We start from the raw sequence: 144,179 nt of genomic DNA, 5'->3' as shown, positions 1-144,179 counted from the left end.
GACGATCTGCATAGTTAGAAAAACATTTAGGTTAATATCTGAAGTGTAATTCCACCATAAAAGTAATGTATATGGGTGATGGGTTTTACTCAAGTTGGTATATGTTAGCTAGGCTAATCTTGCTAACCACTAGTATTCACTCTTTCTGACTAGACTGCATCACCGAGTGAATGAGCTTCCATAAAAGAAAAGCAGAGCTGAATGAACAGAATGAGTGTGAGAAATAGCTCTGCATGGCCGGTGGGCGTTTTTTGTGTGTGAATGGAATTAAGAGATTACATTTCTCAGCACACTTACAGGCTGGTGTGTTCAGCAGGGGAATCAGGGTGTGTAATGTGTTGGTTTTATAAAGGACACAGATAAATCCTCCTGTGGGAGTGAAAAAAAGTTCTATAAACACACTAACAGATTCAGGAACATGAAAAAAGCTCATTATTAACACATATTCATTTGCTACAGATCTCTGAAGTCATGTGTTGTTCTGTAGTCAGCATCATTCCCATATTAAGAGTCATTCCCATATTATGGGTCTAAGCAAAGTTGAAGAACTTCATAAATATTGTTTCCTATATACAGGTTACCCCAGAATGTCTAAATATGAAGAATGCTACATACATGCTTCAAGCGAATAAGTAACCTGGTTTTGTACTGTGAGTGGAGAAAAAGCAATAAAATGTAGAATTTTGTCTAATACTCCGCTTAACCACCAGTGGACTGAGCAAAAAGTGGCCAGGCCAGCAGTGGCCCACTATCCTCTTGCTGTCGTATATTGTCTGTAGCCATATTCATATTTTGACCTCTTAACCAGTGAAATTCTGTGAAATGTATGTTGGGTTTCGAACTGTTTTGTTTACCACAGGCTGTGATAGCCGAATTTTTCAAACGTCATTCATTTTACCCATAAATAAGCTTAGATAGTTCCTAATTTGGACATGACACCAAATACAAACTGACCACATGACTTCAGAAGTGTGTTGTTTAAATGTGATATAGTTAGTTCTGCCCAAAGAGTCTGATTAGCTTGACAGGTTTCTGCTAGTGTTATCATGAAGAGGGAAAGTCCCTGCTCCATCTGTTTAAAACATTTTGAATAGCCATTCATTTAGCCATATAGAAATTTTGATAACTGTGTAAAACTAATTGTAACCTGAATTGTTGTTAAAACGGTCAGTTTGCTACTATACAAGCACAGAAGCTACAAATGCAATATAACAGCTGAGTAATTTGTGAGCCACATAGTGTGAAGATTAAAATAAACTGTAACATTGTTTTCACACCTCTGACAGAAATGGATGCATGTTTTAACACTTTTATGGTGGCTGCTTTGAGAGATCTCCTTGATTAGATCAGTTAAAGATATTGTGAATTGTTACAGTGTGAATAATGTAACTTGTGTGCATACAAGCTGCCACTTCATGGGTGTGTAATAATGATGGCATACTTTGTAGTCTGAAAAGTCTGAAAAAGGAGACTTTTCAGTATTCAGTACTCAGTTGGAACACGATATATCACCAAATGTAATTGAATATGGTGGTAACAAGGCATATTATGTTGTGCAACTTGTAATATGCATTACTTTCATTTAATCGTTAACTTATATTTTAAACACAAAAGCAGGGGTGATCTGACCGATTTCCTTCTCTAACAGCATGTCACTTCACCATAGCTGTATTGATCACCAGATGCTAAGCAACAGTAAGGGTCACTAGTTCTGAACTGCTGGACTACTTTATACTTTATTTGCTGGCAGTAATAAACAATTTTGAAATTATGTTAGGAGTTTTTTTTCTTACTTTATTAAAACCTGTTTCTTACTTTTTTTAAAATGTTTGTATAAAAGCAATAAAGTACTGAAAATGGCTGGGAAAATCTACTGTGACCAAATCACATTTAGGATTGTCTATAACATGCAATCTCCACTGATATTGATCAGGATTACATTGATACTTAATCACATAATAGCATAATGTAATGTGTAAACTACACTGACATTCAATTTGCATTCTGTATTAACAGATTTGAGTCTGCATTTCACCCTGCAGCCATGTACATGGGGAGATGAGCCTTTACTTTCCTTTGACCCTGTGACTTCTCCTGTCTGTATGATGTCCACCTCGGTGAGGGATCCTCCACAAAGGAGGCGATCACTCGGCCCTGTTTCACCAAAGCGAATTTACAGGAACCTGTCTGTCAGGCTGCGGGGCAGAGACACTCCTACTGAGGGGGAGGGGTCTCAGGGGTCCAATCATCATAGCAAAGTGGCAGCTAATGTAAGAAAAACCACCTCCACTCACACACTCATTCATCTCTGTCACACATGTGAAACATTGTACATAAAGTACTGTGTTTTCCAACCCTGGTCTTGGAGGCCCAATGCTCTGTATGCTTTATTGCTTTCCCTGCTTGAACACGCCCTCTTCGACTTGGTGAGGGATTGTTAATGAGCTGATTAGTTGAAGTAGTTAAGCAGGGAAAAAGGGAAAATGTGCAGAGCAGTGGGCCTCCAGAACCTGGTTTGGGGAAAAGTGATATAGTATAAAAACATCTACTATCTACTACCGAATGAAATAGCTTGGACAAAATAACCACCCCCTATTTTCCCCTCATAGCCCAGATCTAGTTTATCAGCTAAGACATGCCTTGCATCTGAAGTTTGCTTCTTTAGTTTTAGCTACGTGGCTAATGTAGCTAACAAATAATAAATGTTTGTAACCCACCATCTAGCACGGTGCCAACTGCCTGGTTAAATCATTACGCAGATTAAATCATTTTAAAAAGTCTTGCTTAGAAGGTGTTTGACACCATATGACATACTGGGCCACGTTCATAAAATGCCTGACTTACACGATGTAAATGGTAAAAAGAAAGGCAGAAATATTTGCTTATTCGTAAACAGGGGGCAGTCATGGGCTGGAGGTTAGGGAACTGGCCCTGTGCCTGGAAGGTTGCCGGTTCAATCCCCAGTGCTGACAACACATGACTGAGGTGTCCTTGAGCAAGACACCTAACCCCCAATTGCTCCCCAGGCGCCGTGGCTAGGGCTGCCCACCGCTCCGGGCAAGTGTGCTTACTGCCCCCTAGTGTGTGTGTGTATTCACTAGTGTGTATGTGGTGTTTCACTTCACGGATGGGTTAAATGCGGAGGTGGAATTTCCCCATTTGTGGGATTAAAAAAGTATCACTTAACAAAGATTATCAGCATGTACCGCTTGCACAATGTGAAGAGTGGCTATAACATTCACCAGAAGTGATTTATAATATAACACAATCCTGAACACCTGAAACACTCTGATTAAATTTTTTATGCATTTTTTTTCTAGTATCGACTACATTTTCTGATAAAGTAACTTTGGTTAAAAGTTATCAAACACTTTACTATTGTCTGCCGGTACTTCTCTCCTTGTTATTTGTAGCTTTGTTTTTGAGAACTTTCATTTTCTTTGTTTCTTTATTTTTATGTCTTTTATTTTCGTGTCCATTTTGGCAGTAACCAGAACTTCACTTGAAGTGGGTAATCAATATGTATAACTTCACTTAAATGTGGATTTAGATTGGCTCTTGCCTAGCACACTGGTGAAAATACCATAGCATTAAACAATAAACTGACACTGGCAAGCTAATCCCACCAGTGACTTTATGAATAGCTTTTATTTACCATGCCACACATTTTGCATGATGCAGCACTGTTACTGGGCCTCAGTTATTGACAGTTGGACCAAAAGCTTACGTACACCTAGAGTAAAGACTTTTAAAAATTTCATACATTTCATGTAACCGTACACATTTTTGGTCAGTTAGGGCGTCTGCTTTTTTCATGTCAAAGTAAGAATAAAAGAGTTGGTTTTCACATTTTAGATGATTTTTAGAACCGATTAATTTCACATTTAATGCACTGTATCAGATTTCTAGGGGGTTGAAAGTTTGCATACACCAAGTAAAATGCACCACATCTCTTTAAACAGTTTGATGTATTTTTTTAAGCTTTTGGCGCCAATTGTCTTTATAAGGAGCTAATAGGAATGCAACTGTGGCTATATTTAAAGGCCTACTTTTTGAGCCAGTGCCTTTTTCGCTCTTGCTACCATATGAAATGTCCTATCCCAGTGTCTCTCTCTTTCTTTCTCTGTTTCCCCCTCTCTCTATATATATGTAGTACTTGTCTCTGTGGGAGGCTGTGGAGAGCGGGGATGTTTTGGCAGTGCAGACGCTGCTGTGTAAGGAACGAGTGAGCGAGGGAGGAGAGCGAGGAGCTCAGAGAGAGAGGGACGGAGTGGAGGAGAGAGAAAGAGCAGTGAACAGTGTGAATGAGCAGGGACTGGTTCCTCTGGATGTAGCCATCCTTACCCACAATTCCCCACTGCTGCACGTGCTGGTTAAGGCTGGAGCGAGACACAACCCAAACTGTGAGTCACAGCTACTACTGTGCTTCTGCTATACTACTGTGCTAGCATACTACAACTGCACTAATGTCTTAGTATAATACAACCACAGTGAGGGGAGACAAGTGCTCAGACACTTTTTGTTATTTAATGTACTTCCAGTGCTTATATCCACTTCAAGTGCACGCATGTAGTATATTTTAACTTTGAACTTATAAATAGTTTTGAGAGTGGTTGGGAAAATTTCACAGGATGAAACATGGTGAAGATGAAGAGGCTTCCTAAAGTTATCAGACAATATTAAATACACTGCTCAAAAAAAAGGAACACTTAAACAACACAATATAACTCCAAGTAAATCAAACTTCTGTGAAATCAAACTGTCCACTTAGGAAGCAACACTGATTGACAATCAATTTCACAGCTGTTGTGCAAATGGAACAGACAACAGGCGGAAATGACTGACAATTAGAAAGACGCACTCAATAAAGGAGTGGTTCTGCAGGTGGGGACCACAGACCACTGCTCAGTACCTTTCTGCTTTCTGGCTGATGTTTTGGTGACTTTTGAATGTTGGTGGTGCTTTCACACTTGTGGTAGCATGAGATGGACTCTACAACCCACACAAGTCGCTCAGGTAGTGCAGCTCATCCAGGATGGCACATCAATGCGAGCTGTGGCAAGAAGGTTTGTTGTGTCTGTCAGTGTAGTGTCCAGAGGCAGGAGGCGCTACCAGGAGACAGGCCAGTACACCAGGAGATGTGGAGGAGGCCGTAGGAGGGCAACAACCCAGCAGCAGGACCGCTACCTCCGCCTTTGTGAAAGGAGGAACAGGAGTAGCACTGCCAGAGCCCTGCAAAATGACCTCCAGTAGGCCACAAATGTGCATGTGTCTGCACAAACGGTTAGAAACCGACTCCATGAGGATGGTATGAGGGCCCGACGTCCACAGATGAGGGTTGTGCTCACAGCCCAACACCGTGCAGGACACTTGGCATTTGCTAGAGAACACCAGGATTGGCAATTCGCCACTGGCGCCATGTGCTCGTCACAGATGAAAGCAGGTTCACACTGAGCACATGTGACAGACATGGCATTTCTTTGGAGGGCTGCACAGCCCTCCATGTGCTCGCCAGGGGTAGCCTGACTGCCATTAGATACCGAGTTGAGATCCTCAGACCCCTTGTGAGACCATATGCTGGTGCGGTTGGCCCTGGGTTCCTCCTAATGCAGGACAATGCTAGACCTCATGTGGCTGGAGTGTGAGATGAAGGCATTGCAGCTATGGACTGGCCAGCCCGTTCCCCTGAATCCGATTGAGCACATCTGGGACATCATGTCTCGCTCCATCCACCAACGCCACATTGCACCACAGGCTGTCCAGGAGTTGGCGGATGCTTTAGTCCAGGTCTGGGAGGAGGTCCCTCAGGAGACCATCCGCCACCTCATCAGGAGCATGCCCAGACATTGTAGGGAGGTCATACAGGCACATGGAGGCCACACACAATACTGAGCCTCATTTTGACTTGTTTTAAGGACATTACATCAAAGTTGGATCAGCCTGCAGTGTGTTTTTCCACTTTAATTTTGTGTGTGACTCCAAATCCAGGCCTCCATTGGTTAATAAATTTGATTTCCATTGATGATTTTTGTGTGATTTTGTTGTCAGCACAATCAACTTTGTACAGAACAAAGTATTCAATGAGAATATTTCATTCATTCAGATCTAGGATGCGTTATTTGAGTGTTCCCTTTATTTTTTTGAGCAGTGTATTAATATTAAAAACATGTAATAACAAAGAGCATAAACATGCCTGTCAATACAATTGGTCCAATAATAACTCATCAGCCAAGAAGTTGAATTTGGAGAATCTGACTTGAATCTCACTGAAAATGTATGAAGGACCCTTAAGTTGGAATTGAGGTTAGTTTTCCAAGAGGGATAGGCCAACATTGAACCATAATGCTGCAACAAACCGCTCTGCAACAACAAGATAACGTAGGAATATTTTATATTTTTAACCCAACACCAGTGAGTAGGCCGTGTGATTGGTCGGCAAAGTTGGATGGACTGGTCTCTTTGGCTGAACGAAGAGTGGAGGAGAGGAGGGCGGAGCTAAAGGCACATGGAGTGAAGCTATTGACACAGACTGACACCCACAGAGAGTTACGCTTGTGGACTCTTCGGCAGGAACTGTACACACGCATGAGAGAAAGATTCCACACGATGGGTATACACACACACACACACACACACACACACACACACACACACACACACACACACACACACACACACACACACACACACACACACACACACACACACACACACTCTCAAAGAGCAAACAGGCACCCTGTGTACATTGAACATAGGTTAAAGGCCACAGCACACTAGACACTGTCCAATAATTTGTGTTACTCTGCTGCTGTCATTCAGCAATGGTGTGTGCAACTTCCTGTTCTATTTCTTTGAGCACCACTGAGAGCCATTCATCAACTTACTGTTTCTGCATTATATTAAACTCATGACAAGACCATGAAAACCAGTTGTAGATGATTTTGGAGGAATTTGTTTTTAGCTCTCTCTCTCTCTCTCTCTCTCTCTCTCTTCTCCAGAACCCCCAGGTCCCCCCAGTGCTGTTGGCCTGCAGATGCTCACTGACACTGCACTCAGTGTGTCCATAACACCACCGCAAGAACACATAGCCAGCCTTATTACCACCTACAGAGGTCAGTGTGTGTTTGAGCTTTAACCAGGCCTAAGATTTTACTCCAATCTCAAAAACAGTTCTTTTCTTACCCAATACGACACAGAGAGTTGCGTTTTGAGTCTGAAGCTGACCAGAGTACAATATAATTCTCTCTGAAACTGGCCCAAACTTGCCCATCATCACCCAAAGTGCTGAACAAGACCTGACAAGTAAAAAGGGCTGATTATTGTCTAGCAATTATAGCATAAAATAATATAAAGTAAAATGCTACAAAAAAGTAGCAAACTGTTCAAAATTATTAAAATCTCTCTCTCTCTCTCTCTCTCTCTCTCTCTCTCTCTCTGTAGTTGAGTGGAGTACCTGTGCAGGTTTTACCCCTCTAACTGGTTGTGGATTCATTACTGACACAAAAAACCATGTGTTCCACATCACTGGACTCAGCACTGTAATAATGATAATAATAATAATAATTATAATAATAATAATAATAATAATAGTAAAACATTTACAGTGAGTGTGTTTATATGTTTGTATTGGTTGTGTTTGTGTAGGGAGTTCAGTATTATGTAAGAGTATGTGCATACAGTATAAAAGGCTGGGGACCACCACGGAACAGCAGCCCACCCAGCACCACCCCCTCCAGTAAGTACGCGAAAGCAACCAACATTAATTATTTGGCAAAAACAATTAAAAGAAGATCAGCTAAGACAGTTTTTTTGTCAGTTTTTCATTCAAAACGTTTACATGCATTTGGATACTCCGGGAAACTCCGGGTTTACGATTTCTGCTTTACAACCCTCCAATAAATTCACAGAATAAGATGTGATGTAAACGTAATATAAAACTTAAACGTCATACTGTGGCTTTTTAATTTTTTACATATTGAATCACTTAGATGAATATTGTTATGAACAAAGTTGAAAATAAATATGAACATATGAACATATATATATATATATATATATATATATATATATATGTGTGTGTGTGTAAATTTTCATCTTTCACCTATGTACATTTTCTCGAATTCTTCATTTCATCAAGCATGTAACATGTTTCAGTGTTGATCTGCTGTTTCCAGGACAGTTCTCTGCTTTCACACATATGCAGGCAGAGATAAAATGAACAAATCTGAATAAGGGTATCCATGCACTGAAAACCTGATTTCTGAACTAAAATCCAGCTCACTTTATCAGATTTCTAGAGGTCCAAGTCTTAATCCAATCTAAGAAATCAGAGAATGCTGTTTACACGAACACTTGAATAAGCAGATAACTACCAAAATCTGAGAATGATTGTATTATTGGTGTGCATGTAAACACACTCAGTACTGTCTGGATAGCCTGTCTGAAAATGCATACTTGCACAGCACACTCTAGATTGGCTGTATTTTCTTTGTGGAATGTGGAAAACAAAGTAAAATGCACAAACTGCTACAAAAAAGGTGCATTTTAAGCAGTATAATATAATCATACAGCTTTTGCTAAATGACTAAATGTATGTGTCATCATCTGAGTTAATTCAGCTAGTGTTAACTCTCTAAATTTGCTAAGGTCATAAAGGTTACATAAGTAAACTGACATCTTGTATCCCTGAAGAGCGTATAATTACGTCAAGATCATAAAAATGTATTTTGTTCTTCATATTGTACTTTTACATTTTACCTTTCCTTTCATATGTTTTGATTTTTGTAATCAAGAATCAAGAAAAGCAATTGTGTTTTTCAGAATCGACAAGTCAGCTTCAAAATTTCTGGAACTGACCAGTCCTAGATAGCAGTAAGACACCTGTACTTCTTATCCTCTGCAGGCTGGAGGCAGTGCAGCAGCGTCAAAATCAGAGGGAACAATCAGGAAGCAGCAATGCGGAAACTCCTGGAGCAAATCAGAGAACCCACCTACAGAGGATACTGTACAGGTAACACACACAACCACACCTGCAAAGTTAACACACCAGATGAAGCAATTAAGCTGTAGTATACAAAAAAATTGAGGCCCCCTTAGATGAAGATTTTATATAGGCTTTGTAAAAATGATGACAGCTTAATAGAGTTGCCATCTTAGGTGAAGTCATTTGAGTGAGATTTTCAGGTGGCTTGAGTAAGATCATTAATTTTGCCTTTACTGATGCATATTGATTTTTTAAAGTAATTATTTGAACCACAGCTCATTCTCATAAGCATGCAGACCTGTGGTTCTCAAACTCACTTGCCTCTGTATTCGTTTAATCGAGCCAGTGTTTGACCCTCGGACAAACTCTGGTTTGCTATTGCTTGGATTAAGCACAAGTGTTGACAATCTTGCATAATGAAAATATGTAATGACACAATACATAATGGAACAAAAATGCCTTGCCAGATGATATAAATATGATTGAACTGACCAGAAGGTTGTTAAAGGGCCCATATCATGGAAAACCAAAGACCTCATTTTTTTGGAATAAAGTAGTTCGATACAGTATGTAAACATCGTTAGAGTTTCAAAAAGTATTGTTCGCTCCCCAGTTAAGAATCCATAGGTGGAAGCTAAGTTTGTTTTGAATTCATTGTTTCTGTAATATCATGAACAAACAAATCATTTACACAACCATTCACATTGAAGTTAAATGGAGTATTTCAGTACAGATTGCTTTTTGAACGAGGCACAATACAGGGCAGCCAGTTGGAAGACCGTTCATGTACATGCATATCGTTGCTGTCGGAAGAAAACCTTGTATCTCCATTTTTGGCCTTTTTCAGTTTTTGACATAATTTGACATTGTTTGTAAATTTTATGATGAATGGCCTAAAAGAAATGACCCAAAATGACATGAGAAAAATTCTGGTTCCATTGACTTACATTGAAAGTAAAGTAAGTTTTTTCCTTCTCCTGTAAAGTTACCACTTTGGAGATACAAGGTTTTCTTCCGACAGCAGTGATATATAACCTGTTAATGCAAGGCTCGATGCACTTGTGAAACCCAAAAGTGGAGGCTATATAGCCTCTATGGTTAATCATGCACAGTCGTGCACGGTCATGCACATACACACACCTGTGTAGGTAACGTAACAGACACACACACCTGTTCATAGTGCAACAGAGGATGCTGCACAGCTAATAGAACATGTTTTTTACCAGTGTGGTTAATGTATTATATGTGTACTGTGTGTTTACATATAGAAAACCCAAGGCAGTTGAACTCAGCTAAGCGCATGTCCATGTCCCGTGGGCTCAAACAGTTCTTTCATTCTGCCACAAAGTTTGTGCGCCTACTGCAGAGGTGAGATAATATTTGAGCTTTAGCTTTTCCCTTGAAATCTAAACTTTCTTTCCCTTTTCTAGCATTAGTGAATTTTGTAAAAAAAATGCATGAATAAAACAATAAGTGTTAACTGTAACAGACTGAAGGGTTAGCTGTAACATTCCCTAGGAAATCCTGGTAAATTGATGCAAACACAGTTAATGTTGTTTGAATAAGACAGGCTTTCCATCTAAACAATACATAAAATGTCTATCAAAATAAGTATGATTAGTGAAAAAATGGAATGGTTCAGCAAAAAAAAACTTTTTTACTTTTTAATTTTCCACTTAGCCCAGATGTAGTCGATTAGCCAAGGCATACTTCTGTAGTTTAGTGTTTGCCAACATTGCTAAGAAACACTAGAAGTCAATAAACACCAAAATCCTGTGCATATACACATGCCATTTACTATTTCTTATCAGTGTTAGACTTGGAGCTCTAGCAGTGAACTAAAGAAGCAATATATTGTAAGGAAGACTCTCCATATGGATTGGAATCCATGATACCTGTTTACTCAACAACATACAAAAACCAGGACCAGAGCCAGAAACAGTCCGAAAAAAGTTCACAAGACAGCAAAAATACCAAGGGGAGATCAAAAAGCAGAGCCCAATAGTTCAGAAAAGGGTCTAGGTAATCCAAAATATCCAGCAGTCAAGAAGAAACAAGGCTTGGTGTGCAGATTAACTGTCAATACTTGGCAGACAGCCAGTGTTATTGAAGGTCCATATATAGGGAGGTAAATGAGTGAGGTCAGGGTAACTAGGAAATAAATCAGTACTCAGCTTAGGCTGACCTCTGGTGGCAAAGATGGGTACTACACCTGACACATATCTTGGCTGATTGGCTTTATGAGGTATGTACTTTTGGCTGAACGACTTCTGGCAGTTTTATATTTTTCTATAAAGTGAAAGAGAAAATATCAGCATGATGACATTTATTTACTATCTGATATCTATACATGTCTGATAATTCTGGGAAAGTCCCAGAAAATAACTTTTTTAAAATTACTTTCTGGATGTTAACATGCTCCTATTGTTTACTTTGGGGGGAATAACAATGCCATGTAGAGGCTATGCTTCAGTTTATGTAGCACTTGCTGTGAGTTGTTTATGGGCTTCGAAATTGTGTTATGTAACAAACACCAAGAGTGTGTTTAATATATTCCAGGTGTAAATACCTGCTAAAATGGGAACAAAAGCACATTCTTTTTGAGCTTATTTAGCTACAAATCAGCTCGGTTGTGATGCTGATACTGTGATTAAACCACAATCGTGTTCATATTTACCATAACACCCCACCTCCAGTGTACTATTGCAAAAGCATGTGCAAATGCAAAAAAAAGCCTTTTATTTTATGCAATTTCTGTTTTATGCAATTTCATTGGAGAAGCAAGTATGCTGATGTGATCTGAAAGTATACCTTGTTCTTTGCTGATTTTTCTCTTCTCTTTCAGAGGTGCATATCTGGCAGTTGTGTTCTACCAGAAGGACAATATCTTGGTCACAGCTGAAGATCAGCTCCCATTGGTAGAGATTCAATGCTGCTCCACCTCCATCACACAGGACTTTCTCTGGTTTGCCAAGGTCAGCTTTCAACCAAACAATAAAACATTTGTCGTCACGTTTATTCAGATGCTGTGTATGATTAGCTGAGGACAGTTTAAGTACATTAGATGTGTCTGCTTTGCAGAAGCATTTAGTTTTGCTTCACGTCTTACAACAGAATTAGTCACAGCACAGTTTACACAAAACAATACAGTGTCACTGCATTAACTATATTAACCTGTGTATTACTTCCCTAAATAGAGCTGTGTGGGACATTCTGCACATCAGCAAAGACTGTTTCGTTATTTCTAAACATGTTGCTGAGAATCTTTACAAGTCTAGAGTAACCACTGTTATTTTGGTGCAATAACTAAACATATTAGCATTATTTATAACTTATTAGTTAATCATTATTTATGTTTGCCTGCATCAACAGATTTCAGGCTGCAGTTCTGACTTTTTCCAATTATTTCAAAGTGGAAAATGACAAAAACACAGCAAAAATGTAAAGAATATTTTCTTTTTTGCTAAAACAGTGGGAAAATAAAGTTATTTTTCATGAAAATCATAAAAGGTTAAAAGTTTAGAATTTAGGTACATAAAAAATTCAGTAAATTTCAGAATGATTGACATAAGTTTGGCCTCTGAACATTAATAAAAGAAAGATTTCTCTTTTTCTAAGTTAACTGAATAACTGGTGTCCATGATAACAGACTGTTTTATTTTTTGGATGTTGTTGTATTAAGTGTGCTTGTTTGTTTGTGTTCTGTCTCCAGCTGTCGTGTGCGTGGCAGCAGGTGTCCTGGCTGCAGCAGGCCATGTCTTCATCACTATCCTCCTCCTCCTCACTTTTACAGAACAGACACTGCATCCTCAGAGCAATCAACCAGCTACAGGTACACAGCGTATCATCATCATCATCATCATCATCATCATCATTTTTATTAATATAGTGCCTTTCCCATTTCCCATGCTCAAGGATGCTTTGCAATCAATACATAATCAGTAATCTCTTCTTCCTTCTACAGTCATCACACCAAGACACCACTTAATCTACTCTTACTTTTCCTTTCTCTCCCCCTCTCTGTTTCTCTCCCTCTCTCTCCAGTCCTCACTGGGGTCTGTTGATTTAGGCCAGGTGTATTTTGAGCCGCTGAAGGATCACCAGGGTAACGTGCTGCTTGTGACCTTGAGAGAGGTTGTGACCTCGTTTACCCCTGCTGACCCCCATCTGCACTGGAGTTCTCTCAAACACCTTGAGGCACGATGGAGCAGAACACACTTACTGCCAGAACCAACAGCAGTGGATACACTCACACAACAGCTCAGGGTACACACACGCACACCCACACACACACAAACACAAACACACTCAGCCTGATCAGACATTCCTCAGACTCAATAGGGTCAACAGTTCATTAGACCAAGTAGGGTCAACGGTTCCTCAAACTCATAAGGTGAAATGCTTCTCAGTAGAGTCAATGGCGCCAGTGGTCCTCAGATTCAGTAGAATCAATGGCTCCTCAGGCTCATTGAAGTCAGAGGTTCCTCAGGCACGGTAGAGTCTATGGTTCCTTAGACTCAGTACGGTCATGGGTTCCTCAGATTCAGGAGAGTCAGTGGTTCCAGAATCCTTTAGTTTTCCTTCGCAGTGCCATGACAGTGGCTTAAGTGAGTGAATACAATGGTGAAACAAATGAAACAAATCAATTAAAAATAAGTTCAGGTGATGCCAGTAGACATATTAAAAGTACATTATGTGGTCCATGCTTATTTAAATGCTTATTTAATCCCAATATTAAATCATATTTAACCCCCCCCAATTCATAAGTACAAGTTCATACGTAATATGTCTCTTTCTATAGAGGAAGTTGGAATATCACAGACGGAGCCTCCAGAGAGCTCAGCCTGGTCTGTATGTTGGAATCCTGAAGCTGTGCAGTTCAGTGGAGCAGCTCAGGGTGTTAGTGCCCCAGCGTTTACCCAATCTGCTGTTTAACACACGTGTTCGCAACAACACTCATGTCTCACGGTAATGGAGGGAATCATCACTTGCTTTTCTATTTTACACAGAGAAATTTAAAGCCTCAAACGGGATGTTTCAGTGCCAAATTACTTGCAAACTGATGTCAACATATTTTAACCTCTTCTCAGACCTATTACATCTTTGTAATACAAATACAAATAGTACAAGTTTGTATTATTATTATTGTTGTTGTTGTCTTCTACCCTGTACTCAGTGAAATCTCCCAATGTGTCTGTGTGCAGGGAGGAGTGGAGCTGGTTACAGAGGCACTTGATGGGTGGGGTTGTGACTGAGAGTCCAGGGCATGAGGCTGATGGTTTGATTGACAATGCTGGAGTGAAGGAGTTTGTGAGAGATTTGAGGACTGCTGTTACACAGCTACTGACCAAACTCAACATTCCGTTACACAGGGTATATATACATATACATAAATACATTCTGAAATGGTCCAGTTGTCCCATCATTCATAAACCAGTAACTACATAACAGTGCAGGTTAAATAAGATAAATAAACAAAACTTATCTCCACCATAACGTGCAGACTACCAAGTATTAATGATACTGACTGACATTTTGTGAACTGTTTTGATTTCATTTTTGTAAAACTGAGGATTTATTTCCACTGGTGGCCATTTGCTGTAAATGATCTAAGTTTTAAAATACAAAGATCAGCCACATTTTGTACCAGTGACAACAAAAAAAAGAAAAAACTAATATAAGTTCTTTCTTCCGTGCAATAATGAAAGTAATGACACATCGGAAACATTTTATGGTCATCAACAAAGGTTATAACCTTAAGTCAGTGACGAAACTCTGTAGCCTTTCAAATACCCACAGAAACACTCAGAGATTCTGTCCTACATGAAAACCAGAACAAAGAGATCAAACAGTCAATCAGTTAATCAATCAATCAATCAATCAAACAATCAATCAATCAATCAATCAATCAGCCACCCAACGACCCGTCAGTCAGCCATTCAGTAAGTCAGTCAAGCAATCAATTGTTCAATCAGTCGACCTCCCAGATTTAATACAGGTTTTAACATATACATGGACATACATGCCTGATTTGCTTTAACATCTTTAACCAGAACAACCAATAAGTCATTGTAAATGCATTTTCCTTTTCAAATAGAAAAATAATAGTGGACAAAGCTGTCTGTAAACCACAGCAATAAAACCTTTTAAAATGCTTAATATTTCAAAACCATAACATTCGATTTGCTTGGCTTTAGGTTCCAAACTATGTAATATGTTATACTAAACTGCTGATACAACTTTATAACTTTAATCTGCTAGCTCACTTGTTAGCATGCTAAAGATTATATGGCTAATAACAAAAAGAAACTACACCAGATAAATTCAGACAAAATCATTATTTACATTTTTTATGTATTTTATATTGAAATAAAATATTTTATATTTTAAATGACAAAGTTTGCATGGCTAGCTGATTAGCTGACTGAGGTTATCCTGCTGAGTGCCAGCGCACTCCGTTTGAATAATCCACTCCTCATATTCTCCTTCTTCCCTTCCACTGCAGGAGGCCACTTGTATAACGTAGGTTTTGATGCTCTTTCGTGGGGTAAGTGGAAATGGGAGAAGGGCATATTAAAAAAAGTATTGAAGCAGAACTTTATAATCTGCCCTGTGTAACTCACATTCTTCTCCTCCTGATCATTCACAAATTGAAGAGTGGTTAGTGGCTCAGATGCACACACCAAGGTCCCGTTTCAATATTTTTTAACTTGTCCTCTGTAATTTCGACTCACCATTCAGCAGCATGTCACATCTGTGTTACTCAAGGGACCACTAGCAGCTGGAGGGGAAGAGGGAACAGTGGAGTTTTCATTCTGAATTCACTCGCCTCAGCTGGGTTAGACACAATAAGCAAAGTAGCTCACCATGCAAACTTTGTAAAGCAAAATGTGTTTTTGAGAAGTTTGAACATATTATAAATACATTTTGAGAATAATTGCTTTGTGTGTCTGTAAACTTTGCTTTAGACCTGCAGTGCATGCCCTTGATTTTTTGTTGATGTTAGCTGTGTTGCCTGAAATTCAACCTGACTTAGCAGAGTAATGACGTTATAGCAGGTGAAATCATCTGGTGGAAAGGTGTGCTTGCATGCAACATGTGGAAGAACATTTTGTAATATTGGTTGTGCTTCAGACCCCGTTCACTGAGTGAGAATGTTGACAGAGTTTTCAAAGAAATCTACTTTTGTCATCATATCATCACCAGTATAATGTTGCTTTCGCATTTGAGACCTAAATATCAAGCCGGACCTTCTTTTTGAGCGTAGACTTGTGATGTTAATACGTGAAGATGTATGATGAGGACCAAAAACTCCTGACTCAGTAACACTACTACTTTCAATTTTAACCAAAAGAAAAACTTAACATAATTTTTCTGGTAAGTTATTGCAATAGGTTATAAATTGCTTTGTCTGCCATTGTTTTTGTGGGTTTTAAAGGGGATATGTGTTAGGTTGCAATGATTTCTGGGTAGGTTCTGCTGCCAAAGTCAGCACTTATCTTCACTCGGCCCCTCACAACTTCGAGGACTCTTCTAACACACTGCACGTCAACACATACAGTAGTAATGCTGACATGTGCATCTTAAAGCCAGTATTGAAGCAAATGAATTCACACAGCTTTACTGACTGGGTTTCTATCCAGATGGTCAACAAATATCCACCTGATTGTGTTTTTGTATGTGCTGGTTTATCCTGTTTTACAGTGTAACAGCTTGTGTGAGATTACAAAGGCCACACTGTACAGTTGTTTAAACAACATCTTCTCTCTGATATAGAGGAGCTGTTTTTTTCTCAAAAAAATATCCTGTTAGATTCTAATATTAGGAAAAAACACTATCCCTTTAAATGAGTTTCTTTAAGAGTTTAATCCAATTCAGGAGCCAAAATCCAATCAGAACTGTTCCAAAAAACAAGCCTAGTATTTAAAAATGCTCTGATGTTTGTTCTCTCTCTCTCTCCCCCTCTCCCAAGGCATATCAGTATCGGTTGTACACTCAGGAGTTGGTGCAGGTTGGTGATGAAATATCTCTCCTCTTGCTGCTGCCTCCCAGTGAGGAGTTCAGTTCTAGTTTTTGGCCCTTAGAAGGAGTTCTGGACCCTGGGCTCACCATGCCGCTGCACATCTTTGAGCTGGGTGAGTGCAGCTAAGGGCCACAAAATAGTTTTTTTGTTAATTAGCCAGTAACAGCATTGGAGTGCTGTCAGCTGTTATTGTAAATAAGGAGGTAAAAGCTAATCAAGCTATAATGTGTTGTGTTTAATTTTTAATTGCAGTGGATGGGTAATTTTCTAAAGCTAGTGTTTTATTACCCATAGCAATGTTAGATGGACGTAATGCTTGCAAGCTGCCCCTCAACTTGTAACTAGGCCCCACAAAAAGAAATACTAGGACAATGTCTGTAACAAGGCTATGGCGCTAACAGGGCTATAGTGTCAACAGTACTGTGGTGCCAAGGCCATGGCACTAAGAGGATGCTGCTTTCTTTGTTTTTCAGTGCATTTCTGGGCATACAGTCGTGACCTGCTGTCGCTGTACTGCCAAGCGTGGGTGAGGCTGGAGCTGGACGCATATCTTGCCCAGCAAGCTCTGCGAGAGGCACTGGACAGCAAGGAGGTTTCAGAGTCCAGAGAGAGACTTAGCCACATCACACAGCTCTCTCAGGTACGTTTACCTGCTCAAGTTTTATAATACAGATTATAGGTAGCAACATAGACACATACTTCTACACAGTGTTGCTATATATTGATAGTCAAAAGAGTACTGATATTGTATTATTGCATTTTTATGATTTCTTCAAGTGCATGAAGCCAGTTGTTAGATTAACAGGATACTAAAATGCATTCTTATTCCACTGGACTGTCATTTTGGACCTCTAATGATTCCCAACTCTAATACACATCATAGCAGACTATTTTCTAAAACGTTTTATGTTTGTTTTCCCTTCCTGAATAGTTTGTGTATGTGTGTACTGTGTGTTTAGAGTGTGGAGGCTGTGTGGCGTGAGCGACGGTGGATCATGGACGTGATGCAATGTGTTCGCTCGAGGCAGCGTTTGGGGGCGGTGCCTCTCCACCTTATTATGGGCTCGCAGCCAATCAAATCACCCCATGAGGAAGAGGTGGAACAACAGCTCCACCTATCACAAACACACACTCACGTACTCAGCACAAGTGAGTTGATAACAGTATGTCCTGTGGCAGTAACTACATAAGCAAGTCTAAAGCTGTGGTTCCTGACTTCTGGGCCACTGTTTTATTATCATTATTGTTAATGATGTAACTAAAGGTGCAGTATATGGTTCTGAAGAATGATTGTTGATATTTGAACTCAGCTGGGCTAGCAAACTTGTTTTTAGATCTTTGTGCTCCCTTCGAGACGATGTATGGACAAATACCATGACATAACATCAGAGCAAACCACCACACAGCAAATAATGCAACTTGTATTTTACCAAACTGTCGCTACAATTGCTGGTGTGAAGCTAACCAGTTGTTATCACAAACATTAGCAAACAGGGCAAAACAGTACTGACCTACTGGTTCTGTGAAACAGCAAAAATAAGTTAATTTTGCCCAACTGTCAAGCAGGAGCAACCTCCTCATCCATTTTTTATGCCTTTCAGCTCTCGTTAAAACTGAAGTCAGTTTCTTTTTCCCCAGATTTTTGTTTGAATTTTCTCACCTTAAATGTGGCAGGAGTTGCATTCTAGTGCCTCAGCTTCTTGTTCAAGTTTTCCTGTTTCCTGTAAAGGGTCAATAGTTAGGCTGTATTCAGGTGCCTCAGCCTCAGGCACCAGAATGGAACTGCTGCACAAGTTAAGGTAAAACAGGAAAATGATTTTTGTATCTTTGTTCTTCAGATCTTCTCTTTGGCGACACACTTTGTTTCCCATTGACAGAGCCAGGGCTGTGTATGAGTTCCAACACCCACACAGAATGGAAAGCTAACAGAGGAGATATTCACTGAATTTAACAAAATGTGTAGTGGATTGAAATTGTATACACAAGTCTGCTCAACTTAAAATGGTATAGTAACTGACTCAACTTGAGTTCATCAAATTCAAACATCTTAACCGAGTCAAAAATTCTCCCAGCTAGAGTTTCTAGGTTTGCATCTCACTTAGATAAGCAAAACTGAATTTATGTTTTCTTTGACTCCGTTTCCCCACTAGTAGGGACCCTTTCTACCCTCAGTCCCATCTGCCATATTTTCCTCACGGGCTTCCGGATATGGACGGTTATGGTATTGCTGGGATTCAAACTCACAATCTGCTGATGTTGGCATGAAATATTACACAGCTGTAAGCTGAAAGGATGCCTTGCTTTAAATTGGAAACAACAAATACTTTCTCCGGTGTATTAAACATTTGTAGAAACAAATTCTAAATTGCTTCATGTATTCCTGAGTGGTTCAGTGGACTATGCGGTCACCTCAACAGGAGTGTGTGAGTTTGAGTCCCAGCAATGCCATAGCCAGTCATAAGTGTTTACCCAAGAGGAAAGAATGCTTAGCAGGACTGCATGATGGAAAGAGTCCTGGCTAGTGGGGAAGTTGAGTTCATTTTATTTAACTAACTGAGAAACAGAACAAAAAAAGAGAACTTTTGATTCAGCTAAGTTTGAGTTGTGTGAACTCAAGTTGCTTTAACTCAGGAAAAGCCATGAAATCAGTTACTATATAATTTTGAGTTGAGCTGACCTCTCATTTTTAACACTGTACTACACCTTTAATAATTATATAAGAGTATTTTATGTAAAGCTTAAATTTTGTAATTAAAATGTCATATAATAATTGTCCAAATAAAAATAAAAAATTAAAACATCAGCCTATTGTCACAGCTCTGTGCAGCTTTGAGGGGCATGTAGATTGCTATGTAGATAGCTGACAGCTAGCATAAGTGAGGGTTTCAAAAATGAAGAAAATTATATTGACAGACTTTTTTAGGTGGGCTGCATAGTCTAATCTTGTACGACGCATTGGCAAGCAAAACACGGTGTCTCAGCTACATGAGCGTTTTACTCGATATTGGCTGGGGGTGGCGGGAAGGAGATGTGAAACATTATGTTATCAGTTAATATTATTTTTCCCTGTCTGCTGGTGCACAGTGACATTATCTAAAAATACAAGGGGTGGGCAAAAGCCATTATATTTCTATAGAAGATTATGAGGAATTAAGAATTTTGATTTCATTACATTAAGTATATTAATACATTTACATTAAATGCTTGTATTTGTTCTATTTTTCTCCAGCAGCGGACACTGTTAGCTCTTCGGATACCCACACACACGCTGGGGCGACAGCACCAGTGGACATCCCAGGCATCTCTGAGGTCACTGAAAATGAAAGGACTCACCTCTGCATGTCCCCTTCATCATATTTAACTTGCACTGCCATCAGCCAAAGCATCCCTGACACTCATCACTATGGAAATGAACCCTCTAACCACAGCAGCGGAACATTCCACCACAGCGGCAATGGTATCCACCACATTCACTCTTGCCCAGAATTTTCCGCTTTTCCTTCATCATCCCTGTCTATTTCAGAGGAGGAGAAGGAGGAGAAAGAAGATAAAGAACAGAATCTTGGGGAAGAGACAGTGGAGTTACTTGAGAATTTGAACTTTCAGGAGGAAAACATGGAGCTAATGTCTGATCTGGAATTGGTTCTGGAAAATAAAGACCACACAGATCTATATGCTAACTCGGTCAAAAACACTGATCTTGAATCAGTTCAAGCACCAAACCAAGCATTTTTTTGTCAAAATGCATTTAGAAACGGTGATCCAGATTCAGCTCTGGAGGATGCAAACTGTGCTGCTATCTGTGCTAGCACAGTCAGAAAGCCTGATCTAGAAGCTGTTCTGCTGGATACACACCATCCAACCAACTGTACTACTGTAGTGACATACACTGATCTAGAATCAGTTCACTCTGCTAATGAAATTGCTAATGCAATTAGAAATGTTGATCTAAAGACTGATCACTGTGCTAATGCGGTCTTAAACACTGATCTAGGGTCAGCTTACTGTACTTATGCTTTCAGAGACACTGATCTAAAATTAGTCCACTGTGTTAATGAAGACAGAGACACTGATCTGGAATTAGTTCACCAAGCTAATGCTGTAGGTGACACAGATCTAGAAACAGTTCATTGTGCTAATGTGGTTAGAGACACTGATCTGGAATCAGTTCTGGAAGTTTCTGTGTGTGTCAGAACCACTGAGAGAGCAGCTGAAGAACAACAGGTGACCACAAGGAAACACGAGCTTGAAACTGTTTGCTATACTTATGTAACCAGAAGCACTGATCTAGAGTCAATTCACTGTGCTAATGCAGTGATAAACACTGATTTAAAAACAGCTCACTGTGCTAATGCACTCAGAGACACTGATCTGGAACTAGTTCACTGTGATAATGCAAACAGACACACTGATCTGGAATTAGTTCACTGTGATAATGCAGTCACAAATGCTGATCTAGAATTAGTTTGTTGTGCTAATACAGTCATAAACATGGATCTAGGGTCAGTTCACTGTGCTAATACAGTTACAGACAGTGATCAAAAATCAGTTTATTGTGCTAATGCAGACAGAGATGCTAAAATAGAATTAGTTCATTGTGGTAATTCAGGCAGAGACACCGATCCACAATCACTTGACTGTGCTAATGCAGTCAGAGACACTGATCCAGAATCAGATCAATGTGTTAATGCTGTCAGAGACACTGTTCTAGAATCAATTCAATGTGCTAATGCAGTCAGAGGCAGTGATCCAGAATTAGTCTGCTGTGCTAATGCAGTCAAAGACACTCCTCCAGAATCAGTTCAGTGTGCTAATGCAGTCAGAGACACTGATCCAGAATCAGTCTGCTGTGCTAATGCAGTCAAAGACAGTGATCTACAATCAGTTCAGTGTGCTAATGCGGTCAGAGACAATGATCCAGAATCAGATCAATGTGTTAATGCTGTCAGAGACACTGTTCTAGAATCAATTCAATGTGCTAATGCAGTCAGAGACACTGATCCAGAATCAGTCCACTATGCTAATGCAGTCAGAGACAGTGATCTAGAATCAGTTCAGTGTGCTAATGCAGTCAGAGACACTGATCCAGAATCAGTCCACTATGGTAATGCAGTCAGAGACAGTGATCTAGAATCAGTTCAGTGTGCTAATGCAGTCAGAGACACTGATCCAGAATCAGCCCACTATGCTAATGCAGTCAGAGACAGTGATCTAGAATCCGTTCAATATGCTAATGCAAACAGAGAGACTGATCCAGAATCAGCACACTGTGCTAATGCAGTCAGAGACAGTGATCTAGAATCAGTTCAATATGCTAATGCAAACAGAGACACTGATCCAGAATCAGCACACTGTGCTTATGCAGTCAGAGACAGTGATGTAGAATCAGTTCAATGTGTTATCGGAGAGACTGATCTAGAATCAGTTCTGGAAGCTTCTGTGTATGTAGGAGGCATTGAGAGATCAGCTACAGTACCCCAGTTGACCATGACAGGGTGCAGTTTGCCGACCAGGATCCTGGTAGAGTGGGTGACCACATCATCCAGTCAGGAGGTTAAACAGTAATGCAAATGAGTTGAGCACTGACTGACTTTAATAATTGAGTATATGTAACTGAATTACTTGATGGGTATTCAGTGAACTGTGAGGAAGAACAGAAAAAATAACTTCACAGCAATTAGACTTTCCTCCAGTTGATTGTGTACATTTATGTTTGGGGAATAATATACTGAAATATTAAATGCACAGCAAAACTTTATTTAAAGTGTAAACATAATTTTGTTACAGTACATTTAGAGTTTTTACACAGTACAAACGTGTTAAACTGGTCAGTAATTTAAACTGAGTGATTATAGAATAATACTGGCATCTGGAACAGTTAACCCAGTAATACCCTTGCCCCTTAATTTATTGTAAACACTGTCAAAGTGCAACTCTGTTGCTTCTATATTTGTTTAATAGAAAGTTGAGTTTTTAATGACAAATTTAATGATGAGTTTTAAAGATAAACATCTCCATGAAATAGAGTCAAACACTTTGACATTAATAACAGATTGCTTCTCTGGAGTCTGTGGGTGTGAATGTTCTGTTGAAGCACTGTTTATCCCGTGGAAGGTTTAGATTAGTATTGTTTTCTGTGTAGATATTAAGCCATAATGCTGTGGATGTTGTAATATTTACTGCTACTGTACTAATAACATGTTGTTTTGCTTGTAATATTAAAGTTTTGAATGAAAATGTGTATCAGCAGGGCTAGTCTGAGCAAACTGAGGATTTTGTCTTAATGAGTAGTGGGTTTGGTAAAAGATGAATATTAGTAAATAAAAATAAAAACATATTTTGGAGGTGGGTTAAACATTATTGCATTTTAATGGAATATAATGGAAAAACAAGAAATGTGAGGCTTTTAAATGATGTGAATCAGGCTGAGCATAATCTAAGATAGTAAACTAAGTCAGCTTTGATAGCTGTGTTTGATAAACAACATCTTAATAAATTCTAAGGTTATGAATGTGTTACACATCCTTACACCCTTACACACAGACCAGAGCAACTGGTAACAAAACTTTAAAGGGCTTACCTCCTACATTTTTCCTGGTTCTTATTTTTTCACCCAAGGTCCACTTATAATGTTTGCATGAGTTTATTTACCAAAAACAGTCAGAGTTATTTTTTTACATGATTGCTTTGTTACTGTAATTTTAAGACTGATATGTGTGAAGAAGCTCTGTTTTGATCGGCTGCCCAGTTATGTGCCTCATTCAAAGCAATCTGGGCTGAAACATGCCTTTGTCAGTGTGAAATGGCAGGGCTGAACTACTGTAGGCTGAAGAGGCGGCTATATGTAAATGTGCTTTTGTGACATCACAGAAACAATGAATTAAACCCTGGCTGTTTTTGTAACTTAGTTTCCATATATTAACTGGGGCATGAATGGCACCTTTTGAAATGATAATGTATTTTGTTATTTTAAAAGGGAAAGGAAAACTCAGTTTTGTATTATTTGAGCCCTCGCACACTATAACTCTTCCACTGATTTAGAGATAATTGTATATAGGTTATTTTTATGAACTGAAAGCATTCATACAGGCCGCTGCATTCATTCTGGATTATAACAATTATAACAATTAACATGCATAAATGTGTCGTTCTCTATAATAATAACATTCACTGACATTGGTTTGTACTTATTACAATATCATTTTGAATCAATGAAATATCACCACCACTGCTGTATACATTCTGTAGAAATTGCTGTTATTATTATTATTGTTGTTGTTGTTGTTGGTGGTGGTGGTGAAAAAGGCTGAATCAGCTAGATGACGTCACAGGTCGCGCCCGGATGCGCGCGCGCTCCCCTTCGTGCGCGTGAGAGAAAATATGGCGTCAGAGGAGCAGGCAGGTGAGTGAGGCGGGCATCTTCACCCTCATCATCATCATCCTCATATTTATCGCATGAAATCAGAAATGCGAAAAAACGATATTCAAAATAGGGAAGCAGGCTTCTCTTCACGACAGAGCGCAGCTGGAGCATCACGTGCACGCATGTCTCTAATGTCCATTCTTTTACCTCTTATCTGTCCATCAGGGTCCAGAAAATGGTCAGTTTAGTTCTTTTCCTTGTTTTAGTTCATTTTCTATCTTCTCCCACGGCACTACGAGGCAGAAGTTGACTACTTATTCCAATTTCCCGTTCCACCTTAAACAGCGCAGCAGGTATGCCTGGGGCGCCGACCCGCCAGAATGTAACTGCTGCACCACTTAAGGTGGAACGGAAAATTGACATAACAAGCCAACTTTAGGTTCGTCTCAGCAGCTTTAATACAGAAATGCAGGTTGCAGGTGCAGCCCCCTCTACTAAGTGTCTCCCTAGGCTCAGTTAAGAGGAGTGTGTGTATCTGTGACCTGCATCACTGTGACAGCTTCAGCTGTGAACTACAAAATAAAACCACATGAAAATAATACATTCAGATTGAATATATGCATTTTTTATGATAAGTTATTATTTTCTGACTTATTTTTATTATTCAATAAGGCTTACAGATGGTATTATTCATTTGGATCAAAGTGACAGTCAGAACAGACAGCAAAGATGCAACATAGTTCTATAGTTCATTTTAATAACTATGCAAAGCAAAATCATCAGCATTGATAAAGGAATGTTCATGTTGTTTATGTGTACTGTTCTCAGTACAGAGCGCTTGTGCTGCAGATTTGCGGCTGGTCCTGCTGGGCCGGACGGGTTGTGGTAAAAGCTCCACAGGAAACACCATCCTGGGTGTTCCAACATTTCGGACGGACGTCTCTCCACTGTCCGTCACTCAGCAGTGTGAGAGCGCCAGTGGCACAGTGGACGGACGGACAGTGCAGGTACTGAGGGCCAGGATCTTTTTTCGACCTTTGTGCTCCAAAATGTGTCAAATGAAAATTCACACTGCAGTGATTTCTTTACAGTGATCGTGATAGGAACCAGGGGTTGAATTCAGCAAAAAGGTAGCTGTTACAATACAAACCACATATGTTTTTAAGTTTTTATGCAATTGTGATAATGGTAAAATACAGGTAAATCTGAAAAACTGAAGGAGAAAATTACACTCTTTTTCCATATATATATAACCATACACCATGAATACATTTAAAAATGAATTTTAAGCCAAAGTCTTATCATAAATCTATTATAAAACAATATATCTCAGGCACAGTTGACGCATTCATAACCATTACCCATAACAACAGCTTGTGATGCAGCTTTAAGGCATTAAACTCTTCAGACATCTGGTTCATATCACCACCACTGTGAACAATTCTGACTCTGCAAGTTTTACTACAGTGTAGCACTTCACATCAAACCACACTAAATGACTTTGTTTACTTCTTAATTATTACATTTTGCAATGGTGAATGGTGAAAAATCTTTGGATTTCCCCTTTAATTAACTATATACATAACACACACACACACATATATATATATATATATATATATATATATATATATATATATATATATATATATATATAACACATATACATCCTTGATGTAACAGTACAGTAATTACTATTATGTTTATGTGTATAGATAAGTTTTCTGAAGTTGAAGCAAATATGTTGGTCAAAACTGTATTAATGAGAACAAAATGGATTTAGTTTTTAAATGCACAACATTTAAAACTCTATGGTATTATTTTGGCTTTTCATGGTGCATTTGTACACATTTGACCAGCAGATGTCATCGGAGTGTTTGCATGCAGAGGATTTTGACATTTTAATTTCACTTGGTAAAAGCTTCGGAAAGCTTGATTTCTCTTGTCACTCTTTGCAGGTGATCGACACCCCAGGTTTCTTTGACACCTCTCTGTCTGCGGAGGAGGTTTGCATGGAGGTTGGACGCTGTGTGATTCTCTCTGCTCCTGGACCTCATGCGTTTCTATTGGTCCTTCAGCTAGGGAGGCTGACCCTAGAACAGTGGGCCGCTCTAGACTGGCTCAGTGCCGTTTTTGGCCCTCGGGCTCTAAAACACACCCTACTCATTCTCACCTGGGCTGACCAGCTGGGAGATAAACCAGCTGAGAACTTCCTGCGTGAGAGCGAGGAGCTCTGGGAGCTTACAATGAAGTGTGAGGGTGGTTTTCATGCACTGGACAACACCAAGGGCAGCCAGGAGCATGGCCAGGTGGGCAGAACCTCAAGCAAATTGGCAGCTGACCTGTTCACTTTTCTTTCATAAACGCAATTAGAATCAGAAACTCTCAGACTTATTCACTGAGGTTAAATGTCATACATGGGGAGTTAAGTTGAACTCAGTTTGTTCATTTATTAATTGTAAGAACATGAATTTGGTGAATAGAATTTAACCTCCCATTAGGGATATATTATATTTCCAAATATTACTGGGCAAATGCGTTGTAAGTGATATAAAAGCATTTATGCCACTTTGTCCTGTGTTATTTCAAAATTGGAAAAATAAGCTTGCTTGCCTGGTCACCAAATAAGTGAATGTGCAGTACATTGTTTTTAAGCCATTATTCAATAAATCTATCTAACAATCTATATCACAATAGCTAAATGTTAAACAAGGCTGCTAATAGGAGAGATGAGCTGTTAGCATTAGCTTAGCTAGCATGATAACAGCTTACCACAGAACTTGTTCGGTTCTGGCTGACTAAAGCACTGCAACAAGGTTAGATGATAATGATTTAAATCTGATGGAGTGAAATTGAGCAACCGGCACTGAAGGGACAGAAAGCTGGAATTAAACCTGTTCTGTGCTGTTTGGATATGTATTAATTAAGATTAAGTGACCCTTATTAGTCCCACAATGGGGAAATTTTACCTCCACATTTAACCCATCCGTGAAGTGAAACACCACATACACTCTAGTGAGCACACAAGGACACCTCAGTCATGTGCTGTTGGCTCTGGGGACCGAACCGGCGACCTTCCGGTCACAAGGCTGGTTCCCTAACCTCCAGCCCACGACTGTACAGTGAATTGCTAACTTAATGTTAGCTTAGCGAGCAGGCTACTGCCCAAAGAGTGCCACATACCACAGTACAGGTTTGATTCTGGCTAGCTGCTGGCCTAGGTTTAGATCTAATGTCTGAGAGAGAAAATGTTGAGCGAGTGGTGCTGTGACAGAAAGACGAAAATCTGTGGTGTTTGGGACCTTAGCGTTCGGTTAAGCCAACAGGCGGAGAGCTTAGTTAGCAGGCTACACAGCTAACTGATGGTAAAATGACGCCCATTAAGAAGACGTCTGAGATTGCAAAGTGGAGTGCGTGGCGTTAGAGTAAAAAACGAAATTGAGTGTGTTCACCTATTGGTGAGCCCCTCTAGAACATAGATGGGTGGAATGTGTTTATTTGGCCATTCAGACATGGAATAAAAATTTGACACTAATGATTTTGAAATACCGTCATCATATTTTAGTACTGCGTAATACCTTATTACGATTATACCACAGTACCTTAACTCCCAGTAGCAGAGGGTTAATGTGAAAAAAATGGCATTTTTTTATTGTTTTATATTACAGGTGGTGGAGCTGCTTAAGAAGATTGACATTATGGTGGAGAGAAATGGAGGTAGCCCCTACACCTGTGAGATGCTACAGCATGCAGAAAGAACCATTTGCCAGGCGCAGCTAAGGATTCTGGGAGAAAAGGAGGTGGGGCTAAGGGAAGGGGAGAGTGAGGGACCTGAAGACGAGCAGAAAAGAAAGAAAGAGGAAGAGGAGGCTAGGAAGACAGCGGAGAGAGAGTTTTGGTGTGAATTGGTGACGGCTATGGGCAAGGGGGCGCTGGAGGGCTCCGGAGTGATGGAAAAAGGAAAGGGGAAAGGAAAGAAAACGAAAACAGTGCAGAGGATGGCGGCTATAGCTTCAACACCGCTGTCTGTCAGTTCTGCAGCTAAAATAGTGGGTGGAGCTGTGAGGGAAGGAAGCAAAGTGCTTTACAAACATAGGAAAACATTGAGTGAAAAAATCACCAAAAACCTGAATAAATGACACTTTTTAGTCTGTGTACTGGGCTCATAGACTCTCACACGTTACACAGTTTTAACACAGTAACATAACACATCGACCAGTCCAGGCATATGCAGTTAGACACCAGAGGAAGCTCCTGCCCTTTGGCCACAAAGACTGTATAAGTGCCTCAAACAGTGTAATTGCCATTTGTTTCAGTGAGGCAATGCTCAGTCCTGCTCTGGGAATAGAGCTTGTGGGTCAGCTCACTACCTTCATCATTCTTCGGCACCCCCTTAGGTGTAGTACTGCCCTCTGTGGAGATTTCATATAACTTCCTCCAGCTCATTGCGGGGGACCAAAGCCACTCCCAGGCCAACTTGGAGTTATAATCCCTCTAGCATGTTCTAGGACGACCTCGGGGTCTCGTATTAGTAGGCTTTGCCTGGTAAACCTCCACCGGGAGGCATCTGGAGGCATCGGGATCAGATGCCTGAACCTCCTCAACTGTCTCCTCTCAATGTGGAGGAGTAGCGCTCTACTTTTATAATGTGGTTATTTTAAACCAAATGTAATGTCAGCAGTAAGGGGTGCTGCTTACCAGCTAAACCAAGCTTTTGTAATTACAAAAAATCAAGGTAATACTCACTACTTTATAGTAATTAGATAGTATTGTGAGTAACTGCACAGCCTTGTATGCAGAAAATAAGGGTTCGAATCCCTGCTCAGGCATTAATCCTTGTGTTTTAGGCTGCTTTGGGAAAAACACTACATATGCTTTCCTCTGAAACAAGACTAGAGTGTTTCTCTAATTAAGTGTATTTCAGGTCAATGTCATCATTTTTCCCCTTGAGCCCCTGCCTCCCCAAAATGTCTGTGTATGAGCCTGGACTAGTCATACACAGTGCAACACTATACTGCGTTGTGCGTTATAAAGCATTTCCACTGCATTCGTGTTACTCTATGTAACAAACTGACCATAATGCTCACTGCACTGTTCTGTGCTGTAATGCTTCATGTTTACTGCTGCTTCCTGAACCAGTAAAGCACTGACAGTTTGTGAGGGAATAAGCTGAAACTCCTGTTAGCAGTTATCTATATTTTGAAAAACTGTTTTTTATATAATTATTACGAGTTCAGAGTGAGACGGATGAATGATGCTGAATTTTCCCCACATCTCACTGGCTAGTGTAACAACCTATGAAAAAGAATGTTGCATGAATGAATGTTACAGTGAGTTCAATGAAAAATCAACCCGTTCTTACCTGTTGTCATACAGCCAAGACATGTTTTGTGACTGAAGTTTGCTTCTTTACTTATTACACTTGAGCTATGAGGCTAATGTAGCTATGCAGTGGAAGCTTACATACCCAAAACAGCACACTGCATACTTAAATCATTACACGCTTGCTTCAAACTATAGGTCCACTGAACATTGATTAATTCCAATTTCTTTTCTTTTTTGGCTGATTTTGATTAGCTCTAAAAAAAACTGAATTTCTCACTTTGTTGGTCATTCTGCTACAGGGACAAGTGTCCAGGTCGATGCCCAACACATAGCCTGTTTCCACCCCTGGTGTTGACTGCAGATATCCTTATATTTAGAAATCCATGGCTTGTACTGTTGGCAGGTGATTCAAAATATACAGTGACTCCATACGCCTCTGAGTATTTCCAGCAATATGCTGTGTGTCACGCTTCCCTTCGGCTCCCAAGCCGACCAGGACTCCATTTCCCAGAATACAACTGACTCTCACATGACGCCAGACCAGAGTCACATGACTTACCCTGGCTCTCAGTCTCCTGATTACTGAGTGTTGTCACCTGTGCCTCAGCCTATATACACTCACCCTTATGTTCAGTTCTTTGGCAAGTTTTGACTCACTAGCATTACGAAGCGGTCCTTGTCTCAAGTTTTGCCTCTCCCCTTTTGACTCTGTTTGACACTGTGCTCAGGAGCCTCTTGAGGGCTTTCATGCATCCAGGATGGCTACTTACTATGCTAAGAAACTTGGGCCAGAGTGCTTATTAATTAAAACGTATGGCCATTCTTCTGGGTCTGTACACTGCAACACAAGTATCCGTTATTGGTATTATTACAGATGCACCTGCCATCATGAAAAGACTTGCTAGCTGCTTGCCATTATGACTGCTGGATCATCCTTCTGACCGTTTTCCTATTCCTTGATAAAATCGGGTAGGTGCAATATCAGAGCTCTTACATAAGAAGCAAGAACGAAAAGTGCAAAGTGCAAACAAAGGTGTAAATAATATAATAATTATGGAATTATATAATACACAAGGAAATTGTACAAATGGAGTTGGAATTGTACTGTACAATAAATAGTTACAGTACAACTATAGAAAATATACAACATAGAGTTATAAACAGTACTACAAAATATTAACAAAAGGTGAAAGCAGGTCAAGCAGGAATTCATTTTTGCTGTTGATGTCTCAAACAGCAAGTTGTAAATGTCAAACACTGCCTGTGCTCCTGCTCCTCCGCCAGCCTCCACATCATGTCTGCAACGGTTTGCCCGAACCTGGAGGACTCATTGTTGCCCTGCAACAGTCCCTGCAGCAGTTCCACCCTGCACTCCTCATACTGGGCAAACTAAACTACTTCTGAAGCCAGTCATCCTGTTATTCCCTCTCCCTTTTCTGTGCCATCCTTGGGCTGCAGGACAGAGGAAATGGCTAGGGGTGCTGGTGAATGTTGACCTCATTACTTGATGCTTCTAAGGTGGGCATGAAGATAGTGTGTGGTGGTTGTGGATTTTTTTTTCAGCAACCTTTTTGGGTGTCTCAGTAGCTGAAGCGGTGGAGGTTGAGGTAGCGTTAGAGGTCAAATCATTTTCATCCTGTGATTATGAAGTAGGAAATAGCTTGTTCATCTCTGTAATTATACATACAGGAAATATGCATACAGTGTTTATGCACAGACTGGCAGAACTGTGAAAACGACATATAGCTACATTGGCAGAACACTGGTTATTGGTTCTATTATCAGCAAGGCTGTTAGGCCAAATATTACAGAGGGCTTTCACAGAGGCTTTGTCTTTGCCCAAACTTGATAGTACTGCTAGCCAAAAAACATATAACACAGAGGTTTATGGTCCAAAGAATGTTACAGTTAGCTTGTTGTCATAATTTGGTGTCTCCTGTGCTTTACATGCGGTGCCAGCCAAGACAGAAATAAATAAAACTCTGGCACTTTCGTTCCATCTGGGTCTCCTCTCCTTGTGGTTCTTTCACAGGTGAACGTACTTTTCCACCTCTTCATTCTGTGACATCCAATCCAGTGTTGGAGGAAATCTCTTGACATGAAGTTTTGTGTTTTGTGAAGTATTGTAGCGAAGAGGAGTTGTACAGATCAATCAATCTCCTGTTAAATTGATCAATGTTCGTCCAGCACTCAACAGATTTAAAAATGACAGTGAAGAAGGAGAAGCTGGATGAAATGCGATGCTACAAAGCGGACCAATCACAGTTGCTGTGGTCTGTGTCACCGTTACAGAAAGTTACATTTCTTGGGATATGCCCATCAGGTACAGTGTAGGGTACTACGTGGTACCTACGCCTTACCGATGGCATAGATTCCATGCAGAAGCAAAAATCTGCCTTAGCACTATATGACAAGTTATTATTAAAATTACACTAACATGCAGACCAAATTCAGGCCTTGAGGTTGCTGCTGAAACTGTGTTTACCTTCATAGCTCTAGTAACAAATAAACAAATAAATAAACCTTTGAACCAAAACTGTCTTGGCCGATCTGCTACATTTAAGAAAATGGGAAAACTGGGTAAATGTAATTTTGTAGTCTGCAGTCTGAAGAAAGTGATGTCATGCTGAAGAACATGGTTGGATTTGGTTGTGTCAGATTTGGATTTGTCATGAACAGATATAAAAACGTAATAAAAAATTAAGATTCAGGCCTGTAAACCCATAAAAACTGAGGGAAACGGCTGAATTACTGAATTTATTATGTAAAAATGAAGCAATAAACTGTCATCTAGTTCTGGAATAATTTGCCAGTGGAGAAGAGCTTTGAGGTGTATCAGCATATAACATACTAGCATGATATTATGATTGTTTATCGATGTATTATTATCCCTCTTATGGTTGTACATTGGGATATCATGACTGTTTATTCCAGTGCTAGCTTTACATTGTGAGAACATTTCATGAGGAGTGGACCAATCAGTCATATGTTAAAACATAGTCCTACTGCTGTTTAGTTATCATGTCACAGATACGAGGTTTTCTCACGACAGCGATGATAAAAAGAGCACACACTACTGAACCCGCTGAAATAAACCAGGGTAATGTTGTTCTTCCACAAAAAGCAAAAGGTTTGACATTTAAATGTTTAATATTGCACATTCCTCAGTGTCCATGTGAATGTTTATGATATAAAGCTAATATGAAATAAAATGCTTTAAAAATGACAAACCATTGAGGTAGCCTCTTTCTTCAGGCCGTCCTGTCAGTGGCATGGAAAGTGACTTACGATATTTTAAGATAATATAATCAAATAAACATTTTCCCCATAACTAGTTTTAGACTAGGACACTGTTAGTTCTCTGCATGTAAATAGTTGTGACTCTGTGTTGAGCTTCAAGTGAGTGAGGAGGTATGATGGGGACAGGGTGAGAAACCTTGCTGTAAAAACAATTCACACCTCTTTGCAAGGATGAAAGTGCCGAGATACAAGGGAACTGCAGCTTTCTTGATATCAAAGCGTGGGTCACAGTAACAACAGAGACAATGGACCTGACTACTGTCCAGAAGCCTCATCATTTTTGTATGATGCTTTTGCAGACACACCTATCATGTAACATTTATGCTGTTGGCTATAAATGGCAGTTGGTGGCTGTTCAGCAGTTCTGACCCGGTTAAAATAGAACCAAAGTAGCAGAGAGAGACAGAGAGAAGGCCGAAAGACAAAAAAGCAAATACATTTAGAAAACAGGTGAGCATAAAATGCCAAATTGTAAATATGCTGTAGTAATATGAGCTAGCTAGGTGAGCTTAACTAGCAATTAGCTGCATTTGCAGTCATTTGTTAAAAGCACAAACTGATAAACAATCACAGGATTTGATTTAATACAGCAAGTAAGCAGCTCTCCCATTAAACTGATTGTTTTGAAACTTCAAATATCCTAACATTTTTTTTATTCTTGAGGTCAGTTTGACCTTCAGAAAATGATTAGAATTAAACTTGTTACCTAAACATTGCTGGTACTAGTGTAACTACCTACAGCGCTTTTGGCACTGCAGGTGACATTGCCTAAATAAGATTGTTAGTGGTAAACACCACCGGCATTGCAATGTTGATTAGACTAAGAAAGCTGCCCTTCATTTATTCTCAATGAAAGTGGACTGCTTAAAAAATTTCATTCCACCTTACTTAACTGTACTTGTGTACAGTATTTACTCACTGATAAGTTGTTCACTGCTTATGACTACTGTATGTGACATTTACTAATATGTTCAAATGTATATTTTGTATGCATATGCGAGTTCATAGAAATGTAATAGGAATGTCATTTTATATAGACTGCAGGCCCCAGTATGGAACTGAATTGCATTGCCTCTTGTGCAAATGATCAGGCCATTGACTAAAATAATTGATGTAGGATCGCATTGTGATGAAACTTATGATTTACATTATAAAGGAGGAGACAGCTCACTGGTTGAACAATGAATATAAAAGTCTGTATTGCTATCACTGGTGAAATAAGCAAACTGTTTATGCTCTCCTTATCAGATTTCACCATTGAACATTAATGTGGCTTTTAGTTTGGGGTTTATAGGTCTCTCCATCCAAAGAGCTATAAGCCTGGTCTTGGATGAGTGCGAATAACTGGCAGGATGGCCATCAAGTGGACAGACTATTTTATGAACTTTGGCTTAGCAGGTTCAGGTATAAAGGTTTTGAAAAAGCATGATCAACCTTGCTCACTGACAAGAGCTGACCAAAAAGCTGCTTTCAGTTTTTAAGACCACGTTTTCTCTGCTTTTATTCTTCTTACTGTGAGGAAAGTGATCAGTTGTGTTTTTGCATTACTTTGTAGTATTTCAAGTTCTACTATAATGTATATTAATAATTGTATTAATAAAACGACAACAGTAATCAAAAATCATTTCATTTAGATTTTGCAGATTTTAATATGCAAATGGAAGAGTAGCCTCCAGCCCACAACACACGCCAGCCTCAAACACACACTCCTTTAACACACACAGCAGGTAAGATATAAATTTGTCCTTTATTGACAAAATCACTTTACAAAACACTCTCAACATAAATCGGCAACTCAGAAAACTGAAGTGTTTATGACTGGTCTATCAGCGCAAGGTTAAGCCTAAGCCTAGACTAAATAAGATTGTTAATGGTAAATACCACTGGCATTGCAATATTGTCCAAAACTAGTCTAAGTAAGCTGCCCTTTATTTATTACCAATGAAAATGGACTGTTTAAAAATCCTTTCTGATGTGTAAAGTATTGCCAGGTTCTGTTTAGAGGTGTTTTTGGTGTCTATTGTAATCTGAAATGTTTAATACATGCAGAATACTGAAGCCGCAGCAGGTCTTCAGCACCAGCACTACATGAAATAGTACAAGAAATATGAAATGTCTGACTACAATACACACATGTGCAATCTCAACAAAACTACTTAATCAGTCTGCTTTTTATCTCTGCTCTGCACATTGTTTCATCTGCTCCAGTATGCTGGCTTTAACCATCATCTTACTAAAGTAATACTCACATACAGCATCTATTAACCTCATCTGTATCAACTGCATCTGTTGCATACAGTCAATTACCACAAACAAACATTTCAAGAAGTTTACCTGCCAATGGGCAGATAGAGATTAAAAAGATACAGATTAGATATTAGATACAGATTTAAAAATGCTTGAGTACTTTAATCCCTTAGCTCTCCCAAAATATACACTGTAAAACGTTTGATAAAATGTTTGATTTTTTTTCTTTCAGAAAATCTAATTATTTATGTGATTACACTTAAACAGTGTAACAAATGTAAAACAGTACACAGAAAATGGGTAAAATGTGGGTGTTGAAGCAGAAAAGCAATAGAAATCACCAAAATGTTCGGCACTGGGAGCACAGGAGCTTGCTATTCACTGTTCAGACCAACACGGGTCACAGGAATTCTTACAGAAGCAGAAATAAAATGGAGCAAATGAAATGGAGGAAAATTCTAGATTGTTAGGCTGCTCAGAAAGCACCTGTTCAAAAATGTCCCGTTAAATGCATTTAACACACACACACACACACACACACACACACACACACACACACAAAGGCCTTAAAAACGTATCCACGCACATACATGGAAAAAACATTCAAATGAACAGAAAGGAAGACAGTATATTTTGTGCTTTCTAACTGAGGAGTAATAAGGCATTTATAAAAATATTCGATTTTGACCGCTGTACAGTAAGGCACGTTCTCCTGCAGTCTGCAGATTTATCATTGAAGGAATAGTTAGATCCAAAATGCTAATGAGGCTAATAGCCATGAAAATGGCACGGTGCTAACTGGTGGCTGCTAGCTTCTATTAATAGTTAGCCACATTAGCGTGCTTGGTCAGGCTATTCTTTTTACTATGGCAGGTGTGGGATTTCTTTTTTAAAAGGATCTGTGATAGATGTAGCTACTGTAGACTGTAGGTGGGTGTTATTAAGGAAATGGGGAGCGGTTTGGAAAGGAGGAGGAGGCAAAGCCAGGGGTGTTTTTTAAACCGGCATCGGCAGAGACATCTTTCCACTTCCTCTGAGAACTAGAGAGAGAGAGAGCGAGAGAGAGAGAGAGAGAGAGAGAGAGAGAGAGAGAGAGAGAGAGAGAGAGAGAGAGAGAGAGAGAGAGAGAGAGAGAGAGAGAGATGGAGAGAGAGAGAGAGAGAGAAATCTGCATTTTTACATTTGTCTTACAAGTTCCACTTGTCTATTTGCATATATGTTGAAAGTTACAGTGCACAGTAAATCATTTCCACTGTGTCTGCCTTCATTGCATGTTGTGTTTATTCAGCACTATTAACCACTGATGAAGCTAAAACTAAGCCTCTAAAGGACACTGTGCTAGTGTACTAGTATACTAGTGTTCAAATGTTTGGAAGCAATGTTTTTGAGAATATAAAACCAATTCGGTTGCAGACTAATGTATTAGTAATGTACAGTTTCATCAGTTTTAGTAGGAAGCAGTAAATTAAATATTAAAGTTTCACTGCAAGAAATGAGATCTTAGCAAGTGGAATGATCTTAAATCTAGTCAATGTATTTCACTTATTTCTAGACATTTGTGACTTATTTTAAGTGACTAGAAAATCAGTGTCATCATACTGACAGATAACTTTGTTATAAGAAATGTGCTTGGAGCAAGCAAAATGATCTGTCGATATAGTCCCAATATATAGAGATAATTGGACTTACTAAAATGACTTAAAACAAGAATAAAATAAAAATAAATAATCTTATTAAAAGCTTATAACCTTATATCATTATCACAATATGCGACACATTATACAATATTTTGAAACAGATAAAATTCCAATAGTGCCACATTAAAAATTTCCATCCAAAACAATCAATACAATTACTGTCATTTCATATATATTGCTGTACTAAATACTGTTAAACAGGAAAAATTATGTTTTCTTTACAATGAAATGTGTAATTTGTCAGTGTTCTTTAAGTACTGACATGTTATATGCTCAGAAATGCGTATTATGCATAGCAATAAAATGTATCACAAAACGGTCATATTGCCCACCAATACTTACAACAATCTCAAAATACAAAATATTAAAATATTAAATAGATTTAAGGTAATATAACATGGCAAGATCCAATTTTTAGCAGTGTACATGTGTCTGAATGATGAATAGAGCTATACAAGATTCATCATGTTGCAAAAGTGGACAGCAATCTCAAGGTAGAAGAACTTGACCAAAAACTGAATAGAAATGTGTCTGTGATGACTAAAGTACACTATTCATCATTTTATTCACTTTTTCTTCACAGAATTTTAGAATAATGTAAAAACTACTTTACTGAATGGTTTGTAATACTTTCAATAAAGTATCGACAAAGTTCTGTCTAATAAGGCAAGTGATTCCAATCTATTAAGTGTTCTACATTAAGAGATTTACTACCTTGATTTAATAAACTAATTTTTAAACAGAATGTGCAGGAATGACAGGCATGTCATTTCTGTGCACAAACATATGTAGCACTGATCTAATCTAATTTGCTCTGAACACACCTGATCCAATCAACAAGTTGTGCTGGACTCTGGTTCTCTGTTCCCCAAACATGATGCACTCCAATGCATTCTATGCAGTTCCCCTGAGTGACAGTAGGGGGTAGTGTATTTCAGGCTCACCTCTAGTGAAGTACAGGTAGAAGAAGTCACAATAGAAGATGGTCTGAACCACTCCGGAGACAACGGCAATCTGGTCAAAGAAGCCCTCAGTGTGGTAGCGCCATACCCAGTTGGCCAGGTAGAGGGCACGGTAAAGCCCTAGGAAGAACAGGTAGTGTGTGGTGATAGACTCCGCCTCCCCCGTCTTGGTGATCATAAACAATTGAGGCAAGATGGCCACTGACTCCAGGTAGATAGAGAACGTCCAGAGAATCTGTAACAACACAAGCAGATCTATTAGGGATGTAAATCTCCCCTGAAATGGCCATATATCTCGCTGCATTCAGAACAAAACATTTTTCAGTTTTGGAGTTTGGAGTTTCAGTTTTTGGAGATAATTTGAAAATGCCTGTGGTGCTAATATATTGTGCATCAATTTCATGATTAAAGGGCCAACAGAAATAAAAAGTCTGTTCCATAGACTTACATTAAAAGTAGTGTATGTTTTCTCCCTCTATAATACACATATATATATATATATATATATATATATATATATATATATATATATATACATACACACACACACACACACACACACACACACACACACACACACACACACACACATATATATATATATATATATATATATATATATATATATATATATATATATATATATATATATATATATATATATATATATGCAATATACAGTGGATGGGATCATGTATTTGGCCCCTCTAGGCCCCCTGGCAGTATTTCTCACACCAAGCAGCCTGGGCACTGGCCCCACTAGTCCGGTCAGTTATCTACCCATAGATATTAGGCTCAAACACTGGCAAATTTCAGTTAGTTACAATTTCAGCGTAGTTAGCTTTTTAACAAACACTGCTAAAGCCTAGTTGGCAAACTACTCCTGTACTGTACTATATTAAATGTCACAAAAGTAATAGATCAAATGTGGCTTGAAATTTACATGTGATGTGTAAATGTAAAGTGTCCATTTCCTCCTCTGCTAAAATAGTCCAGTCAAATCATAACTTAATTTGCCTCGTACCTTTCTGAAGGTAGCTAGATGATACAAAACATGAACATTCATTCAAAAAAAGTTGATGTTGAAAGATTCCTTCCAGTCATTTTATTTGACTTTCACCACTGTGCGCAATTTGACTTTGGCTGCACCACATAGTTAAAAGAAAATTTCATTCCTATCTGCCTTCCCTCATTTGGCTTGTGGGGTAGTCATGCAGATCCACATACTAGTTAACTCTGAAACGTATTTACTGAGTCCATGGGCTGCACACTGGCAAAAGCAAGCCAAGCACGTAAAAAACTATTCAGTACCCTAAAGTAACAAAATGGCACTGTGTAATGGCATCACATTGTCAGATCCTACAGAAAACTACACACCAAGCTGTTCTTTTATTGGCAGTTAAGAATTTCTTTCAGTTAAGAGTTTTTTCTCTCTCTTACAAAACAGCCAACAATACTGAAGAGAATGCTGTATCTAGCCATGGTAAAGAAGGTGTTTCTGTAAATCCAGACTGTACAGTGACCTCACCAGCTCAGAGTAAGCTCTTTCTTTGTGTCTGTAAGTCCTATTTGTCTAATAAGCAGCTTTCTCTGTTAGCCAGATAAGTCCAAAATAAAGCTAATCTCTAATAAGAGAATGGAGAGATCACTTTTTTAGCCATGGCACTTATACATTTTGAGGGGTGTCATGGCTTAAAAAGGCTGAGAACTCCTGCAATGGTAGAAGCACTAAATGACATCTCTGTTGGAGAACTGTGATTCGGGCTCATGCTATCCAGCGAAACAGAGAAATCCTCTTTAATAAACAACCATACAGTGTTGTCAGAGTGCCAGGAGGTGGTCCCAAGTTGGGGGCCCTGTGTGTGTTACCTCTAGAGGAGTGAAGGCGTAATTCTCCAGGAAGGACAGACCGGCTACCGGAACCAGAAGGAACTCGACTCTAAAGGAGTCATTCTCTGAATCATATGAGTTCCTGAAGCGCATGTAGATAAGGTAAACTGTAGCATAGGCCAAAACCAGAAAAACCACCTGAGAGGGAGAAAGAGAGAAAGAGGGACAGGTGTTTGAGATGTTTTGTAAACCATTACATCCATTATTACAGCTACATGGTTTACTGTTATTACCAGTATGATTACATTGTCTTAGTTTGTATTGCTTTGGCAATATTGAGGAGGATTAACAGGTTATCATACAGCAAATGTATTCATCTAAAAGCTACAATTCAAACATTTGGTTTTTAATAAAATGAACAGGGGTGGTCTTTGCTCTAGGCAAAGGTAGACAACTATCTAGGGCCATGAGCCAAAAGTCCCATGAACATACAAATTAGATAGAATAATAAAGATATAATACTGTATTTAACACTGTTTGTGTTAAATAATCTATTCTAAAGAATATGCACATTCAAAAACAACTGCCATTTGCAATCGTAGTGACTATTTTCAGTAATTTCAATGCAGCACCACCCTGGGTCATGGCTATAATGAACTATTTCTGTGTTGTTACATCATGACTCAACTAGATAAAGACAGCCTGGTGTGAACAAGGCAATTGAGTGATAATCTTCAATTTGGAGAGGAGGTTTTTCATTTTGATTTTTCTGAGATAGAAGATCATATACAGTCATCCAAATGCTGCAGAGAAATGCAAAAAGAGAGAAGAAAGCAAAAGTTTTCGCTACACTCCCAAGGCTAACTTTGTTTTTTCAGTCAGAACAGAGCGCAGCACAGGCTCAGCAGACTGTACAAGCTGATAGCACTGATGTTAGTATAGATAGCTCCAGTTTTGGGGTAATTCCTCAATAAAGCAATCTATTACAGGTTATTCATTACTTCTCTGAAACTGCAATGCGATTATGTTACTTATTATTTCTTAGGAAAAGTATGTTAATACTCATTGCTTTACTGCTATGTTACTCTGTACCAAACTCTCTCACCACACTGGCAGATAATTTTGCTTGTTTCAGATGTATTTCTCATAATAGGCCACATTATCTTCCATTATAGTGATATAATTTCACTCAATAAAAAACTCATTAAAAGTGTCTAGAAATAAGTTAAATAATATTACGCTACTCTTGTAGCAATCTTAACATGATAATTATTGGATATGATGGCTAGATTTAAAAGATCCTTAGAATGGGGAACACTTTTGTCTAGATCACCCAGAATCACTAAATCCATCCCTGATTATAAAACCAACTGTACTGAAGATGCATGCGTGAAACGATTGAGGCTACTCTCTTTTAATTTTCAACGAATTAGTATGAAGCTGTAAAAAATGACAAAATGTTAGAGCCGAGAAGAACTGAATGATTTAATGTTGGAGAGAGCTGTAAACACTGTGAATGAAGTTATAATGAAATTAAAATCCAGAGATTGAGACAACACTGTATATGTTACAACTGAATAAAATAACAGTAACAAGTAAGTGTATTAATAAATAATAAATAAGTGACTCCAGACTTTTGAACACCAGCGTGTGAGAGTGTGTGAGTGATTCAAGGGTTGGCCAAGGTAAAAGTTCAACCTGTGGATTACTTCTAGTGCTTAACAGGATGTGTGTTTGTGTGTGTGTGTGTGTGTGTGTATGTGGATATATTGCTCTCCATTTAAAGCTGAGCATTAGATAGCTAGATAGATAGCTAGACAGACAGACACTTCACTGATCCTGAAGGAAAATAAGGAAATGTAAAATTGTGTGTATGTGTGTGTCTGTCTGCGATGGGACTGACAACCTGTCCAGAGTGTATCCTGCCTTTCGCCCAATGACAACTGGGATCGGCTCCTGCGCCCCCCGCGACCCAGAAGGAGAAGCGGCTTAGGAGATGTGTGTGTGTGTGTGTGTGTGTGTGTGTGTGTGTACAGGTCTGTGCTACCTTCCCTTCATCACTGTGCGACCCTGTTGTATTACTGACTGTAACTGTGGTTTGTGTGATGGTTTGCATGTATGTGCTTAACATGCAGTGTTACTGTTACTGCAGTGGAAGGTCTGACTGTTCTTCACCTTCATTACGGTGTTGTAGATGGAGATGAAGCTGGTGAACAGGTCCAGATACCTGGTGGTGAAAACCAGAGCGAACAGCACCTGTGACTTTCCTGAAATACCTGCACAACACAGACACAGAGTTACCAAGTCATCAGTAATGTCCCTGCGCAGAGCGCGCCCCCTTTTGGATGCCACGTGCTATTGTCTCTCGTGCCACGTAATATCGACCTAAAACGTCCACAGGGAAATGCAGCAGGAAATATAACACAAGTAAAGACGCGAAGTAGATAAATAACGGGCTCGTCGCTGCTGTGCCTCACTTCTGTCGCCAGTTATTGCTGCAAATGTGGCGCAAAGGAATGCACAAGCATGCAAAACCCACAGACGCCTGCACAGATGTGTTTATGCAGCTGTATAGCCAAGGGGGTCTTATATAAATAAGGCAGGGTCTTTCAGTTTAACTGGATAATGTGGGCCCAAAGTTAAGGACTGTCCAATAGAAATATGCTTTGGACTTACGGTGAAATACCATCGGCCAAGCCAAAATGAGCCACGATCCTAAAGATCTAAAGGCGTATTCATCTGAGAACATCTCACCAGTCCAGCAAACAGCATTTAATTGGAGGAACTATTACAGCTGCAGTGTTGTTACTGTTCTTCTGTTGGACAGGCTTGAGATATCTGGCTCTCTGACAGACCCTGCTGTGCATGATAGGATAGCCCCAGCCCAAACTCGACAACTCCAGCCTGTCCACCAACACGTCCAACATGAACACAACTCCCAAACTAATATTCGAGCTCGAGTTTACCTGCGCATGATCTGGACCTCCATATCTTCAGGAAGAGGACAATAATCGCCACAAGATGCGACACGTCACCAGCCAGACGAAACACATTCATCGTGGCTTTGGCTTGGCTGTTTTCTGCTCCTGGAGGAAAAGTGTCGGGCGCTAGCTTCGCTCTGCTTAGACTCTCGCGCGGGCGTCCGAGGCTTCTAGCTGGTTTAGCTCCTGTGCGGGTTTCCTCGGATTTCTCAGGGCTCCTGCAGCTCTCCTCGCTGTGGTCTTCTCTGCAGTTCGTGCCCTTTTCCCCCACTCCGCTCCTCCGTGTCGATCCCAGCAGCTTTCTTCTTTTCTTCCTCCTAATTCCCACCGCTCGTGCAGCTTTTGGGTTCTGAATGACGCGTCACTAAACGGGAATGGCTGGAATGGGCGCGTGCGTGTTCAGACGTCCCCGTTTGATGTCCTGTGTTTGATCTCCGCGCTCCGTGTAGTGCCGGTCCGTCTGAGGTCGGTGGGTGACGTGGCCGCGTCCAACGTCACTGAGTGCGCCGACAGAAACTAAATGACCGAATAAGTAAAATAAATAAAGTCTGTTTAAAGGGGAGGAGCGTGAGCGCTTTAAAGGGGCGGTGAAAGGGCCGCATAGACCGCCGCTGTAACCTGAACACACTGAACTGATGAGCGGAGCTCTAATGGTGGCCTGCGGCTTTAATACTGCTTCATGCGGCTGGTGGGTTTGGACGCAGCGTTATCGTGTTATGTTATTTTTACTTTACTATGTTTTAAATACATGTTTTAGATTTTTTGGTTTTCATATTAAAACCTTTTCCCCCGCTATATTATCACCACCATCTCTCTCTCTCTGTATCTCTCTCTCTCTCTGACTACTCTCTCTCTCTCTCTCTCTCTACTTTTTCTCACTCTCTCTCTGACTACTCTCTCTCTCTCACTCTCTCTCTCTCTCTCTCTCTCTCTCTCTCTCTCTCTCTACTTTTTCTCTCTCTCTCTGACTACTCTCTCTCTTTCTTTCTCTCTCTCTCTCTTTCTTTCTTTCTCTTTCTCTCTCTTTTTCTTTCTTTCTCTCTCTTGCTCTCTCGTTCTTTCTTTCTTTCTTTCTTTCTTTCTCTTTCTTTCTCTCTCTCTCTCTCTCTCTCTCTACTTTTTTCTCTCTCTCTGACTACTCTCTCTCTCTTTCTCTCTCTCTCTTTCTTTCTTTCTCTTTCTCTCTCTTTTTCTTTCTCTTTCTCTCTCTTTTTCTTTCTTTCTCTCGTTCTTTCTTTCTTTCTTTCTTTCTTTCTTTCTTTCTTTCTCTCTCTCTCTCTCTCTCTCTCTCTCTCTCTCTCTCTCTCTCTCTCTCTCTCTCTCTCTCTCTCTCTAGCCGTATGCGTTACTGTGAAGTACAGCAATGCTAAAGCATCAGAACAGTGGCAATGAACATAAAAGTACACAAAAATAATTATATTCATTGTTATAATTACAATGTTACGATATTACTATATTGTGATTTTAATGACAGGTATTAATAAACAAATGATTTCTAATTTCTCACTCTCTCTGTTTTACTGCCGTACTGGTTTGGTACAGTCCGACCTCCGTAGAGGCGAATGGACCGGTAAGCTCACTGTATTCATAGTTTAGTTTAAGTACATTAACAGGTTTAACATTGTCGTCGCCTACTACAGTAAAAACTAAACCGTCATCACTCTGTATTGTATTGTGTACTCTGTATTGTGGCATCGGTAAAAAACACAAACTCCCATGAGCCTGTGCGTGTGGCTGCTCTGCATGGCCACGCCTCCCACGCGTCCACGGCCGCTGAGTCAGCAGCGAGAAGCTCCAGCGCTCAGCACAGGTTTAAATACTACCCGCTCGGCATTGGTCCGCGGTCTCGCAGTGTTGTCCCTGAGAGATTTACGTTTCTATATAGCGTAATTTATGCAATGACTGCATAAAGAAACAATCACAGTACAACAATGTAACAAATATTCATAAACCTCTCTGAGGGGGCGCGAGAACAAACAAACAAACCAATACGTTTATATTAAAACGCCAAAATAGTAGAATTACGTCCAAGTTCCCACAGTCTTATTGCAGGAGGTGGAGAGAGATGTATTAGATTAATGCTGTAAGTCAGTACTCATACTAAACACTAGATGGCGTCATTAAACTGAATTGCATCCTGTTCTCAGCACTTACATTCACTTAGTGAGCAAACTGTTGACTCGCTGACAACAGTAACTGGTGGGTTAATAACCATTTACTACATACACTATACACCCAAAAGTATTCACTAACCCATCCAAATCATTGAATTCACGTGTTCCAATCACTTCCATGGCCACAGGTGTATAAAACCAAGCCAATAGGCCTGCAGACTTCTTCTACAGACATTTGTGAAAGAATGAGTGGCTCTCAGGAGCTCAATGAATTCCAGCGTGGTGCTGTGATAAGATGCTACTAAATATTCCACAGTCAACTATCAGTGGTATTATAACAAAGTAGATTGGGAACGACAGCAACTCAGCCACAAAGTGGTAGGCACATAAAATGACAGCGGGGTCAGCAGATGCTGAGGTGCATAGTGCGCAGAGGTCACCAACTTTCTGCAGAGTCAATCACTACAGACCTCTAAACTTCATTTGGACTTCAGATCAGCTCAAGAATGGCGTAGAGAGCTTCATGGAATAAGTTTCCATGGCCAAGCAGCTGCATCCAAGCCTTACATCACCAAGTGCAATGCAAAGCGTTGAATGCAGTGGTGTAAAGCGCCGCCACTGGACTCTAGAGCAGTGGAGACCTGTCCTCTGGAGTGATGAATCACGATTCTCAATCCAAAGGATGACTCTGGGTTTGGCTGTTGCCAGGAGAACAGTACGTGTCTGACTGCATTGTGCCAAGTGTAAAGTTTGGTGGAGGGGGGATTATGGCGTGTGGTTGTTTTTCAGGAGTTAGGCTGCCCTCCAGTGCACAAAGAAAGTTTAAGAGGTTTAGGAAAAAATACATGAATAAAGCCGGTTTAGATGTTATGGATTTTATGAAAATTAATTGCATATAATAATAAGTGCTTTAATGGCAACAACAGGAAAGAATGTAACTGCATTCTGCAATGCATACAATGAGAGTAACTTGCACTGGACATACTGGATAATATTTTTTATCATTCAAAGTAGATGTTTTTATCAATAAATTATTCTTCCTTATTTCTGAAAAAGGTATTAGTTTCCTTCCTCTGTATGCAGATTAAAGTAGTATTGTCACATAAGGCAACAAGATGATTTTCTGATTTTTTTGAGTGTTTACATCGAAAGCCATCTTTTAGAAAACCAGTTCTTTGGAAAATGTTTATTAAATAAAACTTTTTTAAAGTAATTTTGACGTTGATGTTATTAGGAATGAAACAGATTTTGTGTAAAAGTATTTTTTGTTTTAAACTGGTCGTCATCCACAGTGAAGATGGTGAGATTTTACAAATTACTGGGTTAATCAGATTATATTGACATAATATCCATCCATCCATCCATCCATTTTCTAAGCCGCTTCTCCGCCAGGGTCGCGGGGTGACATAATATAGATACTGTATTTAAGTTTTTATGGTGTCTCCAGTTAAAGTCATAAGATTACATACTACTTACCTTTTAAACTCAGTTCTTCAAAATTCCTCACATTTAATCCAAGCACACATTCCCTCAGGTCAGCTCCCTCCGTTAGGTGTGAAATGTCAAAATAATACTAGAGACAATTATTTTTTTCAGCTTTTATTTCTCTTATCACTTTCCCAGTGACTCAGAATTTTATGTACAAATGGTTTGTATTTGGTAGCATTGCCTTTAATTTGTCTAACTTAACATGGTCAAACATTTCATGTAGCCGTCCACAAGCTTCTCACAGTAAGTTGCTGGAATTCCTCCTGATCTATTTAAAGGCACAGCCAACCTAGTGTATGCAAACTTCTGACCCACTGGAATTTCAGTGTAGTGAATTATAATGAAATAATCTGTAAACATTTACTGGAAATAATTGTTTGTATCATGTACAAAGCAGATGTCCTAAACAGCTTGCTAAAACTGTAGTTTAATACTGTGGCTATGTGGCTGTGTCATTTGAGGAATGGGAGAACGCATGCAGTAAAGTTCAGAAACACACAATTAATAACTATATGAAAATGCTACAGTGTAATGAACTAATATGAACTTAAATTAGCCCAGAAAAACTAAACAACTTCAATAATCTTCTGGAAATTTGTATAAAAAGTAGAGAGGCCAGGGCACCACTATGGCATTGTAATTGGGACTGGGAGAAGATAAGAGTGTCCTGATCGGATATTACACTCAATATGATTGAAAAAATAGTTTAGATCCAGAATTGTTTGTTTTTAATGTGTAACCATAAAATTATTCATTAACACTACAAATTACTTTGCTGCCCTACAGAGGGAGCCAAAGCTGCTATAGCCTCTCCAGCTAATCTCTCTCATTCTCTCTCTCTCTCTCTCTCTCTCTCTCTCTCTCTCTCTCTCTCTCTCTTTCTCTACTTTATCTCTTTCACCTCTCTCCCGCTCTCTCTGTCTCACGTCTCACTTCTCCTTGTCTTTCTTTCTCTCTTTCTCTCTCTCAATTTGTTCTTTCTCCTCTCTCTCTCTCTCTCTCTCTCTCTCTCTCTCTCTGTCTCTCCTCTCTACCCCTCTATCTCTTGTGTTTCTCTCACTATACTTGTCTCTCTCCTTCACTCTCCTGCTCTTTCCTCTCTCCTCTCCCTCTATCTCTGATTTCTTTTACCCCTCTCTCTCTCTCTCTCTCTCTCTCTCTCTCTCTCCCTCTCTGTTGCTTTCGCTCTCTCTCTGTGCGTTTCCTTGAGCGAATGGAAAATCTCAGTCGCAGGATTGCAGAGCTGAGTCCAACCACACCTGCTAAACACACACACACACACACACACACACACACACACACACACACACACACACACACACACACACACACCACACACACACACACACACACACACGCACACACACACACACACACACACACACACACACAAACATGCACAAACTATAACACTCCACACTCGTGCAACTGCAGTGGGGTATGAGAGTGAAAAGTCCTCATAGGAAAGTCTGTCCACTTGTCACAGCGTTAGTAATGTCCACAAGGAATTATCTACTTACTACTACTAAGAGTCTTTCCCAAATTTTGACAAATCACATAAACAGTTTGTGATGTTTTGCTCAAATATCACAGGGTAAACTCTCTCTTTTCAACTTACTGTGCTACTGTACATGAGTTTATCTCCAGAATGAGGTTGACTTTCTCCTGCTCATGCAATTCCATGCATATTGAGTGTTATGAGTTTTCCCATTCCCAACTCTCTCCTCCTCTTATTATAGAGCATGGTGCCTGCAGCAAGACCATACTCGTGTGACAAGGGATGTCTTTTTTTATGATGTTATGAAACAATAGAAGCTGTGTCACCACTACACAGCCCTGTACACTCCAAAAAGTGCACATTTACAGAAACTTGCTGGCTGCAAAAAACTATATACATTGACAGCAAAATATAACTGTAATCAATATTATCTTCTTTTCTATTTATTTTTAAAGGAAAATACTACAAAGACAACATATCAAATGTTAAAACTGAGAATTATTTAAAAAAAAAAATATATACCCATTTTGAATTTAATGCCAACAACACATTCCAAAAAAACTGGGAAGAGTGCATGTTTCCCACTGTGTTTCATCATCTCTTCTTTTAAAAACACTCTGTAAATATTTGGGAACTGAGGAGACCAACTGCTGAAGTTTTGAAAGTTAAATGTTTTCCCATTCTTATTTGATATAGGATTTCAGCTGCTCAACAGTTCCGGGTCTCCTTTGTTGTATTTTTCATTTCATAATGTGCTAAATGTTATCAGTGGCTGAAAGGTCTGGATTGCAGAGAGGCCAACAGGAGCAATGCTGTTGTAATACATAAAGATTGTAGTTTTGCACTGTCTTACTGAAATAAGCAAGGTCTTCCCTGAAAAAGACTGGATGGCAGCATATGTTGCCAAAACATATATATATATATATATCATTCAGCATTAATGGTGCCTTCACAGATGTTCACGTCACCCATATCATGTGCACTAATGCACATGGCATGACGAGATGAGTGGTTTTAACCCACAGGACACAGTGTCCATGATTTCCACAAAGAATTTCAGAAGTTGATTTGTCAGAAGACAGGACACTTTTCCACTTCCCCTCAGTCCATTTTAAATTAGATCAGGCCAAGAGAAGACAGCAGTGTTTCTGGAGTTAGTTTGAAAACCGAAGTTAAATTTCATCATAAATACAATAAATACATTTAGATCAAAAATCCTACCAATAATGTAATTATTTTGCTTCAGCTTTACAAAAATACAAACAGCCTTCAAAAGTTAACAGGCTAAAGTTAACAGGCTAACAGGCTCCTGCAGTAATACTCACAGTTATGCTTTAAGTATTTTCTGTGCAATACTTGCAATATATAAACTCAAAATATGTTACAGGTCTTACAAGCCCCAGAATCAATGTTTAAGCTATAGCTGCATAATTAAGTCATTGTTAGAAAGTAAATGTACTCAACTGTTAGCTAGATGCTAACATGACACCCACAGAAAAATCTCAACAACCTTGGAATTCCTGTCTTTGCATGGAAGTGATCTGGGTCCTATCTTGAATGATGATTTTATCATATAAGATGGAGAGTGTCCACATCAGCTCCATGTAGGCTCTCCACCCACAAGGCTTGGTGCTAGGCCCTCTTCTTTTTCATTTTTCCTCGTTCTCTGGGTGATCTCATATCCTCTCATGTCTTCTCCTACCATTGCTACGTCAATGACATCCAACTTGTCCTTTCTTTCCCACCTACTGAATCCTGCATCTTAGTTAGCAGTTGCATCTCGGCATGTCTGGCTGACATCTCTTCACAGATGGCAGCTCAGCACCTGAAGCTCAGACTGAACTGCCATTTATTCCTGGAACTACAGGTCCTCACCATGATCTTGTCATATCATTCGAGAACTTCCTGGTCATTTAGTTTGAAGATGCAAGAAGCTTTGATGTGATTCTGGATGACCAATTATTTTCTTCTCACACTGCGTGCCTGAAACAGTCATGCAGGTTTCTCCTCGTTTGGAGTATTCATCCCTTCCTTCCATCCCTTTTTCTTTGAAAAACTGAAAGTAAGCCTTCCTAAAAGAATGGAAGCTGTAACAAAGGCAAAGAGTGGACACGACACATAATGAAGACTAGATTGTATTTATTATATTTCTATGTAATTTACTACGGAACCTGTTTTTTTCTTGACGCTGAAACATGAATAGCTTGTACTTAAGTCGTTTTTACTAAAAATTAAAAAAGCCAAAAGGTGTTCTATAAGAAATACAAACACTTAGAGACTTATAGACTTGAGCTCTGCAGAAGGCAGGTTCACCTGTGGGTCTCGCATGATCTGTGAAATAATTTGTGGGCAGGATTAATTCTGAGGCACTGTGGTTGATGAACAGCCGATGAACAGCCAACAGGTTCTGGGCTCATGTGAGTGGGTTTTATGGCTTGCTGAATGGGGCGGGCTAGGACAATTACTGGCTGCTTGTGGAAGCAGATGGGTGGGCAACAAGTAAGCTGATAGTGTGCCACAGAGAAAAACACTTTATACGAAAGATAAATCTCTGGTGCAAGCTTAATCTCCTCCACCACATAACTTAATATCTGACTACTAACATAAAATCTTACACATTTTTATTCATGAAATTTGTTTTTGGCTTTCAGTTGGCATCGCAGCATGTCCTAGCAGCTTTAATTTTGACTTTTACTTTAAATGAGGCTGACCTGTAGACACTTTGTAGTCTAATTAGATAATAATACAATGGTGATACAGATGAAAAAAATAATGTTGATTAAAATAAAAAATAGCAAAACCAAACTGGGCCACATGCTTGTTGAGTGATATCACATGATCTGATGCTCATTGCGACATGTTCAATTCCACAAAATACTTGCTTCTATTTTCTAACATTGAGATGTTTAGTTTTGCATCTGGGTGTGTGATTTATGGGGTCTGGAGGCTGTTCTGTCATGTTACATGGGCATTACAAAGGCTAATTGTGGGTACATGTGGACAAGAACCATATCCCAAGTAGGGCATGATGTGTGGTTGAAGCAGACAGTTGCCTTTTAAAGGAAACAGATGAAGCCCTATTGCCCCTACACTTCCTGTGGTGTAGTCTAATCTGTTAGAATGACTCCATGGATCATGTGAACGTTGCAGAGCTCACAGAGAACTTTTGATTTTAAAAGCAAATTTATTTTTTTCATATTTTGGCATAGCATAAAAAATCTGTCATGTAGAAGAAAACAAAGTAGTTCAGAGTGATTTTCCCATTTTAATTTCATTACAGTGGTGTTGATAGGAACTATGGTAAAACAATGTCTCAGACATCAAGCAATATATTTGTGGCTATTTTGTGTAAAAATGCTTTTAGAGGCTTTTAACTCGTTCAGACATCTGGATCCTCTCACCACCGCTGTGAACAATTCTGAGTCAGTAAGTTTCTCTATAATGGAGCATTTCACCTTAAACCACTCTGAATGACTTTGTTTACATTTTAAGGACCAATAAAGTAGAAACACAGAGAAATTAAGGGAATCTCCTTATAAGAAATTGACATGTTGACTTTTTTCATGGTTCACATTATCAACTGTATAATAATTTGTCAACTAATTGCTGGAGCTCTAATAATTGCAACAGTGACCCTGCAGGGTGAGGAGTTCAGCAGGAGCAGGAGTGTGAGCACAGTGTGTATTTGGTCTCCAGCAGTGAGGGAGCGGTTTCATCCCTCTCTTAAAACTTTCTGTGACAGGACGCGCCACACGCACAGCGGGAAATCAGCAGCGCAGTGATTACAGTCTTACATAACTGTAAAAGTACAGCAGCCTGGACACACAGCCGCACAAAGGAACGCTTCACTGGACTCAGCAGAGAGTGTGTGTGTGTTAGTGTTTAATAAGAGCTAAGTTGGACAGTTTGTTAGAGAGGAGAACCTTAAAGAGAAAAAGAGACAGGAATAGAAGTAGGAGAGAGAGAGAGAGAGAGAGAGAGAGAGAGAGAGAACAAGAATGAGAGGGAGGGTGGACAGCTCATGCGGCCTGCTAAAGGTGTGTCCACCAAAAGGTCGTGGGAATTTATCAGGACACCCCAGGGCGATTACAGCCTATTAATAAACACTGCTAGACTGCTAGCTCTCCTGGCTAAGCTAGCAAGAGTGCAGATCTGTATTCCAGGCCCAGGTGTAGAGTCTTAGAACAGTACTGTATAAAAACACAGAATCAGGTGATACTGGAAAAGCCAAGAAACAGAAATGTGTTTTTTTTGTTCTTTGCCTAAATTGGTGTGGGCAGTTCATTCAGAGCCTTTGGCTTTGTCCTATTTCACACAATAAAATCCGCCCCCAGTAGAGTTGTGAAATCTCAGCCGTGACAAACCAGGGACGTGGCAAGATAGCAGCGATTGGAGTGTTTATCATACCTCCCCATTCTGCCTTTTCTGGCATGTTGTACTTTTGTCCCCAGATTTTCTACAAGGAACATGAAAATCTTTAAGTGCAGTACAAATAAATGTTCTAGTTTGTTCTGATATTGTATAACACAAATAAAAAATGAGAAAACAACCTGTTGGTTATTGATTATCATCTGTAGGCTCACTGATGCATAAAACAGATAAAAATACATATTTAATATGGCTATGAGAATAGCTGTAATTATGAGATAACAGACTCACAGGAAACCGACTATAGTGTAGACTACCTTTGTCCGGCTGTGTCTCAGTATGCGTACTACCATATAGAGAGAGAGGCAGACGCAGACAGAAGCACAGTGACAGGGCTGGAATGCTGTGTAATCTTCTTCAGCAAAAGAAATGTTTTTAGTGAGATTCAACTGGATATTTTCATGTCGGGTTGACAAGAACACTCAAAAACTAGGCATCTGGAAACCCTACTTGGGCCATGTTTATGTCCATGTTGACCATAGTAAAATGGATCAGCACGTGGAATTGAAGCTTTTTCCAATTCAATTTAAGGTTATTGTCTTATAAACATACAGTGTATGTATGAGTGTATGTATGAACACTCCTGGTACAATGACGTTTTGTTGATTTTCTAAGTAAAAATAAGGCATATAGGTGGTAAAGGCAAAGCTTTTAAAATGGGCTGGCCTGGTTAGATCCAGAGGTTGTATTGGCACACAAAAATGGACCCAGCACACATTCACTTGCCAGTTCGCTCAGTAAATTAACGTATCACACCAAGATATTATATAATGCTTTATTAATAATGGCTAACTGATGATGGCTGACAGTATCATTTATGATCTCCATTTCCATAACTGGGGAGGCCAAAAAGGTGCCCATGCTTAATTTTAGCACATATTTTATATCACATAAATGTAATTAGGCTTCTAGATAACATAATACATACATACATACATACATAATACATACATAATAATATGTCTAAACTTTGCCCTCTAGATCTGTGTGACGCTGTCTCCTACGTTAGCCAGATAATCTCTTTCTGATTAAACTGCTTTATTTCCTGCTCCAGGTCAGTGGTTTATGAAAGAATAGAGCAGTGTTTACCAGTCTCAGCCTCAGACACTGAACGAACAGTTCAGTCTTTTCACAGCTCTAACACACCTGATTCAGTGTATGAAGAGTGAAAAAATGAGTGTCTTAAACTTTTTTCCTAAACCAGTTTTTGCATTTTCAAACAGCATTCACATAATCTCACAAGAAATATTTTACATACAGTGGGGAGATTATGACCATAACAATTTGACTGAAAAGTACAATCAGAATTTGAGGTGGCACTCTGGTCCCTAACAGAGACAAAAGCCTCTGATTAGTAGATCAAATCCACTTCAGACAGTCATTTGAACAGTTTCAACAGATAGAACAAGACCCCTCCTCCCAAAAATGATCTTTTTTATACAACAGCCTCAATATAGTAACCCATAAATAGTACAGAATCTTCATGTTTTTGTCATAACTTTTCTTTTTTTAATTCTAAAATATTGTTTTTTTTTTCATTTCCAAGATTAAATGAAAACAATCACAACTTTTCAATGTGGTCTCAGATATTTGGACCCCACTGTAGTCATAAACATTCATTTTTAATTATTCGTTTATTGTGCATAGCTAGCATACCATATCTGATGTTTATGTTTATTTATATCTGATAAATTTATGATCTGTTTCCATAAACACCTTTGGTTGCATGAGATCTCAATATCTATAGCTACTTGTTTCCTGACATTCTGTGCAGCTCTGTGTCGCTCAATGCAACAAACACTTATTTCAACGTTACAAGATCATGTACTCAATTTATTTTGTTTTATAATCTCGGTCACATCAAACATGACTAAAACCTGCTAGGCAAAAATGCCAATTTACTTGAAGAGTAAAAGAAAGTGAACATGTGAAAAAGAATTCTGATAGCAGTTATATTTTGCCTTGAGTTCATCTAGGAGGCAAAAAATCTACCCATTTTTAGGGTTAGAAATATGTCTTACCTGTTTATTTCCTGCACCTGTGCGTTATAAACAGCAATATGTTGAGGAACATTTAGTACTTATCAGTAAGAAGATGCCACTCACTGTGTCCACTCACTGTCCACTCCATTAGACACACCTACCATGTCAGTCCACCTTGTAGATGTAAAGTCAGAGACGATAGCTCACCTGCTGCTGCACAGTTTGTGTTGGTCATCCTCTGGCCCTTCATCAGTGGTCACAGGACGCTGCCCACAGGACGCTGTTGGCTGGATGTTTTGGTTGGTAGACTATTCTCAGTCCAGCAGTGACGCTGATGTGTTTAAAAACTCCAGCAGCACTGCTGTGTCTGATCCACTTGTACCAGTGCAACACACACTAACACACCACAAGCACATCAGTGTTACTGCAGTGCTGAGAATTATCCACCACCAAACATTACCTGCTCTGTGGTGGTCCTGTGGGGGTCCTGACCACTGAAGAACAAAGTGAAAGGGGACTAACAAAAGTATGCAGAAAAACAGATGGACTACAGTCTGTAATTGTAGAAGTAGAAGATGCTCCTATGTGGCCAGTGGAGCTGATAAAATGATGTACTTAATGTGCTGAATCAAACTTTATGTGCTGAAGTCCCTGAAGAACCAAGTTTGAAAAAGTGATTCATGATTGTGAAGAACCCTTTACACTTCTATACCAATTTAAAGGTTCTTCCTAGAGTGTTTAAATGTTTCTTTACACTGACACACCACATTCACCGTATTAAAGACTGCACTCTGCTCACCTCTGTTTCACTAATAGCTAGTAGATTATGAAGTCTTTGATGGCATCAACAAATGGCAGTAATTACGTTTTTGCCTAAATAAGGTATAGAGCATTTTTCTTTTCCTTGGGACACTGAAGGCTTTCTGAGTAACATGTATACTCTGATCACATGCCTTCCTGCTGTATGGTGTACATGGTGAGCTCAGGCCTCTGATGCCCAATGTTTGTTTAAAGGTTTCTTGAGGAGTTCTTTAGGAGTTCTTCAAAATACCTTACAAAAGTAAAGTATGATGTTCCACAAGGCTCTGTTTTAGGACCTATATTATTCACAATATATATATGTTACCACTGGGCACCATTATCAGTAAACACAGCATAAATTTCCATTGCTATGCCGATGACACTCAGTTGGCAAGACTGAGGACTGTGTAAAAGACATAAAAAACTGGATGTTGAGTAATCTTCTCTAACTTAACTCAGATAAAACAGAGGTCCTCCTCCTTGGTCCAAAAGCAGCTAGAAACAAACTATCTAACTTACCTCTTAAACTTAACAATTTCTCATTTGCATAAAGCTCAACTGTTAAACATCTTGGTGTTGTGATAGATGCTGATCTGTCCTTCGATGCACATATAAATAATATTACTAGAACAGCCTTCCTGCATCTCCGCAATATTACTAAATTAAGAAATGCATTATCTCTGAAAAACTAGTCTATGCTTTTATTACTTCAAGGCTAGATTACTGCTGCCCTGCTGTCTGGATTTCCCAGCAAAAGCCTCAACAAGCTTCAGTTAGTCCAGAATGCTGCAGCCAGAGTCTCACAAGAACCAGAAAGTTCTACCATATCAGCCCAGTTTTATCAGCCCTGCACTGGTTACCAGTTAAATCTCGCATTGATTATAAAATTCTCTTACTGACCTATAAAGGTCTAAATGGACTCGCCCCTGAGTGATCTTCTCTCCTACTATGAACCATCACGCCTACTTAGATCACAAGGCTCTGGCATATCACTGGTACCTATAATTAATAAAGTTACATCAGGGGGGAGAGCTTTCTCATACAAAGCCCCCCAGCTCTGGAATAATCTTCCTGTTAATGTTCGGGAATCAGACACAGCCTTGCTCTTTAAGTCTAGGCTAAAAATTTACTTGCATAGTCAAGCCTTTGGTGATTAGTCTTCCCTGTCAGATCTAGACCTGACAGAGTTTCTGCTGCTCTGTTACTGTACTGTAATCTGTGATCAGCCACTTTTTACAGAACTGGCTCTGTGTTTTCTTCTTTTCTTTGCCGAGTTGAACAGCTGCCCACCCCGTGCTGTTGGCCCTTCTGCCCTGATCGGGTGCCACTGCTCACCAGCCACCGGCTTGACCACCACTGTTGCTGCTGCTGTATAATCATAAACTAATCAAATTAGCCACTGCTCCACCTTTTTTTCCCCCCACTTTGTTCTATAATACTTCATAATAACAATGTTTGCTATCCAGTGTCGACCAGAGGAGGACGGGTTCCCCTTCTGAGTCTTGGTTCCTCTCAAAGTTTCTTCCTCTGTAGGGAGTTTTTCCTTGCCACTTTTGAACCCGGATTTTTCTTTTCTTTTCTTTCTGTAATACCGTTTTTTTCTGTAAAGCTGCTTTGTGTCAACACCTGTTGTAAAAAGTGCTATATAAATAAATTTTGCTTGCTATTTATGCTTGAAATAATTCTATATAGACCTCATGGTTCTATACATTAATCCCTTAAAATCCCAGGCTTATTACATACTGAGGCTTATTTTTCAGTTACAGGGACTTCAATGCAAAGTGGTTGAGCTTTTTTTAGGTTAAAGAAGTGTGTAATAAAACTTGGGGTTAAGTGTGTACTATGCAGGGTCTTCATTACCTTAAGTTAGAGAACACAATTGTACTAAATACCATTCCAAATACATATTTTTAAGTTGTATTGACTCTTTTCTCCAGCCTTTTTATTTTATCATTCGCTTTATAACATTAGGTTATGAAAAGGTACATATACATATCTTTCTTTTGGGAAAAACTTATTTAAGGGTCACAGTAGGATCTTTAAACCATTGTTGTACCTCCGAGGGTACATTTCTACTGATTTTATCTTAATGAGCAAAAATGTACCTGCAAAAAGTACAGTGTAACTGTACTTCTGAGGGAGTATGTGTCTAGACGGTTCTGGGTCGTGTCCTCTTTGAGACTGAGAGGATAACCTGCTGCTCATACACCTCAAACACCTCACACACCTTAAACACCTCTCTCTCTTTCTCTCTCTCTCTTTCATTCTCCCATTGAAGGAAATTAATTTTAGCCTGGCTGACTCCTACACCGTCCATCCACACACACGCACACACCATTCCTCTCTGCTGACGCACTAACAAGGCACTGGTTCTTCACATGAACTTTTTTTGGTTTTGCCTTGCTCACTTTGATTTCAAATGGTTCTCTGTAGCAGCCACACTCAAAATAGTCTTGTGACCCGATTATGCTTACAGCAAACCTGAACTAATGTGCTCTCTCCTTCATTCTCTCACTCTCTCCTTCATTGTCTCTCTCTCGGTCTCTATCTCCCTCTCACTCTCTCTCTCCACCCACACACACTCCTGCAGTGGCTTTGACTCTGTCATATGTGGAGACTGACTCCCACCTACCCACTGAGAACTGACTATAAGAGGCTCTACCATATAATTTACCTTCCAAACCTCACACACTCTCTCTCATACACACACACAAACACACACACTAGTTTCCATAGCAACTATTTAGCTGCTTCTCTGAAACCTTTCAGACAATAGAGTCAGGAGGAGGACGTCTGTTGGACAGACAGCAATTACCTGTCAATCATGTTTCCACTCAGAAATTGAACTTATAATATGATTCAGTGCTCAGAGAGACTCCTCCCTGTCCTTTTCAAAACTACATGCAATTTTGTTTTTATTTAGATCATATTTATTTGACGTAAAATGCATATAATATAAATAAACAGGATGGGACTAAGATCTGATCCCTGAGGCACCCCTTGGGTAAAAGAGGCAGTGGATGATTTAGCTGAGGAGTAACAAGTATAGCCTAAATGGAGGAGAACCTAGAATGTATCCTTAAAGCACCCCTTGGTCAACATAACCAGGGGATAATTTTAATAAGGAGTAACATATATTATTAAGAAATATTAAAAATGAAAGGGGACCAAGAACTGATCCCTGAGGCACTCCTTGGGTATCAGATGCAATGGATGATTTGGCTAAGGGATAGCATGCAAATAATAAACACAATGGATGCAGGGCACACAAGAGCTCCTAAGCAGGATACACTGTCACAGAGAGTGGTGCTGATACATGCACTGTATGGAGGAGAGTGTTACATAAAAAGCCTTGCCAGAGTTAGATACCCTCAGGAAGGAAGAGAGAGAAAGAGAGAGGGCGGGTAGGAGGGAGGACAGGCATTGATGCCTGTGTTTGGAGGCTAATACATTCTGACACAGAAACATAGAGAGAGGGTAACAATGATATATAGAGAGAAACATTGACTTCAAAAATACTTTTATTGGCAACTCCAGTGTTGCTTAAAAATGGGCAACAGGGGGAGTGAACAAACAGTCTAAAGAGTTACATATATATACTACAAAAACAAGGGGACTAAGAACTGATCCTTAGGGTACTCCATGGGCTTCTTAAAAACGGAAGGCAGCAAATCAATAATTAAAACTATTAATTGAGTGGATAATGTGGTGAAGTGGTAAAATGGTTTCACTTTAATAACTGGATGGAAAATGTTTTAAATTCTTTTAATTGCTTATTTTTATTGCAATTAACATTGTTATCTTTCTTCTTTTGATGTTATTGCTATATTATTATTAATTATTTTTATAAATGTTGTGATTAGTGATAATTATATTGTATTGCTGCATAAGTCCTACTATTTATTATTTTTTACAAATAAAACTAAATACTATAAAGCAAAGGAAGGAGTACTTCACTAATAAATAATAATTTTTTACATAGTTGCATTAAAATTCTAAACTGGGGTTCTAAGCAATCTGAGCAGGATGCTGGCTTATTTGGCATGAGTGATATGAGTGGTGCATGAAAGAAGAAACAATGTCTTTTTAACTATCATGTTAAAAAAGAAAATGTTTTGGTCAACTCTTGTCAGTGAAGGATGGTGATGATAAAGATTTTTAAGTCACTGAGAACCATATAAGAGCCTATGCTAAACTGTACCATGTAAGCTTTATCACAGTGTAATCTGAATTATTTTCCTGCAACTCAGGATAGCTAGCTAGCCTGCACATGTTTGTTTATTCTGGATAATAAATGCGTCTGATAATATACAAGCTAGCAATCTGGAGCAGTTGGAAGCTTATTTGGACTGCACCTGGAGTTAAGACAGATACTGCTGCCTCCAACTGAGTCTTGCAAGCTGTGCCAAATCACAGTCCAGACTGCAGAACTGGAAACTGCGTGCTACTGGTAATAAGCTACTATTTAGCTTGATCAAAGGTTTGTTACATAAACCTGGTAAAGTAGTTTGAATGGTTTTTCCATCTTAGAAAATTTGGTAACACTTTATTTAAGGCTACCTACATAAGGGCTTTATGACGCATTCATAAGCACTGAATAATGTGTTTATGAAGCACTACTTGAACATTTATTAAGTGCTTATGTCGGTTCTCGCAACATATTTAAACACTATACATAATTGCATCAGTCATCTTATCCATGCCATGGAGCGAAGAGGGGGTGGTTTCCAGGCATATTTAACCTGATATCAGCACAATGATCTTAAGAATGCTGACATAAATAGTCATGCATAGTGTTTTAAATATATTTAGTGCTTTAAATATGGTTGGTTAGTGTAGCGGGTAACACCTCTGCCTTCTACACTGCAGACTGGGGTTCAATCCCCACCTGGGCAGCACCCTACACTATACCAATAAGAGTCCTTGGGCAAGACTCCTAACACCACCTTGGCCTCCCTGTGTAAAATGATCAGACTGTAAGTCGCTCTGGAGAAGAGCGTCAGCCAAATGCCGTAAATGTAATGTAAATGTAAATATGTTCAATGTTTATTCTTATTATGTCAGGACAATGTCATTTATTTCATAAAACATCTTATGTCAGGTTGCGAGAACCGACATAAGCACTTAATAAATGTTCAAGTAGCGCTTCATAAACACATTATTCAGTGCTTATGAATGCGTCATGAAGTCCTTATGTAGGTAGCCTTAAAATAAAGTGTTACCGAAAATTTTAACTATCAAATTTAGCAAATATTTCTTGCAACCCTAGTAACATTCATATTATAAAGAAAATAGAACTGATTCTAGAGGCACCCCGTGAGTAACAGAGGTAGTTAATGACTAGAATAAGGTATAACACGCACAGTACTATGTAAAAGTAAAAAAAAATCCTTCATTTATTTAATTTCCAGTCAAAGTGGCCATTAAGTACAAGTTATACTTTATTTTGGGAGATATTTCTGAAATGATTAGATGCAAGATACTCCACTTGCATAACGAAGTGAAAAGTCAAAGGAACATATTTGCCTCTTAACAGTTGTGCAATACATGGTAGACCACAAAAGTTGGTGTCATCAGATAAACAGTCTGTCTATTCTTTAACTGTAAGAAGATGGCTCAACACTATGGGTTTGACAAGGTGGATTGTGCAACCAACTTCTAAGACCGAACTTGGAAGGGATGGAAAAATATCCTTGCAGATTTCTTTGAAAAACTTAAAGCAAGTCTCCTGAAAAGAATGGAAGTTGTAATGAAGGCACAGTTTGGGCACACTAAATACTGAACAATGTGACATTAAATTTAGTTGTTGAGGCTTCTGTGTAATTTTGTGTTAAATATATATAATTTTGCTTTCTCTTCCTGACACCCAAAAGGAATAACTTGTACATAATTTTTGAATGGAAAATAAACAAAGTGTGGTCTCTGACTTTTGCACAGTACTGTATACTTTAAACAGAATAGACCATGAAATGTTCTAGGGCACCCACTGATTAATGATGACAATGAATCATTTGGCTACAAGGGTAAAACATGTATATTATAAGTAGAATGGGGCCAAGAATTGATCCCTGAGGCACTCCCAGGGCAATACAGGCTATGCATAAATTGTATGTAACTATTTAAATAAACCGTTCTCTGTTATTTAGAGTACACTAGAGCTACTGCATTACCAGTACAGAAAAGACAAGAAAGTAGTAACAAGAAGTATGTCATGTTTTACAGTATTTAAGTATGTACTGTACAGGTGAGAGTGTATGTGTATACTGTAACACAACACAGAGTCCAAGCTCACTTCACTAAGTGGAAATCAGAATGACAAGTGCCTCTCTCTCTCTCTCTCTCTCTCTCTCTCTCTCTCTAATTTCTCTCTCTCTCTCTCTCTCTCTCTCTCTCTCTGTCTCTCTTTCTCCCCAATGCACGTTGGTAGGAGTGCAGAGCGTGTGGAGATTAGTGTGGTACAGGAGCGCAGAGACAGAGAGAAACACACACACACACACACACGGACGCTGACCACTGAGTTAAGAGATGCAGATGAGCGTGTGATGTTTTCGAGAGGAAAACCGCACGAGTGAAGTGTGTGCTCAAACACCTGAATTGGATACCTGCAAGTCAAACCTCACCACTTCACACCTCAACAGGTAAGCCTGAGTTTGTCTGTTGGTTTTCATCAGTGCTGAGTGAATCAGAGCTTAGTTAGTTTTAGGATCAAATCTGGAAATCAGGAAGGGAAAGTGAATATTTGTGTCCATACAGGCGTTTACAGATAAACAAATGGCAGAAATAACCAGCAAATGAGCTTTATTCCTACAAACAAGCATAAGAAAATCTGGCTATGACTTAATAAATGTGGAAGAAGTTGCTTATGAAAGGTATCAGTGTTGTAATAAAATCAGAATGTATCAAAATTTCTATTGTTTTCTATTGTTCTGTTTATGATAAGATCTTATTTTTCATATCATATTTTTGCACAGTAATGTGTGCAAATATAAATATGTGTGTAAAATAAAATGTGTTGCTTATGTTACAAATTCAAGAAGTTCCTTTCCAGATTATGAGAAGAATATGAGGTTGAAATAGAGAATGTCAGCATTTAACTCTTAATGTCTTAGATTATTAGATTCATGTTGAATCAATAATGAATCCTCAGTTTAGGTTGAGAATTAGTGCTAAAAGTATAGAGAATGTGTTTTAACTTGCCATGCAATTTAGTAAGCCTCAGGATGAAATAAGCCTGTGATGTTAAGGGGTCGAAACCAGTATTTAATTCTGAGTAATACTTTTATATAGGTTACACCAATCAATATTTAATCTCTTATAAATCTCGCATTTTCAGCTGTACAGTCAAGGTCTGCAAAGTTCATGACTGGTCTTGAACCCCCTATGTGCAAAAATATTGGCATCATCTTCTTTAGTCTCCATATTTTTATTATGGAAAAGTTGATTGTGGATTATATTCAGAAATTCCAGCATCTTTAGAGCTTAACTGGGAAATGACATCTGGTTGGGTTTTTATTTAGCACGTACCAGTGTGAATACACGGCCTGTTTAATGCATACACATACACACAGCACCACTAATCACAAACAAACAGAGGAATAGTATGTGCTGCAGGCTGATGTAATGCAGAGGGGGTAAAAATACTGTAAGGAATGAAGCAGAGTCATTAACACACACACACACACACACACACACACACACACACACACACACACACACACACACACACACACACTTATGTATAAATATACAGCTCACTGCAGTATTAATAGTGTTATAATAATTAATACTGTTGAACAACATCAGTAACATCGACAGTTATTACACCACTGACAATTAAATATAATAAAAATATATTTATATATGTATAGATTTAGAATAAGTTTAATATAGACAACCGTTACAATGCAGTTTTATAACAAGCATCAAAATATTTCACATAAAAATTATACTTCTCAACATCTGTAAAGTCATTGGTGTGACTTGCTGTTCAAAACATAACAAAAAATCGGCCCTATTATTCCGAGCTCATTTCATTGCTTTAAAGAACACTCTCAGAAACAAGGGTACTAAACTGTTACTGTGGTCTTACCATCAAGAGTACAACTTCAGTTCCCTTAGTAAGGGAGCAGAATTGTACCATATTGCATTGCAGTTATATTTTTAAATGGCACTGGCCCTGTACACCCTTTCTTGACCTTGTCCTTTTTACTTTATAAAATATGTAATACTTTATAAAATTATATATATATATATATATATATGTATATATATATATATATATATATATATATGCAGCTTTTTATGTGGGAAAATGAATGTACTGTACCAGTGTACCTTTCAAGCTTATTTAAATTTAAATTACTTACAACCAAGAGAACCCTTTTACTGACAGAATGACTCAAACACAAAACTGACCTTGGACAGACACAGTTACACTCTCACAGACTAACACGCACACTCTCTTACCCGTTTTCACCTCTAAAAGTGCAGCAGAATGAAGTAGAGTGTGTGAGTGACGTGTGTGAATGTGGGGGGGGGGGATGGAAGAAAAACACAAGACAGAAAGTTGATGTCGTAATAAACTAAGGATTATCTCCTCCACACAAAAACTGCTTATGATATGATTCTCCTGCATCTGGCAGTTTTACCGGATTTACAATTTACGTACACCTCAGAATATGCATGCTTAGAAAGATACACAGAACAGTACAGGACCTCCTGTAGGACCATATTCACAGAGTTTTAGCTCATTCTCATACTTGAATCTTATGAAACTTTTATACAGAAGTGAACTGTGAGCGAGAGAGAGAGAGAGAGAGAGAGAGAGAGGGAGAAAGGGAGAGAGAGAGAGAGAGAGAGAGAGAGAGGGAGAGAGAGAGAAAGAGAGGGAGAAAGGGAGAGAGAGAGAGAGCGAGAGAGAGCAAGAGAGAGAGAGAGAGTGAAAGAGAGGGAGAGAGAGGGAGAGAGAGAGAGAGAGAGAGAGAGAGAGAGAGAGAGAGAGAGAGAGAGGTTGTCAGTCCTAATTAACTTACATTGTGCCCAGTGTGCTTTTACAGATGAAGTGGTCAATCCACAGTTCTAGTACAAGTCACATTAGTCTAATGGAGTGGAAGTAAACATGTAAATGTGAAATGCTGTGTTTAATAATGGATTGACATGAACCACTGCAGGCCTGTTATTTAGCTGATAATCTTATGACTTGTTATTCAGAATATAATTAGAATTATTCTATATCTATAATGATTTGTTCAGTATCTACTTATGAAGTATTAAATAGCTTCCATGAACTGATTCAGTACCCACTATTAATTATTTAGTAACTACTATCAATTATTCAGCATCTAGTAAGAATTATTCAGAAACCACCATGAATCATTAATTAACAAATATAAATAATCAGTATTTGTTATGAATTATTCAGGAATTATTCAGGAATTGATTCAGTAGGCACTATGAATTATTCAGTGCCTATTCTGAAATATTAAGTAACTTCTCTAAATTTTTCTGTAAGTGCTATGAATAATTCAGAACTCCTATTAATTATTGAGTAACTACCATAAATTACTGAGTAACTACTATAAATTACTTAATAACAACTATAAATTATTCCAAGCTCACCTTAAATTATTCAGATACTACTATGAATTTTTTAGTGAGTACCATACTCATTAACTACTAATAATAATATGTACGTTATGCTGTTCTGAGAAGAACTGAAGTATGGACCCTTATATTTATGGAGTTTAATAATGCAAGGTTCACCTTTCTAGTTTGGCAGTAATTAGATGTGTGTGTGTGTGTGTGTGTGTGTGTGTGTGTGTGTGTGTGTGTGTGTGTGTTTGTTTTGGGTCAAGGTAGAGTGTGCTAAACCGTTGTCCTAAAGCACTGTGACACTTTATTTCTCTCATTGATCACACTGCACTTGCCTGCCTTTCTTTAAGTGTGTAAGTACACTGTCTGGGAAAGTTTACGGACACCTTGCCTTCTCAATATCCTGAGTAATATTTAAGAAGAAAGTAAGTAAAGGTATTTTTGAAAGGTTGAAAACCACAACAAGGGGATATAAAGAGTTGGGAGGTTGGAACTTCTGTCACAAATATTGCCATTATATTATCCTCCATCTTCTTCTTCTTTCGGCTGCTCCCTTTAGGGGTCACCACAGCGGATCATCTGCCTCCATCTTGCCCTATCCACTGCCTCCTCTACTTTCACAACAACCATCTCCATGTCCACCTTCACTACATCCATAAACCTTCTCTGAGGTCTACCTCTTCTCCTTCTACCCGGCAGCTCCATCTCCAACATTCTTTGCCCAATATATCCACTATTCCTCCTCAACACATGTCCAAACCATCTCAACCTGGCCTCTCTGGCTTTATTTACAAACTGCTCCACCTTCACTGTCCCCATGATCTGCTCATTTCTAATCTTGTCCATCCTTGTCACTCCCAACGAAAATCTCAGCATCTTCATCTCCGCCACCTCCAGCTCAGCCTCCTGTCTTTTAGACAGAGCCACAGTCTCCAAACCATACATCATAGCAGGACGCACGACTGTCTTGTAAACCTTCCCTTTCACACTTGCTGCTATCCTTCTGTCACACATCAGCCCTGACATCCATCTCCACCCACTCCATCCTGCCTGCACCCTCTTCTTCACCTCTTTTTTGCACTGTCCATTGCTCTGGATGGTTGACCCAAGATATTTGAAGTCATCCACCTTTATGACCTCTACTCCTTGCATCTTTACCTTTCCACCTGCCGCCCTCTCATTCACACACATGTATTCCATCTTATCTCTACTGACCTTCATTCCTCTCCTCTCCAGTGCAAACCTCCACCTCTCCAGATTCTCTTCCACCTGCTCTCTACTCTCACCACAGATTACAATGTCACCTGCAAATATCATGGTCCATGGAGCCTCCTACTTGACCTCATCTGTCAACCTTTCCATCACCATTGCAAACAAGAAGGGGCTCAAAGCTGATCCCTGATGTAACCCTACCTTCACCTTGAAACCATTTGTCACTCCAACTGCACACCTCACCAGTGTCTCACTATCCTCATACATGTCCTGCACCACCCTAACATACTTTTCAGCTACACCTGACTTCCTCATACAGTACCTCAGTTCCTGTCTTGGCACCCTATCATATGCCTTCTCTAGATCCACAAAGACACAATGCAGCTCCTTCTGACCTTCTCTGTACTTCTCTACCAACACTCTCAACGCAAAAATTGCATCTGTGGTACTCTTTCTGGGCATGAAATCAAACTGCTGCTCACTGATCTGAACCTCTCGCGAGTTGCTTCAACAACTCTTTCCCATACCTTCATGGTGTGGCTCATCAACTTTATACCTCTGTAGTTACTGCAGCTCTGCACACCACCCTTGTTCTTAAAAATGGGGACCAGTACACTGCTTCTCCACTCATCAGGCATCCTCTCACTCTCCAGGATTTTGTTAAACAACCTGGTTAAAAAGTCCACTGCCTTCTCTTCTAAACATCTCCATACCTCCACAGGTATGTCATCTGGACCAACTGCCTTTCCATTCTTCATCCTTTTTAAAGCTGCCCTCACTTCCACCTTACTAATTCTCTGCACTTCCTGATCCACTATCTCTCCCCCCGTTGTCCTCCTCTCTCTCTCTCGTTTTCCTCATTCATTAGTTCTTCAAAGTACTCCTTCCATCTACTCATCACTCTCTGTTCACTCACTAGTACATTCTCCTCTCTATCCTTTATCAGCCTAACCTGCTGTACATCCTTTCCAGCTCTATCTCTCTGTCTAGCCAAACGATACAAGTCCTTTACTCCTTCTTTACTGTCCAGCCTCTCATACAGCTCATCACAGGCCTGAGCCTTTGCCTTTGCCACCATTCTTTTCTCTATGCGACTAGCCTCACAGTACTCCTGCCTACTTCCTTCATCTTTCTGGTTATCCCACTTTTTCTTAGCTGCCTTCTTCTTCTGAATACTCTCCTGGACTTCCTCATTCCACCACCAACTTTCCTTGTCTTCTTTCCTCTGACCAGACGAAACACCCAACACATTTTTGCCAGTTTCTCTCACCACCTTAGCTGTATTTTCCCAGTCCTCAGGTAGCTCCTCACTGCCCCTAAGGGCCTGTTGCAATTTTTCCCTGAACTGCCTGCAACCATCCTCCTCCTTCAGCTTCCACCATCTAATCTTTGGCTCTGTCTTCACTCTCTTCCTCTTCTTTGTTTCTAATCTCATTCTACAGACAACCACCCTATGCTGCCTTGCTACACTTTCCCCTGGCATCACTTTACAATCTCCAATCTCCTTTAGGTGGCATCTCCTGCTAAGGATATAATCCACCTGTGTGCACCTCCCTCCACTCTTGTATGTCACCCTGTGTTCTTCCCTCTTCTGAAAGTGTTCACCACAGCCATTTCCATTCTCTTTGCAAAATCTACAACCATCTGACCTTCCGCATTTCTGTCTTTCACACCATACATACCCAGCACCTCTTCATCCCCTCTGTTCCCTTCACCAACATGTCCATTGAAGTCTGCACCAATCACTAATCTCTCCTCTCTAGGGACACCATCTACCACTTCATCCATCTTACTCCAAAATTCCTCTTTCTCCTCTAACTGACAACCAACCTGTGGTGCATATGAACTGACCACATTCAAAATCACACCATCAACCTCCAACTTCAGGCTCATGATCGTGTCTGACATTCTCTTTACATCCAGAACACTTTTCCCAAGCTGTTCCTTTAGGATTATTCCTACTCCATTTCCCTTCCTCTCTACACCATGATAGAACAGTTTGAATCCACCTCCAATGTCCCTGGCCATGCTTCCTTTCCATCTGATCTCCTGGACACACAGAATATCTACCTTCCTTCTCTCCATCATGTCTGCAAGCTCTCTGCCTTTACCAGTCATTGTCCCTATGTTCAGAGTCCCTACTCTAACCTCCACACTCCTGCCTTTCCTTCTCTCTCGCTGCATTCTAACCCGCCTTCCTCCTCTCCTCTCTGATGGTCTTTGACCTACAGTAGTTCAATTTCCACCGGCACCCTGCTGGTCAACAGCACCGGAGGCAGTCATTGTTAACCCGGGCTTCGACCGATCCGGTATGGCAAACATATTTGTGATAGTTGTGGCACAAGTTTTACGCCGGATGTCCTTCCTGACGCAACCCTCACCATTTATCCGGGCTTGGGACCGGCACCAGAAGTACACAAAGTACACCCCTAATGGCTGGTTTATTATATTATCCTCCATACATAATTATAACTTTTTTTGAAATTATGTAATTAATCATACAGTTAATAATTGCAATATAGTGGTGTAAAAGGTAAATTATTAATGCTGACAATTCTCACACACTTAAATATGACAGTTCTTCAAGGGTTCTTTAGTAAAGGCAATGGTTCTATTTGGAACCATGAGTACAGAATGTACAGGAACATTTTATTCTTAAAACAAACACCTGATTACTACAAAATTAGAAAACACTATAATGCACTGTAAAAACCCTGTACGTCTAAGGGTCTATACGTGGGTCCATATTTCAGTTCTTAGAACTGTTCTTATGCTGTTCATAGAACAGCATGACTTATATATTATTTTCATAGTAGATACTGAATAATAGTAGTTAATAACTCATACTAGTTACTAAATATTTAATAGTAGTTAGAACGTAATTTAGAGTAGTAACTGAATAATTCATATGGAGAAAATATTGAATATTGTTTTCCATATTGAAAAAGGTATCTTACCAATAAACACCATAACAATAGAAGAACACTTTTTGGTGCTGTATAGAATCATTATTAAAAAGGTTTCTTATAGAACCATATGTAATGCATTGACCATCAATCTTAAGAATGATTTCACTAGGAAAAGACCCACTTATGCCTAAAACTGTTCTATACAGAACTCATGGGTTCTAAATAAAACACTTGAAGAACATTCTTTTTAAAATGTGTAGCCTGACCCTTCAAACTATCTGTATTTCCACCCTGAGGCCCACCTGCTTGTGTGCTGTTGCTATGATTCTGTGACTGTAGCCCTCTAGTTCCAGTACAGCTTTTAATGCCAAAAGTTCCACTTAATGTCGCTCTCTATATAAACAAACATTATTTACAGCTACTTCCAAGGTGGATTTGTTTATCACTGATAAGGCGTCACGTGTTAAGCAAGCAATGGAGTACACCTATAGCAGACTATGGACAGTGCTTGGTGGAGAACTGTGAATAACTCAATGAGCAGCAAACTAACAAAAGCAACAGCACAGTGGATACCTACACTTAACTTCAAAAACAGGGTGTTTAGAACGTATCTACTGTTGCTCTCACTGGAGATTTGGGATGAAAATTGGAAAGTGCTTTCACCATATGGAAATCATGTGAACTCTGTAAATAATGTTACTGCATTGTTGAAAGCAACAAATACATTTTGATGAAGCTTATTTTATCCACTCATATAGCTAGTATAAAACGTACTGCTTTTCAAATAAAAAAAATCTAATTTGAGCAAAGAAACAAATGTGATTAATCGTGATTAACTACATGAAATAATATGATCAATTGATTAATTATTTTAATCATGTGTCAGCTCTATAGTCGTAATTCTACAGTGTAAAAAAGTATAGTAAAAAGACAACAATGCATTGAAAGTATAGTAAAATGACAAAGAGGCTATTTTTCTACACTAGAGTGCATTAATGTCCTTTATGGCAAGATCATTGCGCGTTGTAACGTGATGGGATTGTATGTGTGACGCAAGACATTTGCACATCTTAATCTTGCTCGTGTCACTTCTGCCTTCTGCCCTCCCTCTATGGCAAAAACACACACATACACACATGGTCTCTTTCTGATTACTCAGAGTAAACCTGCCTTTCATATCACTGCTGGAAGATTAAGAGATGCTTAATCTGTGATTTAAGAAGAGTTAAAGATGGCACTGGAAAACACATGCACACACCCACACCCACAAGCATCGTCCTCCTGCTGCGGATTAAGTATGTGTGTGTTATTGAGTAGATAGCTCCTGCGGTCCGGCCACTGTTTGTGCGTGTGTGTGATTAAACCCCAATATTCTTACTGATGAATATAACCCGCTAACTGCAGGTGGGTGAATCAGGACTCTGAGTCACACTGGAAAATGCCACTAGACCCCATCTTTCACACACACACACACACACACACACACACACACACACACACACACACACACACACACACACACATACACACACACACACACACACACACACACAACTCATCTATGTAATGAGTTCCTATGGCATTGCGGACCTAGCAACACAACGGCAATGCAACCATCCCCATCATCACTACAATCTACTATGTCATCATTATTATCATCATTATCATCATCATCACCATTCACCATCATCACCGGAATCACATCATCATCATTGCCCCCATCATCTCCATCCATCATATTCATCATAATAATCATCATAATCACCATTTTCACCACCATCATGAACAGCAGCAGGAGCATCACCACATGACAATCACAATCACTATTATCACTATCACCACAACTATAAGCGTAACCTTCACCTCATTTAGCATTAGCAGTATCACCATCATCATCAAATCATCATCATGTGCAGTATCATGATCATCACCTTCACCTTTGTTATCAACATTGTCATGACATCATCACCACCATCATCACACACAACACAAACATCTTTATCACCACCGTCAGATTATCACCATCTTCACAGCACCATCAACGCCATTAGCATCAGCAACACACTTTCAACATCACCATCATCATCACAGTCCCCTTCATCACCTTTATCTCAACACCACCACCAAGACCATTATAATCATCACCATCCTTTTTATCACCATTATCAATATTACAAACACCATGATCTCATCACCACCCTATCTCATCACCACCCTATTACCACCCCCACCATCACCATTACCAACACAACCATCAGGACATCATCACCATCACTACAGTCACCATTATAATCATCTTTATCATCCACTTCAGCCAACTCTAAGCTTCAGCAACTCTAAGCACACACACACACACACACACACACACACACACACACACACACACACACACACACACAAACACACCTCTTTAAGAAAAGCCTTTGGAGAGCAGCTAAATGTCCCCACAGCGTCACACTGTTCACGTCTTCATTATTCTTCATTATTTATTTAGCTTTTAGGTTTAATCGAATAACAACTGCCTTACTTTAATCGTATATAACATACAAAGTGATGGAGTGTGGTGACTGATATGAAACTAAGTATTTTGCTGGGAACAGAAATGCAGTTAAAAATATAATCAGCTTTAAGTGTTCTGGAGCAGAAATGTTCATGTTAAATCTCTGTTAGCAGTTAATTTAACGCTATTTTGCTCACTCTGGGGACCCCAGACATTTTTGGATCACATCCTTTCTCATGTAATCCCAATCAGTGCATACATTTAGCAAATTTCTATGACAGGAAATTATATTTTTGTGTGTATGCTATAGGTGAAATCTGTATTCAAATTCTGTAAGTAGACAATAACTCTGCACATCCTCTGCTCTCTCACATGATTTTGTTTGTATCATGCCATAATGCAAGAAAACATTTAGGAAGCTAACATATCTATGCATTTATAATTTAAGGGGGATAGCTAATTCTGGACTCTGTATTTATTAATCTGGACATTTAGATAATAGAAACCTCTGATGCATTATTATGGGCTATTTCATAGTTATATTTTATTGAGCATTTACCCACACAAACAGTAAAATACAAACTTACATAATACTCATGTAAAGGGAAAATAATCAACTGTTTTTTCATTTTGTTCTAAGTTAATATCAGCAAAGATTGGCATATTTGAAGCCTTTTAAATTAAAAGAGGAATAAAAGAGAATAAATGCATTCAGTTAGGGGGCAGTGGCATAAAAAAGTTTAAAAAAAATTCAGAAAATTAAAACTTTTATCCTATTGCTGGGGATTCAAGGTCAGTTCCCACTGAGGTGAAGTCCATACAGGGCCAGGAGTTCTCTGAACAGAAGTGGGGTTGAATTTGTCTTTCCTGTCCAGCAGTGCTGTACAGTCAGGGGTCTCTGTAAAGACATCAGAGAGACAAATGGATAAAAAAGTGAGTATCCTCATTTAGCAACACTCAAAAATGTACAGTTGGAAAAGTACTTACAAGAAAAGGAGAAATGGAAACTAAGTTATGAAGTACAATGGATCTACAATAAAAAAACTCTGAGATTCTTTGGCATGGAAAGTTTTATATCTGAAGCTTGCTCCTTTAGTTTTAACTAATGAAGAGAAATCTGGAACCAAATGTCCTAACTAGCTCAAAATATATCAACTACTTTATAAAAAACAAGAAATGACTTGTCTGTTTTTACTGTAATCAATATTTATGTGCATTTATTCTAGTGTAATAAAGTATTGTCACTGACAACAACACACTTACTGCCACGATAAATGGTTTTAAATAATAGCTAAGGTGCCTTGCACACTTTTGCACAGTAGTGTGACAAAATAGTAATTGAAGCTTATACCCTACCATTTAGCACCGTGTTTACTGTAAGCCTAAATCATTAGATACATGCCTCAGTCTGTGTCAAGTTGTAAAGTAATACTGTATAACATACTGTCATCTAAAAAAATGAACAAAAATATTGTATTCACCGCTAATAAGGAAGACAAGACTTATGCACAAGTTATGCTTTTTTTAAAGGCTATAATTTCCATGCCTCAGCCATGCCATACAAAAAACTTTGGTCTTACAATTTGGTCTAAATCTCGCTACGTCTTGCTTCTTATGGCATCAGTGTTTGACTGATTTCCTTCTGACCTATGTATAAACACAGTGAAGAAATGCTGCAGAACTAAACATCCCAAAATCAACATGTGAACACAGAAAAAACACAGCTGAGCACAGAAAACACTTAAAATGCACTGAAATCTAAACATTAACATGACTATAAGAGTCTGTTTTATCAGCTTTCGCACATGCAATCACACATACACGCCAAGCCTAAAACTTGCACAAGCTGTCCTCGCCACAGCTGGTGAGTGATGCCCTACAAGCAAGAAAACAACAAAACAGTCACGTAACAGTCAAAGGTCAGAATCCAGTAGTGTGCAATCCTCCCTCGCCACACATAATACCTCCTTCAGCTCATCCAACTCTACACACCCTTCTGCAGGTTGATAAGTATTATTGTGGTGCAGGGATTATTAGATTAGACTTCTTCTTTACTTTTGGGCAGACGATTGCGCAATGGCTAAAATACAACCTTGAGCCTTTCCTCCGAATGCCTACTTGGAATTTTGGTGCTAAACGTGGAAAAACTTGGGAGCTAAATACGTCATGACTGTTGAAAAACACTTTCTAAAACCATCACTAAGACCATGCTTAAATGCTTGTTTGCTTATTATTCGCTGTGACATATACAATTTCGCTCATTTTGAGCATATCTCAAACATGCTGGCTAGCAAACAAAGATTTTATCAGTTGTACTCACATAAAATATACATATATAATAATATACATAAATCATATCAAATCACAAACATAAAATCATATTTCATTTGGATGGGAAATTATATTTTAGTAAAATATGGATGCAGTGTCAAAATCTTACTCATTTAAAAAAGGATAAAGCCCAAAATACCCTTCAGTAAAAGCATAAGTATTATTTAAACAGACTGCTGTATATAACAGCAAAAAGTAAATATTTAAAAAGATAAATTAGGTCTTTATATGGTGATGCAACACCAATTTGGTGGTACTAATCCTTGCACAAAGACAAACTGGCAAAGTTGTGGGCAGTTTTATTTTACACTGATGTTATTTTGTTTGGATGTTGAAAACCAATGAATTAAAATGCACAGGTCTCAACTGATTGGCAAAATAAAAATGTTTAATGTTTGAGTAAGAGTACAAGTATTTCATTTAAATGCTACTTTAGTAACTTTAAGTTCAAATCTTATGAAATAGCAACATCCACTAATGTTTAACTTAAATACATACGAGTTTCTGAGTTTATAAACGACTCGGTTTGTTAGAAAAATGGAACTTATATAAGATAAAAACAGTTCAGTCTCTGAGCAGAACCAACGTTTGTGTTCCATCCCCAACATAATGTTCCTACACTAGTTAGAGCAAAATAAAAAGCCTGCTAATTCTGTTATTTTTATTCTACACAGAACTAAAATATTATATTACACCCTGCAACTGTGTTGGTATTGGTAAGACTGTGCTCAGACATACCCATGTTGTGAATCATTTGTAAATCAGTAAATTGCTCCAAATGGTTCTAGGCATGGATCAAGCTTTTGCTACTCCAAAACATCAAGAAAGGGTTTCAAAGCTGATAGGCTAGCTACTCTTGTTTTTTATACAGGTATGCCTCAGTGTCTCAAGAGTTTTGGCCACTGTTATGTTTTTTTCTTTAGTTTCTGTACACTCTACTTCAAACACCATCATTGTAGCCTAGAGTGACAGGCTTGGCTGAGAAGTGGCTGGAGGGACATTGTGTCTGTCAGCACAGAGCCAGACTGAATCTGTGGAGGAAATAACACGAAACCTCCTGAGACTCTGGATGTTTTTTCACACTACCATTGGAACAATTTGTTCTTCGTAGTAAGAAGCTTTAATAACCACAAAGCATGAGTGGTTGAATTCTAACCACTTCTTTATTATTTTCCTTCTTTTAGAGTGCTGAGGGCACAGCTACAGGGCCTGAACTGAAGCCTCAAACACAGCATAGAGTGATGCAGTAGATCATTCTCAAACAACTGCTCTTTCTTCTCTCCAGCAACTCAAGTCTCTATTGGAAGGTACTACTAACACCTCCAAAGTTGTGACAGTTAACAGGATCCTTTAGACTGTTTTAACTGTTTAACACAGAGGCAAACACTGCTAAACACGCACACACACATACACCCACACAGACAAGGCCTGACCACCAGATGCATGTGAGTCAATAACACATGCATTTTTTGTGTGGGTCAGGTGGCGAAACCATCCTACTACATTTCAAGATTAAGTAAACTATTACAGAGGTTAATTTGGTTACATAAAATTCTAAGTAAAATAGCTCGGCATGAGTTTTATGTTTGAAAGCTTTAAAGTCATAAGATGTTACAAAATAGTGCACAGTGAACACTTGAAAATCCTTTGTCTGTAAATTCTGATTTGCCTCAAATGTTATGTGGTGCGGCACAACAAGCACTTTTATTTTATCATGCTTTTAAAAACAAGTGCTCAGGCTGTGGCATCATTAAGAAGATCCCAAGTGACCATCATTGCATGATGCTAAGGTCAGAAGCTCTTTCGTAAATATTGACAAAGCTATGATTTAGATTAATTCAGATTAGCAAGCCAGGTGGTATGACCCCTGGAAAACTATGAAAATGTGTTATTATTATAATATTAGTTTTTTTAGATGGAAAAAATGTGTATATATAAGGACAAACGCTTATATGGTTGTCCAACTACAATGACTAGTTTAAACTAGTATTTGTTTTCAGTAGAGATAAATAATTTGAAAATATAGTATTTTTTTGTAAATGTGTGGTTTCACCACATGACCATACATCTGAGTGTGTACTTAAATGAAGGCAGTTTGCTAACCAAGAAGACACAAACACACCCAATTACAAACATTTACCAAAGGGGAAGTGTCTGTGTGAACTAGCAGTTAAAATGAGGAGACGTTAGAAGCTGAGAAAACAGTCAGCAGAAACAGGTGAAAAAATTCACAACATAACACTTCCATTTGAAGAAACCTCGAAGAACAGCCCAATTGGCAATTCTGCAAGACCATACAATGCAGTGTTTTACTGGCTTGTTAGCTAACCTATCAGATTAAACCAGATGATTTGGAGCACAACAACCAGTAATCAGAATCAGAATCAGAAGAAGTTTTATTGCCATTGTCAATGAACAGGATTCACAGACTAGGAATTTGCTTCGGCATGAAGGTGCAACATAAAAACAAGTAGTAATAGGCATGCAAAATTAAGTCCACATAAATAAATACTCTATGCAGACCACTGTGTGGTCCTGACACTTTGCAGTGTTTGAGGATAGACAAGCTTGTTATATGGTGTTGTGAATGAGTGTGAACACTTTCTACATTTAAAAAAAGTCTCTTAGACCACACTGGGCTGGCCCTTCGTTGTTTTCTTCACCTTGCTATTTTCTGCAGTTCTGGTGTTATATGGTTTTCACAACAAGGTTAACATTAGCTAACTGTATAGTTTTTTTAAAAACCTGTGATATTGTGGTGGCTGAGGTTCAGTTCTTTCATTTTTTTCAGAAAGAGCGTGCTCTTATTTTGAACTGTCACATGCTTCCAAGGCCTAAAGTTGTTCTAGATTAATTAACTGTCATCAGATTTTTTTTTCAGTTCAAGTGGATGTATTTTTTGTCAGGCAAAGTTTATTCTTCTTTGATCTGACTATGACTTCAGTCTAAAACCTTGTTTCTTTAGTTTTGCACTGAAGCTAATGTAACTGTCCAGTAATGGAAGCATGTTATCACCAATTAGCAAGGTGCTAACTTCATGTCTGAACCATTCATGCTGGCTTCAAACCTTGTCAAGTTGTTAAATTATTTCAAATAGACTTGCCTATGTGGTTTCTGACACTGTGTGACACATTGTTGTCTATAAAAATAGACAACAGTATGGAATTTTAGGCTGTAGGATGGCTATGACCACTGTTTTAACTACCAGTATACCTTTGTCCATTTGTTAATGTAATGTCTGGAGATTACTTAACCACTAAATGTGGTTTAAGACAAGTCTGTGACTATTTAGGCATGCAGTGAGCAACATGCTAACTGGGGTTTTGCATCTCCAGTGGTGCTAAATCTAAAGAAGCAAACTTCAGACCCTAAAGCTTGCTGTGGCTGATTAACTACACTAAGAGTGAATTTGTGTAAACGGTTGGCTGAAGTGTTGCTTTTCTCATATTATTTTAATATGAAGGACAAAGTAGGTTATCTAATCTCACACAGAGCAGAAAGAGGACAGTAGCCTTTACGTTACTTATAATTGATCATTTCAGCTTTAACACATGGCTTTGTGTTCAGGGCAGATGGCTTTTCAAACACAGGGCCTTCGGAGCTCTATTTTGATGTACTATGGAACTCTTTATCTGTTTGTTTGTCTAAACTGAAATAATGCAGAGTTTCAAGTAAAACTGGACAGATAAACTTGTAGACTTTTGCTGGTGATTAAAATATCAGGGCATGTGTTGATTCCATCTGTACTCTTTTCTCTCTGTACATTTTGCGTGTGAACCTCGTTTCCTGTATGTGAGAAGAGAGAAGGGCCCAGCAAGAGAATGAGGCAGTGATGATGACATTAGCCCACATTTAAATGTGTCCTTCTCCTCCCAGCAAATTTCCACTAGTCTGCTGCCGCTATTTTTAACTCTCGCTTTGACCCAAATCACCATGATCTGGACCAGCACCACACTGAGATATCGGCCAACTCAGACACAGCAAAGTTAGAGAAAAGTGACAGAAAAATACACAGGAGGTGCTATAAGCTGGAACTGAGTTTTGGTCCAAGCGTATTGTAGCTTTTTTTATTTTCTAATGTTCATAACACTCACAAACACTTGCTTGTTCTCTGTCTGCAGGGTCTGTGCTGTGTACGAGAGTGTGCACTGTGTGGTGTCAGGATGCCGATTCCGAATCTCTGGGTGTAGACGGAGAGCACTGCTCTTTCCTGACCCTTCTCTCTGCGGCCAATCACAACCTCATGGCAGACACCATGGGCAGCAACAGAGCCAACAGGTGTGTCATGTGTACAGTTTTGTGTGAATATTTGTAAGATCGATTAGAGGCAATAAATGTGTTTTTATATAAATATAAGCAATGAAACAACAAACATCAATTCCAAAGTTGGGACAGTGTTTACAGTGTAAATAAAACAAAAATTGGTGATTTGTAAATCCACTGTCATTTGTGTAAATGAAAACAGTAGATAGATATTTAATATTTTATCTTATCAACTTTCTTTCTTGTAAATTCATTCTCATTCTAAAATGCATGCTTACAAGAAGGTTCTGAAAGTTTGTTACATGATCAATTTAGGACAAGGAACACAGTGAAATGTATATAAAAAAACATCTTAAACAGGTGAGGCAATCTTGCTTGGGTATAAAAGGAGCACCCAGGAAAGGCCTAGTTCTTTAGAGAAATGGGACGAGACTCTTTGCTGAAAATGTGTCAGTGAATAAATCACCAGTTTAAAAACAACATTCCTCAATGAGGGATTATTAGGATTTAAGGTATTTCACTCTCTACCATGAATATCGACAAAAGATTCAGGGAATTTGGACAGTGTATAAATTCTTGTTTGCTGTACAACAAAAACGTGCACAACAAAAACATTCTTCAAAAATGAGCTTGAGCTTATCTGAAATGGACTGATGCACAGTGCAAATGTGTATTGTGAGCTGATGAGTTAACCTTTCAGATTAGTTATTGAAAATAACCAACACTGTGTTCACTGGGCTACTGAAGAATATGACCATCCAGATGTTACCAGCACAAAGTTTAAAAGTCAGGTTCTGTGATGGTGTGGGAGCATGTTAATAACCATGGCATGTGCAATGTCTGTAAAGGCACCATATAAAAAAGAATTTTTAAAAATCTGCTTTCTAAACTAGATGAATTGGTTTCTACACTCCTTAAATGGTTATTAAACATTGTTAAAAGAAAATATGATGCAACACAGTGGTAAACATGCTCCTGTCTCAACTTTTCTGGAATGTGTTCCAGGCATCAGATTTGGAAAGTTTAAATTCCAGTAAACTTTACATTTCAAAGACAAAATAAATATACTAACAATTTTTAGTTTAATCGTCAAATAGATATGATCAGTCATTGCTTTGTGTTTGTTAGCATTTCACATACTGTCCTTTTTTGGAGGTTTGTACATGCGAGTATTTTTAGATACAAGACAATGTATCTAAGCCTCACTCTTCCAGATATATAAATGTAACAACTGGAAGAATAAAGCTTTTGGTTTGGGCATCTGTGTGGTGGGGTGTGTAGGTGGGGATAGGCTTATACTCTCTCTTTTATATCAAAACCAGCCCCCACGGGACAATAGGGTCTATTTAGAGAGCTAGAACCTTAATAGATCCACGCACCCACAGATATTGGTTAGGATTGGAACAGAACTTGTATTTTCAATTTTTTTGCTAAGACATCATTGTTACAAATATCACTAACATCTGACCTTGTAACTTCTGTTAGTAATGCAACTTTTCAAAAATGTATGTATTCATAATTAATAATGTTCGTATTCAGACTGATATGTGGTGATAACTGGACCCAATATCTCTGTGAACAAATGACATTGAATCAATAATTAGCACATAATCATCCAATAATAGACCACCCTGACACACACTCTCTTCAACCTTGTTCTTCCACCAGCAGCAGAAAGCAATGTACTGCACTGCTAACATGTCCTGTATGAGTGTGTATATGCTGCTAAAGGAGGGAAAGGCTCAGATTATAATCCCTAAATCTGCACTGACCGCAATCCTCATCATATGGCTAAACACAACTCACCTTCCAAAGTAATCCTCTCTGGAGGAGAGGGCCAGGTAACATATATCTGACGCTAACCCTATTTATTCCCATTAGACAAGGGAAACTCAAGGGTCCAATGAGACGGGGGAGGATTAAGAGTCAATGACTTTTGATTCTGTTGGGGAACAGTTTGGTTGGGGTGGGAACAGTGAAATTCAGTGAAGAATGGATTGCGTTAGCAGTGCGGCAGTTAGCATGAGTCATGGTTTAGCCGCTAACGTCTGCGGAGTTAGCACTCTATGCTTAGTCACTCTGTGTCCTTTTAAAGGGACACTGGAAAGAACAAGTGAGATGCAATGAGATTATGGCTGGTGTCTTAATGCTCGTCCTCTTCCTGTCTCTTAGCCCTCACAAATGCCACAAGTGCCAAGCCAGGACTCTCTCCCCACTGTTCTTACTCGTATTTCTAACCCAGAACTCTCTGCTTCCTCGTCCCGCAGGTACAGCTTTGTCTCTCCAGATGAAGAAGGCCTGAAGATCTCCACGTTGGGGCTGCACAACGGCCACGGATCGCCCAGCCGTCTGCCCTCACCCGGCAGTGCCCTCAGTGGCTCCGGGTTGGGTGGGGCCATGGAGAACACCTACAATGGAAAGATCTCCACCACAGGTCGGGGCCAACTACGAAGCCGGTTTGTAAAGAAGAATGGCCAGTGTAACGTAGTCTTCACCAACATGGAGGATAAGCCTCGGCGTTACTTGGCTGACATCTTCACCACTTGTGTGGACATCCGCTGGCGCTACCTGCTACTGATCTTCTGCACCACTTTCCTGGCATCATGGCTGATCTTTGGAGTGATCTTTTACAGTGTTTCCTTGACTCATGGAGACTTTGACCCAGAGCGGAAAATACAAGGCACAGGCGAGGGGCAACAGAAGCCATGGAAGCCATGTTTGCTGCATGTGGAGGGTTTTGTGGGGGCCTTCCTGTTCTCCATTGAGACACAGACCACAATAGGCTATGGCTGGCGTTGTGTCACTGAAGAGTGCCCTGTGGCTGTGGTGACGGTCGTGATACAGTCCATCGTAGGATGCATCATTGACTCTTTCATGATTGGCACCATTATGGCAAAGATGGCACGACCAAAAAAAAGAAACCAGACACTTTTGTTCTCACAGAATGCTGTTATTGCCCTGCGGGATGGAAAGCTCTGCCTCATGTGGCGAGTTGGAAACCTCCGGAGGAGCCACATTGTGGAGGCCCATGTCCGGGCACAGTTGATCCGCCCCTATGTGACAGCAGAGGGTGAGTTCATCCCACTGGAGCAGATGGATTTGAATGTGGGCTACGACGAAGGCATTGACCGCCTTTTCCTAGTCTCTCCACTGGTGATTGTGCACGAGATTGATGAAGACTCTCCACTGTGGGCCATGAGCCAGGCAGATCTGGAGACAGATGACTTTGAGATTGTGGTGATACTGGAAGGCATGGTGGAGGCGACTGCCATGACCACACAAGCAAGGAGCTCCTACCTTTCCCGGGAGATCCTCTGGGGTCACCGCTTCGAGCCAGTCATCTTTGAAGACTGTGATCGCTACAGAGTGGACTATGCTCGCTTCCACAAGACCTATGAGGTTCCTTCTACCCCTGCCTGCAGTGCCAAGGAGCTAAGTGAGCTTGCAAGTCATCGCTCTTCTGCCTCATCGCGCTCTGGGACACCTGTTAGCCGCAGGACGCAGTGCTTGCGACCGCCCCACTCACCTAGCGCCTTCTGCTATGAGAACGAGGTGGCTTTCTGCTCTGCGGAAGAAGAAGAGGAGGAGAGGCAGAATGAAAAATTAAAGGAAGAACTAGCAACACTGGATATGGATCTGGCAACAATGACCACAAATAGTGTTCCAAAAGACTTCCAGAAAATGTTCCACGACACAGCAGCCATGACGTCCAGCAACAACGTCCTTTGCATGCTGGATATGGACAACCAGATTGAGTTTGATATTCTGCAGACGACTCTTCCACTCGATCCGCTGACATACAAGAGTGAGTCTGAGATATGACACGATTGAATGGAGGTGTTACTATGCCAACCCTTGATCCTGCCTCTATGTCCCCTCTTTTTAGAATAAATCAAATGAAGAAGCTGAAGGAAAATGGGATGATTCTCTTGGTATTTTGCACATTGTTCTGTGTTGGATTTATGTGTTAAAAATCCAAAAACCTATCGCCTTTCCTGCTCCAGTTTCTACACTGCTTCTGTGGAAGCTGTTCCCATGCTCTCTGAAGAGGAGAGGTATCTGGCTAGACATGGGGAATGAGATGGACCTTTGATCCTGCTGGTTTCTGTTACTCTGAGGGGTCATTTGACTTATGAGTTGTTCCCACATGGGTTGTTTTTGATTGCTATACTTGATTTCAAGAAACTGTATAAGGCACCAAAAAGGCCCAGGATGATGCTTCAAATTTGAAGTGCATCTTTGGAGGAGATGAGATTATATAGGCTAAAGACTAAACATGCTTCAAAGCTGCAAAGCCAACAAATTATTGGACATGGACAGCACAAATAACATTAACATCACCAAAGGAGAAAACTTGCACTTGAAAATGCCAGAGAAAAGCTAAAGCACAGGATATATTATTACTTGTAAGAGTGAATCTCCAAAAAACAAAAAAAAATTCATTTAAGGCAATCAATTAGCTTTTTATTTTAGAATTTTTGTTGATAGTTGCTTTTGATGGTGACTGTATGAATGAAGAGGATTCAGAAAAGTATAATTTTTGACTTGTGTGGGAGGAAGATAAAATATTTGTGATGTCCACAAAGGAACATGATTCAATGAAAGCTTTGATTCGACAACTGAACCAATTGACCATGCTTGTAGATTTTAGATTGCAAGTTTAAACCAATTATATTGTTCATTGTAGCCACAGTGCAACATTTCTTCTCCATTAAATTGATGAATGGTGATATATAAACCCAGCAGAAGAGAAAAGGCAGAAAATTAATCCACTGCTGTTTATTGACCATCCCACTTTAGGTGGGTTTCCACATTTGAAAAATACAAAAAAATTATAAAGACATTCAGGATCTGATAAAACATGTGCACTGAAGTTCATGAATGTTTCTGGCTTGTCTTCAATGGGTCGTCATCCATAACGAATCATAAATGGCCAAGGATCTCTGGTTTCTGTTCAATATGTTTGCCATTGCTGTTTTGTTTATGTGATAATGTGAATGAAATGGTACAGTTATGTGTTTTTAGTGAATGGATATTTGTGGGTGGTGGTAATATATGTTGTGTCGACTGGAGTGTATTATGTATAAAGGGATGCAATGGGTTTGTGTGATGCTCAGGGAAAAATAACGCACAGAGAATCCTGGGAACAGTATGTATGGGAGAAAACACAAGGTGTCTTTCTGAGTCTGAATATTCAACTGAAACAAAAATGCACTTTTGTCCCTTTACGTGCTACTTTAACCCAGGGGAAACTTTGTATTAGGCAGCATTGTGTTAAACATTATTTCATGTGACATTGATTCAGCTCTTGCATTTTCTTTAGGTTTTAAAAGGATGACGATGCAAAATAGAGATGGCACTATACCACCTTTTCTTTTCCGATACTGATATTGAAACATTGAGTATCGTCTGATACTGATCCAGTATTTTTTCTACAGCAAATTAGCTTTGGAATAAGTTATTTTTAATGGAAGCACATCACTTTAAATTTGCATTCAAAAGTTTCAAATCATTGTTTTTAATAATATAAAAGCAGTTTTGTTGCTGATGCATAAAATTATTCTAGTATGATACTAAAATATACACTCAGAAAAAACCATACTGTCACTGAGGTAGTCCCATTCTCATCACTGAGATGGTACCTTTGAGGATTTGTCTTTAATACGTTAAGTCATGGAAAGTGATTGTACCATAATCCATTGATAATGTTTTAGGTTGTATGAAAAAGTACAAATATGTGTACCCTTTCCTCAGGAAAGTGAATGTAGTGTACCTTCAAAACTTATGTAAAGTACACAATAGGCCTCTAAAATTATTACATAATTTCCAAATCAGAATTATTTGAAATAGTCACAATTATTTAAACGGACTGCAATAACTTTCCTCAGTTGTTAGATTTCATAATCATTTTATACCACAAAAAGCAAAATGTAAATTGAGCATGTTGGGTTGAGGCAACTACACTATATTGCCAAAAGTATTCGCTTGTCTGCTTTCACACACATATGAAATACATCCCATTCTCAACTCTTCTGGGAAGGCTTTCCACAAAGTTAAGGGTTAGGGTTAGGGTTAGTTAGTGTTCATGGGAATTTTTGACCATTCTTACAGGAGCACATTTGTGAGGTCAGACACTGATGTTGGACGCGAAGGCCTGGCTCACAGTCTCCACTCTAATTCATCCCAAAGGTGTTCTATCGGGTTGAGGTCAGGACTCTGTGCAGGCCAGTCAAGTTCTTACACACCAATCTCAGTCATCCATGTGTTTATAGACCTGCTTTGTGCACTGGTGTGCAGTCACGTAGGAACAGGAAGGGGACGTCCCCGAACTGTTCTCACAAAGTTGGGAGCATGAAATTGTCCAAAATCTCTTGGTCTGCTGAAGCTTTAAGAGTTCCTTTCACTGGAACTAAGGGGACGAACCCAACTCCTGAAAAACAACCCCACACAATAACCCCCCTCCACCAAACTTTACACTTGGCACAATGCAGTCAGATAATTGCCGTTCTCTTAGCAACCGAAAACCCAGACTCCTCCATAGGATTGCCAGACCGAAAAGCGTGATTCATCACTCCAGAGAAGATGTCTAAACTGCTCTATAGTCCAGAGGCGGCACTTTACACCACTGTATTCAACGCTTTGCATTGCGCTTAGTGATGTAAGGCTTGGATGCAGCTGCTCTGCCTATGCTGTTCTTGAGCTAATCTGAAGGCCACATGAAGTTTGGAGGTAGCAATTGACTCTGCAGAAAGTTGGCAACCTCTGCTCACTAATGTTTGTAGAAGCAGTCTGCAGGCCTAGGTGCTTGGTTTTATACACCTGTGGCCATGGAAGTGATTGGAACACCTGAATTCAATTATTTGGATGGGTGAGTGAATACTTCTGGCAATATAGTGTATACATAAATGACGAAATCAATAAATGCATTGATTATGACACATTATGTGAGTGATAAAAACTTCTAAGTTCTAACTTGGTGCTCTAAAATGTTTAATGCAGCTAATTCTAATGTTTTAGCATGAATGCTTGCAGGCGTTTTTTTTTTTGCACATATTTTCACTCTCAAGAAAAAATGTTTCATTTTTCTGTGTAACTGTAGAATCTATTAGGTAAACCCAGCTAGGAAGCAAGGTGGTTAATCAGCCCATCAAGCCACTTTTGCGTTGTTTGCACAATGTAGCCTTTTTTACAGTGTACAATTTGCAGAAAGCTGCAAAAATTATGATTTTTTATGATGCTGTAAATGATTCCATAGTAATTCAGAATGCTGTATGATCAAGAATTAAACAAATATCCAGATATCCAAGAACATTATAAAACATTCTACTATTAAAGACAAAAAAACTATAAATGGTGAAAAAATGACTATAAATGGATTACTACAGTTTATAATTTAACAACTTTTTTTCATAACTCAAAATACTTTAAATTGTAAATAAAGCATCAGTTAACTTTTCAGTGTCTAGTTAATGACATTTCTACTCTGTATAAGTCAGTGTTGAACATGAATTTTTATCATAGGAAATTATTCCAAACTGTAATATTTAATAAAATTATACCAATCTGTAATATTGAAGTAAGAAAAGCAAGAAACACACAGCTAACAAGATGACACCACACAGTATGTGTGTGTGTGTGCAATTTAATTTGTTACAGGATTGAATCAGATTAATTTCTTTCCCTGCTATTACCAGTTTTCTGCTGATATCGGCTCAATAGCGATACCTGGTATCAGATTAGTGCCATCTCTACCACAAAGGGTTAAACGTTTTTCCCTTTACCTGAATGATCTTGTTTATGTGTGTATATTAGAGAAAACGAGAGAATGTGAGATATGCAATGCTGTGCAAAAGTCAGAGACATTCATTTCATTTATTTTCCAGTCAAAATGTCTATAAGTACAAGTTATTAATCTTTCAGGAGATATTTCTGAGGAGATTAGATATAAGGTGATTCACTTGTATAAAAAAGCAAGCGTCAAAAGAAAATAAGTGAAAAAACTGATGCTCAAAAGATATTAAAAGATACAGAAAAACCTTATAGTCCCCCAAAACGGTCACCATCATATGAAAGTGCTTAAAGCTTCCATTATTGAGAGAGAGGAGAAAATCGAGCTCCACTCTTGCCTCAGATCTTGAGACAACTCAACACTTTGAGTCTGAAAGGATGTGTAGCTGTCAAGACACTATTACTGAGAAAAGGAAAGAGACAAAAAATAAAAAATATAATAGTCGAATAAAGAAGCTGCTGGTGTTCTCGGAACAACAGATTGGTCACCCCAGAGTCCAGACCTCAACATCACTGAATGTGTTTTGGTGTACTTGGACAATCTGAAGTGGAAAATGCAACCAACTTCTAACACACTAAACACTGAAAAGTCTGATACTGACTATGAATAGACTAAATGAAAGGTAGCGCTTGACCTTTGCGCAGTATTGTGTATAATAAGCTATTGTCATTTGTAAAGACTTTGCAGGGCTGAATTGCATATAATTACTACTATTATTTTTCCTTCTGAGTTCCTCCCCTGCACAGATGCACTCGTTTCAAAGCCTGCTTTCACACACATACACACACAACGCACACAGTGGCTGATAATCGGGCTGCTTCTTTTGTAAGACATCAGTATAACTATTATAAGTGCTATGAACAAGTGACACCTGTAAATATGAGAGTATACAATACACAGCCGTGTGATATGAAGATTCTTGATTCCTTTTCTTGCTTTCTGGATATTTTTTGTCTCTCATATATTTTGACTTGTATCTCTCCGTCTTCCTGCTCGAGTTTAACCCGTTACAACCTCAGCATGATGGAAAGCCCAACATACCTTCAGTCAGCATGACTGGATTGGACTGGAAGGAACATTTACTTGAAAGCTTAAAACTCCTAAAATGCACTTTATTTCCTTCTGTCCACCTTCTGATGTATATTAAGAAAATAAATATTTATACTATAAAGGATTCTGGATGATTCAGTATTTCTTCTTATTTCATATATTTATTCAATCCTTTAACAAGCCATGGGTCCGCTGACACTGACAAAGTTTTATTACACACTCCTATAACCTAAGAAAGCCTATATTAGTTTGCATTGAAGTCCCTGTAGTTACTCACTAATAAGCCTTTGTATGAAATCAACCTGGATTGTTAAGGGGTTAAAGGAGAATTCCAACCATAATTCAACATTTCTTTAAAATTTACTCATTGAGACACACAGAGTATTTCAGAGGGATCTGATGATGAAATGATTCACTGAAGAGAAACTTAGAGATGGTGGCACAATGTCTACAATGCAAATATAATTTTATTCATTATTCAAAATGACCACTAAATCTACATATGTAATGTTGATAATGCAAAATATTGGTAAAGTTTTATTTAGGTACTACATTGCCTTGGAACACCCTGAAGTGACCGCTCCACTATGCAAAGACTGTAAAAAAACATTTTTGCCCAAAGTTGAGTTTACATTGCTATGTGAGTCTTGCTTGTGACATTTCCTGGCTCCTGCTCATTTTACTTATCTGTGTTGAAGCGTTATAGCTGGTCCAGACCACTGATAATAGTAGGAATGTTGCTGTCAAATTCTGATAAAAATATACTTGTTCTGGTTAATTTAAGACTGAATTTTATGGCTTTATTGTTTGTAATTGTGGTTATCTCATGTAGATTATGGCATTTTATCTTTCCAACTAACTAAAATGAAATTAATAAATGGATTAATAGCCAGCAGTTAGTGGCAAAAGAATAACTAAAGCTCAGATGTCTTGATCAGGGTGAAGTTCAACCTTTTAGTTTACTTGTTGGAGTCACACCTGGCTGTTTCATTCCAAGCTGAATGGGAAAAGCTGAAAAGGCATAAAATGTGTTCAGGGCAAGACAACCACCTTGTGGTCAAAGTGTGTGACTGCAGTTACAGTCTGTTTACAATTGGCATCCCTTATGGTCACTGTATCATAATTAGACTTTACTTTGACCCCTGCCATACACACACACACACACACACACACACACACACACACACATGCAGACACATTCTTAAACAGTGTAATCAGTACTGCAATAGACTGTAAGTAGTGCAACATTAATAGTGCTTTAGTGATTATGGCTGTGATCTACACTTGTATTTAAGCATAAGCAAAAGCGAGTAAATATTATTTATTATGCATTTGTTAATTGCATTTTCATGACCTTCGGTTCAGACATGAAATATGCACTTGGCTTAGTTTTATAACTTCATTGGTTTTTTAATTAAATAGTGCTCATCCAGCGACTGGCTGATTCCCAAAGAAAAATAAAAAGAAAAAGAAACCTCCTCAATACCTCAGTAGTTTCTCCTAGACTACAATGAAATCTGATTGAAGGACAAAAGAGAATTTAGCTGACGTGTCCTGCTGCTCTGATGTATTTCCTGAGGAAACGAGCCCAGTAATCTCACACTTGTCTCCTCTTCAGTTTTACTAGAGATCTGAATGTCGTACATTGTGCTCAGATTTGCCAAGATAATAATACTAATGTTCATCTGCAGCTGAACTCTCATTTTTCCAGTACCGTTTCTCTCATTTTTGTCTAATGCTAATTCTCCTAAGGAACTTTAGGACTATCACCATCATGTACCTAATGCTAGTGCAAGAATGCATTCAAGTTTTGTTAACTAGCTACCCTGCAAACATGCCCATGTGGCTCCAGTGTGGGACCACTGTGGGTTAAAGATTGGACCCACCACAGGCTGCTCATAATGGGGAACCAGTCAGTTGTAAAACTGATGGTTAGGGCCCCATGGTGGCAGCCCACCCAAAGCCTTGATATCAGGGTTTAGTATGGGCCACTAGCATGGGTGCCTAACATGGGGCCCCACATGTTCCCCCAGTTTCCAAACTTGACTGGGCCCCACTATGGGTAGCCCAGATTAAGCGCTCATATCAGGACTTACTCTGGGCTGCCTGCATGGGCCCCTGTTTTCATGACCGATTGTGGTCCCACTTCAGGAAGCCCGCATTAACCAAAAAAAGACAAATCTTCTAAATACTAAATATAGAAGCAAATATCAACTACATGAACTATTTGAGTATTCAAATCATTCTGGCTCACCCTACAATAGACAGGAACTAACGTGATAAAAAATAGTGATCATTTTTGCTTTCAGGTGGAGTTTCTACTTAAAACTACATTTAAATTACAAGACTATACAAAGGCCTGAGGGTTTATAATAAAAGTCCAAATGATGTTTGGCCTCATCACCACTACAGTTAAGATTCTATAAGACTCTCTAGACTGTTAGTTTCTTTAGTAAGTGTCTCTAGCATTTCACACAAAACCATTCAGAATGACCTTGCTCACATTGTAAGCATCTAACTATGTAGATATTTTGAAATATTCCTGCTTAACAAGCATTACAGCCCTGCCTCTACTGAGGAAATACATCAGACTAAACTACAGAGACCAGAAAAATATCCGTAAACACTGTGACTCTTTGTAAACTGGAGCAATAAGATAGCGGTTGGTCTATTAGACAGGCTGCTGTTTTCGCCATCAACCAGTAGATGACTCTACAGACTAACACATTCCAGAGTAACACCCACACTTTAGTGTGTCCCTGTTTGATGGTAAAGAGCACATTCAGTCGCTTCCATCAAGATGCAGTAAATACAACGTTCAACAAATATATTACATTAATGTTTTTGCTTCACTCATTTTAACCCTTTTTATGCCATTATAACACAGTTCATATTGGGCAACATGGGAAAAGTAGCCCTCGAGGGTAAGAATCCATCTTATTTTCTCTTCTGATTAAATGATGGGACCAAATCTAATCTCAGCACATTTACTGAATGGCTATGGTCTAATTGATTCTGATTTTCCTTTGGATCACTGCATTGCTGGGATTTATTACCTTGGAGAATATCTAGGGTCAGCTGATCTAATTCTATGACAGTTATAATGGCCCATGCATTTATCTTAAGTTTTTATTAAACTTACGTGATTTTGAGTGTTTGTATGAGGGTTATTATTTACCTTGATTTTTATACACAAAGTTGATAACTGAGTTTCACTAGCATTAGCATTTCACGCTACCTAGAGTGACTGCTACCAGGTTTGGTTAGAATTAATAAATTAGTAGTAGTTTTAGGTGACCTTGCTAAGTTTGTATATGAGTTAAATTTATACCTGCTGTTGTATCTTGTACAACAAATAAAAACATACCATTCGCAGCTCAGTCTATATAAGGAAACTAAGCTGCCAGCTTGTTTTAATCCATTGTTTCAATATCCACCCTCTCAGCATTTAGCACTTTAGCCCCATCCATTCACATTAAAGTTTTGACCACTGTTTTAGATTTTTGAATGAGGCAGAATAAAGTGCAGCCAATCAAAATCGAGGCCATTTACATATCCATTAAAGGCACAGTAACAAAAGCAACCTGTTAAATCTAAGGGATAAACAAAGGTTGGAAAATGGTTATATAAAGGAATTCTGACCATTTTTGGTACAAAAAGCAAACAATGAAAAATATTTTAATTTCTTTTAATTAATCTTTTAATTAATCTGCTAATTGAGTACTAACACAAAGCCTGAAAAATGCAAAGATATGCCATATAAATCACATGTTCAGTAATGGGAGGTCAAGATGCCCAATTGCAAGACTTTTGTGCGATAAAAACTAACTTGGCTACAGTTCCAGTTGACTTCTCCTAAGTGATTCCACCATGTCCCTTTAGATCTATGGATATTTCACCAATGGATGTTTGGTGACCATATGAGTTAGAAACAGACCAAAAATCAATAAATCATATTGGTCTGGAGTTTTGTCCTAGCTTTGAGCTAATATTGTTAACATTGAAAGCCACCAGCTCCCCATCAGCACTTTCCATAATGATGATGTTTCTTTTAATAAGAAATACATAATTGTAGCTCATTCCAATAATTGCAGTATAGTGATATGTTATAACACACCTTGATGTTTCTGTGTTGAAATGTGAGCTGAATGAAAAGTTTGGAGGCACACGGTTGACATCACATGTCTCTGATTCACAGAGTGCAGTTATACATTAATAACCCTGCTGATATCACACGTGTGACTCATCTATAGAGCACACATTCTTGTTTCCAGTTATTCCGAGCTTCTCAGTGAAAAAAAGCAGGATGTGACTGTGGCGAATGCAGAGGAAGGATGCAGGTTTTGTGCCTCATGGCTGAAGAAATGATAAATTCCCTAGAGTGGCTGTGTGAAGTTTTGGATCATTGCTTGTAGAATTGAACAATATATCGATTCATTCTGTTTATTGGTTGAAACTGTTCTTCAGGTATGAGTTCTGTTGTAATTGTTATACTGATATGCTGCAAATAAGCAGAGATAATGTGACATCCAAACAGTGCAAACCACACTGATGCTAGCCTGTTTAGCTGAGCTGCTGCACCTCTTTCATAAGTGGCTGAGCTTCAGCCGTTTATGAAATGAAAATTAAAAGCAGCAGTCTCTCGGGCACCTTATGCTATTTAGTCTACTGCATCTGAAGATGGCTACTTTGCTTTCGAGGCAGTGGACATAGAAGAATAGACAGCTACCATTACACAGTGCTGTTTAATATCAATATATTTTTAATATCAATATATAAAAACACCTTTTCAGAAATTTTTGCATACAAAAAATGGATTTGATTAGTTCAGGTTATCTTCAAGTAGGGACAACTGCTTCTGAAAAGTCCACTGCTGGTGACATATTTGCCACTAGGCCTCTGGTTAGTTAGCCTTTATCTGCAGTTGTGTGTTGTCAGTTGTTAGAATAACTAGGTAGTTAAATGTGAAGTCAGCAATTGGCTGTTGCATTTAAAACTTCATTTTTTTCTGTCTGGTTACAGAAAGTGCAATGAAGTAGGCTTGTTTGTGGCTGTCAGTCATACAGTGATGTATCTGAGTAGTAACATATGCTAACCGGTCCCCTCAGCTGGTAACAAGGCCCCCTAAAATGAAATTCTGGTCATGACACTGGGCTACAGCTGATGAGGAAATGCTATTGGATTGATGGCCACTTACTGGACTAATAGCCACCCATTAGACTGATCACTGATAATATGGCTTAACAGTCAGAAGGAGCACAGTAACAATAGTCAGAGTTTTATATTGTATTGTATATCCCACAATGGCCCATTCTAATCATCCAAAACAAAAAGGCTCTGTTGATTCAACTAAACCAATTAAAATGAAATAGCAACAAGTTCAAGTCTTTTACTTACAGTTACAATAATAATAATAATAATAATAATAATAATAATAATAATAATAATACATTATAGAATATCAGTATTCAGTGGTAGTGCTTAAAAACAATCTATGCTGTTTAATCTATGTAAAATATTGTCTTCATCATTTTATAGCAAAACACATATTTTCTGGAATAATAATATGAGACTGACTTTGCACTGTACTACTGTTTTGACAACTTTAAAAGTTTTATGCCTTAATTTTTAATTTCATTATTTATTGTGTTTTGTTGTTGATTTGCTGGAACACTGATTTTATTGACAAAAATGTTTATAGGTAGATACAAGTTTTTGGCCATGTCTGTACAAAGTTAAAGTATCTATAAAATGTATACTTACATTCTAAAAAAAATAAAACAACCACACAATATATATATATATATATATATATATATATATATATATATATATATATATATGAACAGATCCATATATATATTGCTGTTGTCAGAAGAAAACCTTGTATCTCCAAAATAGTAACTTTACAGGAGAAGAAAAAAACCTACTTTAATTTTCATGTAAGTCAATGGAACCAGATATTTTTCCAAGTCTTTTTAGGTCATTTCTTTTCATCTATTCATCATGAAATTTAGTCACAATATAAAGGGTAACAGGCATTTGCTATATATATGTATATATGGTGTGGTTGCTGAGCTACTGAACATTCCTTTTACAGTTGTAATGTAAAAATTACTGTAATTACTGTATTTAAATTGTAGCTTATTTCTGTACAGTAGAACACAATAGAACATAGTAATCTTGTGGTGCAGGTGACTGTGAAGTATACAGTTGCTTTATTTTACTGTATTTTACTGTTATTTACTGTTACATTTTTTACAGTTCTTATCTCCATATGGGGGTTCTTCATACCACAGGGTTATCAATCATAGGGGGCACTTATAATCAATTAATTCAGATTCCAAAACAGTGAAAAATTACAGTAAATTACTTGCAATTAGTTGCATTACTTTTATAGTAATTTGCCCTACTAACACTATACAACAGTAAAATAGATGTTTTTATGTTGAGATTCAACAATCGCCTGTCCCGCAAGATTCCTGATATGTAGCGGTATTCTGCTGTACAGTAATAAGCTGTAATTTAAAGAAATGTAACCCAGTAGCCATAATTTAATGTAAATGTAAACATATAAAAAGTTACTTTTAATTTAAGCAGGTCTATAAACACACTACTTAAATTAATTTATTTACAACAAATGTATTACTTATTTATTCACTGTGTTTTGTGCATGATATCCAGACATGCATTTTAAAATCCAAATGCATATTTTACAATAATTTAAGTTTAATTAACTTAATTAAAAACTGATTTACTGGCAGTACCTGTAAAAACCGTAACATTTTTGTCAACACATCAACATTATAACATTTTAAAAAATCCAGACTTTCAAGTCTTTAAAACCAAAACATAAATCATCATAATGCAAACACTGAAAATGTATTTATTAAAATGTCTACACCTCTTTAGCTCTGTTGCTGTTATATCCCACAATGCTGTGCTGTACAGCTCAACATCAGTTTCACAGTAATTTACTCTGTGTATCTTAAGATTTTATTTTACAATAAAATGAAGACTTTTTAGGTTAAATGCTTTGTAATCCTGGCAATAATTACCACTGCATGTTCTTATACATGTCAGGCCACCAAGTGGAAGAACAAATTCAGATGAATTAAAACACTTTCATCTGAAAACAACAACAACAGCGCTGAGAAGAGTTCCGATGTGAATACGACAGTATGCTAACTGAAGGTGGCTTGGCTGTCATCTGATCTGTGGAGGTATCCCCCCTTCGCCATCGGCCCCCTAGGCTGAAAATCCCCACTCTAAACTAGCCTCTCTGCGCTCCTGCGTTATAATTTAATCATTCATCTTAATCAGGTTAAAATCGTCCACTAGTTCCCACCATAATGAGCCACTTCCCTCTTCTCCCCCCAAACTCTACAGCTCTCCTTTCCCTCTCCCTCCAAAACTCTTCTCGTCTTTCTTTTCTGCTTTAATTCTCTGTTAAAAAAAAATAGAAAACATTGATTTGAAGTGTGCATTTGCCTTGAACAGATCCAATTAAATCAAATAATCCATTTGACTTAATTAAAATCTTAGTTAAACTGCATCTTTAGAAAATATTTTTTTACAGTGCTTCTTTCTTCTACATCCTCCCTCTTTTCACTTGTCTTTCTCCATCCTGCATTCTCTCACTTTTCCTGTACCCCCTACCCCCTGCCCCACCCTGCTGGGATCTACAAAGCCAATCTCCAGACAGACTCGTAACCCCTGAAGCCCAAATGTCGAGGCATTTCTGATGAAAAGGATTGTGGGATAGATGGCGCTGGAGTGGGCCTGAGGGCCTCAGGGCGAGTGAGAGAGATGGAAGGAAAGGACGAGTGAAGCAGAGAGAGAGAGAGCGAGAGAGAGAGAGAGGAGGGCAGGCTGGTTAATGGTCAGCCCAGCAGTTGGGGTCAGTCTGAGCTGATTGTGCATTGTCCTGTGGTCATAAAGCTCTGGGTGTAAACACTGCCCTCATTGTCCAGCATCTCTGCCCACTGAGCTGCTAATTACAGGATGAGTTTGACCCCCTCACTCTCTCCTCTCCTCTCTTCTCTTCCTTCTCTTTTTTCCTGCTTTCTAAGCGTGTTTCCTGTGGGTTAATGTCTTATACACCACTATTCAGTGTTTTCAATAATATAACACCAATCTGGTTACAAATACATGCATGTTACAACTGTAGCATGCTAGTGTTATGCATCAGTATAGGTTTAAAATAATTGGCAGGCAGCTGTAAAAATCTAAAACATACAGATTGATGAACAAAGCAAAACTAATGTCTGTTCATGTGTGTAGAGGTTGACGTTTCATTAGACGCATACAAACACAAGCTCCTTAACTTGGCATCCACTGAACTTTTAGTCATCTTTTCATTGCTGTGTTTTATTTAATCTTTCCTTTCAGACCATATAATCTCCAGGCTGTTTCTCTTTTAGATTTACAAAATCTCATTTATCAAAGTCTACAAAGAGCCTCTGTCTGTCTTGCTGAAAAAAAGAAGAAAAAAAAACTTTTCATGTTTCTATGTGTCTCTCTCTCTCTTTGTTTTGGTTTGATTGATCACAAACACTTTGTCTTATCACTGAATGAAGTAAACCCCAAAAAACAACAAAATAAAAACCCTAAACCACAAAGCACAAATGCCTAGCTCTAAACCCTAAACCACAAAGCACAGATACCTATCTCTAAACCCTAAACCACAAAGCACAAATGCCTATCTCTAAACCCTAAACCACAAAGCACAAATGTCTATCTCTAAACCACAAAGCATGCCTATCTCTAAACCCTAAACCACAAAGCACAAATGCCTATCTCTAAACCCTAAACCATAAAGCAGAAATCCCTATCTTTAAAGCCTAAACCACAAATCTCTATCTTTAAACCCTAAACCACAAACCCCAAAACAAACTGTAAACCCCAAAGCATAAGCTCCAAAATACAAACCCTAATACCCAAAGAATACTGTCCAAATTACAGACCCTATACTCCAAAGCATAAACTCCAAAATACAAACCTTAAACCCCAAAGCACAAACTCTAAAATACAAACCCTGAGCCCAGAAGTCAAACTCTAAACCCTAAAGTCAAACTGTAAACACTAAAGCTTAAATGCTAAATCCCAAAGCCAACACACAAACCCCAAAGCTAAACCTAAAGTCCAAAGCCAAAGCTCTTAAGCCTAGTGCTAAACCCACAACTCCAAAACCCACTCTCCGAAACCTAAAGCCCAAAATCCAGAGCTAAACCCTAAACCATAAAGCATGCCCTATAATTTCCAAATCACAAATTCCAAAGCCAGACTTAATCTTATATCTTAAAGAATAAGTCCCAAAGCCTAAACCCTAAAGCACATTCCCCAGAGTGCAAACCCTAAACCCTGATGTCCAACTTTTACGCCCTGAGGCATGAACCCCAAAATCGAAATCCAATAGCTCAAAGCCGAACCCTACATGCCAAAGCATTGACCTTATTCCCCAAATCAGAGATCACAAAACCAAAGCCTAAATCTTAGAGCACAGACACTAAAGACTAAACCTCAAACCCCAAAGCACATAACCTAAAGCACAACATCTGAACCCACATGGCACAAACCCCAAAGTTTAAATCCAGTAGCTCAAACTACCAAACTCAAAGTCTAAACCCCAAAACTCAAGCGCTAGATCTCAAAAACAAACCACAAAATATAAGATCCAAACCTTTTAAATTAAAAAGGTAAAACTCCAGATTCCAAAACTACTCCAAAGTCCAAACTAAATCCATCAATATCTAAACCCAAATCCATCATCTAAGCCTTAAACCCTAAACCCCAAACCATCTTTCTCTCTCTTATTTTACTTTTATTATCCATCTTCTTTACTGTATACTTACCACAAGAACAGTGTGATAAAAGAATGTATATGCTTATAACACAGGAGACCATCTGAATACAATCATAACACATTTTCAGTTTCAATACAGTTTAAACACATACAGCCAGCCTCATTTTCAGGGGTTCAGGCTCAATCAGAACAGTGTAATCACTGAATGGAAGAGTAACAGTGACTTTAACAAACCCTGACATCACAAACGTGACTCATTACTGATACTGCATTGGTGTGGACTGTCTGAGGGTCAGATTTAAAAAAAGTATTACAATAAACACAATCTGCTTTGATTAAACTGAAAGTGAAAACACAAATCCACAGAAAAAAACTAAAACACACACACCAGAGAAAAATCTCATTTCATAAATGTTCCCTGCTACATTCTTCTATCACCCTCACTCCTCTCTCTCTTACACACTCTCTCAATCTATCTCTCTTTCTCTCACACCCACCCACACACACACACTATCAATCTCTGTGGCCCCTTTTTAAAATTGTGTTTTTTATTTGCTTTTTCTCTTGATTTTCTTCCCCTATTTATTTTCTCTCTCTTTCTTTATCACATTGCTCTCTTCTGTTTCTCTGTCCATCCATCCATCCATCCATCCATCCATCCATCCATCCATCCATCCATCCATCCATCCATCATCTTCAGCTTCTCCGGGGTTTGGGTAGCATCTTAAGCAATGAGGCCCAGACCTCCGTTTCCCCAGCCATTTCCACTAGCTCTTCGGGGGGGATTCTGAGGCGCTCCCAGGCCAGCTGGGCAATATAGTCATGCCAGCGTGTCCTGGGTCTTCCCCGGGGTCTCCTCCCTGGTGGACTTTCCTGTGACACCTCACGAGGGAGGCGTCCAGGAGGCATCCTAACCAGATGCCCGAACCACCTCAACTGGCTCCTCTCGACTTGAAGAAGCAGCGGCTCTACTCCGAGTCCCTCCCGGATGACCGAACTTCTCATCTCTAAGGGAGCGTCCAGACACCCTGCAGAGGAAACTCATTTTGGCTGCTTGTATTCGTGATCTTATTCTTCCGGTCATTACCCAAAGCTCATGACCATAGGTGAGGGTAGGAACATAGATCGACCAGTAAATCAAGAGCTTTGCCTTGTGGCTCAGCTCTTTCTTTACCACAACAGACCGGTAAAGAGCTCGCATCACTGCTGACCCGAAAGCTGAAGTTTGCGGCCTGATGTCCCCAATAGGACCACATCATCTGCAAACAGCAGCGATGTGACCTTGAGGTCACCAAACCGGACACCCTCTGTCCCCTGACTGCGCCTAGAAATTCTATCCATAAAAATTATAAACAGAATCGGTGACAAAGGGCAGCCCTGGGTCCAACTCTCACTGGGAACGAGTCTGACTTACTGCCGGCTATGCTAACCAAGCTCCAGCTTTGTTTGTACAGGGCCTGAATGGCTCGTAGCAAAGAGCCATGTACCCCCTAGTCCCGAAGCACCTCCCACAGAATACCCCGGGGAACACAGTTGAATGCCTTCTCCAGATCCACAAAGCACATGTGGACTGGTTGGGCAAACTCCCATGAGCCCTCCAGAATCCTGGAGAGGGTGAAGAGTTGGTCCAGTGATCCACGGCCAGGTCGAAGTCAGCAGCACACCATCTCCACTATATACAGTGCTAGTGGCACACTGCTTTCCCCTTCTGAGTCGCCTGACGGTTTGCCAGAATCTTTTCGGAGCCGACTTAAAGTAACTTTCCAAGGCCTCACCAAACTCCTCCTACACCCGAGTTTTTGCCTTGGCGACAACTGAAGCTGCAGATTGCTTGGCCTGTCGATACCTGCCAGCTGCCTCTGGTGTCCCACAGGCCAACCATGCCTGGTAGGACTCCTTCTTCAGCTTGATGGCATCTCTCACCTGGGCTGTCCACCACCGGGTTTGAGGATTACCGCCCCAAAAGGCAAATACCTTGCGGCCACAGCTACAGTCAGCCGCTTCAACAATGGAGGAGCGGAATATGGCCCATTCTGAGTCAATGTCCCCCACCTCCCCCAATATCTGGTCAAAGTTCTGACGGAGATGTGAGTTGAAGATCAATCTGACAGGTTCTTCTGCCAGACGTTCCCAGCAAACCCTCACTATATGTTTGGGTTTGCCCAGTCTGACCGGCATCTTCCCCCACCACCTGATCCAACTCACCACCAGGTGGTGATCAGTTGACAGCTCAGCTCCTCTCTTTACCCGAGTGTCCAAAACACATGGCCGCAAGTCCGATGACACAACTACAAAGTCAATCATTGAACTCCGGCCTACAGTGTCCTGGTGCCATGTGCACTTATGGACATCCTTGTGTTCAAACATGGTGTTTGTGATGGACAAACTGTGGTTTGCACAGAAGTCCAAAAACTGAACACCACTCGAGTTCAGATCAGAGAGGCCATTCCTCCCAATCACACCTCTCCAGGTCACACTGTCATTGCCCATGTGAGCATTGAAGTCCCCCAGTAGGACAATAGTGTCTCCAGGAGAAGCACTTTCAAGCCCCCTTCCCAAGGACTCTAAGAAGGCTGGGTACTCTGAACTGCTGTTCGGTGCATAAGCGCAGACAGCAGTCAGGACCCGTTCCCCAACCCGAAGGCGTAGGGAAGCTACCTTCTTGTCCACCGGAGAAAACCCCAACATACAGGCACCGAGTCGAGGGGCTATGAGAAAGCCCACACCTGCCCGCCGCCTCTCACCATGGGCAACCCCAGAAAAGAATAAAGTCCAGCCCCTCTCAAGGAGATTGGACCCAGAGCCCAAGCTGTGTGTTGAGGTGAGCCCGACTATATCTAGCCAGTATCTCTCAACCTTGCGCACCAACTCAGGCTCCTTCCCTGCCAGTGAGGTAACATTCCAAGTTCTCTGTTTCTCTGTATCTCCCCATATTCTCTCTCTATTTCTCTCTCTATTTCTCTCTCTCTCTCTCTCTCTCTCTCTCACTTTCCTTTCACTCTTTTTCTCTTCTCTGTCACTCTTTTTCCCCTGTGTGTTCCTTCTCAAGTTCAACGTAGCTATATTACCAGTATAGGTCCAGTATTGTCAAAGCATTACAACAGTAATATATCAACAATATATAACAGCAATACATCAACTAATAACAAAAAATGTTATCAACTAATAACAACAACATTGTTGATATATATATATATATATATATATATATATATATATATATATACACATATATATATTCTCTCTTTTCAGTTCTTTTTCTCTTTTTTGTCTGTCTCTTTTTTCTCTTCTTTCTCCACTCACTCCTTCTCTCATTTCACTTTTTCTTTCTTTGTCTCTGTCTCTCTCTCTGTGTCTCTCACTCTCCATCTTTTTCCTTTCTCTATCACCCCTCTCTCTCCCTTCATCTCTCACACACTCTCTCTCTCTCTCTCTCTCTAACTCTATCTATCTCTTCTCTCTCTTCTTTCGTTCTTCAACCCCCCCCCCAAAAAAAAGAGAACAACAGGATGCTTTGTGCTGCTGTGTTTCTGTGCTGATGTCACTGCAGTGCAATAACAGACATTCCATCAATCCGGAGACATCGCTACACTACACCCACACCCACACACACACACACACGCACACACACACACACACACACACACACACAAGAATGTATGCATTCATGCATTAAGGCACAATCACATACACACCCATATGTGCAAGTTATGCACTTATGAAATCTTATACTGCATAAAAATCAAAAGTATGTCACACAGCTAAAGCTAGAAGTAGCCATCCTGCAGAATGACTTTGAAAATGTGTCCCTATTTAACAATCATAAGCAGTATTGTGGGTAATTGAGTGCAACATGTTACACTGATTACTTTCCTGTACAATACAGTTACTGACCTAATAAGAATTTAATTATTTGTAATACTCTTACATCTTTCAGAGAACAAAATAAATGATGTGTGATGCATCTAATTCATAACTTCCCTCTTTATGCATTATCTGTGCCATTTATTGTACTTAATTTAATATTTCAAAACAAAACATTACAACAAAAATACCCCAAAAATGATAAAGATTCCAATCTTGTAGTGAGCTCTCCTATTGGTTAGGACTTCAGGAGCTGAACTGAGGACCTAATGTACATGTAGGCACTACATAATTAGCAACTGACAACGCAATCAACCAATGTTGTTTTGATCTACAATGAATGGAACGAACTTTGCAAGAAAAAATGTCACTCTAAGAAGTCCTAGATATGTCACTGACTGCATATTCCAGAAGTAGCCTCATAAATGTGGCTCAGTCAGACATTAGCAATGAAAAACAGTGGCCTGTTACAACTGTTACAAAATCAAATGTGTGTTAATGTAAATATTCATTAAAATTATTATTTTATTACATTAATTAAATAAACCATAGAATGTCTTTCACAAGTTTTGATAGATATGGCCAAATTGAAGGCCTAGTTCTGATAGACATGGCTCACCCTTGAAGCCTCCATTATTTATTAGCTATATTAGCCTTTTATACCTGCAGTGTAAAGCTAGAAGTGCAGACTTTAGACCCTAAACATGTCTTGGTTGATCAATTACATTAGGAGTTATACATTCATTTCACTATTGACGACATCTTGAAATTGTACTGTTACAAAAGATGACTTGCTGGACTAATCTTGAGATGTTGCCCACTACTACAAAAGAATTCCATAGAAACATGGGCTGAAGGTCAGTGTTACTGAAAGGCTACAGTTCTTTGAATATGCTTTTCAGACTAATTTGAAATTTGAGTATCCATAACAGTTAATAAACATTTATTTTATAAAGAGACCAGTTAATCGCAGAGGAAATGCAGAGGAATTCATTAAAAATCATTTTTGTGGTGGGTGAGCGAGGAAAGTTTTTATTCGGCATTTCATACAGTCTACTGCATCAAATCCAATTAAGCTAGTTTGACTAATTTTCTCACTTTGTTTTAAGTGTTATAAGTTTTCAGAAACATATTTTGTGACCTGCAAGAATTCCAAAGAAAACAAATGTTTCTAAAATGGCAGTTTTTCTCAAAAGAAAAATAAAAATGGGAAAAAAATGGACATACATGGGTTTTATTTCAGACAGTAACAGTATGATGTGGTGTTGCTGCTGAGCAGTTCTTCAGAACAGTTGTAGACATGGGGGTCCAAGGTCATATATACATATATGTGTATGCATATGTGTGTGTGTGTGTGTGTAGGTGTGTGTGTGTGTGTATATATTTACAAATATGAGTAAAACAGTTAGATTTATAGTCCCATATAAAATGCTGTAAATCTAAATTTTACAGTTTCACTGGACTTGAAAGGAGGTAAACTGAGTACTCGAGTACCCACGTATTAATTTTTCACTTGGCTTTTTTCAAACTCCATTTTTTCCTTTGTATTTAATACAATCTAATTTCATAAGTTTCCTATTTCAGCATCACTTTGGTTTTCAATACTGCATGTTGGGCAAATCTGAGTTTTTACCAGAGTAATCTTTTTTATTGGATTAATACAAAACCCAATAACTTGGAAAAGCAAATTTTCCTAACTTTTGTGGAATAAATGTAGTCTGATGTAGTATGTAACCTGTACCATTCACTCTCCAGTCCATAAAGATCATATTTGAAAGCTGTGCTGGCAAAATAGACAGTGTTGAAATCACTGTTTCTATGAAGCTAAACAAAACAACTCATTTACATATATCCACCTGCTCAGCCTATAGTAATTTAGGCCCACCCATTCAGTGTTTGCGGATGGCCAATCAGAACAGAGTTCAGTCTTAAAGGCACAGTAACAAAAACAGCCTGTGAAGATCTAACAGATAGAGATAATGGAAATGGTCACATAAAAATTAAATGTCACTGTGTTTTTGTAAATAAAGCCTCACAAACATTATGAGTGGACCTCAAAATACTAGAAAACTGTAGCACATAGGCCCTTTAACTGGATATAATATAAAAAACTTGCATACATAACACATTAACAACAAAGCGGGAGATTCATCTTTTGAATGAAAACTCTGCAGAGCACAAAACACACCTGTTACACTCTACAGCTGCCTGTGCTGCATCTGAACCCTCAGTCACATGGACCACTCAGTGTGTGTGTGTGTGTGTGTGTGTGTGTGTGTGGGGTGAGGAGGCGATGGGGTCTGCCACAGATGAACTCTCCATCTTCCCTCCCTCCCTCTCTCTCTCTTTTTCCTTCTTTCATCCCTCCATCTCCCTCTCCTCTTTCATCTCTCCACCCCAGCCCCCAACAACGGCTCCTTTCATTGCTCCCCACACACACGCCTGCACGGCTGTAATTCAATGTTCCGAGAAAAACTCATGATTGGAAAGTGACTCGCTTGTGTGTGTGTGTGTGTGTGTGTGTGTGTGTGTGTGTGTGTGTGTGAGAGTGTGTGTGTACGTGTTGTCTGCTCCTCACTGAATATTCTCCACACACTACCCAACCATGACAACAACATGATATGCTCACACATACATGCGCGCACACACACACACACACCAGCTGCAGTGCTTGTTTGTCTGTCACTGTCAGCCATGACTGCAGGAATGTAGCTGAACAAGACAGAATCACTGACCAGAGAGAGCGAGACAGAAAGAGAGAGACAGGGGTAAAGAGAGAGAGAGAGAGAGAGAGAGAGAGAGAGAGAGAGAGAGAGAGAGAGAGAGAGAGAGAGAGAAATGCTGAGACACACACACACATACATATATATATATACACAGTGGGGGAAAAAGTATTTAGTCAGTCACCAATTGTGCAAGTTCTCCCACTTAATAAGATGAGAGAGGCCTGTAATTGACATCATAGGTAGACCTCAACTATGAGAGACAAAATGAGGAAAAAAATTTCAGAAAATCACATTGTCTGATTTATTTGCAAATAATGGTGGAAAATAAGTATTTGGTCAATAACAAAAGTTTATCTCAATACTTTGTTATATATCCTTTGTTGGCAATGACAGAGGTTGGCACACACCGTTGCTGGTATGTTGGCCCATTCCTCCATGCAGATCTCCTCTAGAGCAGTGGTGTTTTGGGGCTGTCGGCGGGCAACACAGACTTTCAACTCCCTCCAAAGGTTTTCTTTGGGGTTGAGATCTGGAGACTGGCTAGGCCACTCCAGGACCTTGAAATGCTTCTTACGAAGCCACTCCTTTGTTGCCCTGGCAGTGTGCTTGGGGTCATTGTCATGCTGAAAGACCCAGCCACGTTTCATCTTCAACGCCCTTGCTGATGGAAGGAGGTTTGCACTCAAAATCTCACAATACATGGCCCCATTCATTCTTTCATGTACACGGACCAGTCGTCCTGGTCCCTTTGCAGAGAAACAGCCCCAAAGCATGATGTTGCCACCCCCATGCTTCACAGTTGGTATGGTGTTCTTTGGATGCAACTCAGCATTCACCGACCATATAACATTCTCCCAGTACTCTTCTGGAACATCCAAATGCTCTCTAGCAAACTTCAGATGCGCCCGGATATGTACTGGCTTAAGCAGGGGGACACGCCTGGCACTGCAAGATCTGTGTCCCTGGCGGTGTAGTGTGTTACTGACAGTAGCCTTTGTAACGTTGGTCCCAGCTTTCTGCAGGTCATTCAATAGGTCCCCCCGTGTGGTTCTGGGATTTCTGCTCACCGTTCTTGTGATCATTTTGACCCCACCGGCTGAGAACTTGCATGGAGCCCCTGATCGAGGGAGATTAGCAGTGGTCTTGTAGGTCTTCCATTTTCTGATTATTGCTCCCACAGTAGATGTCTTCACACCAAGCTGCTTGCCTATTGCAGATTCAGTCTTCCCAGCCTGGTGCAGGTCTACAATCTTGTTTCTGGTGTCCTTCGACAGCTCTTTGGTCTTCACCATAGTGGAGTTTGGAGTGTGACTGTTTGAGGTTGTGGACAGGTGTCTTTTATACAGATAACAAGGTCAAACAGGTGCCATTAATACAGGTGTTGAGTGGAGGACAGAGGAGCCTCTTAAAGAAGAAGTTACAGGTCTGTGACAGCCAGAAATCTTGCTTGCTTGTAGGTGACCAAATACTTATTTTGCACCATTATTTGCAAATAAATTCTTTAAAAATCAGACAATGTGATTTTCTGAATTTTTTTTTCTCATTTTATCTCTCATAGTTGAAGTCTACCTATGATGTCAATTACAGGCCTCTCTCATCTTTTTAAGTGGGAGAACTTGCACAATTGGTGACTGACTAAATACTTTTTTTCCCCACTGTATATATGTTGAGAGAGAGATACTGAGGGAGTAAGAAAGAAAGAGATACAGAGAGAGAGATATTGAAAGAAAGAGATACAGAAAAAGAGAAAGAGAAGAGAGAGAAGAGAGAGAGAGTGGGTGAGAGCAAAAGAAAGACATAGGGAGAGATAAATTGAAAAAAAGAGGGGAGTGGTAGAGAGAGAGCGATTTGGCATGTGTTTTGGCCACCTGAACTGTGATTCACATAGAGACAAAACCACATGAGGCCTTAAGCAGCCACACTTCCTTTTTAACTCTCTCACACACACACACACACACACACACACACACACACACACACACACACACACACACACACACACATGCTTTTTATCTCATCAGAACACTAAAAGCCACTTTCCCATTTAATATCAATAGGTGTAGTTTCCATTGGGGACCACTTTTCCAAATCCTACTCCAAAGTGATTTAGAGCTTGTGGGAAAGTCTGTCTGCTTTTATCTAGATAGCTATCTTATTTTGGATGAAAGATACAAGGGGTGCCAATATTGGCCACTTATTTTAACCAATAACTGATCATCATTAGTGGGAGATTAAATGATATCCGGCATGGCTAAACTCAATGACATAACCCAACAAAACATCACCTATAAATTAGAGAGTTATGGTTCTGCAATCTGATTGGCTGCGATACATTTAAAGCCAATGTAAAATACTTTATATATACACACCTCAGTTGCACACACCTTAACTGAATTCTGTTTTAATTTACCAAAATATTAAAAAGTATTCATGGATTCATGGAGTATGGATCGTGGATAGCAGTACTGATAGGTGAGGCCAGGCATGACCATGAACATAATGTAAATGGCCGAAAACCATATCAAACATACTCTACGTGTCACGATTGGCCCCTCCCAGTCCAGTCCATGTGTTCGCGTTGTTTTAGTTTACCCATGTGTGTTTGTTTTGGTCCAGCCCCCTGGTTTCATGACTCCACCCCGATTGTCGCCACCTGGTTTCCGCCTATCCCTCGTTATCCCTATTGTATTTGAGCCCTGTGTTTGCACTTTGTCTTTGCTGGTCTTTGTATTAGTCTGTCCTTACTCTGTTTGTACTGTCATTGTGGTTTGTTTCTTAGTTCTCAGTTATGTCTGCCCATTCTGAACTTGGTGTAGATTATTGGAACCTGGACTGTCTCGACTATGACCCTGGATTTGCCCTTAATAAATCTCGCTTATCTCAGCATATGTGTCCTCCTCCTCGCTAGTAAAGTAATAAGTAAAATAAGTATAATAATAATATTGGCTGACTGATAAAAACTAATAATTTGAAGTATAGCTGTAAGGAGTTTGAAAAGACATACCATTAATGGCTGAGTGCAATTATATTAAATAATGCAATCCTGTTGAAAAACTAAGTTCAGCTTTTCTTAGTAGCTGGCCTTTGATGGTTACACTAGTTGGACATCTAGCTGGTCCAGGTGTAACCATACCCTATGCTGGTAGACCAGGTTTATGAAACTGGTCAAGCTGGTTAACCAACAAAGGTTTTTCATGCTGGTGGACCAGCTAAACCAATAAACTCAAACAAAAGGCATACCTTATGCTGCACAACCAAAGAGCTAGGTAAGGGTGATGACATTTTCCACTAAGATATGCTATGACATGCTTTGAACACATGAAAATGTCTCTTTGTACATTTAGTGGTGTGTTTTCTCCAAAGTTCGAGTTTTGTTGTACATGACTGGGTACACCTGGACTTAAGCAATAAGTGTTCATCATTCACATTCCAGATAAATCAGCATCCAATTTATTCATTTTATACCAGCCACTGGCACTAGCCACGGTAGAATTTTCCATAACAGCTCAATTAAAAAATGTAGAACACCCAGTCTGCTGTCTTTTATGTCATTATGTCTAACAGTAGCCAGATGTCTACCCAATTATATTAGCTAACTACAAAGTTGCAGCAGTTATCTGCAGTTAATTTCTGCCAGTGTTCTTTTTTTAATAGCATGCAATGCAAAGCTAACACTGGTAAACCATTTTTGGTTGTTCTAGATAAAACACATACATTTAAAACTTGTATAGGCACTTGTGAAGCTTGTAACAGCTATCAGCATATATTTCAACATATAAATTGTACATAGCAGTTTTACAGTGACTCCTTTAATTATAAATCCTGGCAGAAAGCTACAGCCGCTGTTTTTCTTTGAAAACAACTGACTGAACCTGGTTGGCCTACTTCTTTTATTCTCAATGATGTATCCAGGACACGACCTTGAGTGATGTTTTTCGCAAGAAATTTGATTCACAGAAATTATTAGGCCTTATCTGAATGCATAAAAGATCCTGAGAGTTTCTTTACTGCAAGAACTGACAGTACAAAAGCCTAGTCTGAATGAGGGTGTATTCATAGCATAAACCCCTCCCCTCTCTCCACACGCTTTACTCTAAATGGATATATGCAAATGTTTAAAAATGTCCATGAAAATTGGCAAATAAAAGCCTCTCAGAAGAGGCACAAAATAGTTTTATATGGTGTGATACTGTATTGAAATCATGAAACACTCATCTAACAGACCATCTCCAGCTATGCTGTTGAGCTCATGTTGAGCTTCATGATGTCTACCTGCAGAGAGCTGCTGAGGCTTAAAGCTGATTAAGGCCCATCATTGCAGGAGGTAATGACACTAATTATAAGCTCTTTATTGTCTGTGCATTAACAGCACTCTCTAGTGGAGCTCCACTCTTCACATCAAAGCTCTATTTCCCACTCAGGGCACCAATAATTACACACAGGTCATGATGGTCAGAGCTATACACGCAGAAAAAAAATGTACTTATCATTCATATCCGTGACTGCTGATTGGCTGTCCCAAATAAAACCCGGCTGTTCTATGCACAGACAAATTTGACAGTGCTTCATGTTGCCTGATGTTGTACTACAAAGTAAAAAATGAAATTCAGCTCAACTTAACATTAGAGGGTAACAGATTACACTGCTTTTTTATGTATGTCAACTTGAGGACACTAGAACTCAACTACTTGCTTTAGTCAAAAGTTCCCCTAACTCACGTTTTTAAGTTGCGCATCTTACTTGCATATATAAACAGTATGGAAAGCATGTTTTTTACTGTTTCCTCACTAGTTGGGACTCTTTCTATCAGACAGATCAGAGAGTTCCACAAGGCATTTTCTTCTTGGTTCTCAGTAATGGATGGCTATGGCATCACTGGGGTTCAAACCCGCAACCTCATTGTGGAGGGGCGGGGTAAATGCTAAGGCTGCTACTCGCAAGCTCCTGAATCTGTTCAGATTTCAGCATCCTTAAATGTTTTAACATATTTGTTTTAATTTTGAAAAGTAGTGTAGTAACTTGTGGTTTAATGTTTTAAGTTAAACTCTCCCCAAGATCAGGATATTGTGAGTTTAATTCTCAGTGATCCCCAGGCTGTCCATATCCAGAAGAATTTTTTTCCTATTTACCACTATTTTACCATTACCAACATTACATCTAAAATTTCAGAAGACATGTGTAGGTTCTCTACTGGTTTTTGATAGTAAGTAAAATGGCTTTATTTGAACAGTAGACATTGTGACCCCTGGCTCCTATCACCACCACAGTTAAGAAATTAATAAATGAGTTTGTTTACATCATAACATGCAGATGTAAAAAAAAAAATATTGGTTTAATTTCCATTTAAGTGACCATATTTATGAGAAAAGGCTGTTAAACACATTCTGCTGTCATGTTAACACAGATTTACTTGCAGCTGCTGCACATGTTCCTGCACATGTTCCTTGGTTCTCGAACTCTCTACTATCAACGTTTTCCTCAGGTTTTGTCTATAACTGTGGTCAAACGTTCCAAATGTAAGTGTGGACTCTTAATCTTGCACTCAATAGAATTCAAATTTGTGTTGTGACATTCAAGACTATCTCCAATATGTGAAGTATTTGTCATCTCCATTCGTTATAATTTCATTAGATGTGTTGTTTTGGGAGACGCTCTTTGTGCCACTTTATAGCAGACCTTAATTTTTCTTTGCTTCAGTGTGCTTTTCTGACCAGTTAACAGAGGATATTACCTTAATTTACCTCTGGGGGCATGTTGTTTTTTTCAGAACCATAAGGAACACTGACAAACATCTGCATGCACCACTTCCACTGGTGGTTAGTCATCTGATTGATCTTTCAGTAGCACAGAAAGTTCTTCTTGCCTTTTCCTTGACCTCCTTCACATCCAAGCCAGGGATTTATATAGAACAGAATGTTAGCTTCATAGATCTGTTGTTATTTTTGCTAAATGAGAATTGAGAAAGAAATCATTCAAAACCAATCTTTCACTTTTTAAGTTTAAACTCTAATGTGGTCCTTCAGTCATATATGTTAAAAAGTCTGGGACTCAGGCAGCAGTCCTGTCCTGACTGTGGGAAACCATTCTTAAATTTCACTGCACATGTACCTCATCATAACACTGACTTGATGTCAGGCATCATATTGTTGAAAGTCCACAAACATCCAGATGTTTTGCTTTTTCTTTCTGTTGTAAATAGTTTTGCCTGATTAGTGGCATATATTTCATTTCAACTTTTCATGCCACCCATTATATTATAAGTGTTTTATGGTACATATTTCATGTAATGACATGTGACACTAGGAATGTTCCAATAAGATGTTTTCAATATTAAAAATATCTAACACTATAAATGACTGTCAGTCTTCTTTTCACCAAAACTATTAAAAATGTAATATGTAATACATAACAGAGCTGCAAGGTTCTCAATTAACATTAGCTTTCATCCCAAACCTAAATCTGAACTATGTTAATATAGGAATGTATAATTATTGTGTTTATGATGCTACAGAAGAGCTTTCCCAGACTACTGCTGACATAAACTCCTCTATAGTTATTTTGCTCAAATTTATCAGATTTGGATTATAAAAGTTTAATCCCTGATCAACGGAAAACACAGCATTCAATGAAGAAAAAAAGGTTTGGAACAGCCTGTTTGAATTTATGGTCTCTCTCTCTCTCTCTCTCTCTCTCTCTCTCACTCTCTCTCTCGCTCTCTCCGCTCTCTCTCGCTCTCTCTCACTCTCATACTCTTATCTCTCTCTGTCACTCTCTCTCTCTCTTCCCTTTGCTCTTTAGAAATGGCAGATACGTCATGGCTGACCCCAGAGTGCACAACACTCGACTCATTTTCTTCTCTGCTGTTCTGTTTCGGAGTCTGCTTTTCTGTCAGAACACACATATGAAACGAATGGAGATTCACACATTCACACCAACACCAAAACAGCATCTAACACAGGAAACTTCACTACAGCTCCTCGCTGTGAACTACAGGCCATTCAGTTTGAGAGATTTCATACAGCCTATTATAATGAACACAGTATGTGATCTACATTAAAGCCTACTTTCTATTACAGAGACTCTAAACTGAAATCCTAAATGCAGGCATGATAGAAGAGTAACCAGGAAATGCCCAGATAAATCTGTAGCAGCAAGAAACTTAGAAACAGATATTCACAGCTCATTTTCTCTGTTGTGATTTATTAGCATTAATTTATGAAATTAATATTAAAAAGTATCAAAAATGTATTAGAAGATTCTCTCTTAAATTAATGAATGTACATAAACTATATAGAAGGTTATTAATAAAGATAAAAGGGACATTTTATTTAAGTTGCAATCCCACACAGTGTAAAAAGATGCATAAGTAATTAGCAGATCTCACTGCAAGAGTCCAGAGAAAATACTGAACGTTCTTGTGTTCATTGTGTGGGTCTTTTTACAGGGTAATTAAAATGTATGATACTGAGTGCAGCGTGACCCGAGCTGCAGATCACATGGACCTCTGTTCCTGCCTGAGGGAAGAGTTTATGATCACAGCCTGAGAAAAAACAGAGAGAGAGAGAGAGAGAGAGAGAGACAGAAGGGGAACCATTTGGAGACCTAGTTTTTTAAAAAGTATTTTTTCTCACTTTAAATGTAGTCAATGAGCTTCTATCACTTGTTAGCTACTTTAATCTCATATCTCCGGTGCATAGAGCTGTATGTGAAGGTTTTAACACCCTGGTCCTATGTTTATTTAGTCTAAGTTAACTTATCCACTACAAAGAATACACTCAAACATAACATCTATCTGCAAATTTTAATGCACAATTAATGTTTATTTGCTGAGCTTAACAGATTAGGAAACGAACTCAATAAAACACAAAATGTGCCATAATCTTTGCACGGCCACATTTTATGCTCTTATTTTTTCCCCAAAATTTTATTCTCAGCACATAAACAGCAGCAGCGCATTGTCCAGACATGTAATTTCACCAGGGTGCCCAAACATTTGCACATGACTATATCTTGGCTGATCGACTACACTTGGAGTGAGTTGAGTTGTGATAATTTGACATTTGGCCAAACTATCTCTTTAATGCAAATGAGGCTGGAAAAGAAAACTTTTAAATAATTGCTTAGGTTAAATATACCCAAAGGATTACCACATATCTGCTATGTACTAACTTAGCATTTATGTTGTTCTTATTTATTCAGAAAAGTAGCAACAAAAACCAAATATTACTCAGAAATTCTCACAAGAAAGCAAGATGTTCTCTCTCTTTTGATTTGTAGTGTAAAAGAATGGCGAGGAGAGAACAGGGATGCTGGAAATTGAGGTGCTGGGGGGCTGCTGAATATGATGATTTCCCAACATTTGTCTTGTATTTTATATTTTCCTTTGAGGTCCACTTATTACATTTATGTAGTTTTATGTTCCAAAACAGTCATAATTAATTTTTAGATTTTCTATTTATCACCCTCTTTTTATCAGCCTTTGATGCTCTTGCCTTTAAGAGTCATGTATGCACAGGAGCTCTGTTGGCTGTCCTGTATTGTGCCTCATTCAAAAAGTTGTCTGAGCTGAAACATTCCTTATAACTTCTGTGTGAATGGTCGGAGCTAAACTGCTGTAGCCTGAAAGTGCAGTTATATGTAAATGCTAGGGTCACTTTGCCTGGCCCCCCTCCTTTGATCTGCTGCCTCTCTGGAATCGGATCCTGGCCTGTGCACCCTCCCGGCCAGCCAAAGTGCTGTAATGTTCCTGCTCCTTAGCAGCAGGCACCCACAGTCCTCACTCAGGGCCATGTCCTTGGTGCAGTGGTGCCTCCTGGCCTGACACACAACATGGAGATGGTTGTGGGGCTGGCCAATCTGGATGCACTGTCCTCCTCCTGGGCATGATGGAACTCCCCAGAACATCAAGTCTGGTGCTACTGGGTGTAATGACAACAGCAGCTGCACTCCTTTTGGCTGCCTACTGCTTTCTCCACCGTCCACTGTGCCACTGCTGCTTACAAGGGTGCTGCTCCTGGCACTCAGGGATCCATCCACCAAACAGTGCTGTGCATTCATCTTCTTCAGCATTGTTGGCTTCACCTGTGAAAAGTCATGGTGCCCTCGACCTCACAGCATCGCCCACCCCGGAGATCCCAACTGGCTCTAACACTGCGACTTCAGCTTCTCTCAAGTCAGCAGTTTTCCCTATGAGGAATGGAAGGCTACACTGACAAGGGGTCCCAACTATCTGCCTCAGCTCCGCCGCTAGCTAGAGCAACCAGCTTCACTTGTCCTTTGTGGCTATGTGGCATTGACTGGCGTGGTGTTACCTTTTCCTGCACCATCAGCACACCAGTCGCTCAGAGGCCGCTCAACACACCATCTCCTCTTCAAGTTGTTCTACTGCACAGAACTGCATTACTTGCCACAGTTTTTGCACACTGAGGATGAGTTCTACCCTCTCTGCTTCAGTGGAGGCTGCTTGAAGGCTAGCGAGTGCAGTAAGCTGCACCTACTGTCTCAGCTCCTCCAGCCGCAGTGCGTTCAGGAAGTATTCCAGTGCCAACTCTTCCTGGGCACCCATCTTGAATGCTGGTTATGCTTGTCAAGTCATCGTTCTTAGTTCCACCACCAGCATGCCTTTCCGCTTATTAGACCCCACCTTTCAAGGAGTAGCCACCTGGCCGTACACACCGCCAGCCCCTGCTTGAAATGTCACTGGAGGGCCATGGTCAGTGTTCCTGGGTTGAACTGGTAGCAGATCCATAAGCACCTGTATGTCATTAACAGCTCCATCACCATGATGGCTACTGCCCAGCTATGATGCCCGGTGACCAAATGTAGCTGTGTAAAGTATCTGTGTGAAGGCATCCTTATTATTGAAGCATGGTAAACAGAGGTGCGCTGCCTCCCTCTTCCCTAGATCCAGCTGGGCATTGTTGCTAAGCCATCTTAATTCTAGGCTGGCCGGACCCATCAGTGAAGGAACAGGTATAGAACTTGGTACCCCCTTCCTCCAGGCTATGACTTCTTTGCCCTCTGCCTTTGAGTTCATTGATGTGCTACTCTATTTTTTGCAACTAGGCAGTCACATCCCACTTCTGACACCAGTGTAGTGTCAGTGCAGAAGAAGACACAGAAAACAATATGTGTATGAGTAAATGCTATTTTATTTTGAACAGGCACTTTAACGGCAGCAAGAAATACCCAGCAAAGTGCTACCCCAAAACAAAATACAGGGAGGGGTTAACACCTCTAACCACTAGCTAACAGCAAAGGCCTCCTGCAACATAATTACTCCAGTAAACACAACTACCACTAAACCACAACAACAATAACAACAAGAGTCTGTCTTCAACCTGGAGGTGCCACTTTGTATGGCCACACCCCCTAAGCTCCTCACCCAGTGTGGAGCCCGTTGTGGATGGCACAGTATGTTGCTGTCTTTAATTATATTATGGCACATTATGAGAATGTATTTGATGTAAATTATTGAAAAAAGCAAAAAGAAAAAAGGCATATCTTTTTGCATGACATCATGTGCATGTCATGTTTGTATTCCCTAAAATACAGACAAGGAAAGAAAGAGCGAATAAGAGACACACAGCAAGAAAGACTGAATGAGAGAGGGGGACAGAGATAGGGAGAGAGAGAGAGAGAGAGAGAGAGAGAGAGAGAGAGAGAGAGAGAGAGAGTCTAGACTCCAGGTGGGCGTCATTAGGGCTGATGCGTTATTGTCCAGCCCTGTTTTGCGGTGATAAAGCCACTTTTGTGTGAGTGTGAATTCTTCTGCATCATTTTCTGCATTTCATTTCCACTGACTCATACCCATCATCCCTCGCTCTCATTCCCTCATTTCTCTCTGTCTCTCTCTCTCTCTCTCTCTCTATCCGGCTGCATCCAGTCTATGGGACAATAGGCAGTGTCTAGTCAAACACACACATTCACAAACACACACAAGCACAACATAACACAAAATGCAGAGCACTACCTTTCACAGTTACAATCATAAGCAAAAGTTTTACTGTCCTTGCTCAAATGACATATTTTGTTAATATTCTAACTGAAAATAAACACACAGCCTCTACAGAGAACACATTTAACTACAGCATTTTTCTGCCATGTTTAGTGCAACAAATTGGCAAAAAAGTTTCTTTAGTTCAGCAAATAAACAATAATTGTGTATTAAAAGGTACAGAAGTGTGCCCACTCTTAAAAATCATGGTTATTCAAGAAAATGGTTCTATATAGAAACAAACACTCAAAGAAACCTTTGCATGATTGATAAGGTCTTTGCATTGTTAAATGATTCTTCAGATTGATGGGGAATGTGCTGTAGATGATTCTGTATAGAACCTTTTTAAAAATGGTTCTATACAGTACAAAAAAGCTTCTTATATTGTTATGATTTCAAGCTTGTATCAATAGATGAATCAGTTGTAGTGCTTTATGGAACCCTTTTCAAAAAGGTTCTTTATAGAACCATGTAAAATACATTCTCTGTCAATCTGAAGAACCCTTATGTGATGCAAAAAACCCTTGAAGAACCATCTTTGTGTGTGTGTAGAGGATGTGTTTTGTTAATTATGTCAGTTGACTGATTGCCTTAATAATTTCGAGTTCTGCTTATTTTGTCTGGGCTTACGGTGTGTCTAGCATACCAAAACAAATTCTTGTACCTGGCATTGTCATACTGACCAATGAACTGATTCAGATTATAATTCTGAAACATTATTATAAGCATTCAGATATGATGAAAAAGTGACTTGTTACATAAATCTACTCCCAGTATATTCAATACAGTATGATGTCTGCTTCTACTCATACTACAGGGATTATAATTCACCATCCACCTGCATTTTAATGTGGGTTGGGGGAATGAGACCTGGGGGCGGGTTCTGTGGTTGCCATGACAACGGCACCTGCAGCATTGAGAGGGAAATGCAAGGAGGAAGGAGGAGGGGAGGGGTTAGAAATACCTGCAGCGAGAAACTCTTGCTTCACCTCACTCTGTCTCTCTTTCTCCCCTCCCCCTTATGTTTTGCCCTAAACCCCCCTGTGCAGCCCCCCTGGTCTCCCCTATCAGTTTCCTTTAGATGTTTCTCACACACAATTGGAGTAACTGGAGTCTTTCCTTTAGCCACTCTGTGCAGATATGCACCAGCTAGTATAATGAGCCATTCATTCATTCTACTAACATCTCTCCCTCTCTCCCTCTCCCTCTCCCTCTATTCTTCCCCAGCTGCGGTGGACCCCAGTCCAAGTTTTCACCCCCCAACACCCCACTGACCCCCCCACCAATGCCACCCTACTACAGCACCCAGCATAGAGAGAGAGAGAGAGAGAGAGAGAGCGGTAGAGAATTGGAAACTCAGCACTGGACACAAAGGCCGGATTCATGGCAGGCCTCAGAGAGAGGGGGACCTATTTAAACGTCGCGCAGCTGCATCGATTTATTAAAAAGATGGCTGGACAGAAGCGTAGGGGTCAGGAAGGGTCGCGGAATGCTGAATTATTTTTATTAACCCTTTGATGATGGGCTGACATGTTAATGAGGGTAATCATTAATATTCAGCAGGCAGATAGAGCAGAGATAGAAGGCCAGTCTGAAATGACTCTTTAATTCACACATATATCAGAAACGAGGCCCATAATAACACCCCACATGCAGTACTGTATACAAGTCTTAGGCCACCTGAGGAAGTTATGCTTAAAGCTATTTATTTAGACAGTTTGCTTTAAATTTACTTTTAAAAAAATACAAATACAAGCAATTTGGCTGACTTTGGCTTGATGTTATTCACAGTAGTGCTCTAACTACTCTGTAGCTTTTATGCAACAATTTGGCAATATAAAGAAACAGGTAAAGAAAAGAAGAACCAAGCATTTTTTCCCAAAATCATCATGTCAACTCCAAACTCAAGAACTTAAGCATTTTTTTCTATATAAAGTTTATATACAAAGTGACAAAATGTTTTAAATAGCAGCAATTTCTTCTGGTTAAAAAGGATTTTCAGCATCTTAGAGTAAAGCAATCACTGTTGGTACTGAGCAGCCAGTGGTCTCCTTAATAATAGAGATAAACCTGTGATATTAACATATATAGCCCTTAAAACTGCAGGCTTATTTTTCAGTTATTAATCTGTAGGGTAACACTTTATTTGGAGTGGTCCTTTGTAGATGATTAATAAACTCTTCAATATCACATAAACAACATATCAGTGAAGTAGCAATAGTGAAGCATCGGAATACATTGAAGTAAATATCTTATAGATGTTCTGTTGATGCACTATTTACAGTAAAGTGCAGGTACTGATAATATGTTACTTCCATTACACAAAACCTAATCTTACCCAGCCTTACCCAAAACCTAACCCTCATCCTAGCCCTAATCCTTACCCTCACCCTGGCCCTAATTCTAACCTTAGCCTCAACCCAAAACCTAATCCTTACCCTCATATGTTTTTGATATGTTGAGTCTGTTGACTTTTTGTTTTATCTCAAAGGACCACTCAAAATAAAGTGTCACCATCGTTAGGCTTACTGTTCACTAGCTACTGGGATTTATTTATGACCTACTGTGAATTATTCAGAGGCTATTATGAAATATTAGGTATAATGAATTATCAGTAACTACTAAAATGATTAAAAATATAATTGATACTGAAGAACTTCTATAAGTTATTCAGTATCTCCTATAAATTATTCAGAGACTACTATGAACTATTTAGTGTCTACTATTTATTATTTAGAAACTACTATGACTTATTAGATATTTATGTATCAAGAGTGTAATGAATTCAAGTCCCAAAACAATTACTAAACATTTGTCTGTGTTTAGTTATTATTATATAAAGTTACACTAAATGGTCAAAAATAAAAATAGCAAAAGAAGCAGCACACAATATTCATATTATATTGATTCTAAAAATGACAAAAACATGGCAAAGTGTATCGTTTCTTTGAACTTTTCATCAAGTTTGTATTTGTAATAAAATATCCTCTCTACTACTAACAAATGCACATGGTCCTCATGGCGTAAAACGTATAATATAACATAGCGCTAGATTGGAAAACATCTCAACAGTGATAAACAATTACAGCATGAGGTGTCGTCCACACAGACAGCTCTCAACCAGGGACCATCACTGACAAAACACACACACACACACACACACACACACACACACACACACACACACACACACACACACACACACACACACAGCCCATCTGTGTGGGAGCTTAGCAGGAGAACATTCCCACACCTGCACAGAAAGAGAGAGAGAGAGAGAGAGAAACAGAGAGAGATAGAAGAGAGGATAAAAGTGAGAAAGAAAGAGTGTGACAGAGTGAGAGGGAGAAAGAAAGAAACTAAAAACATACAGCAGAGAGACAGAAGGAGAGAGAAGAGAGAGAGAGAAAAGAGAGAGAGAGAGAGAGAGAGAGAGAGAGAGAGAGAGAGAGAGAGAGATAGCAGAGAAAATAGAGCTGGGTGATTTGTATATATATGTAAAGCTATTTGTAAATATGTACGGTCTGAGTACTTATTTTGTTTTTGTAATAGGTTTTGAGCTGTGGAACTGCAGTTTGAAATAATTTGGTAATTTGGTGGAATGGTCCTGATATGAAACATTTCAATTGTACTAATAATTACAGGTTGTCTTTATGGCTGACAGCAGCCTAACAGCATTAACATCCCTAATCTCATTACACATCACTAACATCACTAATCTAATATCACTAATACCTCCACTGTCTCACTCTCACCCTCACACTCTGCACTCTGTGTGTTAGACGATGTGTATGACTCCAGATTTCTACACAGTGACCCAGCTCTCATTTCTGTGCTATCAGTGCAGTAAAAAGAGAGAGCAGCGTGTATAAAGCCTCATTTATCAGCCTCTCTCCGCCAGCAGCTCTAGCTCTGCTCTAAAATCATCACACTAACCTTCAGCCCCACACGCATATACAGCAACTATCCACTCTATAAATCTTCAATAAGCTTTACATACATTACACAGCGTTATATATTATACTTTACACAACTTTTTATTCTTTATGCAGCTATAAATCATCATTTATAATGTATTTTCTATTGGGAGGTGTCTGTACCAAACCTATTATTTTACATTTAAAGTGAGGTTGAAATATTTAAATTATCATGAGTTTAATTTTTAAAATAAAACACTTCAGAAAATGCTGTCTCATGTTTTAATGTCACTTCCAAAACACAAAGAGATTTAGCCCGTAGGCGGAGCCTTATTTTAGCCACACCCCTGCATTTTAGAGTAGGTAGAGAGACTGCATCCCTGTCCCTCATGACCATATGGAGAGCAGTTAGAGCTCATTATTTTGAAGAAAATGTGTCCCAAAGTCTGAAAATCAGGGTGTAACTGATAAGAATGAGCTAAAAATGAGCTAAAATTGTGACTTGTGAAATAGTCACTGTTGAAACATTAAGTAGATGTTTGGGTGGCATTATGATTGTTTTGGTGGTGACAAAATGGAATGATCAGTTGAATAAAATGAACATAAAGTTTAGTTTAACATTTTGGACAAAAATAGAACGAAGTATAATATGTGTCGGAACTTGTGCACAGGCCTCATTTTACGTCATGTGCAGAAGTGTTTCTCTGTAGAGGAGGTGTTACTTACTTTCACTTAGAAAATCAACAAAACATGTCATTTGACCAAGTAAAGATTTACATCCTTAATTCAGCTTTAGAGATCTTTACACAGCTTTATGTACTTTATACAGCTATTTACATGTACATCATACAGCTTCACCCATCCCCATACAGCACCAGCACATGTTGATTGTAACTAGCAGCATTTCCTTAGTTCCGTGTAGCTTATGGTTTTGTGTTTTAGTGAGTATCTATCTATCTATCTATCTATCTATCTATCTATCTATCTATCTATCTATCTATCTATCTATCTATCTATCTATCTATTGACCGATCAAGAGGTATGTTGGTGTGTAATCTACGTTTTACATTGTCACCAATTCCATGTTTGGGTTTAATTTCATTTTCATTTTGCTCATTAACTTTGATGGTTCAGATTCTGGGCTGTTTCACTGTAGCTCACATCTCTCCCTCTGAAGGTTTAGCATTTTATTTTAGACTAAAAGGATCTAAAAGCAGAAGAAAGTTCTTTGCTGGATGAATTCAAACGTTTCTCTGCACTTCTGTAAGAACTTTTTGATTGCACATGTTTTCTGCTGGTCTACTCTGGCTTCTGCTTGAGGCTTTGAGTTTATAGGGCAGAGATGAAATCATCAGCTCCACACATTCTCATTTCTGCCCTCTTCTCTCTCTCTCTCTCTCTCTCTCTCTCGCTCTCCTCATCTGAATTCAGGAATTCCCCAAGGAATTTTTTTCCTCCATTTACGGAACGGACAAAAGGGCAACCTTTCGTTCTCTGACAAAAATGATAAACACCCAAATCTCTCTCTCTCTCTCTCTCTCTCTCTCTCTCTTGTTCTCTCTCTCTCTCTCTCTCTCTCTCTCTCTCTCTCTCTCTCTCTCTCTCTCTCTCTCTCTCTCTCTCTTTCTTCATCTCACTCTCTTTCTCTATCACTCTGTCTCCCTGTCACTCACTTTTTCCAGGTGTGTTTGTAGGAGTATGTGTGTGTGTGTGTGTGTGTGTGTGTGTGTGTAAGTGCATGTCTGTGTGTGTGTGTGTTACTGAGAGCACGTCATGAGACCAACATGGCTTTGTGTTGAGTTTGACCTTTTGACCTCTGAGCTCACGAGGATCTCTCCTTAACAGTATCCACCCTGACAACACGTTTCCCACGGCAACCAACAGCATCAGCACAGTCACATGTTACTGACAGCACAGCAATGGTGCCACATACACATTCATGTGCATACACACACACATTACACACACACACATTACAAACTCACACACACTCACACTCACACACTCACTCACACACACACACATGCTTTGTACAGTGAAAGGCTATGTGGTCCCATTTGCTCCGTATGTATTTTATATGTAAGTATTTGAATGTAATAATTAGACTTCCTTCTCTCATACTGACATTGAAACCTTGAGTATCCTCAGATTCAGTATTTTTCTTTACACGTTAATATTAGCATATTTTAACGGTAATATAATTGTTCATTTAAAAAATCTAAAGTAGCGATTACACTCAGTCTACTCAATCACTGCAGTTATAAGCTCACAGCTAACAGCATCGCAGCACACACAGTGAGTGGATTCTATTTCAGTTAAGATTTATTACAGTACACCATCTCTATAATAATAATAATAATAATAATAATAATAATAATAATAATAACAATACCTATTCTCCATGTAATGGTAATATATTGTAATATTTGCATTTCATGCAGTGGAGTATAAAAGATCACTAGTAAAAATGTTTCTATTTTACATTCTTTTCTAAATCAATATAGCATTTCATTACTAATGACATCACTACATTATATAAACAATGTATACAAAGCAGAATTTTTGAAATCTCCTGCTTTTCAGAATTTCTCTGTATTCGATAGTGTGTGTCCCCCTTTTCCAGCTCACATGAACTCCACAGGTTTGTGCAAAAGCCTCTGAGCAGTTCAGATCCACCCGAGAGGAGGTTCAGTGGAAGAGATAAGACTTTCTGCACAAAGACCATAACATGGTCAATCTCACAGATTTACTTCAGTCTGAGTACTGACTTTTAAACAAGGACCGAACCTTAAATCTTTCTGCTTCATTTTGCTTTAAGGCGGCTCTTCTTTCTTTTAGCTCTTCAAAATGTCTGCTGTTTATTGCCATGTTTAAATAAAAACAATCCCAGATTTTCAATGTTGGTCTCACTCTAAATTGAATCTCTGCAGAAAAATGTAAAAACACATGGAGCTTTTGATAAAAAAAAAAGCCCTTTTGTTTAAAGATTTACACTCAAATACAGTCTGACAAACAAGGTTTTCTTTTCTTTAAAGGTCTTCATCATTATTAAATGTAATTAACTTTAATTTAATTAGATAATTATCTCATTTTTAGTGATACATGACACTTTAATAAACTAATAATTGAACACACAGCCTCTCCTTCATGAAATAAAGAGCTGAACACCGCAGTAATACCGAAGAGTATCAGACAGTTTTATATACTCACACTGAAACGCTGAGGATGATGATGATGATGATGATGATGATGATGATGATGATGATGTAAACATGTTCATATCATTAATACTGTAGATGAGTGTGGAGTAAAACCCGCTCGGACTCTCTGCACACCTGCAGTGAAGTTCGTGTATGCAAAAGTTTGGGCACCCCTGGTTAATGAGCTGTTGTCCACTACGTCCACTACAGAGAACCGCTTTAATGCTTTAACGCGCAGTCACCGGCTGAGTGTAAAACACTGGGGGAAAATAAAGCATGAAACGGGTCCGTGCAAAGGTTATGGCACATTTAGTGTTTTGTGTTTTTTCCAGCATGTTAAGCTCAGCATAAACAGGAAACAGTGGCGTTAAAATGATAATACATGTCATATTTCAGTGGGTCCTCTAGAGCGGAGATATGTTACCTTCCGCTAACTAAACGCGTCATTTGACCAGGGTGTTGAGACGTTCATACACAACTGTTGATGAGATATGAGATTAATGTAGCAGACGTTATGACGCGTTTCACATTTTATATGTCATGTTTTATATTTATATTTTGCGCACAGACAGAATTCCTCAGAGTTTCAACTATTATTAATAAAGACTTTATAACAACAACAGCAACTATTCCTTTCTGTGATTTACAGAAGAAACTAAAGCGAATTTCCGCTCCGGGAATCAGCGAAAACACACTCCGACATAAACTGGAGACTAAACAAAAACTATGTAATAACTATGAAATAATTATGTAATAATTACGATAGGGTAGTGTTAATAACAAAAGCAACAGTAACACTGAACTATGATTATCAGATATAAAAAAACATTCTCTAATCGAAAAACAACAACAACGACAACATAATAATACTAATACTAATAATAATAATAATAGATTGATCGCATTTTCGTTTATTTGTTTATGAAAGTTTATGATTATAATTATGGAACATTATTAATCATCATGCAACTTATTTTAAAATAGACTTCAAATCGAAATAAAACGATTTTTTCCTGAACGGTTTAATATTCATATCTATATTCGCACCTTATTCTCTTCTCTTCTCGTCATTTTCTAGATGTTTGTTGTTTCGTTTTCGTTGCACTGAGTGATGTCATTAACTGAGCGCTATTTATTTTATGCACTGATTATTTTATTTTCCAGTGATATTTTTATTACGTTTCTGTAATTCGTTCGTTTCGTCATTTGTTTGTTACATTTTTGCAATAATTAACATATCAAATTGGGCAGTTATTAATTAGAGTATTAAATAAGTATTTTGCACTGATTGACGCTGGAACCGGCAGCGCGAGCTGCGTGACGACTTTGCATTCGTTCCCACGCGTTTGCACGAGCAAACAAACAGCATTTCCACGCGCACAGAGAGAAACAGCGCTGAACAACAAAACACGACCAAACTCATCAACCAATCAGAAAACGAACAGAGACTGTAAACCCGCATTGACTAATGCAGCGTCCACAGCCGTGACGCCTCGATCAGCGGCCAACATAAACTCATTAACACATTCATTACAGTTCAGTCTCCGATTATGAGCGAGATCAAACGACAGGAATTAATCCCTAACTTTAAAACGACACAATAACACGGGAAGAGCTCCGCTAATAACTCAGGATAAAGCTTTTCTCTCTAGAGGCCCACTCCAGCCCCCTCCCTCCAGACGCGCGCGCGCACACACGCTGATATTTGACATCAGTGCCGTGTGTGAATTAATATCAAATAAACAACAAACATCCGCACAAACACGCGCGTGCACACGCGCAGTCACCAGTCACACTGGGATGCTGCGCGCGTTTTCACCTGCACTCACAGGAGCCCACAGGAGTACACACACACACACACACACACACACACTCACACACACACACTCACACTCGGACACACACTCTTACACACTCACTGAGAGGTGCGCCAGGCCGCAGGTCCGCAGATGAGTCCACGCGCAGTAAAAAAAGGTGCACGAGCTTCAGAGGCAGCAGCATTTTACTGCATATGTGCGTTTGGAGAGACACGAGGAAGAAAGGACCATCACACACACACGCACGCTCACACACACACGCGCGCGCCAGATAGAGAGAGTCTTTTCTCTTTTCTTTCTTTTTTTTCTTTATAAACACAGAACTGCTTTTTGTTCCTCATTTTTTCATTTAAAGTGGAGGGGGGGCGCGTTTGATCACATGATTACAATTCACCTGAGATAAAACAAAGGACGCACAGAGAGAGAGAGAGAGGGAGAGGGAGAGAGAGAGAGAGAGAGAGGGAGAGAGAGAGAGAGAGAGAGAGAGAGATGCTCTCGTGCATCTCCTTATCACACTCCACATTCATGGCTAATGAAAAAGTCAGTGATTTTTGGATGTGGGGGGGGGTGGAGGGGTGGACGCTAGACACAAACACAGGGCCTTATTGTTGGGCAGAACAGCGCGCGCGTTTGTGTGCGCGTGAGACCCCCCCCCTTACCTCCCTGCCAACTCCATCTCTCCTTTCACTATAGGCTATTCTCTATATTCTCTCTGCGTTCTGTCTGCTCGCTGCACCGGGTCGTTTTCCCGCGCTCAGCGTGCTCACAGACGCTTTTCGCGCTCTGCTGTGTTCAAAATTCAGCTTTCAGGTGCGCGCGCGGTAGAACGCGCCGGCGAGCAGCAGTGGTAGTGCAGGGAGGGCTGCGCGCGCACGGCGAACAGAGTTCCAAGAAAGAACTCTGGAAATTCATAAACAAACAAAAAAGCTTAAAAACCATGCTACACGTCTTGGTTCTTTAAGGGGTCTTTAGTAAGGCAATGGTTCTATCTAGACACATTAGTCCATACAGACCCATTGAGGGGGGGGGGGGGGGGGGCGGGTGAAATGGCTCTTCAGACTGGCGGAGAATGCGCTGCTTGTGGGTCTATATAGAACCTTTCTGAAGATGGTTCCACACAGCACCCAAAAGGGTTCTGCTGTTGTCATAAGCTTGGCAGAAGCCGTTTGGTGCTATATAGAACCATATATAACACATTCTCCATCCATCTGAAGAACCATTTCACCATGCTAACCGCATGAAATGGATCTATATAGAACTCGAACCATCATTTCTAAGAGGGTAAAAGGCCTGGAGGTGGCAGGGCGCGCGCTGACGGAAAAGAATTGGAGGAAAGGATGCGTGGGAATTCAGAACTGGAAAACCGTTAAAATGAACCGACATGAACCGTCGTGAAAGTGTTCAGAGCGTCATTTCAGCTCCGCTTCTGGTTATTTCAGCTCAGTGAGACATTCATGACTGAAGAAGCTGAGATTTAAACAGCGGAGCGCTTATTTACCGCGGCAGGACCTCTGTTAGGCTCAGTGACAGATGTGGAGTCAGAAAAGCAGCAGTTCACTGGCGCTAATCGGGCAGAGCTGAGTTTGCGCTAAAGTCATCCGGCTAACTGAGAAACCTGCTTTGTTAAATATGTCCTGTCAGTAATGTCACTACTATCACCACTATCACTACTGTTACTGCTATTACTGCTATCACTACTATCACCACTATCACTACTGTTACTGCTATTACTGCTATCACTACTATCACCACTATCACTACTGTTACTGCTATTACTGCTATCACTACTATCACCACTATCACTACTGTTACTGCTATTACTGCTATCACTACTATCACCACTATCACTACTGTTACTGCTATTACTGCTATCACTACTATCACCACTATCACTACTGTTACTGCTATCACTACTATCACCACTATCACTACTGTTACTGCTATTACTGCTATCACTACTATCACCACTATCACTACTGTTACTGCTATTACTGCTATCACTACTATCACCACTATCACTACTGTTACTGCTATCACTACTATCACCACTATCACTACTGTTACTGCTATTACTGCTATCACTACTATCACCACTATCACTACTGTTACTGCTATTACTGCTATCACTACTATCACCACTATCACTACTGTTACTGCTATTACTGCTATCACTACTATCACTATTATCACTGCTGTTACTGCTATTACTGCTATCACTACTATCACCACTATCACTACTGTTACTGCTATTACTGCTATCACTACTATCACCACTATCACTACTGTTACTGCTATTACTGCTATCACTACTATCACCACTATCACTACTGTTACTGCTATTACTGCTATCACTACTATCACCACTATCACTACTGTTACTGCTATTACTGCTATCACTACTATCACCACTATCACTACTGTTACTGCTATCACTACTATCACCACTATCACTACTGTTACTGCTATTACTGCTATCACTACTATCACCACTATCACTACTGTTACTGCTATTACTGCTATCACTACTATCACCACTATCACTACTGTTACTGCTATCACTACTATCACCACTATCACTACTGTTACTGCTATTACTGCTATCACTACTATCACCACTATCACTACTGTTACTGCTATTACTGCTATCACTACTATCACCACTATCACTACTGTTACTGCTATTACTGCTATCACTACTATCACTATTATCACTGCTGTTACTGCTATTACTGCTATCACTACTGTCACCACTATCACTACTGTTACTGCTATCACTACTATCACCACTATCACTACTGTTACTGCTATTACTGCTATCACTACTATCACCACTATCACTACTGTTACTGCTATTACTGCTATCACTACTATCACCACTATCACTACTGTTACTGCTATCACTACTATCACCACTATCACTACTGTTACTGCTATTACTGCTATCACTACTATCACTACTATCACTGCTGTTACTGGTATTACTGCTATCACCACTATCACTACTGTTACTGCTATCACTACTATCACTACTGTCACCATCACTACTGTTACTGCTATTACTGCTATCACTACTGTCACCACTATCACTACTGTTACTGCTATTACTGCTATCACTACTATCACTACTATCACCACTATCAATACTGTTACTGCTATTACTGCTATCACTACTATCACTATACTATGATCATAAGCCTAAAAGACCTCTAGTAGTGAAGACTGCGCTGCGCTCAGCAGGTGCGCGCTCTCCAGGCAGCCCGTTGGCTCGGGGCTCGCGTTGCCCCTGTGGGGGGTAATAGAGCCCGTGGGTATCTGCCCCTCCACTGCCTCCCCGATCACCCCCACTGCCCCTTAGTGACCCCTCGGGAAGAGATGTTAGAGCGCGCGGGACAGAACTGAGAGGAGATGAAAGAAGCCGCGAGGAACATTCAGACGTTCAGACAGTAACGGACACCTGAAGAGCGGTCAACACTGAACGCTGGACACAGCTAACAAACAAGAGCTGCTCCACCAACTCACTGAGGGGCTTAATAGGGGAAATACTTTATACATGTAAAGTGAATCTCACACACACACACACACACACATATACACACACACGCGTACACACACATATACACACACAAAGACACACACATAAACACACACACACACACAAATATACATACACACACATATACACACACATATACACACACAAATACACACACATAAACACACACACACATACACACACACACACATACACACACATCCACACACACACACATCTGTCAGCATCACTGGAGTGAAGTGAAATATTAAAGCATGATGTTTATCAGTTTAGCAGCTTTTTATTTATTAAAAAGTGATGGATTAAGGGCAAAACTCTTAACATATATGAGAATATAAATTGAGGGAGGACTGTGACTTTTGTCATTTACAATCACTAAAACGCTCTGAAACTGCCAGTCAGGCAATTTGTACAGGCTTTGCATTCATTCATTAATAAAAAACAACTTTAAAAACGGACTAAATACATTAAAGCAATACCAATTAATTAAAATGAATTACTTTAAAGATTATGCCGACAAATGACATTAAAAAGGTCATTAAAGATAAAAGCGCTGACTCTTCAGGAGCGGCTCTGGTGTCTCTGTAGCTGATTGGCCGATGTAGTCCCGTCCCTTCCGACTGTCAGCCAATCAATGACGCTCTAGCAGCGTGAGGGGGCGCCTTCGTCATCAGCCAATCAGAGACGAGCTCCTGCAGCTTTAAGAGACTTTTCTATTTTTTTTCCTCAGATCGTTTTTCTGTTTTTTTCTCTCGCGCACAACGGCGCTCTTTAAGTCCCGCGCGCAGCACAGAGAGCGCATTCATACAGCAGCACACGGACACGCGCAGAGGAGAGAGAGAGAGAGGGAGAGAGAGGGAGAGAGAGAGAGCTAGAGAGAGTGGGGTAAGATTATTAAACTCTATTATTGTTATTAATTTTATTATTAATATATCAGAGGGAGCGCGCGCAGTGAGTCTTAACATGAAACTGTATTATTATTATTATTATTATTATTATTATTATTATTATTATTATTTTTAGTATTATTATACCGGAGACAGCGCGGAGCACCGCGACGAGTCAGTATTAAACATCATTATTGCTAGTATTAATATCACATTATCATTAGTGTTGTTAGAAGTCTGCGATTTGAATTTCACAAATAAGTTTAAAAATCTGTTTAATATCATTTTCTAAAAATTAAACATTTATTATTATTATTATTATTATTATTATTATTTATGTATTTATTTATTTATTTATTTATTTGGGGGGGGGCTCTTATGAAACTAAAGAGTCTTCCTCAGGAGCCCTGAATAAAAACACGCTTTATAGACAAAGAATCACTTTAAAGTAATTAAAAAGTTTAAAAGTGTAAAAGTTTAAAAGTGTAAAAGTTTAAAAGTGTAAAAGTACTGAAACAGACGGAATTTCAGCTGCGGTGACGGAAACATTCCGCATTTTAATAGGTTTGTTTATTTATTTATTTATTGGAGTTCCTCGCTCGTTATCAGGAACGTTTAGTGGGACACTTCAGACGCACATTCAGCTTCGATGATCATTTTTTTCTATTAATTTAGCCTTTTCTGTAATTGTTTATGCGTTAATGTCTCGTAGTTCCGTTTCTTCTTCGCTCGGATTAAACAGAGGCGCTGAGAGGCGCTTTCCTCACATACCAGCGGCTATTTAGAACAATTTACTACGTGCTGCTCCTCATATATGGACGGATAAACACGCGGATGAATATATAGCCGCGGTAAGTTTCCGCCGCGGTGTGTTCAGGCTCGGTGTGTGAAAGTTTTCGCTCCTGAGAGAGCGGGGCAGATTTTGCTCCGGCACGCGGGAATTAAGGGCAGATAATTAGAGAATTATGCAGCGGAGCGCGAGCCACTCAAACATGCAGAACAGGGTCACACAGTACACTAACGCTGAATAAACAACAACAATACACGACAAACAAACAAGAAACAACAGCAGCACATCATAAACCCGCCGTAAAGACACAGCAAGGCAGTGTAGTGAGGAGTTTCACTGAGGCTGAAACTCTCTCTGCAGTTAAACAGCAGCTCTGCACTCAGATGCGCCCGTTAAATAAAACTCACACACTGGGGCTCTGTTCAGCGCGAGCGCACACACACACACACACACACACACACACACACACACACACACAGCATTCAGGACTGGGTGGAAACCTGTAATTATCTATAAATAAATATATTGAATATCTATAATTAAATAGAGCGTTTAGACCATTAGATCAGAGATGTTTAGATGAGAGAACAGGTGATAACATAGGACAGACAGACAGACAGACAGACAGACAGACAGACAGACGGATAGATAGATAGATAGACTGACATTTGTATGTATACACACACATACACATACAGACTGACATAGATGAATGGTATGTACACATTATCTATATATGTATGTATATACACATGTATATATCACAGGCACATATGTAAACATACAAACTGACAGAGAGATACCTTTCCAATCCCAGAGGGAACATATGGGTCCCAAAAGTCAAATAAAGTGCAAACATCATAAACAGATACATAGGAACACACACACACACACACACACACACACACACACACACACACACACACACACACACACACACACACACACACACACAAACATATAAACATGCACAATGCCTATAGGAGTTGATATGATATAATTTCTAACGTAATACCAAAGATATATATCAGTTACCAATATTTGTTGATACATAATATAAATTGAAATGTAATATGCTGCTATTTTTATGTTCGTTTGTAAGAAATAATTTGGTCTATGGTCTACAAAATGTGAAATATGAGCTGCTGTACTACAATATGCCTTAATCAATGTGTGATAACATGATCTGGGGCACTGTATTGTATGTAAGTAGGTGTGGTATGATATGCCTTGGCATCTAATTTAGAGTTTAGTGTGCTAAACTGGTACTAATGGTGAAGGGGTTGATCTCAGTACAGTATTATCTCCAGTCTCCTGCACTGTGTTGGCTTAATTACGAGCTGGTTTTGGGTGCCACTCTGTGTGATCCATTCACCCTGTGGAGTGATTAAAAGAGTGTTTAAGGATGGACGGTGGCTGTCTATCTTATTGGGCAGCTGAGAAACAAGTGGTGACAGAGAAGAGAATACGCAGCCTATACTGTCCACAGTTCATGCGTATAAGCAGGGCCTTTTCTCGTTATCATTAGCAAATGACACATTAAAGAAGAACCAGTGTTAAAGGTTAACCTGTCAGTGTTGAACATACTGTGGTTTCTAGCTGTACTACGAAGCTTAAGTGAAGTTTCAGAGTAAAACTTCAAAACTAAGCTGTAATATTTCTATACAGAGTGAGACAGTTAGCCACAGAAGGCTATAGCTTGTACCTCTAGCAGTGAACACTGACCAATTCAGTGGCGCAAATGCACACACACATACACACACGCGTGCGTGGTTAGTGTTTCCTGCAGCGGCCCGCCCGCGTGTTTACCCAGCCGGGTCGGTATGAAGCAGGGCCCTGTGCTGCTGCGGACGCGGATTATTCCAGCACTCTCCCTCCGGGGAGCTTGCAATAACTGCCAAACCTTAAACAGTAGCTTGTTAGCGGGAGACAGGCCTAAACTAGAATAACACACACACACTTACACACACACACCGCGCCAGGGCGGCCGACGCCACCATATGATTGCGAAGTGGCCCTAAAAATCTGAAATGAATTATGAATTCATTTAGCTCGGCTTCTGGAGTGTTTGTGGCACTGGCACTGCCTGACCAGACAATCTGTAGGTCTGCATATGATGTTGAGTGCTAAGTGATGGCTGTCTCAAATTGGCCTGAGTCACTATATAGTCAGTGCTGTTTCTGTACATTTGGGGGCCTGAAGCGATATTCTGCACACACCCACTCCAATCATGTTTTCTGAAGGCAACAAGAATTAGTACTTGATTCATTTTGATAGAGAAACAAAGTAAGCATTTTTGACAAATACGTGGCTCAGGGCTCCTAAGCAAATGATTATACCGCTTATAGCTAGAATGGCCTTGGATATAGTGAACAAAATGGGGTGGTTAGTCATTTTCAAGGATATTTCTGTGTAGACTGTAGTACCTTGTAAATGTTGGTGTTCATAAATGTTGAAATGAATTATATTCTGTCAGGATTTGTGAGCTGCTAGGCTACTTCTGCTAATGTAGCCAGTCAGACAGCAGTTAGCTTACTGCTATAATATCATCGTTGAATGTCTTGTTTGTTCATTTTTGACACTGTTAAATTTCCAGAAGGGTTGAGGTGTCCCAACGTTCCAGTAAATCTAGTCTCCATTTTCTGGGGTGACTATTGCCCTAGAGCACTATCAAAATGAGTCACTTAATTTCATTCTAAATTGGACTAGGCTTACTGAAACATCAGGTCACTCAACCCTTCCAGAAAATATGTGAAGTAACATGTAAACACTCATAACTAATCTCCATGTTTAACTTGGAGAAAGTAGCAGTGATCTAACTGCTATCTGATTAAGAGCATAGTGTTACTGTCCAATGAAAACCTCCAAAAAGGTAACTTTACAGGAGAGGTCAAAAACCTTCTTTACTTTCAATGCAAGTTAATGGAAAGAGATTTTTTTCCAAGCAATTTTGGAGCATTTCTATTGGTCCGTTGTTCAGCAAATGTACACTCTATGTAAAGAATAGCTGCCGAGCTCAAATGATGCAGAAAAGTAAAAATAGCAAAGAATAGATACACATGCGTTTTTCATTGGACAGCGACGATATTACACATTCAGTATTAACATGACTAAATGAAGAATGAGTACTACTGATGAAATTTATATAATATAGAATACTGGACCGGTTGGTGAATCAGCCACTGTCATGAATTAAATTTGTTTGTTGCTACAGATTAGACCATACATGCTCCACTCTAAGGTGCCATTAGAGGATGAGCATTTCTACACTGGGGTACGAGAAGCCGAATTCCCGGTTAGGCCACTAGAACAAGTGAACTTGAGACACACCCTTGCTCTCCAATATGACTAAATGTGGTCACCCACTTTGTTCTGTACAGTTATCCCCTAAGTAGGGAATTAGGAGTCGATTTAAGACCCTATTAGGTTCATACTGCACTGTTTTAATCTTCTGTCAAATGTTTTTTTTTTTACAGAGCCACACATCCTTCAACTGTTCAGAACACCGGCAGCCTGACTGCGAAGGCCAAGCAGAAAGGAGGTGTTTGAGACGTTACATGAATGGAAAGAACTTTACAAAGAAATAAAGTTGCTCAAATGGCCAAAATAGCCCAGTAAAGGGTTTATTGAGTAAAACAATACATATAAAAATTAAGAAAAACAAATTTTTGAATTACTTGGAGAACTTTTCTCCAAACTAAGTAGCAAAGGTCAGGGGTCAGTGAAAACAACAGCCGTTTGGTAGTTTTACCAGTGAGTGAGTGAGTGAGGGAAGATGTCTGGAGAGGAGCAGAGTCTGTCTGAGGTGGACATGAGTCCAGGAGTTTCGGATGATGGTCAATCCATGTCCCCCTGTCACTCATCGCATGCCGCAGGTGGGGGTGACTCCCCCCTGCCTGGTCAGCAGCCCCAGCTGACCAGTGAGGAGGCCTCCAGGTTGTCCAGCGGCATCCAGAACAAACCTGAAGAGGAAGATGACCGCTTCCCCATCGGAATCCGTGAGGCAGTCAGCCAGGTGCTAAACGGCTACGACTGGACACTGGTGCCCATGCCTGTGCGCGTCAACTCGGGCAGCAAGAGCAAGCCGCACGTGAAGAGGCCGATGAATGCCTTCATGGTGTGGGCGCAGGCTGCTCGGAGGAAACTGGCCGATCAGTATCCACACCTTCACAACGCAGAGCTCAGCAAAACCCTGGGCAAACTGTGGAGGTGAGGTCAAAATTTTATTCTCTGTCACATAAAGTGACACATAAACACGGGTTTGGAATTGTTTGTCATAACAGTTGTTTTTGTTATTAAATACAAAAGTAAATTATACCATGTCGCGTCAAATATTATAAACTAGACCGTAGATATTTTAGATAGCTTAATTAATAACTTAAGTATTTTGTAAACAATGAGATGTAATTATCTGCATAATCTACAATTATTTAAAATCTTTAAGTTGTATGCTTTAAGCTTTGAAGTTTATTATTAATTAATTCTCTATGGCATGTACTGGATATGCAAGTACTTTTATGTTAATTTTGAGCTGATGCCAATTCTATTGATGCTGATACATAAAAATAATAAATGTTTATATTACACTTATTTCTATAGAGTTACTTGCATATTAAAATGAATGAAAAGCAGATATTTTTTTGCAGTCATCCAGCATACCCAGAATTAATATGATGAAATATCAGTTGAACTACTGGACCAATATAAACTTCTCTCTGAGGCTAAACATTTTTTGCCAATACTTACTTAATCAACGTTTATTTGCCAATGGTCACTGAATTCTGTTATTATTGTGCATCTCTACTTAAGGCTTCTCCTGTCATTTTATAATCACCTACATCCGTATACATCTAAAAACTCTTCATTTTCATTGTTTCTTACTAATTATTTGAAACCTGTGAGGTTGTTGAGTAGTAACTGAATGACGACAGGAATAAGACACTATTTATCAATATTCTGATCATTTTTGTTACATTGACCAACTGCATGTTTCATTACAAATGGAATGTAATTACTCTTATGGAGAATTCAAACATTGGATGAAAAACATTGTATTCATAGTTTCATTAGTATTTTTAAACTGTGGCACTACTTGGCTTTTTATCTGTTCCAACTTATCAAACTTTCTAAAAGTTGTTTTAAAAAATATTTTTAAAAAAATATTTTGATGCATATTGTGCATCATGAGTCTTGAAAGTGATGTGATACTGTATTTTTGCTGAATCTCCCAACCCTAGTAGCAGCATTATATTAGGTTGATTTTATAAACATATAAACCACACATTTGGTTTAGTATCATCGTAACTCAGAGAATCTCTAGTCAGAGCCTTAATTCAGTACATAGCTGTTGGACCAAAACCTTGTATCTCAACAATGAAGAAGAACATAAAAATAGTTCTATGGTATAAAAATGGTTCTAAACCATTAATGTAAGTTTCTGTAAACCATTTTATTCCAAGTAACTGGACATTACTACTGGTGACTGGTTCATTTATTTTGAAGTTGTCATACACTTTAACGGGCAGGCCGGTATTTTCAAATTATGTCGTAAACGAAAACAACAAAAAATGGAGATTTCATTTAAATAACAACAACATATTTAAATGTTTTCTCTTTTCTGACGTACCTTAATTAGTTCATCAGATGCGTCAAGGAGGTAATCAGAGACACTGTTTTTTTTTGGGGGGGGGTGTACATGTGCTCATGCTGAAACATGATAGATAGCGGGGTAAGTGGCTCAAACACACCTTCTGCCTGAATTCCCTGAGAACGTTAACCATGCTGGACCAAACACAGCTCAGCCGAGCCAGATTAGAGAGGCTCATGAGAAAAATCCTTACTAGCAACAGCACGGACCAGCCTAACGATCACTGCACCCTCATAACACACTGCACTAGTGTGTAATGGTGTGTGGCTTTTCCATATAGTTCTAGATGGGGTTATGTATACCTAACCTTACCCCCTCCCGCACATGCAGAAGCCCTTAATCATTTGGGTCACAAAAATTAGCCCAAACAATTGAAAAAATAAACAATAGTAATAAGTATCCCACCTGTTTCAATACCCATTTTAATATGCCCCCATCTCTTGGGGGAATTCCAAATGGCAAGCTAAGGGCTGTTCCATTACTGTGTCAGCTTAAGAAAAGTTTGCACTTCTAGCTGAGGAGTTCACTGATGCCAACATAGCTGAGGGCAAGTTCTTTCTTAAAAATCAGCTACTCACTGTCCCCTCCCCCATATGATATGAGGGGCTACTTGTGCAAGGTGTGATGCATTTTTTGAGTGGTCAGTCAAACTTGGTGAGGTTAAAAAACTTGTTTAAAAATAGTACTGAAAGTCTTTAGACACAGTAACAGTGATTTCTTATTTGATTCATTCCTGATTTCTCCTTTAACCATGCAGTCCTACCCAAATCAGGGGGTCCCACACATCACATATTTCTGTGTGTTTTTCTGCTCTAATGCCATCTCATTAGTTAATTGTGAAGGTCCTGTGCATCAGAGCAGAGAAAACACACAGAAATGCACAGGAACTGAGACTGAGAATCACTCAGCGCTTTAGAAAAGCTCACAGCAGTACTAAAACCCCCAGCTAGAATCACCTAATGTTAAAGAAGGTTTAAGATTTTAAGACTTTAAGGCGTGTTAGAGAAGAAAACAGTAAACGAGGCCACGTTGCAAAAGTTTTAGTGCAGTCACAGTCTGCCTGGCTGTTTGTTTTTTGCTGTTATCAGTAATGGCAAGATGACATGGTTATATTAGTGGGCATAATCAGTCATGACATCTCATCACAGCATGTTACATTGACCATAATATGTTTCTGGAGTAGTTATGTCAATTTTATGTTGCAGTGTTCCAGTAAAGTGTTACTAAAACTTATTATATAGACTTCCTTTCTCGTGATGGCACGAGAAAAGGGAGTATAAGAAGGTAATTGTGTTTTTTGGGTTCAAGAAGAGGCCAAGACCTTTCAACTCAGTGACCAGCTTCATTTAGATGTCTTCTTTTATTACTGTTTACTTTGACCAATTACAAAGCAAATACAAGCTCTCTTTGACACAGACATATTCACATACATTAAATTTTATGCTTTTTAAAAAGTTTTTGTTTTGCTTTCTACAGTATTTTGTAACCTAACCCCTGTTTGGTTGCAAAACCCCTGGTAAATTGTTTGATTGCTAGACAAAACAAAGCAGGAGTTCAGATGAATAAAAGCAATATTCAGTACAGTCAATAAAAATCTCACAAACATAACTTCAACTTCAAATTAATTTAAATTGTTACAGTATGTTACACCTCCTTCAACCCAGTCCAGTCTCACCACTCTGTAGAGTTAAGAACGCCTCTCTGAAGTTAGTTTGCTATCTTAAACATAGTTACTGTACATAAATGTACATTACTAAACATCAACAGGTTTGATAAAATGGAACAAACAAACAAAAAAAATGTACTGCCACATTTAAAAAAAATAGTATCAAAAACTGTGAATACAAAGAATTTAATCAATGTTGTGCTTGAGCTGAAAAGTTAGCTGAGAAGCCTCGAATCTCCAGGCCTGGAGTTATAGCCCATCTGTTATATGAACCTGTCTGATAAATGAATCATGTCTTTTTGTGCATCTTCTTCAGGCTGCTAAATGAAAATGATAAAAGACCATTTATCGAGGAAGCAGAACGTCTGAGAAAACAGCATAAGAAGGACTACCCTGACTATAAGTACCAGCCACGCAGACGCAAGAACGGAAAACCCGGGTCCAGCTCTGAGCAGGACGGCCATGCAGACAGTGAAGTCAGCCACAGCCAATCACATTATAAGAGCCTCCACCTGGAGGTGGCCCACGGAGGGGGGGCAGGGTCTCCGCTGTCTGACGGACACCACCCACACGCTGCAGGTGAGGTGAATGCTCTGGCCTACAGGCGCAAAGATGGTGCCACAACTCATACACAGGCAATGTGGCTTCATCCATCAAATAGTTTTGCTGAAAGCTCTGACACGTAGCATTTGCCATCCACTTGGTTCCTCAGTAAAGCTCCAAGATGTTCTTAAAAATGTAGGCTGGAATTAATGCTAAAGGAAACCCAGTTACAAATACGAATGGGTTCCAATCTCAGTCCTAGAGATGCCGTGCTCTGCACATTTTTGTGTTTTATTGCTACTGACTCAGCTCACGGAGTCTGATAATTAGATGATGAGCAGAATCAGGTGTGTTAGATTAGGGGAACACACAAAAATGTGCAGAGCATGGCATCTACAGGACACAAATAAGGAAACACTGCACTACACTATATACAGAGTACGTCCCACTACATCTCCATACACCCTGTCTGCCTACTATTTCCTGCAATCACAAAAATATGTTCAAATGTGTGATGGAGAGTTTCACACGTTTTATTATAATCAATATTCTAATATACACACACAATCATTATTAGAACCAATATTTGTATTAGTAAAGCCAACAAAGAATTTCATAGAACCACTATCCCAGTTAATAAATGTATTATTTTTTAATTACTAGGACCAATATTTCAGCACATAGGACCAACATTTTAATTGTGACAACCAACAGTCCAATTGTTAAAGTCATTTAATTTATTAGAATTGCAACTATTAACAGTTTCTGACAATAACCCTTAATGTTTTTACTACATTGAACAACAGTAATGAAATTGAGGCAAAAGTTATCTAAATAAAGAAGCAAACCCATCACGACTCAGAAACATCACAGACCAAAATTACGAATTTTTCAAGATTCAAAAATGCATTACAGTTGAATCTGTTTGCTAGCATCCAACATAAGACATGTTCACTGGCATTTAGTTTCGCCATTGACACTTTTCAAGGATATTTTGTTGGTTTTGTACAACTGTCACTATTACTGTAGTGAATTCTTTGGGGAAAACTGTCATGACTTTGTTGATCTTAAATTAAGTTTTTAAAATAATAAAATGTGTATCATATCATCTGAATCTCTCCAGCATTCTATCTGACCTGTATCTGTTGATCTTTTTGGGTGCAGGTCCAAACCACAGCCCCCCTACTCCCCCCACTACCCCCAAAACTGAACTCCAGGGCGGCAAATCTGGAGAAGGGAAGCGAGAGGTTGGGGCCAGCGGTCGGAGCTCTCTGGGGGTGGGGTCAGATGGAAGCTCTGCCTCCTCGTCTGCATCCGGTAGTGGCAAACCACACATCGACTTTGGCAATGTGGACATTGGCGAGATTAGCCACGAGGTGATGGCAAACATGGAGCCTTTTGATGTCAACGAGTTCGACCAGTACCTGCCACCCAATGGCCACCACCAGCAGGGCTCAGGGGCATCAGCAAGCTCAAGCTCTGCCTCCTACTCTTACGGAATCTCCTCAGCACTGGCTGCTGCTAGTGGTCACTCTGCTACCTGGCTGTCCAAACAGCAGCAGCATTTGGGCTCGGATAGTGGTGGGAAGACACAAATTAAGAGTGAAACACATTTTTCCAGCGAAGCCACACCTGCTGGGTCTCACGTGACCTACACACCACTCAGCTTGCCACACTACAGCTCCGCTTTCCCTTCGTTGGCCACCAGGGCGGCACCGTTCGCTGATTATGCTGAGCACCAAGCGTCCAGTTCCTATTACGCCCACTCCAGCCAGGCATCCGGCCTTTACTCTGCCTTTTCTTACATGGGCCCCGCACAAAGGCCACTTTACACCGCCATCACTGACCCTGCTTCTGGCCCCCAGTCACACAGCCCCACCCACTGGGAACAGCCCGTATATACCACCCTCTCTCGACCGTGACACACACACAAACACATCCAGCCAGAGACGGACTCATAGGCACGGGGGGTGAAGAGGAGGCGGAAGATGACGACGATGATGATGATGATGAGGATGCTGGCCTGAATGGAACACCCCCAGTAACACAGCCCCACTCACTGAAAACAGCCTGTATTTGCCACCATCTTTCAACAGTCTCACACACACCCACACCCACACACACACACACACACACACACGCTGCCAGACACATAAGCACAAGGGTAAAGAGGATGATGATGAGAATGATGAGTATAAATTGACCTGAATAAAAACATGTAGGTAAACGGTGAGCGAGATATGAATGGAGAACAAGTCACTTACAGGGGGTAAAACGTGGGTTAAAGGCTAATCAGATACAGACAGATCCTTTAAAGTGAGAGTTTGGCAAAAAAACCTACAATTTCCCTCTCATTTCAAATGTAGATATTCAACCAAGACATGTTTGGTGACTTAAGTCTACTTCTTTAGCTCATTTAGCTTTGTTCAAATTTGATAAATTCCTTTTACCTCTTTCTTTTCCATACCCTTCTAATTAGCATCATGCTAAACTACAACCTTCGACTACAGTTACCTTGTCGAGCTGTTAAGTAATCTTAAAAAGGCCTGCTTATGTGGTTTCTGACACCGTAAGACACACTTATCCATAGAATTTGAAAAAAATTGCACAATACTTGTTTGGAATAATGTAGCTTTACTTGTTAGCTGTATTAGCCTCGTAGCTCTAGAAGCTAAAGGAGCACATTTCAGACATCAACCATATCTTGGCTGACAGGACTAACCTACCTTTACTTGTTATCTAGCTACATTAGCCTCGTAGATCTAGAAGCTAAAGAAGCAAAAACAAAGACACCAAATGTGGCTGACTGACTACATTTTGGGCTAAAAGGAAAAAGTGAAAATTGCTGAACAAAGATAAATAAGCAGATTTGACTTTTAGGGTTGATTTCCTAAACATGGGCTAAGCTTAGTCTTGGACAATAAAGCATTCTGAATGGAAATTCTCCACTGAAAGGACAATGTAGTCAAAGATTAGACTTAACCTCTGTCTGGGAATCTGAACATTAATGTCTTTGTACAAAGTATATTCTCATCTTGTTTAATGTACATGTCCATCTCAGGCACACATCCCTACAGGCCATAATTACAGAGCTGCAAACTCTCCCCAGCACACTTTCATTGCCTTCTTCTAAATCTGAACACATTCACAAAAACCAGCAAGACAACACACAATTTCATGTTACCGAGAAGTACTGACCAAAGTTTTGAGACCAAAACTTTACACTCAACAGTCACGAACACACATACACACGCTGTTAGCCTGGTCCTGTTAGCCAGGTGCCAAATAATTTATGCCAAGCCCCCACCTCCCCCCCGACCCCAGCCTGATGGCCCAATTTTTCCGCTCCAGTTTGGCTGGATTTGGAGCGATAGTATTTTCTCCAGCACTGACGTGGACACGAGCACTGCCTTTACAAAAACACACGGAAATGAACCCGAAAGACTGTTTCACCTGTACATTTAAGTGTTGATCTTTTTTATGAATTAATATTTCTTTCCTATTAACCAAAACAAGGCCATTTTGTTTATATATAAATATATAAATTTCTTTGTTATAATCTTTACTGTTGATGATGTCCTCGTCGTTTTTTGTTGCCATAGCTACACTGAAGCACCACCACCACTGTCCTGCCTTTTGTTAATGAAGTTAGTTTCGACTTTCATAAATATGTATATATTAGTGTCAAAGATAGATGTGTAGATATTACAGTAGTTCAGTAACAACTGTTGCTCATTTTTAATGCCTTTCTTTATTTTATTACCATAAACAAAGAGAGAAGAGAGGATAGTGAATGCCAATTTGCCTTACTGTCCACCAAATGTGCCTACAATAGACTGAAACACAATGGAAAGTGAATATATTGTGTACAAGAGCATTTGGGCCAATCTGATGCATTTGTGCCTGTTTTAGTTTATATGAAACAATGTGAATGTTTCTTCCATAAGTGCCAGAGAAATCACAGTTATCAAAGTAAATTATGCAACAATTCAAACTTTTATCATGAGAAATCACATCTATTCTTAGCTCCGATATATAGTCATATGATCATGTGACCCCACACAATCTGGAAAAAAGCTGTTTGGATGGAGGTTCATTTGACAGACTGTTTATTTAACTCTCTTTTTTTCTTCGTCTCCTTCTGACCATCTGATTTTGACTTTACTCTTTTTGTCTGTCTTTATTTAGTATTAGTGTTTTAAAAAAATACAAACACTCAATTTTAGAGCTTACATCCTGCAGTAGGTGGAGCTTGTTATATATTACAGAACTATTTATATTTGCTGGTATTATGTTTTTATTCACTCTTGTTTTTTCTTTCTTCTTTCTGATGTGAAGTGTTCTTTGTTGTGTTGCGTACTCGCTGTATGTTCTTTTGTATTTTGCGCAGGTAAAGGTGTTCCAGTGTGAATAACAGGGTGGAACAGCATAGACACTAACGACCCTCCTTCACTAAATAAAGCTCCATTTTGTCTGCTTTTTGTACGAAAACCTTCTCTCTCGTCATGTATCGTGTGTGTATCACGCACACACAAACAAATAATTGTTAAGACTGCAGGTAAAGGTCCTAAATAAACGAAATAAAGAAAAAAAACGAACCAAATTTACTGATCAGAAAACAAGTGTATTAAAATAGACAGGGCATTTTGGATTAAGAAGAAGAGCTGTGCTGCCTGGAGGCCCTGATACTGGAAAAAGAGCACTGAGGCCACACAAGATGTAACAAATGTACAGGCAAGATGCAAGGTATTTATCCTGTTCATTCATAGCTACTACAGACAGGTTTTACCAGACACACAAATCCCATTCAGCGAATGAAATACTGTAGAGCACAACTCTGATACAAGTTTTGCCTAAATTTGTCAATTTTCTTTATGAGACTGCTAAAGTATTAGTACTGCATCACTATATAACACAGTTGAACAGTTGAAGCTAGAAAGGTTGTAAACATCAGATTTGCCACCATGCTAAAGTTAGCATGAACAAGTAACAAGAAAACTATACCTGTTGTATCCTAGAGACACAGAGAGAGACACACATAGACTGAGAGACAGAAAGAGTGAAAGAAAGACACACAGAAACAGAGAGAGAGAGCGAGACACTGAGAAAGATGGAAATAGAAACAGAAGGAGAAAGACCCAAGAGAAGGAGAAAGAGAGAGAAAGGAGAGAGTGATGTAGAGAGAGAAAGAAAGGGAGAGACGGTGAGAGTGAAAGAGAGAGAAAGAGAGAAAACATTTCCCAGCAGTCCTTGGGGCTGGACATGAGCGCCTCTTAGGCCAACACAGTCCCATGCTCTTTATACACACATTCCTGGAAGTGCGTGTGTGTGTGTGTGTGTGTGTGCGTGTTGCAGGCTAAGCCTGATTCCTAATTCCCCTCATTTAATCGGCTGTGTGATACTTTACACTAAACAAAGAGAGTCATTCAGCTCTAACCGAGAGAGAGAGAGGGAAAGAGAGAGAGAGAGAGAGAGAGAGAGAGAGAGAGAGTGAGAGAGAGAGGGCAAAAGAGAGAAAGAGGGACAGAGATAGAGAGTAAGAGAGAAGGAAAGGAAGAAAAAATTAAAAGAGGGAGGGGAAGTTTGGGGGGAGTGAAGCTTTGGCCTGCAGATTTACTGAGATAAAAAGAGACAGAGAGAGAAACAGAAAGACACAGAGGGAGGGTGGGTGGCAGGAGAGAGAGAGAGAGAGAGAGAGAGAGAGAGAGAGAGAGAGAGAGAGAGAGAGAGAGAGACATTAATAAGATGAATTATATTCCAGTATATGAGTTTAATGTATCAATAGTTCAGGCTAATAGTTAAGTGTAGCTAGCAGTGCAGTTCATCTGCTCACCTGTGTTTGCTTTGTTCTGCTTTAATTACAACAGATTATGCAAATTTACATCATGAAAGATTTCTCTTTAACATTGTGTGCAGGTAAAACATTTTACACTGTTAACACTGTGCAGGAATGTGTGTGATGGTCTAAGAGAGAACAGAGCTGCAGATGATGGAGACCGGAAGTCAAACTTTTGTACAGTGAAAAGTTTCCTTACTTGGGTGGCTTCATGTAAGAAATGTGAGTGTACCTGTTGTTGTTTGGTCAGGTTCCTTACATTATGTGAGCCCACCTCGTCAATCAAGACAATGCTAGATGTTTTAAATTGTATGTTTTAAACTAGCACACATTTTACCAGTGACTTGCTGTTACTTATTACTCTAACACAATAGGCCTGTCTCACACTGGCCTTTGCTGCATTGCCCTAAAACTGCATACTACCATACTCTGCATACTATACTAATAAATAGAAACTCAGTGTACTACTTTTGACACACTATTTAGTATGAGAGCATGCGATTTTGGACACAGCCACAGTGTCACTGATACTAAGTTCCACAACAACACAATACCTCATCACAACTAGCCTGTTCAAAAACACAATCAGCACAGAATTTGACAAAAAAACACTACATTTATGAAACCTCTGAAAATAAGATAATGGAAGTCCAGCAAAATGGCACACTAATATATCGCTGCTGTCAGAACAAACCCTTGTATCTCCAAAATGATAACTTTACAGGAAAAGAAAAAAAATACTCTACTTTTAAGGTAAGTCAATGTAAGCTGACTTTTTTCCCAAATTTCAGGACGTTTCTTTTGGTCTGTTCGTCATGAAATTTCCACACAATGTAAAGGGCAACAAGCAATTTTCAAATTCCGTCAAAAACTGAAAAACAACAAAAATACAAGGTCTGTGTTGAGAGTGTTGGTAGAGAAGTACAGAGAAGGTCAGAAGGAGCTGCATTGTGTCTTTGTTGATCTAGAGAAGGCATATGATAGGGTGCCAAGACAGGAACTGTGGTACTGTATGAGGAAGACAGGTGTAGCTGAAAAGTATGTTAGGGTGGTGCAGGACATGCATGAGGACAGTGAGACAGTGGTGAGGTGTGCAGTTGGAGTGACAAATGGTTTCAAGGTGAAGGTAGGGTTACATCAGGGATCAGATTTGAGCCCCTTCTTGTTTGCAATGGTGATGGACAGGTTGACAGATGAGGTCAGGCAGGAGGCTCCATGGACCATGATGTTTGCAGATGACATTGTAATCTGTGGTGAGAGTAGAGAGCAGGTGGAAGAGAATCTGGAGAGGTGGCGGTTTGCACTGGAGAGGAGAGTAATGAAGGTCAGTAGAGACGAGATGGAATACATGTGTGTGAATGAGAGGGAGGCAGGTGGAAAGGTGAAGATGCAAGGAGTAGAGGTCATAAAGGTGGATGACTTCAACTATCTTGGGTCAACCATCCAGAGCAATGGACAGTGTAGAAAAGAGGTGAAGAAGAGGGTGCAGGCAGGATGGAGTGGGTGGAGACGGGTGTCAGGGCTGATGTGTGACAGAAGGATAGCAGCAAGAGTGAAAGGGAAGGTTTACAAGACAGTAGTGTGATGTATGGTTTGGAGACTGTGGCTCTGTCTAAAAGACAGGAGGCTGAGCTGGAGGTGGCGGAGATGAAGATGCTGAGATTTTCATTGGGAGTGACAAGGATGGACAAGATTAGAAATGAGCAGATCAGAGGGACAGTGAAGGTGGAGCAGTTTGGAGATAAAGCCAGAGAGGCCAGGTTGAGATGGTTTGGAGATGTGTTGAGGAGGAATAGTGGATATATTGGGCAAAGAATGTTGGAGATGGAGTTGTCGGGTAGAAGGAGAAGAGGTAGACCTCAGAGAAGGTTTATGGATGTAGTGATGGTGGACATGGAGATGGTTGGTGTGAAAGTAGAGGAGGCAATGGATAGGGCAAGATGGAGGCAGATGATCCACTGTGGCGACCCCTAAAGGGAGCAGCCGAAAGAAAAAGAAGAAGACAAGGTCTCATTCTGACAGCAGTGATTTACAGACCTCTAGCCAGAGCTGAAATATCATAACAACCATCAATACAGCTGTTATAAATTCACCAGACCAGTAAGATGAAAACACTATGGCATCAGAGCACATACACTATATTGCCAAAAGTATTCACTCAACTATCCAAATCATTGAATTCAGGTGTTCCAATCACTTCCATGGCCACAGGTGTATAAAACCAAGCACCTAAGGCCTGCAGACTGCTTCTACGGACATTTATGA

The 144,179-nt window shown here is 39.4% G+C and overlaps 5 protein-coding genes and 1 long non-coding RNA gene across 10 annotated transcripts in view; 4 read left to right on the top strand and 2 right to left on the bottom strand.

Moving 5' to 3' along the window:
- Positions 1-23,247, top strand: part of LOC108442563 — a 25,809-nt gene extending 2,562 nt beyond the window's left edge. For 2 of the 3 annotated variants that reach the window (XM_017722660.2, XM_037536251.1), the window contains exons 2-18: positions 2,017-2,270; positions 4,154-4,403; positions 6,413-6,610; positions 6,999-7,112; positions 7,441-7,538; positions 7,645-7,735; positions 8,903-9,010; positions 10,252-10,351; positions 11,829-11,958; positions 12,696-12,815; positions 13,028-13,249; positions 13,785-13,951; positions 14,188-14,356; positions 16,956-17,118; positions 17,480-17,646; positions 17,966-18,155; positions 20,236-23,247. In XM_017722660.2, the coding sequence (XP_017578149.2) occupies positions 2,017-2,270; positions 4,154-4,403; positions 6,413-6,610; positions 6,999-7,112; positions 7,441-7,538; positions 7,645-7,735; positions 8,903-9,010; positions 10,252-10,351; positions 11,829-11,958; positions 12,696-12,815; positions 13,028-13,249; positions 13,785-13,951; positions 14,188-14,356; positions 16,956-17,118; positions 17,480-17,646; positions 17,966-18,155; positions 20,236-22,571 (4,877 nt within the window). In that variant the 3' untranslated portion in view covers positions 22,572-23,247. The remainder of the gene's footprint in view (positions 1-2,016; positions 2,271-4,153; positions 4,404-6,412; positions 6,611-6,998; positions 7,113-7,440; positions 7,539-7,644; positions 7,736-8,902; positions 9,011-10,251; positions 10,352-11,828; positions 11,959-12,695; positions 12,816-13,027; positions 13,250-13,784; positions 13,952-14,187; positions 14,357-16,955; positions 17,119-17,479; positions 17,647-17,965; positions 18,156-20,235) is intronic. The other variant, XM_037536233.1, reaches the window with a different exon arrangement.
- Positions 23,248-24,347: 1,100 nt separating this feature from the next.
- On the top strand, positions 24,348-28,524 carry LOC108442564 (GTPase IMAP family member 7-like). Its single transcript, XM_017722661.2, has 4 exons — positions 24,348-24,408; positions 25,198-25,376; positions 26,328-26,678; positions 28,038-28,524. The coding sequence occupies exons 1-4, from the start codon at positions 24,387-24,389 to the stop codon at positions 28,506-28,508; spliced, it is 1,023 nt and encodes a 340-aa protein (XP_017578150.1). The 5' UTR covers positions 24,348-24,386; the 3' UTR covers positions 28,509-28,524.
- Positions 28,525-34,722: 6,198 nt separating this feature from the next.
- Positions 34,723-43,226, bottom strand: kdelr3 (KDEL endoplasmic reticulum protein retention receptor 3). Of its 2 annotated transcripts, none has more exons than XM_017722662.2 (5): positions 42,697-43,226; positions 41,906-42,006; positions 39,770-39,928; positions 37,883-38,135; positions 34,723-36,281 (listed from the first exon to the last, which is right to left on the bottom strand). In XM_017722662.2, the coding sequence occupies exons 1-5, from the start codon at positions 42,785-42,787 to the stop codon at positions 36,238-36,240; spliced, it is 648 nt and encodes a 215-aa protein (XP_017578151.1). In that variant the 5' UTR covers positions 42,788-43,226; the 3' UTR covers positions 34,723-36,237. The 2 variants fall into 2 exon arrangements, with proteins under 2 accessions (XP_017578151.1, XP_037393044.1); XM_037537147.1 differs by having other exon boundaries at positions 41,906-41,957.
- An 18,228-nt stretch (positions 43,227-61,454) lies between these two features.
- Positions 61,455-83,909, top strand: LOC108442566 (potassium inwardly rectifying channel subfamily J member 4). Of its 2 annotated transcripts, XM_017722663.2 has the most exons (4): positions 61,455-61,660; positions 74,750-74,872; positions 77,687-77,843; positions 80,096-83,909. In XM_017722663.2, exons 3-4 carry the CDS (start codon positions 77,809-77,811, stop codon positions 81,648-81,650), a joined length of 1,590 nt encoding a protein of 529 aa, XP_017578152.2. In that variant the 5' UTR covers positions 61,455-61,660; positions 74,750-74,872; positions 77,687-77,808; the 3' UTR covers positions 81,651-83,909. The 2 variants fall into 2 exon arrangements, with proteins under 2 accessions (XP_017578152.2, XP_017578153.2); XM_017722664.2 differs by lacking the exon at positions 74,750-74,872.
- LOC119263090 lies at positions 71,754-123,274 on the bottom strand. The gene is made up of 2 exons (XR_005130098.1): positions 123,095-123,274; positions 71,754-72,132 (listed from the first exon to the last, which is right to left on the bottom strand). It is a non-coding gene; the product is annotated as an uncharacterized LOC119263090 (long non-coding RNA).
- A 4,038-nt stretch (positions 123,275-127,312) lies between these two features.
- sox10 (SRY-box transcription factor 10) lies at positions 127,313-138,136 on the top strand. Its single transcript, XM_017722666.2, has 4 exons — positions 127,313-127,430; positions 131,699-132,431; positions 135,852-136,114; positions 137,243-138,136. Exons 2-4 carry the CDS (start codon positions 131,998-132,000, stop codon positions 137,998-138,000), a joined length of 1,455 nt encoding a protein of 484 aa, XP_017578155.1. The 5' UTR covers positions 127,313-127,430; positions 131,699-131,997; the 3' UTR covers positions 138,001-138,136.
- The last annotated feature ends 6,043 nt before the right edge of the window (positions 138,137-144,179 follow it).

This window comes from Pygocentrus nattereri, chromosome 1 (genome assembly GCF_015220715.1).
Source record: "Pygocentrus nattereri isolate fPygNat1 chromosome 1, fPygNat1.pri, whole genome shotgun sequence".
NCBI lineage: Eukaryota > Metazoa > Chordata > Actinopteri > Characiformes > Serrasalmidae > Pygocentrus > Pygocentrus nattereri.
Note: the sequence above shows the minus strand (reverse complement) of the source record. Positions and strands in the feature narration are given on the sequence as shown.

Coding starts and splice junctions, on each gene's coding strand:
- LOC108442564 (XM_017722661.2), top strand. CDS start 24,387: ATGGCGTCAGAGGAGCAGGCAG. Junction 24,409..25,197: donor GGCGTCAGAGGAGCAGGCAG/GTGAGTGAGGCG, acceptor TACTGTTCTCAG/TACAGAGCGCTTGTGCTGCA. Junction 25,377..26,327: donor TGGACGGACGGACAGTGCAG/GTACTGAGGGCC, acceptor CACTCTTTGCAG/GTGATCGACACCCCAGGTTT.
- kdelr3 (XM_017722662.2), bottom strand. CDS start 42,787: ATGAATGTGTTTCGTCTGGCTGGTGACGTGTCGCATCTTGTGGCGATT. Junction 42,007..42,696: donor GAGGTCCAGATCATGCGCAG/GTAAACTCGAGC, acceptor TGTGTTGTGCAG/GTATTTCAGGAAAGTCACAG. Junction 36,282..37,882: donor CTACCTGTACTTCACTAGAG/GTGAGCCTGAAA, acceptor CTCTCTCTCTAG/TTCTCAGAGGAAGTGGAAAG.
- LOC108442566 (XM_017722664.2), top strand. CDS start 77,809: ATGGCAGACACCATGGGCAGCAACAGAGCCAACAG. Junction 77,844..80,095: donor GGCAGCAACAGAGCCAACAG/GTGTGTCATGTG, acceptor CTCGTCCCGCAG/GTACAGCTTTGTCTCTCCAG.
- sox10 (XM_017722666.2), top strand. CDS start 131,998: ATGTCTGGAGAGGAGCAGAGTCTGTCTGAGGTGGACATGAGTCCAGGA. Junction 132,432..135,851: donor ACCCTGGGCAAACTGTGGAG/GTGAGGTCAAAA, acceptor CATCTTCTTCAG/GCTGCTAAATGAAAATGATA. Junction 136,115..137,242: donor ACACCACCCACACGCTGCAG/GTGAGGTGAATG, acceptor TTTTGGGTGCAG/GTCCAAACCACAGCCCCCCT.